Source organism: Suncus etruscus, chromosome 18 (genome assembly GCF_024139225.1).
Source record: "Suncus etruscus isolate mSunEtr1 chromosome 18, mSunEtr1.pri.cur, whole genome shotgun sequence".
In the NCBI taxonomy this organism is placed as follows: domain Eukaryota; kingdom Metazoa; phylum Chordata; class Mammalia; order Eulipotyphla; family Soricidae; genus Suncus; species Suncus etruscus.
The window spans coordinates 63,595,191-63,735,045 of NC_064865.1; the positions used below are offsets into that span (position 1 = coordinate 63,595,191).

General features: G+C 54.2%; 6 protein-coding genes across 9 annotated transcripts; 4 read left to right on the forward strand and 2 right to left on the reverse strand.

Moving 5' to 3' along the window:
* Positions 1–21,066: 21,066 nt before the first annotated feature.
* On the forward strand, positions 21,067–29,393 carry NRN1 (neuritin 1). 2 transcript variants are annotated; one of them, XM_049765044.1, is made up of 4 exons: positions 21,067–21,085; positions 22,810–22,932; positions 26,288–26,432; positions 28,196–29,393. In XM_049765044.1, the coding sequence occupies exons 2-4, from the start codon at positions 22,878–22,880 to the stop codon at positions 28,716–28,718; spliced, it is 723 nt and encodes a 240-aa protein (XP_049621001.1). In that variant the 5' UTR covers positions 21,067–21,085; positions 22,810–22,877; the 3' UTR covers positions 28,719–29,393. The 2 variants fall into 2 exon arrangements, with proteins under 2 accessions (XP_049621001.1, XP_049621000.1); XM_049765043.1 differs by lacking the exon at positions 21,067–21,085 and adding an exon at positions 22,000–22,140.
* An 18,857-nt stretch (positions 29,394–48,250) lies between these two features.
* FARS2 (phenylalanyl-tRNA synthetase 2, mitochondrial) lies at positions 48,251–77,282 on the reverse strand. 3 transcript variants are annotated; one of them, XM_049764981.1, is made up of 7 exons: positions 77,234–77,282; positions 73,117–73,722; positions 68,625–68,784; positions 67,792–67,923; positions 58,089–58,249; positions 55,580–55,731; positions 48,251–48,479 (listed from the first exon to the last, which is right to left on the reverse strand). In XM_049764981.1, the coding sequence occupies exons 2-7, from the start codon at positions 73,696–73,698 to the stop codon at positions 48,341–48,343; spliced, it is 1,326 nt and encodes a 441-aa protein (XP_049620938.1). In that variant the 5' UTR covers positions 73,699–73,722; positions 77,234–77,282; the 3' UTR covers positions 48,251–48,340. The 3 variants fall into 3 exon arrangements, with proteins under 3 accessions (XP_049620938.1, XP_049620939.1, XP_049620940.1); XM_049764982.1 differs by having other exon boundaries at positions 77,166–77,282; XM_049764983.1 differs by lacking the exon at positions 48,251–48,479 and adding an exon at positions 51,692–51,721 and having other exon boundaries at positions 73,117–73,720; positions 77,166–77,276.
* A 536-nt stretch (positions 77,283–77,818) lies between these two features.
* LYRM4 (LYR motif containing 4) lies at positions 77,819–82,213 on the forward strand. The gene is made up of 3 exons (XM_049765100.1): positions 77,819–77,951; positions 78,116–78,236; positions 81,951–82,213. The coding sequence occupies exons 1-3, from the start codon at positions 77,866–77,868 to the stop codon at positions 82,017–82,019; spliced, it is 276 nt and encodes a 91-aa protein (XP_049621057.1). The 5' UTR covers positions 77,819–77,865; the 3' UTR covers positions 82,020–82,213.
* Positions 82,214–83,049: 836 nt separating this feature from the next.
* RPP40 (ribonuclease P/MRP subunit p40) lies at positions 83,050–87,332 on the forward strand. Its single transcript, XM_049765010.1, has 8 exons — positions 83,050–83,172; positions 83,569–83,713; positions 84,250–84,318; positions 84,910–85,005; positions 85,232–85,357; positions 85,872–86,070; positions 86,155–86,289; positions 87,019–87,332. Exons 1-8 carry the CDS (start codon positions 83,050–83,052, stop codon positions 87,215–87,217), a joined length of 1,092 nt encoding a protein of 363 aa, XP_049620967.1. The 3' UTR covers positions 87,218–87,332.
* Positions 87,333–88,864: 1,532 nt separating this feature from the next.
* On the reverse strand, positions 88,865–108,682 carry CDYL (chromodomain Y like). The gene is made up of 7 exons (XM_049764963.1): positions 108,625–108,682; positions 97,295–97,967; positions 94,120–94,379; positions 93,619–93,791; positions 91,463–91,673; positions 90,362–90,505; positions 88,865–90,052 (listed from the first exon to the last, which is right to left on the reverse strand). The coding sequence occupies exons 1-7, from the start codon at positions 108,646–108,648 to the stop codon at positions 89,894–89,896; spliced, it is 1,644 nt and encodes a 547-aa protein (XP_049620920.1). The 5' UTR covers positions 108,649–108,682; the 3' UTR covers positions 88,865–89,893.
* Positions 108,647–111,236, forward strand: LOC125995957 (collagen alpha-1(III) chain-like). Its single transcript, XM_049764900.1, has 2 exons — positions 108,647–108,838; positions 109,698–111,236. Exons 1-2 carry the CDS (start codon positions 108,647–108,649, stop codon positions 111,234–111,236), a joined length of 1,731 nt encoding a protein of 576 aa, XP_049620857.1.
* The last annotated feature ends 28,619 nt before the right edge of the window (positions 111,237–139,855 follow it).

Consider the following 139,855-nt stretch of genomic DNA (forward strand, 5'->3'; position numbering starts at 1 on the left):
AACTGACCTTTCTTTTCCGGACAGATAATACTTGCAGCCTGTAACATGCATTTTTTTTTAAACAAACTCTCCTTCTGTGAATGATTTCCCTGCCTTAGCAATCATCTCACTAACCATGTAACTAGCTGCAACTGATGCAACATTCTCTTTGGTTGCTTTCTTGAAGAAATCTTGTTGCCTCATTAGACATGCTTTAAGACTGGCAATCCACTTGGCTCTCTCATTTCCTTGATATTTTGCACATCCCTCAGTATGTTTAGTTGAATAATGGCGTTTCAAGTTCTATTCCTTGTGCACTGCAACTTTCTCTGAGCAAATAAGACATGTGGGGATGCCCCTGTGCTCAACAAAGAAATACTGTGTCTCCCACTTTTCCTGAAATTGTCTGTGCTCGTCATCAATCTTTCTCTTCACTGCAGGCTTTGATGAAGTCATGATGAAGGTATAACAAAATCTAATTCTGTAATAAACTTCTCCTTCTCTCCCTTCTCTCCCTCAGGCCTCCGATAATGCAAGGGACAGCAGACAGGAGCAGTGGAAATGACATCTGTGCTAGGCGCAAAGTATTCGCGATTATTCGCATTAGTAAGAAAAAAATCGCATTAAACATTTGCATACCCCGAATGGAACTGCTCGGGGTATGCGAATGTTTAATGCGATTTTTTAATAATGCGATATATTTTTTTTTTTTGGTTTTTGGGCCACACCCTGTGACGCTCAGGGGTTACTCCTGGCTATGCGCTCAGAAGTTGCTCCTGGCTTCTTGGGGGACCATATGGGACGCCGGGGGATCGAACCGCGGTTCGTCCTAGGCTAGCGCAGGCAAGGCAGGCACCTTACCTCCAGCGCCACCGCCCAGCCCCAATAATGCGATTTTTATTGTGATTATTCGGTAAGCAAATAATCGCAAATACTGCGATATTTAAAGACCGGCTGCGGGCCACGAAATGTTGTATGGAGGGCCAGAGTTTGAGACCCCTGTTCTACATGTTAGCATTCCTGGGTGGGCTCTTGACCCCACTTGGCGCTGGGCCCCACAGGCCCCTTTGAGCTTTGTAGCACCGAGACTGGGCAGCCTTGGGCTCTGCAGCCTGCAGCTCTGTATCCCTGGCAGCCTTGGGTCTCTGCAATCTTTGTTTTGGGTCAGTGGTCGGCAGCTCCAGTCAGGTCATGTGGTATTGGGGGGCCTGACTTTCTGTGTGTACCATCCTATGTATTTTCGGTTTTAAAAATGTGGCTCTCAGGGCCGGAGAGATAGCATGGAGGTAGAGCGTTTGCCTCTCATGCAGAAGGTCGGTGGTTCCTATCCCGGCGTCCCATAGGGTCCCCCGAGCCTGCCGTGGGCGATTTCTGAGCGTAGAGCCAGGAATAACCCCTGAGCATTGCCAGTTTGTGACCCAAACACCAAAAAAATAAAAAAAATAAAAATGTGGCTCTCAAAATAAATTTCGATCATGGTTTTGGCAAGATTTGGCTCAGTTGAAAAAAAGGTTGCCAACCACTGTTCTCGTTGAAACCAAGTTGTAAATTGTGAACTAACACTAGACATGTACGTGGTCCCATCCACAGAGCATGCACAAACGTAGTATGGGTTCCATTTGGTACTTTGTTCCTTTTTCTTTGCATTGTGATCTCTCCCACTGGCCTATTATAATAAGAAATAAGAAAGAACTTCAATAGGAGTTCTTTAATACAATATAGTTTAGCTTTATAAATCCATGACCAATCCCCCCAAATAGTGTCGGTGAAACATCAAAATAAAAGTTGAATTTGTATGGGGCCGGAGAGATAGCATGGAGGTAAGGTGTTTGCCTCTCATGCAGGAGGTCATCGGTTCGAATCCCGGCGTCCCATATATGGTCCTCCCGTGCCTGCCAGGAGCAATTTCTGAGCCTGGAGCCAGGAATAACCCCTGAGCACTGCCGGGTGTGACCCAAAAACCACAAAAAAAAAAAAAAAAAAAAAAAAAAAGTTGAATTTGTAAAATATTTCCTAAAGTAATTTTAGTAAGGAATTAAGTTTACAAATATTATGATAGCCACAAAAATAATTACAGAGCTAAAGATTTTGCTATTGTTTCTAATGTCCTGTTCGCTTTGTTAGTGAACTATTTCAGAAAGGCTTAAATCAGGTGTGTTTTTAAAGTAGAATATATTAAAATTTTCAAAAGTCATAAACACTCCATAAATTGCAAGGATCTATTCAACTGGGTTTCACTTAAATAAAATTAAATTCTGTAGATGAACCAATATTCAAAAGGGCAAAAGAAAGAAAATTATTCAGGATGGCCAAGAATTACTTTTATTTTCAAGGATGAGGTTTGCTCTCATGTAGATTATGTTTGAAGTACATTATCCAAGTAATGGAAATATAGGAATGATCACACTAATTGCAAAACATTACCATCGCTTTTATGTCAATGTAGAAAAAGATGAATGAGGAAAAACAAAGCGAACAATTTTTCCAGAATATTTTACACAGAATTCATAGAAGTGGTGGGGAGATGTGTTTAAAATGCAGTCCCAAATTAAAACTACTCCAGCATCAAAGAGTCTGTAATGTAAATGGCAAGACTGATTATCTGGTGATTATAGTATATACATATTCTAATGTAATAAGCGATGAATGAACTTTTATTTTTGCCAGCTTCCAACCATCTGTGTGTTCACATATTAAATAAACTCAAACAAGATCGGCAAGATTATAAACTGCCACGGAACAACACTTGTGATCCTTGGGCTGAAGCTATTGTGTGCAACAAGGATAAAGCACTCCAAGTCCCTCTGGAAAGCCCGGGGGCTGGGAGAGAGCACAGGGGCCCTTAGGGGGCTGGGACTCAACACAGGCTGGTCAGAGCTCTGGAGAGGGGCCATGTCCACCTGGTCCACATATGGAACCATGTGGCTAGGACCAGCATGGCTCTAGCTCTGGGCAGTGGCCCTGGACTGAGCCAGGCTTAGCAGGGTGGGATGGTGCCAGACTTGGGCTGGGGTCAGAGCTGAGACCACCAAGAGGAGGACCAAGGAGACATAAGAGGGGGCAGAGGGCAGGGTGGGAACACAGGGGCAGGACAGGGGACAGAGAGGTAGGGGTGGGGGATGGGTGGTGGCCTGAAGATGGGAACATTAGGACGGGTGGGGTTCAGGACACTTGTGGGACGAGCAGCAACTCTGCATCAATGCAAGCATCAATGTTGTGACCTAATCTACAATCCAATTGATGTTTTCTTAAAGTTCTCACTAGCAGCGTCAAGGGCCAGCCCCATCTCCACCCCTGCCTCCATGCCTCTGTCCCTCCCTGATATGGCCTCTGCCCTCACAGCAGCTGCAAGAAGCCACGTCCATACTGGTGACCAGGACATGCACCTCATGTGAACCAACCTGAGCTGCAGCATGAGCTGGGCTTGGCTGCATCAGAGCCACACACACACAGCTGCTGTCTGTCCATGAGCCTAGGGCCTGCACATGCTTCCACCCCCAGGGCTTGTGCAGAAGAGGACATAGGGAACAGAAGCTGGGCCCCCTGCTCATCGTGTCTTTCAGAAACAAGCCTGTGCTCATGTGTTTCATGCAGGTTCATGCATGTCCAGCATGCATTCTCATGCGTTGAATTGTGCTCATACATGTGCGTTGTGCCATGTGTTACTGTATGATTTATGTGTATGTGTGTTCACTTCTGAGCATGTGTGTTTATATGCATCTCTGTATATTTGTGTGATTGTGTGTGCATGTGTTGTATTGTGGGCATGTGGGACCCTTTTGCATGTGTTCACATGTGTGTGCATGTATTTGTGTGAATTTGTGTTTGTGTATATCCATTTGTATACAAGTAGAATTGTGTCCACTCAGGTGTGGGCATCCCAGTAGTGATATTAAGTCATCAATAAGAAAGGTGAAATCCATATCATCAATACATAACAGCTGACAGAATCCTTCTAATTCTATATGGCAACTATTTACTATTCTTTGTGATAACCCAGACTGATTGGCAGAAAGACTTAAATGTAGGATGAAGAAACCAACCCTACGCCAATTCCTAAACCTAATAGTAACCCCACTCCTACCCCTATCCCTACCCCTAATCTTAACCCTAACTCTAATCCTAACCCAAAGGTCATGGGCTTGGCCTAAGGGTGGGGTACACCCCTTGGCTGGGGTGGGGTACACAGGGCTTCCAGCTCTGCTCTTGCCCCTCAGGACCCCTCTGCCTAGGGCTGCAGAACTTCTCTCCTCTGGGTTGGGGGTCTCTGCTCTCATTGGAGAATGAGGAGCCTTGTTTTCCCGTCTCACATTTAAAGGTTATTGGACTCCCCAGACTTGCCTGTTTTGAGCAGAGGCAGAGAATGAGCAGCTTATGAATGTTTTATGGAGACTGACATTTGACTAAGGGAGAGAATGGGAACCAATAGTTGCCTGGAAAACAGAAGGCCAGAAGGTTCCGGGATCACCCTGCTAGGGCCAGGGCCACTTTTCCACAGTCAACAGAGAAAAGGGTGGAGGGACAGGAGCAGACAGAGCTGGACTGTCCCTGGACCAGGTCTGCTGCCCTGGAGACACACACATAGCAGCACTCTAAGGTAGGGGAGTCAGTTCTTGGACAGGAGGGGATAGCCTGGCCCAGCTGAGGCCCCTTAGTCAAATGCCCTGTCCAGTCCCCCTTAGCCCATCTGTTGGGTCCGCTGCTCTAACTCCCCTTTTATTTCACAGGAAGAAATAGGACAGGAATTGGCATGGCCAAGAACCCTTACACCGATGTGTGTTAGCACCTGCCTCAGGACTGAGCCCAAAAGGGTCCTGTGGGGGACCCCAGCTGGGCCTGCAGAGGTCTGTCAGACTGCACTCAGGGGCTTCATCTGCTCAGCAGGAATGGGGGACCTGCGGGCCACAAGGGTCTTGTTCTTTGCAGGGTGAGGAAGGGAAGGGGCTGGAGTGACCACACCAAGGTCAAGGCTTTTACCACTAAAGGATGGATGGATGGATGGATGGATGGAAGGAAGGAAATAAGTGAGGGAGGGAGGGAGGGAGGAAGGGAGGAAGGAAAGAAGGAAGGAAGGAAGGAAGGAAGGAAGGAAGGAAGGAAGGAAGGAAGGAAGGAAGGAAGGAGAGGAAGGAAGGAAGGAAGGAAAGGAAGGAAGGAAGGAAGGAAGGAAGGAAGGAAGGAAGGAAGGAAGGAAGGAAGGAAGGAAGGAAGGAAGGAAGGAAGGAAGGAAGGAAGGAAGGAAGGAAGGAAGGAAGGAAGGAAGGACAGACGGACCAGGGTTTCTGGGATCCAGGAACTGAGAAGCTCAGCATGGACGTGAGGATACAGTTCACAGACCAGCACCACTGGGCCAGTCACTGAGGAAAGGCCAGGCTAGGCTGTAGAGGCTCCCAGAATTCTTCTGGGCAGGCAAGAACGATCCAGGGGCAGCCATCCCATCCCAGCCTCCGGTCAACACAAGAGTCACTGGGTCCTGGAGGAGTCCCACAGGCTCGAAGGGATACAAGGCTTTTGGAGGCAGGGCCAGAGGAGGTGGCAGGAAGGCAGCGGGACTATCCCCAGCATCTCTGGAGGGGCCAATTCACCGTCTTGTCCCCCAGAGAGCCAACTGGCACTAGGCAGCTGGGTGGGTGCAGTCTCAGACTTACTCAACCCACCAACATTCCAAATCTCGGGGCGGCCAAGGTCACGTGAGAGGAGAGGAGTGGAGAGGAGAAATGACAGATCTGCAGGCTCCAGGTTGTCCCGTCTGGGCTCACCCACTCACCCACTCCCTGCTGTCTCCCTCAGCAGCACCTGTTCAGAGTGAGCTGGAGCGAGGAAAGGACACGCCAGGAATAAATCACTTAAACAGCCCCCGGCCCCCTCGTCAGCACCGGGCTGGCCTCGTTTTTTTAAACGTCGCACACACAGAAACAAACAAAACAAAACAGAACAACATTTATCCTCGCGGTGCCCTTCTCTGGGGAGCTGGAGGCGGCTGGAGACGCGTCCCGGGGGTGGGTTAGCACCGGGAGCAAACAGACGAGTGACATTTCCAAGGAATTATCCGGGCGGGGCAGAGGGAAACTCCTGCTTAACTTTGTACAGCGGAAAAGCAGATTCTTATTTCATTTCTACAACTTGGGTCCCCCTTCGGAGATGGGGCTGGAGTCATAGCACAGCAGGAAGATACATGCCTCACACGTGGCCATCCCAGGTTTGATCCCCAGCACCTCCTAGGGTCCCTGAGCCCACCAGGAGTCTGCCCTAAGCATAAAAGTAAATGGACACATGTTGGGCTACACCTTATTTTACCTAAAACAAAGTTTATCCCTGGTTTCTGTGTGTCAGTTTGTTTACAACTTGGTTTCACCCAAAACAAAAATTATCTTACTTGTAAACCTGGGTGGGTTTACTGCCCCACCCAGGGGTGATCTCTGTACTCAATAAAAACTGTAGTTCTTGGGACTGGAGTGGTGGCACACGTGGTAAGGCATCTGCCTTGCCCTCACTAGTCTAGGAAGGACCTAGGTTCAATCCCCTGGCGTCCCACATGGTCCCCCAAGCCAGGAGCAATTTCTGAGCACATAGCCAGGAGTAACCCCTGAGCATCACTAGGTGTGACCCCCCCCCCAAAAAAAAAAAAAAAAATATATATATATATATATATATATATATATATATATATATATATATTCTACTGGGGCTGGAGCAATAGCACAGTGATTGGGTGTTTGCCTTGAATGTGGCCAACCCAAGACAGATCTGGGTTCAATTTCTGGCATCCCATATAGTCCCCTGAGCCTGCCAGGAGCAATTTCTGAGCACATAGCCAGGAGTAACCCCTGAGCATCACCAGGTGTGACCCAAAAACATAAACAAAATAAATAAAGAAAAACTGTAGTTCTGGCAGGCACCATTGTAGGGAGAAGACTGCCTGGTCTGAATTATTCCTTGTGTGACCCTGATTCAGACTCATTCACCTGGGGCTGGAGATACAGAGAGTGAGGTAATTTTACAGACACATAAGTAAAATTTGGGTCCCATGAGTTGCAGTTCTGTTAGTGTTGGTGTCACACACACAATGTTCCTGTCCACACCTCTGACCAGAGCCCCCAACAAGCCTCTCCCCAGCCAGCTCAGGATGCTCAGCCCTGTCCTGCAGACCAAGTTTCTGCTGCCCTTGGCTTTCATTTGACCTTCCCACAGTGATCCACTGTGCCCCACACAAGCGGCCTTCACCAAACCATCCCTCTCCCTCTGACTCTCACCCCGTCCATGCTGCAGAGAACTGGCTGGCCACAGTGTTTCCTGCATGGTGTCCACAGCATCCACACATCTCTATCCACTTACCTGGAGAGGCAGGCTCAAAGGACCCTGCCAGAATGAGAAGGAGACATAAATGGGGGCTCAATCCCCTCTGGAGTCTTAGAGTCACGTGGTTTGGCATTGATGAAATTTTTCTCTTTCTGTGCTCAGGACACTGTCTAACCCCCTCCCAAGGGGAGCACCTGAGCAACCCCAGGAGTCGAAGCCCTTCTCCAACAGGCATAGAGAGACCTGGATGCTCTCAAATTCTCCTGGACTCCTGCTGAGCTGCAGCAAGTCTCACAGGGCACCCAACTGAAGGGGACCATGGCAGCCTGTTGGGTGGTAAGGACTCAGGGACCCTCTGCAGGGCCTGGCAAGTAGCTGGGGTGTGGCTGGCAACAGATCAGACCTACATGCCTCCTGTGGGCTGGGTTTGCTTGTCCCTCCGGTTAGGGGGTAAGGGGTGGGGAGAAGAGGTGGGGAGAAGACCCCTGAGTCTGGAGGCTGCAGGTCATTCTCTGTGATTGTTCTGGGGCCGAGATAGTCATCCCTCAGCATCCCCACCAAGTGAGACCAAAGGGCTTTAGGGGCAAATGTTGGGTACCACACACAGACGCATGTGAACATATATATATATATACATGTACTGAAAAACACCTACTTGCAGGGACACATACATGCATACTCACATACACCACACATACATACATACTCACACCACCATGGTTACATTGTGTGAAATTCGGGAGAGGAAAACTACATGAGACAGTTTTCCTTGAAGCAACCCTTGTTAAAGGGTTCAGCATGTTCCAGAGGAATGCACAGCCATACACAGCAGGAAGGCCCTCTGAATCAGGAGCTCACACAGTCTGGGGGTGCTGTAGGCTGAGCCCAGATCGTGCCTTTCAGATGAACTCACACACATCCCCTCAGTCAGTTCTCAGCTTGTTTTTGGCTGCTTCACGTGTCTCATCACACACATGCTTTGGAATATATGTGTGTATACACATGCCTGTGTGGGTGTGCATGTCATCAAATGTATGTCTTGGAGTGAGTGTCATCACATATGTGTGTTTTGGGAGTGCAATCACATGTGTGCTTTGTGCGTGTCATCCCATGTGCATGTATATTGTGGAATGTATGGCATCGTGTGCACGATTTTGAATGTCTGTCATCAGACATACGCATAGTTTGGGTGTGTATGTTATAACACAAGCATTCATGTTTTTGTATGTGTTCCATGATATTTTGTATATGCCATTATATGTGTGTATTTTGGGGTGTGTGATGTTGCAAGTGTATGTGTTTGCCATCACATGACTAGTTCGTGTATATGCTATCACACACATGTTGTTTTGTGTGTGTCATCACCTGCATGCATGCATGTTTTTGTGTACATGTCATCACACTGTATGTTTTGATGTGTATGTCATCACTTGCATGCATGCATGTTTTGTCTGTATGAATACTTCATTTTGCTCTAAAGAAAATTTCAACCATATAACACAGAGCTCCATTCTAGAATCCTCTTGTTCACATTAGACCCTTGGAGTTCACTCATGCCACACCTCAGAGTTTGCAGTTTTACTGACCTGTCCCTGTTCCCCCCAACATGTCAACGCTCTGTGGACAGAACCAGTAGCCAGAGATTGCAGGCAGCCTGAGGTCAGTCCTGCTGGGGTTCCTGTGGTGGCTTCCCCCGGGGATCTAGAGCTGGGATAGAGCACTGGAGGACCAGGCCTGTCCCCCGCAGAGCTGCTGTTCACCAGGGCAGGGGGAAAGCCCACAACCCACACTCTGAGTTGCAGGAGGCACAAGTCGACCTGCTCCTGCCACATACATGGGTTTGCTCGTATCCCTGGGCCTTGAGAGCCGGGTCAGGGGTCCCGGCAGGGCTGAGCCTTGCTGCGGGCCCCACCCCCATTCCCTGCTCTCAGAGCTGCTGCGTGGCCGGAGACCTGCTGCATTTTTAATAGACGCTTCTGTGCTTGCTCGGTACAATATATTGATTCTGATAATTGGGCCTTTTTGCTTCTCCCAAATTGCATTACCCGCATTAACAGCTTCCAACACCATTAGGAAACCATGCAGAGCAGGGCAGGGAGAGGCGGAAATAGCCCAGCTCAGAGTCCGTTGCTTCCAGTAAGTTCCACACTCCCGGGAAAGTGGGTCGGGCAGGCATTTCCTTCCTTGCTCAGGGCTAAAATCCTCCAGAACCCTCCAGCTGGCACCAGCTGACCAGCCCTGCACCAAGGCGGAAGAACTGAAGATCCACCACAGTGTGGCCGGGGCCCTGCTCTGCCCTCATGGGGCCTGGAGGATGTGAGGGCGCCAATGTCCCAGGGACACTCAGAGCGCCCAAGTTGTGTGAGTGTGTAAACTTCTGACAGGCCCCTCACAGGCCCACAGTCGAGTGGAGGAGAGTTTCCACCTGAAATCTTTTTTTTTTTTTTTTTGGTTTTTGGGCCACACCCAGCGGTGCTCAGGGGTTTACTCCTGGCTGTCTGCTCAGAAATAGCTCCTGGCAGGCACGGGGGACCATATGGGACACCGGGATTCGAACCAACCACCTTTGGTCCTGGATCGGCTGCTTGCAAGGCAAACGCCGCTGTGCTATCTCTCCGGGCCCTGCAATCTTAATGCTTCTTTGAACAGATGGAGGTTCTGGGACACAGGAGCCTTTCTTGCAAACCCCTGGTCAACACAGCAGCAGCGGACATGACTGGCTGGGCTCTTCACAGATGATGCCAATTCAATCTTACATTTGTAGGTGTCAAAATCACACACACGTGCACACATGCACACGAAGTCATACAAACATGTGCATATACACATGCAAACACATACACTCACACATGCACACACATACACAGCTCCCATGCAAGATGCTGAGTGCCACAGGAGTTAACCCTATGCCTACTCAGGTCTCCCTCCTTGCTGGACTGCACCCATCTGGAGCTCTCAGAAGTATGGCTAGGGACCAGAGAGATAGCACAGTGATAGGACATGTGCCTTGCATGCCACAGACATGGGAGAAAACCGGTTCAATTCCCAGAATCCCATGTATTCCCCTAAGCTAGCCAGGAGCAATATCTGAACACAAAGCCAGGAGTAGCCCCTGAGTGCTGCCAAGTGTGGCCCAAAAACCAATTAATCAATCATTAAATAAAGTTTAAAAAGAAAAAGAAGCATGGACAGATGCAGAGTCATTCACAAGAGGGTGGGCTGTAGCCAGGCCCTGAGAGGACCCTAAGAGAACCCTGAGAGGCCCTAGGACACTCACAGGCAGCCCGGCCATGAGGGCCCAGGAGAAGCAGGAGAAAGGGTGGCCCATACCAGACTCCATGCAATACTGGGTGACCTCAGAGATAAACATTAAGGTCCTTTGGGCTCGGGGTTGTGGCCTGAGCATATAGAGATTATCAAGGGAATTTGGGGAGTTCCTGGCAGAAGCTGATGTGGGCGATTTGCAGGAGACTGTGGTGACCTTCCCATCCCTAGGGTTCTCTGGGGTTCCTAGAGAGGCAAGGCCCCTGAGACAAACCAGGTCCCCTCACTGGGGTATCTGCTTCAAACCCCACATTCCCAGCAGAGAGAGGGGAAGGATTTTCTCCTCTTACCCATCTCACAAACCCCAAACTGGGATCTCCTGGTCAGAGAAAACAGGTGATTTCTGAGACAGGAGGCAGGGAGCCAGCGTGGGCTGTTGGGGCCTCAGCATTGTCTGGCTGGTTCTCAGCAGCCTCCTTATAGGCAGCTTGGGATCTGCTCTGCTCTGTTTCAGAAGGAGGAACAGAAGACTAGTGGCAACTGCACCGTCATTCCCTCTGCACCCTCCTTCAGAGCAGGGCAGCAGCATCACTCCAGGTCATCAGTGTCTGTATGTGCAGAAACTTCGTCATTGACGGAGCCACACAAACACACAGATGATGGCTGTACACAGTACTTGCCAACAGCGAGCCAACAGGCCCATCCTACAGCATCCAGACAAGCAGAAAACTGCACGAGTCCTGGCCGGAAAGTGTCAGAGGAGTGAAGTGACTCAGCCTCAAGTGCTCAGAAACAGAATCCCTCCTCCTCCTCCTCCGTGTACATTTGCCTTGTCAGCTCTCACCTCCTTTCTGCCTTCGGGAGGCCCATATGGCGTTGAAGAAAGAGCAGTGGCTTGGGAAACGGAGTTGAGGCACTCCAGCTCAGAACTGGTGTGCTTTCAAAAGGCTGTTTCCTCTGACAGTGCTCTCATGCTGAGCCAGTGCAGCCTCATGGCTCACATGTTGGAGAAACAGAGGCTGGAGAGATAGCATGAAGGTAAGGCATTTGCCTTTCATGCAGAAGGTTGGTAGTTCGAATCCTGGCATCCTGTATGATCCCCTGAGCCTGCCAGGAGCGATTTCTGAGTGTAGAGCCAGGAGGAACCCCTGAGCACTGCCAGGTGTGACCCAAAAACCAAAAAAAAAAAAAAAAGTATTGGAGAGACAGAAGTGATTCCCTGGTTGGTGATGCTGTGTCACTGATTATTCTTGGGAGCTGTCTACACTGAGAACATAGAATAGAAAGGCCACACATGACAGTAGAAGTGTGTTACCAGCTGAGGAGGTGTGGAGGGGAAGTGTGGCCACTAGTCTCCTTCGACATGCCTAGGCAGTGAGGGAAAGTCGTTGTCACACTCGAAATGCTTCCGCAGTATTCCTGATTATGGAAGCAATGATAAAAGTCTAAATAAAAATGCTGCATGAGGCCGGAGCGGTAGTGCAGTGGTAGGGCGTTGGCCTTGCAAGCGACTGACCTAGGATGGACCACGGTTCGATCCCCTAGCATCCCATATGGTCCCCTGAGCCAAGAGCGATTTCTTTTTTTTTCTTTTTTTTTTGGTTTTTGGGTCACACCCGGCAGCACTCAGGGGTTACTCCTGGATCTATGCTCAGAAATTGCTCCTGGCAGTCTCAGGGGATCATATGGGATGCCGGGATTCGAACTACTGTCCTTCTTTTTTTTTGGGGGGGGGGGGCCCACACCCGGCGGCGCTCAGGGTTTACTCCTGGCTATCTGCTCAGAAATAGCTCCTGGCAGGCATGGGGGACCATATGGGACACAGAGATTCGAACCAACCACCTTAGGTCCTGGATCTTCTGCTTGCAAGGCAAACACCATTGTGCTATCTCTCCAGCCCTGAACCACTGTCCTTCTACATACAAGGCAAATGCCTTACCTTGCTGCTATTTCTCTGGCCCCACAAGAGCAATTTCTGAATACACAGCCAGGTGTAACCCCTGAAGGCTGGGTATGGGCACCCCAAAAAAACGCTGCAAAGAGTTGGATATATATCTAGCAATAACAAAAATTAAAAAAAATAACTAGGGACTGGAGAGAAAGCACAGTGGCAGGACGTTTGCTTCGCACACAGTTGATCCAATTCGGAACTGGGTTCTATTCCCGGCATCCCATATGGTCCTCTGTGCCTGCCAGGAGCAATTTCTGAGCACAGAGCTAGGAGTAACCCCTGAGCACTGCCAGGTGTGACCCAAAAATCATAAAAAAAAAAAACAAAAAACTAAATAGGGGCCAGAGAGATAGCACAGCGGTAAGGCGTTTGCCTTAGACGCAGAAGGACGGTGGTTCAAATCCCTGCATCCCATATGGTCCTCCGAGCCTGCCAGGAGCGATTTCTGAGCATAGAGCCAGGAGGAACCCCTGAAGGCTGCTAGATGTGACCCAAAAAAATAAAATAATTACTAAATAACCGATGAATTATGGCTGCTGATGAATATGCAGTCTGTCCACTAGAATAAGCCAAAGGTGTAGAGAAACAATAAAAATCAGAAAGGAATCACAATTTCACCCTCCATTTAGGAAGTTAGAAGTGCTCCCTAGTACTGAAATACATATGAACTCAGTCTCCATGAGAGCTCTGATTGACCCTGAGAAGAGTGACTCACTCAAAGGCCCTGCTCGCCTCGGAGAGGGCGGGAGTCACGGAATCCACTGGTGGGGAGGGAGGACAGTGGGTACCCTGGGTTCAACACCCACCACACTCACAAAACACTCACACCAACCCTCCCCAAATCACACACATGCTCACACACCAGGTACACACATGCATTCACAAAACACACCAGACATGCATTCATGCACTCACAAAAACTCATACATACATACTAGCTGTACATACTTGCACACATTTACTTTACATATCCCACGCTTGTACACACACATACATAACACATGAAGTACACTCACACCATTTACACACACGCCTCCCAGAGAAGGCTCTGGAACCCCACCTCCAGGCCTCTCTCCCAGAAAGCTCTCCCAGCACCAGCTACCCCTCTTCCTCCAGCCTCCTGGACCACAGCCACAATGGTTCAAACGAGCTGAGCTCGCTCCCAAAGAGAGCTGGTCCCTTTCACCTCGGCTTCTTCACGGTTTAACTGACTTCAAAGCCGCTTTGAAGAAACACGAAGACTCTTGAAAGTGTGTGAGCAGAGCACGGAGGGCAGGTCTGCAGCGTTTCTGAGTCCACCTGAGGAAAGTTCAACCTGGAGAACAGGAGATGCATTAGTGGGGCCAGACCCGCGCCCGCCCCTCCAGACGCCCACACTGCTCAGGGCCGGAGACCCCCTGGGCAGCAGGCGATGCTTCACCCCTACATTGTCCCAGCCCATTTTCACAAAATGGTTCCAGACATTCCCAGGAGTCCCCCCAAATTATGCAAGGTCAGACCCTTCTGGGATAGATCATGAGTGAGCATGTGGGGGAGCCACTTCTCTCTATTACCTAGTATATCTGTTCAGCCCTAGAGGCCCCAGAAAACCATGAGGTCTCCCAGGTCTTCCAGGTCCCCCTGCACTGCAGGGCCTGAGCACTACCACAACCTCGGACCCTTACATGGAACAGAAAGTGCCGAGAATGGCTTCCATCCCCAAGCACCTCAGAGATCCCCAAGACAGGGAGAGGGAAATAATAAGGATGTAGATGGATAGGGAAGTAATAGATAAATGGTGATAGATAGATGGATGAAGAGACAAATTGATTGATTGATACATAGATGATAGATGGGTGAATAGATGAATAGGTGATTGATAAATGATAAATAAATAGATGGGTAGATGACTGATTCATAGATGAATGATAGATAATAGATGGATGAATAAATGGACAGATGCTTTAATAGAGAAATGATTGATAGATGATCAACATATAGATAGATGATTGATAGATGGTTAATAGATGATCGGCGGGCCCGGAGAGATAGCATGGAGGTAAGGCATTTGCCTTTCATGCAGGAGGTCATCAGTTTGAATCCCGGCATCCCATATGGTCCCCCGTGCCTGCCAGGAGCAATTTCTGAGCCTGGAGCCAGGAATAACCCCTGAGCACTGCCGGGTGTGACCCAAAAACCACAAAAAAAAAAAAAAAAAAAGATGATCAGCTCAGGCGGCTCCTTCTTTGAGACCTCTGTAGGACTTAACAAGGAGTCTTGGTGTGTCTGAAGAACTGCCCTGGTGGCAAAGATGCCTAAGGGAAAGACCCATCTGTCCCGCCATGACCAAGTTGAAAGACCACATCCTCCTTTTAGTTCTGTGTTCTAGTGAACCATCTGAGAAAGTAGGATTACTGAGATGACATGTGCCAAGATTTTTGCTTTATGTGCAAATATTTTCTGTGTCTTGTTATGAGTAAATAGTAGAGCTTGCATTCATAAACTTGCTATATTTTCCATACATGTTCTCTAACCTGTTGTCAAGCTCTCATTTTCTCTCTCGGGTTTTACCTGGATTTTCCCCATGCAGATCAAGGCAGATGATGGATGAATAAATCAGTAGATGAGTGATTGATAGATGAAGGTATGATAGAAAGATGAATAGATGGATAGATGATTGATAGGAGATAGATGAATAAATAAATGCATTGATAGTTGATTGATATTTGGATAAATGATTGATAAATAGGTGATTAATAGATAGATGATAGATGGATGATGATGGATGGGTAGATGATTGAGAGATGAAGAGATGACAGATAGGTGGACAGATGATTGATAGGTAATAGATGGTTGAATAGGTAGTTGGACAGATGATTGACAGATCAATGAATAGGTAGATGAATAGATGATTTATAGAAAATAGACAGATGAATAAATAGATGGATAGGTGATTGATATATGAATGACTGGTTGATTGATAAATGGGTGATTAATAGATGATATATGGTTATGATAGATGGGTAGATGATTGAGTGATGAAGAGATGATAGTTGAATAGCTGATTAATAGATAACAGATAGATAAATTGGTAGATGGATAGATGATTGACATATTGATGAATATATAGATGACTTACAGAATATTGATGATGAATAGATAGATGAATAATTGATATATGGATAGATGATTGAGTGAGAAACAAATAATAGACAATTGATTAATAGGTAGATGATAGGTAGATGGGTTTTAGAAGGACAAATGATTAATAAGTCAACAGATGAGAAATGACTGATAGCTGACAGGTGGGTGAATGGATGGAAAGACAGATGATATGTGATAGATGATTGACAGACATTCTTGGATGGCGCCCCAGCATCTCTAACTCACGCCTTGGGGTCTCCCCTCACACTGTCCCTTAAGGACCTGACATTCTCTGCAGAGACTCCTAGGCCTCTCGTTCCTCTGCCCTATTCTCACTGGGGTCTGGAATCAGTTCCGCTGCTGGAAGGGACTGCAGACTCAGAACCTGCAGGACAGTGACTGCCACGTACCTTCCTGGGGCCTGGGGTGTGCCCTGGAGGCCTGGAGTGCTGGGCTCTGAGGACGCAGAAAATGCAAGACACCTACATATGCCTCTACGCTTGCTCTGCTGACCCACCCTTCTAGGTTACTGATGAGGCCGGATAGTGTGAGGCCCCTGGGAGGGGTCCTCTTGCATCTGTGGCACCCACCACACCATGGACTCCACATTGTCCAGCTCAGGACCAGCAAGAGAAGCTGACTGAGTCCAGTGAGCCTTCCTTTACCTCAAGAATTCTAACACTGCACAGACCATCCATGTTCATCTGCATTTGTCCAAACAATATGGTTCTGTCCAGTGAAGCGAGTGACACTCCAGGCAGAAAGTTGTGACAGGCACCCGGAGGGAGAAGACTGAGACAGAGGCATAAACTCGGCTGAGTTTGGTGGACTCCAGGTCAGTTAGCACAAACCTCACCTGGGTTGACTGGGGAGACCGATTTTGGGAACAAGGCTGCTTCCCAGAGGCAAGATTAGTACCTCTGAACCTCCGTCCCAGTGTACCCAGGGGTAGCTGGGGACCACCCTGTACTGGGACCGGACAGCATAGGAAATTTGTAAAAAGCAGGAAGGATGACCCACTTGGCTCATTCTTGGGTGAGCAGACATGGAGCCAGAGGACTGAGCACAACAAGAATGACCCACATGGTGATGGAGCAGACATAGAGCCAGTGGCCTGGTCGCATGCTTGCCTGATGGAGGCACAGGCAGAGGCATGGAGAAGCATGCATAGAGAGGAGCATGCTCAGACCTTTTTTCTTCATCAAAGGGCTGAGAGGCCTGAAAGCAATAATGTCTCAGCTGCGGCAAACACACCCAGAGCTCAGAGCCTGACCTCTGATTCTTTTGGCATTAAAAGGGGCCAGTTTCTGGGCAAAAGGGCTGATTCTAGGAACAAAGGAAATGGGGTTTGCCAAAGCGACGTGGGCGCCAACGGAGAGAGGTTCCAATGGCCCCGCCTGGCTCTGTGCAGGCATCTCGTACAGTGAGACCATAAATATTGATGAGCCACACTGCTGTGACGAGATGCTAAATAATAAATAAATGAAGGAGAGGAGAGGAGGCATGTATCCACGCATCAGAATTCCAGCAAAGTCGCTTATGGCTCCCATGAGGATGCGGGGAGATGGGCCCTGAGACAGAGTGAATCCCGGGCAGGACCCTGGGGACAGGGACTCACTGGCCAGCGTCCGAGCACAGCGGAGACCAAGAAGACCACACGATCATTCGAATAGGCTCCCAAATCACTGCCATTTACCGGAAACGGAAACAAGCGAAGTGTTCCAGCTCCACATCTGTGGCTCTAGACTCACTTTACAACAAGGCTTGATTGGGGGAGGAGAAGGGAGTTGGGTTACACTCAGTGCTCAGCCACTCCTCTCAGCTCTCAGGGGACACAGGCCAGGGATCGAAGTCGGGGCACCTGCATATGCATTAAGTGAGCATTTGGGGCATCACCTCACCACTACGGTCAAACACCTCGAAATGGCTGTGGAACACCAATGCGATAATGTAAGGACTGAGGCAGGGCCAAAGGGCAGGACAAACGAAAGGTTTTGTTTTGTTTGGGAGAAGATATCAATATCAATTCCAAATATTGAAGGAATGATTAGGATCGACAACTTGAAAATGAGCTAGACTGAAATATGAAGATAGCAGAAGCAAGCCCAGACGCACCAGTTAAAAGAGAAGTAAATACATCACCCCGGGGTTTCAAGCTTTTATTTGCATTCTACCTTCAAAAGATCCACTTAAAGCACACGGTCAGGTCAAATTTCTAAGAGAAAGAGGAAGAAAACGAGATAAGCTAAACTTCAAAGTATTTTAAGTGATCGAAAGCACTGAGATCCTATAAATTAAATTTTAAGCGAAGCAATTGTTTAGGTAACCAAATTGCTGGTTACTGATGACAAACATTCAATTACCAGAAAGAAAGGATCATTCAAACATGTAGTGGACAGCCACTACATGTCCACGAAAAGTGGGATTCTTCACGAAAGGGCAGTACTGGGGACTGTCCAGTGCTCCATCCTCTTAGCACCGACGTGAAGGTCTTAGAAGGGATGGACAGTGCAGCCTTGGAAGAGTCTAGAATGAGAGCCTTCAGCAGAGCTCAGAACCTGTGGGACCTGTGCAGAACCATGGGACCCCTTGCTCAGGTATGTAGGACTGTAGGATCCCCCATCTCAGGTGTGCAGGACCATAGGGCCTCCCAGCTCAGGTGTGTAGATTGTGGGAGCCCAGCTCTGGTGTACAGGAATGTGGGACCTCCTGAGCTCAGTGTCCGAACCATTTCCCCTTGAGCTTAGGTGTATCCGATGTGGGAAACCCAGCTCAGTTGTGTAGGATGTGGGACTTAGGCTCAGGTGTATAGGATTGGGACCCCAGTTCCGGTGTGTAGGATGCAGGACCCCAGCTCAGGTGTGTAGGATGCAGGACTCCAGCTCAGGTGTGTCCGTAGAACCTAGACAGGCTCACGGGAATCTGCAAAGAGGTCCAAGTGTGTAGCCTTGGACACATGCTCTCCAGAAGTGGAGTCGAACACTCCACACAGGGGTGACTTCACTGCCCGATCCCTGGGCCACCCTCAGGTGCAGAGGGTGGTCCTGAAGTCCTGTTGTGACCCCCGTCACTGCTCAGAGAACTCCAGGAGTTACTTCTCTCCGGATATTCTGCAGCTGTTAGTGCAGGTACTGTTCGAGGGCACATGCAGAGCCTGCTACCATGTGGCCCAGCAGGGAGCACGGCTGAGCATACAGGAGAACAACCTGACACCTGGCCCAGCGAGCACGTGTCACCACCATTCATAGTAGTGTCAGCCACACAGGGAAGGAAGTGAAGAAAACGTAATTTGTGACAACGCAGTCTAAAACGTGTTTATGTTTAGGAAGGAAAAGGCTAGGAAGACCCAGAATGGTTGCTTTGATACCGGGCTTGTGACTTGTGATCTGTCTCCACACCAGAGCAATAACACTGCTTGGCAAGTGTAGACTGGGGCATGCAGACTCTCCATGCATGAGTTCTATCCTCCAGAGCACACCAGCACCCACCCTGGTCTCAGTGAAAGAGAGTTGAGGTTTGGAGAAACAACCCAAGCGGGGTAGTTTGCCCATAACCTCTCCACATTATCATTGGCAAATCCTCAGCCAATGATGAGAAGACAGTAAGAGGACAGGAGACCAGCTCAAGGAGACATGAAACCGGAGTATTAACACAAGCAACTCAAGCCATGTCAACCCAAATCAGGAACCCCATCAATGAGGAGTGGGTCAATGGAGCACCCGCCTTGCACACAGCCATCCCAGGTCTGATCCCTGGTGTAGCAGAGCGTCCTGGCCCCCACCAGGTGTGACTCCTGAGCATAGCTGAGTGTGGCCCAAACCCCTCACCCAAATGACAGACAAAGGAGTAGAGATGCTCTTCACCACAGCTGAATGGAAGGGAAGAAAGGGAAACTCCAGACAAAATGTTCAGGCTGGTCAGCCAGGCTGGGGAGAAACAAGAGCTGGGTGTCCTGTGAGCCCCTCAGAAGCAGGGACTCTCACAGATCAACCTAAAATTGCACCTCTCTTTCCCGAAACCTGAGAGGAGCACAGCTACCTCCACACAGACTCCAGGATGTCTCCACAGACCTAGATGTACCTCAGCATCCCTGCACAGGTAGGGAGATATACCCCACCTATCAGTCTGGTGGGATGCATCTCCACAGGAGCCCGTGAGCATCCTTGTCCCCGGGCACATACTTCCAAATAAAGTGCTCTTCCCCTTAGGAACCAGAGTCCAGAGGGACCCTGACCCACACTAGGTCCAACCAGCCAGTGCCTACAGGCCCCAGTAAAGGCAGGTCTCCCCCATCTCATGCACCAACATAGACGCAGGCTTGGGATCTGCCACTTGGTCACTGCAAGGGCCCAAGGAAGTGAAAGGCAAGTGTCCAGCTGGTGGACAGGACTGGAATCTTGCTTTTCCTAGCAGTTGTGGGGAGTATATTCGGAACAATCTAAAGACCGACTTGCAGAGAAGCTCAGGCCCCATTTCATAGGTAGACCAGGGCGCATGCCTGCTGTGAACCTTGGAGTTCCCGCCAGACCCTTGCCCACCAGTCTCGGTCTTCAGATGGGCATCACTGAGAACTGAGTGCCTGGCCAGTCAAGGTCATCGCAACCCCAGCCGGGATCAGCAGGCTGAACAAAAGCAGGAGCCAGTGAGCTAGCTGCCCCTTCACGAGGGGCTCCGCCTCTCCAGTCGCTGCCCTCGCTCCCTCCCTCCTCGCGCCCAAGGTTTCACATACCTCGGAGACCCCCATGGCTAAGCCTTTAATTAAGGCACCAGCTAGCGAGAACAGCCTGGCAGGGCGCCCCCGCTGCAGAACAACCTGTAATTGGGAAAATAATTTTCTGAGGGGAAACCCTCCTGTTTCCCGCCTGCCCGCCGCCACCACCACCCCCCCAAGCGCCTGGACGCGCGATGCGATGCGGCAAGAAAGCAGCCAGACCCACTTTCAGACCAACACCAAGACTTGGGGAACCAACAGCCTTCCAGCCTCCACGGAGGACAGCTCCCTTCCCACGTTCCAGAGGACTCGTCCCAAGACACAGTCCAGTGGATGGCAGAGACAGTGGCTATGGAAGGGTGGGACGGGGTGGGCACAGCCTGTGCCAGAGGCAGGGTTCTGGACCGCCCCAGAAGCGCGTTGCGGTGCGCCCTGAGCGCAGCGGGAACTGCGGCGGAACCAGCACCTGGCAGGGGACTTGGGTTCTCCCCTCTGCTTGCAGCACAGAGGTGAGGTGACCAGACTACAGAAGCGCCCCTGAATTCGTTTGCGTTACCCCATAAGAGACCGCCCCGCGCTTTACGCTGAGGTCACTGCTGCACGGAGCGCGCGGGGCGAGGCGCGGCGAGGGGGGACCCTCGTGGGCGGCGCCGCGCACGCGTGCTCGGGGCTCTGCACCCCTCTCCCTCCGTCCTGGGCCCCCCAGCTCTTTCCCTCCCCCAACCCCGCCTCCCCTATCCCCGAGCTTGGACCACCAGGTAGGTGGACCATCACTCGAAGGGCACACGCGCTTTGCCGGATTCACAGGACCGGGGCCTGCAGGATGGTCGTGGGGGCCAGGCTCAGCCGAGCCTGGAGCAAGAGGGGGACCCCCTAATCCCGCCCACGAGCCAGCCCCCGCAAGTCTATTGGGCACGTTCGGAGGCGGGTCCGCGCCACGCCCCCCTCTCGCCACCAGCCCGGTCCGCCCCTCTCCCCTGCGCTGGCAGGAGCATCTGCGCCCAGGCTCAGCACGCGGGGGGTGGGATGGGGTGAGTGGGGGGCAGCCATGTCACCCAGGCCACCGGTGCCACAGCCTGACCCGCCGTGCGCCTCGGCCCCTCACTCCGCGAGGCTCGTTTTACCCTCTGATCTCGCCCTGGCTCCCTCCTTAAAGCCCCCCAAAGGCTGAGCGAGTGCCGGGGGCGCGACCTGGAGCGGGGGGTGGACTTTGGTTCGTTCACACCTCAGCTGCCTCGCGGGAACGTGGCCCCTTCGTGGGGGTCCGCGGGCGGGGGTGCGTCCTTTTCGTTTCTCTCCCCGTCCCTGTGTCCCTCCGGGCTTGGCACGGCCGGGGTCTCCTTTGGGCGACTCCAGATCCAAAAAGCGCCTCTCTCGGGGCGCAGGAGGGAAGGTCCCCCTCGGGGGGCGCCCGGGTGGGGTGATACAGCCAAAGGGGGGCTCGGCTGGCCGTGCCGTCGCGGCTCGCACCTGGCCTGGCGCGCGCGGGTGCTGCGGAGTCCGCTGCGGTGCAGGTGTGTGCGCGGGGGCCCGGGCGCGTGTGCGTTCCGTGATGCGCGCGTGTGCGCGCGGCCCCGCACACTCCCCCTCTCCCCGGAGGCTGGCTCGTGGGGGCGGATCGATCGCCTCGGAAATTTCCGAAAGCTCCGGGACTTTAGTCCCTCTCCAGGAGCCGAAAATCGAAGGAGTAGCGGCCGCTGGAACGGTCCCCTCCATTCCCGCCCACCGCGCGCGCTCTCCGCATCCTCCCTCCACCTCCCAAACGAAGGGGGTGGCCCTAGCCCGCTCCGGCGTGGCCAGGGGAGGTGTCCGGGTGTGTGTCCCCGAGTGTGCGCCCCAGCTCGGCTGCGACGTGGAGGCAAATGGAACGGGGGGGGGGGGCAGGCGGCCCTCGGGGGGGATGGACGGATGGATGGATGGATGGATGGATGGATGGATGGATGGATGGATGGATGGATGGATGGATGGTGCGCACTGCTCCCTCCCCGGCGTTGCGCCTCGCATCCCCACCAAACCCTCCAAGGGGAGGGTCGGGGTTGGCGCTGGAGCGGGACGGGGGCACCGAGTGGAAGCCGATCGAGTGGGCGCGCCAGGACTCCCCAGCTCCGGGCGGGCGGGTGGGGGAGCCCCTGGCTCCGCTCTGCGCCAGGAGAGGGAGGCGCGATTCGGGGGGCGCGCGCGCATTCCCGGGGAGGTCTGTCTGCCCCCCCGCGCCGCTGCTGATGACTCTCCCCGGCGCTCCTCGCCCGCGCGCCCGGGCACCTCCATCCCGGGCCCCCTCCCGAGCCGGCCCCCGCGCCAGGCCTGCCCGTGGGCGTGAGCCACGCTCCCCGCCCCGCGTCCGAGCGCTCCATTGGCGGCGCCCCCGCCCCACGCGCGCCGCGGCCGCGCTCTTGCGCGCGTCGCTCTCTCCTCCCTCCGCGTCCCCGCCGCGCATAAAGTCCCCGCGCCCCGGAACTTGTCGGCAATGCCTGTTTTCCAGCTTTCCCCGCGTTCTCCGAACTAGCTGCGGGAAGGTCTGCGGCCGCAAATGGTGTGAGCATTCGTAGGATGGGACTTTACCTGACCGGCAGATGCGCCTCGCTCATTCTCGCGGTGCAAATAGGTGAGTAGCCGTTTGGGGCCGGCCGGCAGGCAGCGAATGGTCGGTCCCCTGGCACCTACCCGGGGAGCTGCAGGAGGACCGCGCGAGCTGGCGCGTCCCGGGCTGGTTTTCCTGCAAAGAACAGACCCCGAGGAGTCGCCTGGAAAGGTGTGCCCTCTCTTTTCTTTCCAGGAGGCTCCCCCTTTCTTGCCTCCAAAGCGCCCGTCCACATTTTCCTTTTTCTCCCTTCTCTTTCGGGTCCTTAGCACACCCTCCCCCTCACCCCCGGTGCTGCAGGCAGGTAGGTCCAGGGGTGCAGAGGGGAATACGGGCGCCAGGTCCCCGGCGGACAAAGGGAAAGTTTAGGAGCAGAAAAACGAGGCTATTCCAGGGCGCAGGCTGCTGCTGCATCTAGAACTTTGTTATTCGCCCTCTTTCTGTCTCCCCCACCCCATCCCCGGTTCGGTTCGGAGCTGCAGGCTTTGCAGGGAGGGCATCTCCAGTGTCCACCGGGTGCACGCGCAGAGAACCCCTGTGGGCCGCTGCGGACGAGGGTGCAGATCCTCTCCCCGGGTCTTCTCCCTGCAGGAAAGGCTCAGAGTGCTGGCGGGCCCCAAAGCCCACCTTGGCTGTCTGTTAAATGTTTGTTTGTGTTTTTGCTTGCTTCGAGGTTGACTTGCAAGGACTTATTTCGTCTCCATCTTATGTTTCGGAATGTGGACTCGAAGTGGTGAAGGGGGCTTTTTCAAAGTTTACCTTTTTTTTTTTACCCCATCACTGAAAGGCGCGGGAGAACCCCGCCTCTCCATGCGGCCGGTCAGTGATCGCCCACCACCAGCTACCAGGGCCAGCTCTGCAGATTCATAATCCAAGGGCCACTCCGAAGGGCTTTCCTGGAGGGGGGCTTGGTTGCATGCCTGTGCCTTTGCAAACAACCCTTGCCGTATTGGGGGTGGGGTGTTCCGGGAGTTGGTTTGGGGCAAGAGAAGATATGTGTAATATTTTTCTTTTCAAAAAAAAAGTGCAATAAACAGGGGCTGTGGGCTCTGCATCTTCCAGCAGAGCCTTTGCAGTGGAGCATTTTGCACTGACCTGATTTTGAGTTGCTGGTTGGGTCCGCAGGAACATTAGCAGGGTTTTGGAGTGAGCCACTGGTCTATTCTGCAGAAACATTAACAGGATTTAATAGAGCGTGGATGTGGGAGGGTGGCGTTTTCCTTGGGCTTTCAGAAACGAGTTGTTATTTGGATCTGGTTGTTCTGAGTCTTTAATATTTGCGTGAAGGGCTAGAGAGAATTTAAAATTCTTTCTAGTTCTTTTTAACCGTTTTCATGATGGAACTGTGGGAATGAGATTTTCACCGCCAGCCTGCAAATGTGTCCAGGACAGGAGACAACGGTTTCTTTAAATATAAATACTTAATTGGAGAAAAATTAAGGATCTGGTTTCTGTGAGGGGGACCCTGACTTCGGAGGGGTCAAGCCTGTGGGGGGAAGCGTGGGCAACCCTTCCTGGTGGCCCTGTGTGTCCTGTGGCGTTGAAAGGAGTGGCTTTGCCCCTGAACGTTCCTGCACCCGAATGGGTCTTTATTAATTCATAGCTGGCCTCGGTCCCAAATCATTGACATTTGGCAAGGAAAGGGGGGGAGGGAACAGAAGGTGGAGAGGGTGGTGGATGGACGCAGAGGAGTTGGGAGTGAATGAGAGGTTGGACAGATGAATGGAGGGAGGGCAGGACAGCACCAGCCTGAAGGTGCACCCTGGGTGGAGAATCTGGGGGCACTGAGGCTCTGACTTGCCATCCTTATGAGCCAGTGTCTGGAGGGGCTGTGGAACTGCAGCTGCCAGGACCAAACGTGCAGGGCTTACACACGCACGCGCGCGCACACACACACAGTTACACACACACACACACACACACACACACACATGCGCTGTGTATGGGCTTCTGGGCTCTGCCTAAGAAGGTAACGTGACCTGCCTCCTGCCCCATCTTCTCTGCAGCCCTAATTTCCCTTTTAAAAACACTGTCAGTGCCTTTGAAGGGTTGCTTGCTTCCTTCCTTCTTTCCTTCCTAATGCAAGTTTTGGGGTAAAGAGTGGGGCGGGGGCGAATGCATTTTCCTCCCTCTCTGCCGGGGCTGCCTCTGCCTCTGTGGCAATGGCCATAGATAAAGTCCAGTGAGGGCTCAGGGCTTCACCGCCATGGACCCTGTGTGTGGTCTCACCTTCATGCCAGGCTGGCGGGGACTGGTGCAGGTTCAGGGAACCTTTGTCCCTTCCCCGCACTTCCCGTTCTGGATTAGATGGCGCAGGGCCGCAGGAGCCTTCGCCGCAGTCTGCAGGAGGGGCCAGGCTGCAGCAGGGCCAGTCACCTTCCCCTGTGCGAGTGGGGACCTGTAGGCTGGAGGCTGGTCCCTGGAGGGATGCACACCTGGAGACACTGGACCGCCACAGAGCCGTGCTCTGGGTCCCTGATATGGAGCCTACAGTTTGAAAGCAAAACAAAACAAAAACAAAAAGCTGCTTCTTCCTCTGGCATTTTTGGGTCAGGCCCCTGGAGCTCTGGGCACTACCGCAGGGCTTTGGGTAGCTCCTGGTCCTTGGAGTGCAGAGAGAAGGTCAGACAGTCAGGGTCCAGCTTCTCTCCCTTGAGCCCTGCTGGTTCTGGCCAGCCTGCTGCCACTGCAGTCTGCCCCCCCCCCCCCCCATCTCTCCCATCCTCCCCACCTCCCATCGCTCCTCCTCCCTTCCCCTCCTGGGATCCCCCACGTCCCTCCGAAGGGATCCCAGGCCTGTGACTCCAGAGAGCAGAACCGGACCCTCGGTCCAGAGCTGAGACCTAGAAAGGTCTCTTCACTGCTGTAGCTGGTTGGCTGGTTTTCGGGCCAGCCACCGGGACCTCAGCCTCTGCTGGTCTGCAGGGAGCGGGGAGAAGGGGCTAGAGGGCGGAGGGTTTCAGCTCCAGCCCTGCCTTTCACAGGGGGCAGCTGAGTCGGTTAAAATTGCTGAATGAATCTGTCCATTAGCAAGTCCTGGTTTCCTCCCCACCCGGCAGGTTGCTGGCCCGCTTTTCCCTCGGCACCAGACCTAAGGTGTTAGTGCACCACCCCCAGCCCCAAGACCCCCTCCCTTCCCTCGGAATGGGAGCTGCTGCCTTGAGGAGCGTGACTTGCAGGGGAAGTGTTGGGAATGAGGAGGGAGCTAGGAGAAGGGGAAAGAAAGGACGGGGGAGGTGAGAAGAAGGGGGCGTCTGGACGGAAAAAGATCCCGAGAGAGATAGAGAGGGGGGTCCAGGGCTGCCAGGCTGGAGCCCGCCCCCTCGCTCGAACCCCACTCTGCCGCCGACTGAGCCATCCCCTCCTCCTCGGCCCGCAGCATCCCTGGTGCAGGCCGTGAGGGCCGCGGGCAAGTGCGATGCGGTGTTCAAGGGCTTCTCCGACTGTCTGCTCAAGCTGGGGGACAGCATGGCCAACTACCCGCAGGGCCTGGACGACTCGACCAACATCAAGACCGCGTGCATGTGAGTATCGCCCCGCTCCAGCCAGGAACACAGGCCTCATGGGGTGGTCGGGGGGGGGGGGGCGTCCCCCAGCCCAGGGCTCTACCCTCCACCCCAAGAGCCTTTGACTCGGGGGCTCTGAAAGGCAAGGTTTGCTGCTTTTGTCTGGAAGAGGCAGCTGTTTGGGCCCAGGCTGAGGAGTCCCGAGGCTCAAGCTTCCCAGACAGAGAGCGACCACCTCAGTCTCTGTGAGAACCCGCGAGTTCCTGTGAGTCTCCTGATGCCAGCTTAGGGCCCAGGAGCAGTGGGGTGGGGTGGGGTGGGGGCAATGGAGGCAGCCAGTCCTGCAGCGTGCACATGCGTGTGAGGGGCTTTGATGTCATTCAGCACATGACCATGAATGTACACGCGTGTACACACACACACACACACACACACACACACACACCCGTGACCCTGCAGTGCACAGGAGGGGGGAGTCGGCCGTCTATAGGTTTAAATGATCAAACGGGATGTTTGGCCTCACAATCCTGCCTTCCCCACGGTACCCAGCCTTGCACAGAGCCAAAACCTGAGTAGCCCCCCCACACACACACCTTTTCCCACCCAGACACCTGGGACAGGCGAGGGAGGGAAGATAAGATACTCCAGCCACCTCCCAGCCGGCCTCAGTGTCCCAGTGGGGCGGGTTCTTTATTCCAAGGCGCTACGGTTTTAGCGAATTGTTTCGGCCGCCAAAGGCCCGGCAGGGTCTGGGCTCACCAACCCTCTGCCCACCAGCCGCCTGAGTGAACAGCCCTGAGGCCCCTCCGCCCGCCCTGGTCCTCTCACTCCCAGCATTTTGCTATTTATTCCAAACGGAGGAGGCGGGAAGGCGGCGGCAACCCGGCTCAGGAGACGAAGAAGAGACAGACCGGGCGGATTCACAGGCCTGGACCTCCTCGCTGGGCTGGGCAGGAAGGGAAGCCGTGGGGAAGGAGCTGCAGGCCGCCGGACAGAGCGAGGAGGAGCCGGACAGAACGGGGCGCGCGGGGTGGTACCCAGGAACGCGCCCTAGGCGACGGCCAGCAGGCCTGGCCTGCGCTTGGGTGGAGCCGGAATGGATCACGGGTTGGGGCTATTTTTAGTCTGTGGGTCTATTTTGGGTTTTCAAAAGAAAGGGGAACAATTAAGAAAGGGGGGCAGGCGGGATCAGGTTCTCGGGGAGGCGTGCCCGGGCCTGGGCGGGTGGAGGCGCACCGGGCGCAGAGCGGGGGCTGGAGAACGCGTCAGCAGGGATTTGGGGGAGCTAGCTGGGAGCTTCGTGGTGGGTCGAGAGGGGACTGCACCCCGGAGGACTAGGATTAGAGAGAAGGCCTCGAGGCCCTGAGAGAAAGGAGCGGCGAGGAGAGAGTGCAACCGCCCCAACCCACCGCCCCGCACACCTGAGACGTCTCTCTGAGCAGCCTCGGGAGCCGAAGAGGGAGAGAGGGAGGCTGAGAGGCTGCTGCGGGGAGGAGGAAGGGAGGGAGGCCCTTGGGCAGAAGAGGGAGAGGGGGAAGCCGGGCTGCTGCTGCTGCTGCTGCTGGGAGACGGAGGGAAGAGGGACCCGGTGCCTGGAACTTGGGGAACAGAGGCAGCGCCTGCAGCTCTCAGCTTGAAGCACAGCACGCCGGGTCCCCAACGAGCGCGCAGATCCCGGGGCCAGGGTGGGCTCTGGGCTGGATGGGTGTCCCCGGGGCGCTCCGGAGAGATGCCCTCCCCATCCTGAACCCGCCTCTCTTCTTTCTCTGTCCCCTCGCCAGGTACTGGGAGGATTTCCACAGCTGCACGGTCACTGCCCTGACGGATTGCCAGGATGGGGCCAAAGATTTGTGGGATAAACTGAGAAAAGAATCCAAAAATCTCAACTTCCAAGGCAGCATGTTCCAGCTGTGCAGTGGCAGCAGCGCGGCCGCCGCCGTCCTGCGCCCCGCACCCGCGGTGCTCCTGGCCGCGCGCTCTCGGCAGCACTGGCCGCCCGGCTCCTCTGAGCGCGCCCCCCCGCGCCCACCCATCACTCACCCTCCCGGAACGCCCAGGACAGGCCCCGCGCTCCCGGGGACGCGGCGGTCCCTTGCGACGATGCTCGGGGCGCAGCGCGTAGGGGCTGCGGGAAGCCGGGTCCCCTGTGCCATTTCCTCCGACCACCGCCCGCGCGCCGGGGTACCCACCCCGCCGGCCGGCCCAGCCTCACTCAGCTTTAGTTCGTTCCACACCAAAACGCGCCCTGCCCTGCCGCAGAGCAGAGACCCGCCCCATTGGTTTCCGACTTTCCGTTCTGTCTGATTTATTTTTGGTTATTATTTGATGATTTTGGCAAAAGAATCTCAGGAACGGCCCTGGGCCACCTCTAGTCGCCATGTGGATGGGACCTGCTGCCAGGATGGGCGGTGGCGACGGGCAGGCCCGGGGCAGGGACCCCGCAGCCCAGCCATGGCCCCGGGCGCTCTGTGCCCAAGGCGAGCGGCTTTCTGCCATGCCACCTTGTTTCCATCATCGCCACTAGCCACGTCCGCGTCTCCTCGAGAACACCCTTCGTGTGGCCGAGTGGGATGGAAAGAGGAAAAGGGTGGAGGGAACCTGGTTTAGTATAGGTGAAGGCCCACCCCCCCAGCAGGCTGCGGGCTCCCTCCTGCGGACCGCCTGCCCTGGGACGCATCTCCCTCGCCAGTCCACCCACTGTCTTTGCGGGCCTCTTCTGTTATCCGTCACCCATCCAGTAATACCTGATCTCCATCGGGATAGATCGCAGGGGGGGATGTCAAACGTTCATCTAAAATATAGTTAAAAAAAGAAAAGATTTTGACATAAAAGAGCCTTGATTTTAAATAAAATAAAAACAAAGAGAGATGTAATTTAAACAGTTTATTATAAATTAAATTCAGCAAAAAATAATAATAATAAAAGATTTGCTACAAAGTATAGAGACGTATAAAATAAAAGTTATTGTTTGAAACGGAATGTCGTGTCTATTTATGAGCCCTCCACGCCCACCCTCACGCCTGGCCTGCTGTCCTGGCTGGGCCTGGGACCTGGGGTCCTTGGGAAGGGGCCGCTGACAGGTGCCAACTCACCTGTGCCGCGTCCTCCGCCAGTTTCCCCCAGTCTGTTGGGCTAGAAGAAGACAAAGAGGAAATTCTCTCCGAAGCAGACACCATCTGGGGAGGCTCGCAGGAAGGACGCGCCTGGGATCTGGTCCCGCGCGCCTTGGCCGCTTGTCATCCCGCGGCCACGGCTGGAGAAGGAACCGCCATTAAGGCGCACGGGGGACTGCGGTCCCCTGAAGGGACTGAGGAGTCGTTCATAATTGATAAGGCGGCGCAGCTGAAAGGGCGAGGAGACGAGGCTCCATCGACCGCCCGAGCTGCTGCCCGACTATTTATAGGCCCCGCGTGGCCTTACGCACTGGCTCTGGAAGAGAGTAAACACGGGCGGTGGGATGGGGTGGTGCAGGGGGGGCGCGGGACAGGGGGTGCTCGGAGACCTGCCCATGGGGTGGACCCCAGCTCGGATTTTCTGCTGAATTAGCCTGGGATGGAGATGAAGCGCAGGGTGGCCCAGGGTCTCCACACCCCGGAGCGCGCCGGATGCTCTGTGTGGACACCCGGTGGGGACGTGGGGGTCCTGCGTCAGGACTGGCACAGCCTCCTTCCTTTCGTGTCCGAATGTGGGAGCGATCCCCGCATCACAAGCGTCCTGGTCCCCAGATGCTTCGAGCCTGCCTGGGTGGGGGGAGGACGGATGATCCCCGGGCCCGGGTCTTGCGCGCACCTGGCCCTTTGCCTGACGGTTCTTCGGAGCCTCCTAGGCGCGCCTGGGACGCCCTGAGCTGAATCCGCGTCTGTTTAAGGCGGGGAGACTCGGCTGGAAGGAGGGTCCTAGGACGCCCTGCACGCGGAGACCCTGGTCCGCGCTGGGGCGAAGAGGGACGCGCGCCGGCCACGCACCCAGGAGTCGGGTCCAGTTGCGGGCACGTCCCCTCCCTGGAGCAGCGTCATCCACCTCCCCTCCCCGCGGGGCGCCTTGGAGAGACCCTCACGCGGTCGCAGCTCAGGCCTGGCCCCACCGCGCAGGCCCCGTAACTGCGCCAGCTTATGGGTGGGAGCCCCGAGACGCAGCGCCGCGCTCGCGGGGAACCCGGACTTGCGTGCGGCACAAAGCAGGCTAAGCTGGAAGCCCCTTCCCAGGCGCGGTGGCGCGGGGTCTCTGAGGAGCTCTCCCCCTTCCCTGCTCCTGCCTGTAATTTGCTGTTTGATCTGATCTCGGTGGCAGCCCATGTTAGCTAGTGCTAACAGCCAGTATTTTAGTTGATTCTGAGCTGCAGCCCAGTACCCCTCTCGGGCTCAGAGGGCCTTTAGCCTGGGGCTGATGCGTAGTCGTGGTGGTGGTGGGGCTCCCACCTCCCTGCCGAGCCCTCATTCAGGTTGTCTGCAGGGTCACTGCAGGGTCTTTGGGCCTCGGGGTTTGTCTGCCCTGAAGCTGCCCAGCCCTGGCTCTGCTCAGCCTTCCGCATCCCCAGCTCAAAGGACAACTGGGGCTGAAAGGAGACAAGTGGGAGGGCATGGGGTAGACCAAGGGGGGGACAGACTTGGGAGATACAGAGGGAGAGAGAGAGAGAGAGAGAGAGAGAGAGGAGAGAGAGAAGAGGAGAGAGAGAGAGAGAGAGAGAGAGACAGACAGACAGACAGACAGACAGACAGGACAGACAGAGACAGAGACAGAGAGACAGAGAGAGACAGAGACAGAGAGACAGAGACAGAGACAAAGACAGAGAGAGACAGAGACAGAAAGACAAAGACCAGAGACAGAGAGAGACAGTTGGAGAAAGACAGAGACAATATGGAGAGAGAGAGAGAGAGAGAGAGAGAGAGAGAGAGAGAGAGAGAGAGAGAGAGAGAGAGAGAGAGAGAGAGAGAGAGAGCTAGAATCTGGCCCTGGACAGACTGACCCCTGACAATGAACCCATGGTCCCTTCCCCATCCCCATGGCCTACCGTGTCTGCAGGGACAGCTGGTGGCTACACTGCCTGTGACTGGGAAGATGGTCCTTTAGGACCCTGACAGTGGGCGAGCAAGAGAGAACCAGGTTCAGGGTGCAGGAGGAATGCAGGAGCTCTAGGCCCTGGAGTGCAGGGAAGGGTCCTGAGGTCCAGCACTGGCAGCTCCAGGCAGCCACTGGTCCAGGCCTGGGACTGGCAGCTGCTCTGTTCTGGGCACTTCAGTGCCTGCCAGGACTCCAGGGTCAGGCACAGCTGCCCAAGGGTTGTCAGTAGTGACCGTCAGACCTTGCCTCATCACACCTGCTCCCATCCCGTGGGCTGTCCTGTGAAAAATGGAGCGGAGACCATCTAACCGCTCAGGCAGGCCCGTGCAGTGCCCCTCGGGCAGGCAGGGACTCAGAGGCCAAGCGGTTCGTTACACTCTGGGCAAACACAATCCTTCACACCTGGAGCTGCCACAGCCCCCTCTTCGAGGGCCTGCCCAGAGCTGCAGATCAGTGAGGTGGTGCCCAACAGGTCCAGGGTAGGTCCCTGGCCAGCTCCGGTCTGCAGTGTCATGGGAACAGGCAGTGTCCCCAGGAAGGGAAAGGGCTGCTGTCTGCTTCCTCTGCCTGAGTGTCCCCCGGGCTCTGCAGGGCACAGGAATAGGTCCACCTCTGGGGTCACCATGGCATGGCCACATCCAGGCCCACATCCATGTCTAGGCCACATCCAAGCCCACATCCACATGTACACCTTGGCCAATGTCCACTTCATGTCTAGGCCCACGTCCACATTCATGTTCATGTCTATGTCCACGAGTACACGCGCAGGCTCATGTCCTCTCCATTCCTGACCCACTTGGACATCATGCTCACATTCTGGTTTATTGGTATTTGGGGCGGGGATACACGTGACTCTGTGCTCAGGGATCACTAGTAACAGGTTTGGGGGCCCTAGGGGATGCCTGGGATTGAACCCACAAGGCAAGGCAAGGCAAACTTCCTTCCCTCTGTAGTGTTGTGCCAGCCCCCAGCGTCCACTTTCTGAGCCATAAGCAGCCCAGCCAAACCCAGGTGCCCACTTTCCAGATAGTCCCAGCACCACGTTCTCAGGCTCTTTCACCTCCACTGACACTTTTGTGTGCTCACACTCACAAACCCACACACACACACACACACACACACACACACACAAACTCACACTCAAAAACAGTGGCACACAGGGGCTACTGGACCACACAGGAAGAGAGACACAACCAACCATACAGGGTGGGGCTGCTGAACTTGGGGACAGTCCCCCATAGCAATGCTGCCTCTGTCATCAATGTTGAGGTCAAGGACCTTCTTTGGGTGAGCTGGTTGGGTCACATAATGACTTGACCCACGGACACAGGTGTGATGGCCTGTGGTCTTTCATCTCTTGCTTAAAACCTCCCCAGGGGAAAGCATTTGGTCTGAGCACTGGTGGGGGGGGCTCACTGGTTTCCTGCCACCTTTCCAAGGGTCCTGAGGGAGAAGGACTCCCTCCTCCCAATCCCTGATCACCCTCCAGAGTGCTGGAGTTGCAGTGGCCACTGAGCAGTCCTTGCCTCTTCCTCCTCCTCCTCTTTCTCTTCTACTTCCTCCTCCTCCTCTCCTCCCCTCTCTCCTCTACTACATGATCCCAGGAAGCCTGCACAACTTGGGGAGATGTGGATGCCACCATATTCTGTGTTCCCACAGTATAGCCTAACTGGGGCTCACAGGGCAGAAAGAGGAGCAGGCTACCAGCAGTCAGCAGGGGCAAAGCCCAACTGTGCTGTGCCCTGCCAAGCACTGGGGCTGTCCTGGTTCTCATGCATGAACAGCACTGGGACCCTGCAAGAGACCCTGCAAGAGACCCTGTGAGGGACCCTTCGAGAGATCCTGTGTAAGATCCTGTATTTGACCCTGTGAGAGACCCTATAAGAGACTCTGAGAGATCCTGCAAGACCCTATGAGAGACCCTGTGAGACTCTGTGAGAGATTTTGTGAGAGATATTGTAAGAGACCCTACAAGAGACCCTGCCAGAGATTCTATGAGAGATCCTGCACGAAACTCTGACAGATATCCTGTGAGATATTACGAGAGACCCTGTGAGAGATCCTGTGAGAGACTCTGAGAGCTTTTGTGAGAGATGTTGTGAGAGACCCTGCCAGAGATCCTGAGAGACCCTATGAGAGATTTTGTAATATTGTGAGATTCCTTGAGAGGTGCCCACAAAAAAACCCACAAGTGACCCCCATGAGAATTCCCATGAGATACCCTGGGAGAGACCCTGGGAGAAATCCCTGGGAGGCCCCGGCCCCTGCCCAGGAGGTCCTGGGATCTTCTCTGAGCTGACACTTGCATGGCAGCTCTCAGCCAGGGCAAAAGCTGCTCTGAGTCACTCTCCCTTCTCTCCCGTGCCAGGTTGGACTGGCCACTGCCCAGTGACATTCAGGAGGGGTGTTTGTGGCTCAGGGATTGGGCTGACCCCCGCTGCCAAGTCGTGACAGATGAACTCGCTATGGCCCAAGGAAGCCGGCAGAGGGAGGGCAGGAGACCTGTTTGTTCGTGAACATTCCACGGCCTCCCTTCTGTTGCTCTTGCTGTCTCTGGGGTCACTCCCAGTGACTCTCAGCACTTCTGTGGGTGGAGGAGCCGCACGTGCCCAGCTCCATGCAGCCCCCACCGCGTGACCCCAAGCTCTGATGGCTCTGGTCAGTGTCCAGGGCTCTTCCGGTCATCATGGGTCAAGACACAAGATCACCACACCCAAATGTATCTCAGAGGTACTTCTTGCAGGACCCACTGGCCTGCAAATCATTCATTCTGAGATCTCAGGCTAAAATGCAGTCCTTCACCCCACACAAAACCCATGACCCTATCGGCCCCTAATGATCCCCCCACACCCTTCCTGGAGTGATCCTTGAGCACTAAGCCAGGAGTAATCCCTGAGCACAGAACCAGAAGTGATCCCTGAGTGCCACTAGGTATGACCTCCAAACAAAAAAACATAAACTCCCAGAATACCAAGGAGTTGGGGGAGGAACTTACATACTTGAGTAATGAGCTCACACTACAGTCAGAGCCCCTGAAGTTCCAGCAGGGGACCCCCAAAGTCCAACCAGAGTCCTCAAGTCCAGCCAAGGTCCCTGAAGTCCAGCAGGGCTCCCAAAAGTTGGGGATTAGTTGGTTTTACTGATTAGGGTTACTGATCCTACCGTAACCAATAATTATACTCCACCCTAGGGTGTGATCTGGTGACAGTATATTGGATTATCCCTTACTTGGTAGTTTTCTCCCACCCTAAAATCAGGTGGGACCTGATTTTTGTCATTAAAAGCAGGGATCTGGGGCCAGAGGTAGCGCTAGAGGTAAGATGTCTGCCCTGCAAGCGCTAGCCAAGGAAGGACCGTGGTTTGATCCCCAGCGTCCCATATGGTCCCTCCAAGCCAGGGGCAATTTCTGAGCACTTAGCCAGGAGTAACCCCTGAGCGTCAAACGGGTGTGGCCAAAAAAAAAAAAAAAAAAAGCAGGGATCTGAGGAAGGCAGGAGCTGATTCTTCTGTCTTCTTCCACTGGGCTGCTGCTCTCTATCTAAGGAACTGAAAGCTTGGGTGCTTTGAATTCCTTGCTTGAGACTGGATTTCTGAATCCATTCTTTTTTTTTTTTTTTTTTTTTTTGTGGTTTTTGGGTCACACCCGGCAGCGCTCAGGGGTTATTCCTGGCTCCATGCTCAGAAATTGCTCCTGGCAGGCACGGGGGACCATATGGGACACCGGGATTCGAACTGATGACCTCCTGCATGAAAGGCAAACACCTTACCTCCATGCTATCTCTCCGGGCCCCTGAATCCATTCTTGTACTTCTTCACTGTGTGAATTATTTCCTGTGGATCTCTGCAACTGGAACTGTTCCCCCTGTCCCAATCGAACAGGGGAATGGGAGCTGCCTTTCTGTCTGGGAATTCAGTGGGAATCAAACCTCAACCAATCTCTAGAGAACATGACCCTTCAGATCACCTGGACCATGCTCTTCCCTGTCCCTGGGTCAGTAGCTGATGGTATTTGAGGAACCATCTGAATTTTCCTTCTAGGCTTGATCAACCCTCCAATCTGCTCCTGAGGTGACACTGTCTCCTCAGTGACGGCTTCCCAGGTTCCCTGGGAGACACAGTTGCAGCTCACTTCTGTGTCACTCGTGACACGAGCCAGGTCTGGGCTCTGAAACCCTCAGTGCAGGCCTTGGAGTGTCCCTCTGGCCCAGCAGTCAGTGGGAGTCAGGCCTGCAGGTGAAGCTCCAACAGCCCACTTGGGTCCCCACTGTGCCCCGGAGCAGCTGGAAGAATGAACAAACTTAAAGCAAAAAAAGGCAGAGGAGCGAGAATGATGCATGATCGTTCACTTGGCACCATCTTCAAACGTTTCACACTTCGGGGATAAGCAAAATTAGTATAATTTGCTTCTTAAATGCTTACTAAGGCCCTTCCTGAGCCAGGGCTGGAAGAATTGGCTGCTCTGGGTGGGGGGAGCCTCCAATCTTGGTGCACAGAGGGGCTAACTGACGCCAGATATGCCCCTCCCCCACTCGAATGCAGGCTCCAGGCCTCGGTGGAACCCAAGTCTCCAAGTTCTCCCAGTGGCCACAAGCTTGTCCTATGGGGGGATAGAGCAGGGGTGAAGCTGACCCAGGGAGATGCAGAGTCCCCAACTTCTCTACCCCTGAGGTTCCAAGGGCAGGTCCCTCTTGGGGTCCACGTGACACATAGCCACCAACTCCAGCTCCTCAGAGAGAGCCCCACAGGGTGGCTGGTCTGCAGAGTTGGGGTCTGGGGGGTGGGCTGGGCTGCAAGGGCCTAGGGCTGAACCACACTCCTTCCACAGATCCTCCTGCTCAGACCCCCAACATCAGGGCCGCTTTGAGATCTTTGTCTTTTATTTCTTCTGTTTGTTTTTCACTTTGGGGCCACACCCGGCTGCACTCAGGGGTTACTTCTGTCTCTGAGCTCAGAAATTGCTCCTAGCAGGCTCAAGGGACCACATGGGATGCTTGGAATCAAAGCTGGGTCCTTCCCGGATTGGCAGCATGCAAGGCAAATCCCTACCTACCACTGTTCACTGTTATCACTGTGGCCCTGTCTTTTCTATTTCTTTTTTTCTTTCTTTCTTTCCTCCCTCCTCCTCCTCCCCTCCTCCTCCTCCTCCTCCTTCTTCTTCTTTTCTTTTTTTTTTTTTTGGCTTTTGGGTCACACCCTACAGTGCTCAGGGGCCACTCCTGGCTCTATGCTCAGAAATCGCTCCTGGCAGGCTCGGGGGACCACGTGGGATGCCGGGATTCAAACTACAGTCCTTCTGCATGCAAGGCAAATGCCCTACCTCCATGCAATCTCTCCAGCCCCTGTCTTTTATTTCTTTTTTAATTTTTTGTCTTTTATTTCTTTTCTTTTCTTTTCTTCTTCCTTCGGCTGTCTGCTCAGAAATAGCTCCTGGCAGGCATGGGGGACCATATGGGACACTGGGATTCGAACCAACCACCTTTGGTCCAGGATCAGCTGCTTGCAAGGCAAACGCCGCTGTGCTATCTCTCCGGGCCCGTCTTTTATTTCTTAATAAATCCATCAGGGCAAAGAATTGGAACAAAATAATTATTCCTGGAAATCTATTTTTAGAAAGTCCAAACCAATGCATGCCTCAGTCATGGATCATTTAGACGAGACATTCCAGGTGCTCCAGAGGGGGCTAGATTCTGGCCCTGCCGCAGGGTGTGGCCCAAACACAAAGGATGAACATGTCATTCAAGCAAAGCTGTAGATATTTGTCCCCACCGGCATGCAGGACTGTGGGGACCCGAGAGTGGGGCAGCCCTGAGACAAGTGTGGAAGGAGTAGAAGACACAGGGAAGGGAAGTGGGAGTGCTCTAGGTTCAAACCCCTTAGCATATTGCGTGCTGTGGGGGCTCAGGAGAAACTGAAAGGAGAGGCTATCAGTGGCATTTGAGGTGCCCTCGGTTTTCCATTTGCAATTTTGAGGTGTTACCCACTCTCTGCCTATCTTCTCCGGGTGTCCCCGTGCCCTTCCCAACAAATGTCATGGGTGCCCTTTGACCCTCGGCTTTTCCCAACACAGCCCCTCAGACTGGGGTTTTGTTCTGGACCTCTGTGCTTGTCCCCACTCAGAGCCAGGGGATGTGGCCCTGGCAGTGCTGCACATGGCCCACTCATAAAAGCAGTAGGGCAACATCCAATGGTGCCCCTTACCAGGGTTCATGAGCTGCTGGCCACACATCAACCCCCCCCCCCCCATGTTCCCTGCACCATGGCAGCCATGCACGCATAAAGTATGGGGACAGGACTGGCTTGTCTCTGGCTTGAGGCATTTGGGAAGCGGGTTCTGGGGCAGGTAGGGCCTCACTGTCTCAGTCCCAGAGCCTGAGGGGACTCTCCCTGCAGCAGGACACTTCACATCTGTCCCCTGGCATGCCAGAAGGGAGCTGGTCAGGCTGCCCTGGGAGCAACAAGGGGTACTTAGGAGGAGGAGGAGGACCCTGCAGTGGGAAGGAGGGCCTTATTCTGTGTCAACCCCTCAGACACTGCCGGAACATAACAGCACAGTCGGGCCAGAGTCTGAGCAAGGTGCCCCCCCCACAGCCTGGTGGGAGGTGTCATGTATAAAGTGAGGCTGCATGTATGATGAAAGCTATCATGTATGAAGGAAAGGCACTATGTGTCATGGGAATGCTCCATGTACGATGGGAGGGGTCATGCGTGATGGAAGGCGCTGTGCCTGCAGGAAAAGTCTGAACCCCCTTCAGGTAATCTGGGGGAACCTGGGCAGACAGATATTCTAGCAAGCGCTCTAGCTGTGGATCAGGAACAGGCCGCCCTTTTATGAACACGGCTTATCCTCAACGCGCTTTCTGAGAACCCAGATTTCCTCTGTGATGAGTTTTGGAGAGGAAGCTCAGCCTGACGGGGCTCCTCCTCGCCCCAGCACCCTCCCTGCTCTTAGCCATCCTCATTCCTCTTCTGGGAAGTCACCACTTGGAGTGACAGAGTCATATCAGCAGGCGACCATCAGTTCATCACCCCAAGTTGGACTTTTAGAGGGTGGAGAGAGCTGGGCTGTAACCCTCCCCGAGGCCCATCCAGCTGGCTCAGCCCAGTCTAGGCAGACCAGAACTTCCCTGCAGGCCCTAGAACCAACCTTTCCTGGGCAGTTTCATTCTTCCCGCTGCACCAACAGCCTCATCTTCCCAGTGACCGGACCTGGTGCCATTAGTGGAACAGTGACGTCACCTTCAGCTGCTGCCTGACATTTAACCCACAGGGCACCCTGACTTTGGAATGTGGGAACAAGGATGCTGGTGAGGACGGTGTTGCAAGAGGGGGACAGGATTAGGTCACAGACCTTCAGGAGTGTCACTGCACAAAGCAGGAGATGAACCAGTGCAACAAAGACCAAGTGCACTACACATATGTGAATGACTGTCGCGTGCTGGTTTGGAGACTAGGGTTTTCTCTTTCTTGATCTCTGGAGAACTGTTAAACATGTTAGTTAGCTCAAGATTTACTTGAACCAGGGCCCGGAGAGATAGCACAGCGGCGTTTGCCTTGCAAGCAGTCGATCCAGGACCAAAGGTGGCTGGTTCAAATCCCGGTGTCCCATATGGCCCTCCGTGCCTGTCAGGAGCGATTTCTTTTTTTTTTTTTTTTTTTAACCTCTTGATTTTCTTTCTTTCTTTTTTTTTTTTTAATTTTTATTTTTAATTATGAGAACAAGGGTGCAAAGTAAGAGGACAAGGTAAAGTTACAGTGGAAGGACAATCACCCATAACATAATTCTCAGAAGTCCCCTTGCTGATATCTTAACTTTGAAATTTCAGCCAAAGAACATTAAGATAAATAAGACAGAATCCATGTACAATTACTTTGTCCCTCAAGTCCCCAGATTGTAACACATTATAATATTTCTTAACAGTACACAAGGCAATCTAAAGCCATAAAACTTATGTAACTCCTTAAACATTACAGGCATAGTATTTTCTTACATTTCCATATACATGCATATTAGCTTAAGTTAACCTCAAATTTTAAGTGAGTTCTTTTTAAGGATTAGAGTCAAAGGAGCACAGTAAAAATGGTGTTAGAGTGGCAATTGTTGTTTGCATAGGCCCACCAAAATATGAGGGACATGGAAAGAAATAACTTTGGCCTAAGTACAAAGAGACCAGACCCCTGAAGTTTCCTGGCACAAGACCAAGTCTAGGCTCCAAGCAAGCTAGATCGTCCAATCCAATACATTGTCTGTAGTGCCAACACACTTTTATTTTTCACACAGTCTCTGTTGTTGGTATCATGTTTCTGTATTAAAGATCCTGGAATCTGCATATCTTACATTGAAGTCAGGACGTGGAGCATCCTCTCCTTTCACCTCACAATCAAAGGGCAATGCAGGGAGCCCTGTCCTGTAAGCAGGTTGTTGTTGTTGTTAAGTCTTCTCAGTGTTAAGGGAAGTCTCTTTTGAGCAGGTCGAAGTCTGAGCAGTGTAGGTCTTCCGTGGTAGAGGATTGCTTCCAGGTGATGTTATAGACCAGCCTGGATGTTTCGTGGCAGGAGCGATTTCTAAGCAGACAGCCAGGAGTGACCCCTGAGCACCACCGGGTGTGGCCCCCCCAAAAAACAACAACAACAACAACAACAACAACAACAAAGATTTACTTGAACCAAGGCCGGTGAGGTGGCGCTAGAGGTAAGGTGTCTGCCTTGCAAGCGCTAGCCAAGGAAGGACCGCAGGACCGCGGTTCGATCCCCAGGTGTCCCATATGGTCCTCCCAAGCCAGGGGCAATTTCTGAGCACTTAGCCAGGAGTAACCCCTGAGCATCAAACGGGTGTGATCGAAAAAATCAAAAAGAAAAAAAAAAGATTTACTTGAACCTTCCCTGCTTTCTTACAAAGAAGAAACTGTGCACAAAGTTAAGACAGAGAGAAAATGTTCCTTTATCTAATGATCTTAGAAGTCTCAAGCCTGAGATACCTGGTCATCTTCGCTTAGCACTACGGAACTAAAAGTGCAGTTTCTAGTTCCACACATTTCTGTTTTAGACAGAAAACTATCCCAGTTTCAGCCAACTCAAACAGAAATCCAGAACAAAAGAAACGAATAAAACATTTTAGTTTTCTCCTGGTTCTCCAGAAAACATCTGATTGAATGACATACGGTACAAAGAAACAAACATTTTATTTTTTTGGCAGGGGTGGAGAACACATCTAGCAGTGCTCAGGGCTGACTCCTCAGCATTCAGGGGACCCCGTGGGGTGTCAGAGATGGAACTCAGGCAGGCCACACACCCTACCTGCTGTATGTACTATTTCTCTAGCCTGGAATATGCTTTTAGATGCATCTTTAAATATGCATTTTAATAAAGGAGGCAGCCCCTCTAGTAGCTTAGGATGCCCAGAGAAGGGCCATGGTCTGGTTTAGAATGTGCCACAGACAGAGGGTGTTCAGAGCAACACCTCCTGCTTGGAAGAATCACAGAAATTGGGGCTAATTCACAGGCCTCATTCTAGCAAACAAGAAAGGAAGCTCAGGACGCTGAAGTGCTGCCTTCCTGAACAATCTTCCGGCACCAGTTGGAACAGCTGGGGAAGGAGCTATATTGGGGGAGAAAAGCAATAAGAAGCGAAGCGTCCCCTCACGAGCAGGATATAACCGCGGTTATGAGCAGCGGCTGGCGCTCACCCACTGTAATGACACAGAACAACGGCACAGAGGTAGACAGAGGGGGGCAGGCCCCCGGGACTGCGTGAGGAAGCAAATGTCATCTTGAAGGAATCACTGGTGCTTTGCAATGGGTCCTGGGGCATGGGGAGGCTGGAAGGGAAACTGCCCTGCTCTCCCCTGCTGGCAGCTCTGAGCACCGGAATGAAGGGTTGAAGCCTTTTCTCCTGCCAAACTGACATCAAAGCAGCTTCCTGGGTCTGCAGAGGGAGCACAGAGGAAGGTGCTGGCCTTGCATGCAGCCTCCCCAATTCCAGCCCCGGCACCTCACCACAGAGTCAGTCCTTCGAGCTCTGTAGGGGTGGCGCCTGAGCACTGCCAGGTGTGTTCCCAAATCTAAATGATCTGATGAAATAAATAAGATGGCTGCCTGGCAGTCGTGTGGGGAAACCCCTATGGCAGGATTCTTGTTGGGCCCCTATTGCACCCTAAAAAGGGCTGGAGCACAGTGACGGGACCTCAGTGCCACGTCCGGAGACCTGCCAGCTTGCCTCATCCTCACGAATCTCTGAGCAAATGTCAGTTTCTCAGTGTGTGTAGAAGAAATGGGGCTCTTCTAGACAGTGAGGCCCAGACAGTTGCTGTACACAAATGAGGAGTGCAGAGCCTTGGGGTCCCTCTGACAGGTTAGTACACATGCACCTAGACACCAGGTGGCAGGTGTTACTGGTGCTTCATGACCTTGGAACTCTCAACCTTGTTCTTTCCCTTGCATCCCGCCCCCTCCCCCCCCATGCCTGGAATCCATGCCTGGTGTTGGGAGATGGGGTTGGTCAGGGTTGGATTGCCTCTGTCAACACTCGGTCCCCTAAGCTCGGAGTTCCACCAATGAGTTTCCATAGGTTCAATCACCAATTGTGTTTCTGTAGGTCCAACCCTGATAGTTTCCGTAGGTCCAACCCAGATGAAGTTTCCATACATCTAAACCTGATTCAGTTTCCATTGATCCAACCCTGATAGTTTCCATAGGTTCAACCCTGAGTTTCTGTAGGCCCAACCTTGATGGAGTGTCTGTAGGTTCAACCACTAGTGGGATTTTCATAGGTCCAACCCTCATGGAGTTGCTGTAGCTCCATCCACTGTTGGAACTTCCGTAGGTCCATCCACTGATGGAATTTCCATAGGTCCATCCCCTGCTATAGCTTCTCTAGTTTCTGTGGGTTGTCACTGGCCTCATTTCTCCAGGCACATGGTCGAGACACTCAGACATGGGACCAGGTCCTGCCAGGATTCTTGCCTGTTTCCCTTCTTTCAGTGTTCATAGGCATAGCTGTGCTTGTCATGTGGAGCCTCACTGATTTTTACCCATAGAGGGCAGTCCATGGGATACACATGGCATGGCTTCAGGGGTTCTGGAGTGGAACTGGGGCCTCTCACTGGAGCAAGCTCTGTGCCCTGAACTTACCGCATTGTTGTCCATCAGCAGCTCTTGGGCCTATCGGTAACTTGTACATTTGGGGAACTTGTGTACAATATGGCACACATCTAGCATATGACATGGCACATGTCCAGTGCATGACACAGCATGGTACATCTACTACATGGCACAGCAAAAACTTACTACATGGTACATTCTAGTGTATGACATGACACAATTCTAGTATATGAATTTATGTATTTCTAGTGTGACATAGTACAATCTAGTGTATGACATGGTACGTTTAGTGTATGATATGATATGTGTCTAGTATTTGATATGGTTCATGTGTAGTATATGGCTTGGTACATTTCTTGTGTGACACAGCACGCATCTAGTATATGACATGGCACAATCTAGTGTATGATGTGGCATATGTCTAGTGTATAACATGTTTAGTACACAATACCCTACATTTCTAGTGTGACACAGCACATGTGTGGTATATGATAAGGCACATCTAGTATATGACATGGTACATTTTTAGTGCACGACACTGTACATTTATAATGTGACACCATACCTTGTGTATGACATGGCACATGTTTATAGCATGGTACATGTTTAATGCCCTACCGCTGTACTATCTCTCAGCTCTATGCTGAACTTTTTGATGGTATTACTGGAAGCACAAGAGTTTTCTTTTCCTTATTTTTCTTGTAACCATAAAAAGGTGGATGACACCAAGTTTACCGCTTGGACCATTTTTAGAGGCCAGGTTCAGTGGCACCAGTTCGTCTTCATGCCTGCAGACACCCAGGATTCTCATTTTACCAGACTGTGTTTTGGTCCTGTTTAATTCTCACCCTGCCCCACCCCACCAGCCTCCTTCCTGTCTCTCAGTTGTGCCACCAGGTTCCTCAAGAAAGGGGATAGGTCCTGACCTATGTTTTTTCCAAAATAATAGTTTATCACAATAAATACTCTCAGTCATCCTCCTGGCAGTCCTCTCTCTCGGCTGACAGTGGCCCACTGCGAGAGTCACAGGGTTCTTATGGGTTCCAGATCACCCTCTTTTTTTTTTGACCTGGAGTTTAGTGCTATTCCTAAGAAATTATGCTTAACCTCAAATCATGGCGATGTACCTCTGCATTTTCCTCCCAGCCTTTATTTAGGTCTATGATTCATTTCAAGTTAAATCTGTGATATTTACGTCCCCACACCATTTGTTGAGTACTCACACACGCCTGCCCACCATCCCCCTCCAGAGCACACCCCCTTTGCATTGTCTTGGCACCTTTGTTGAAACTTTGTGAGTCACCATGAATCTATGATTCTGAACCCTCCCTCTGGTCTCTCATCTTTAATCAAGCCATTGGCTGGATGCAGAACTAAATTCCAAATGTGCTTCCTCCGTGGGGCACCTGTGGGCAGATGAGGCCTGACTCCCCTCTCCAGCATGCAGAGGTGACATGCCTGGGACCAGGCTGAGGCCCAGGTGCTGGGGATGGGTCTGGAGTGAGGCTGAGGTCTGGTTCCTTAGCTAGGAGCTCAGAGTCCCAGGGGCCTGCCCTTAGTTGTGCTAATAGAGTTTGTTGCCACAAATGATCTCCCTCCAGATGGCTGGGGTTGGTTGTGGCATAGTTCCTCATAGGACTCTGTGTGGAGACAGTGGCATGAGAAGCACTGGGAGGATATAACCAGTGTGGCCACGGGTCCCACCACTGCAGACAGAATAAATCAGCCAGGACTGGATCTCACTAGGGTAGATGAGGTGGGGACCCCATCTACTTGGGAACCCTGAGCCTGTGTTGGCAACTTGTCTCCTGCTAGGCTGGAGTCGCCTCTAATGAGTCCCCTTCCCCAGGGGGCCTGGGCAGTGGATCCGTGTCCAAGTTAGGGGGCCATGTGGGTCCAGCCACGGAGCATCTATGTGCCTGTGGATGCAGGGAAAAGCTACATCCTCGTTCACATCAAGAAAATGTCTGAGATTCGCTCTCCGGCATTGTTCTCTTTAAAAGAAGAAACCTCAAACCCACCTCTGACATGCAGGTCCAGTGTTCTAGCGGCTCATGCTTGGCTTGCTGTGGCTTAACACAAGTCGCAACACCTGAATCAAAGATGCAAACACAAGCTGGAGAGATAGCACAGCGGTAGGGCGTTTGCCTTGCTGACCCAGGACCAATGGTGGTTCGAATCCCAGCACCCCATATGGTCCCCCATGCCTACTAGGAGCAATTTCTGAGCAGAGAGTAACCCCTGAGTGCTGCCGGGTGTGGCCCCAAAACAAAAATAAAACAACAACAAAAAAAGGCAAACACACAGTGGCCAACTTCACCAGGGCTTTGTCACCCTCTGTGTCCCACCTGCACCCCTCCTGAGGGTGCTCCCCCCTTGGGAAGCACCAGCCTCGAGGTCATTGTGAGCTGGGTTTTAGAGGAGATGATTATTCTCCAATGTGAGGGGACTTTGTCCAGTTACATGACAGCTTTGAGAGGAAATACTGGGGTTCCCTGAAGAAGGGGTTCCTCCTGGCGACGAGGGGAACCTACCTTCAGACTGAGGGTCACCCCTGCAAGCCTGCAGACGTCAAAGGCCAGAGTCACAGCAGCCTGACTGCTCACCCATAGCTCTGCTCACACATACCTCACGTCTCAGACACCTCCCACAGCCTCAGATGCATTCAACACAGGCCTTATTGTACACCTCACATGCCTCATATAAATGTCTCACACACAGCTCTCTGCTCACACACCCCTCATGCATGCCTCACTGGTATTTTCTGCAGAACCCCTAACAAGAGTGAATAAAGACCCTCTTGGAGCACAGGAACGTGAGTCCAGGAGGCAGTTGAGAGCTGACGCTGTGTGCAAGTCATCGGCCACCAGGACTCCTTCCCTCTGTCCTGCCACTCCCACACACTCCTCGGCGTGCTGCCTCATGATGTAAGGGGCTGCCGGAGCTTCAGACATCATGCCTCCATCCCAGCGGCAGGAAAGAGGACACGGAGGTGTGCACCTGCCCCCTTTGACGGTGGACTTGGAGCAGGAATGTCCTGCTGGCCAAGGACAGTCACATCCGGCCAGTGAGGGTGCCATCGGGGGGGGGGGTCTCTAGATTAAGAAGAGGTTGGGGGGGTGGAGGTTTCTGGGGGTAGAAAGGGACCATCCAGGGCAGCTCAGTGAGGGAGGCGGCAGGGCAGGGGAGGGGCACCACAGGGCTCCCCAGGAGTGCGGGTGTAGAGGCGAGGAAGGGGGCCCCCAGATCAGTGGGGGTGGAATCCCAGGATCAGCAGGCTTGGGTGAGGTGGGGCCTAGAGGAGTGGGAGCTTGGGGCTCCGGGCAGGCACCGAGGGGGCAGGGCCCCTCCTAGCTGGCAGAGGCAGTGAGGGGGCAGGGGCGGGCGTCGCCATCTCCTCAGGGCCACCAGCCAATGGGCGGCCTCCCCGATGCTGTAATGCTCCCGCGCGGGCCCTGATTGGATAGCGCTCTCTGGTCCAGTGCGGAGCATCCTGCATCCCGCATCCCTCACTCCCTGCGGGCCTGCAGCCTGTCTCTCCCGCATCTTCCCAATGCCCAAGTCTCTCCGGCCCACACTCCCAGGTCTTTCCCGCGTCCTTTCAATCGGTTCCCTGGAAGCTCCCCAGAACCCAGGAAGGATGCCGGGCCTGTGCTCTGAGCAGGAACTCCCCACCGGGCTGTGCTCCGGACTGAACCGGGTCCCCGTGGAAACTGCTGGAAAAGGCTGGTGCGGCATAGCCCTGACCCCGGGACACCCCTGACTCCAGCTGTCCTGGTTGCTCCATCCTCCCATCCCAGTCAGGCGGCATGGCTGAGTCCTCAGGGTCGGGCCTGGACCCTCACACCTGGGTGGGTAGGAGCCGGAACCCCTAATCCTGCCTCTCACACACACTTGCTAGGGTGGTGGCTCAGGTTTCTCTGCTGCAGGCTGCCTTTCCTGAATCGTGTGAGCACTGTGGCTCTGGAGCCAGCCAGGGAGTGCTGCCTTTGCACTCCCAAACCGATAGACCTGCTGGCCTGGCTCAGGTGGGGTCCTTCCTAACTTGCCTGAAATCAGGGGTGCACGTCCAAAGGGACACAGGCCTGTGGCAGCCTCCTGTTCCTGCACTCCCCACCCAGTGGAGCACCCACCTCCAGCCTTGCTCAGGGCGACCTTCCCTCCCTCGCCTCCCTGGGCCTGCACCGTTCACAGGATGAAGCAGGAGCTGGTGCCAGCCACCCCACCAGGTGCGGTCCCCAGGTCCCCAAGCACAGCTGGAGCTTAAGTTCCAGGCTCCCTCCTCCCTTCCAGTGCCACGGGCCAGGACTGGCTCTCAGGTCCGTCCTGTCCATCCACAGCACCTGCCTGGACCATGGCCATTCCAGAGGAAGCAGAGATCTGGGGAGCTGGAGGCTGTCAGGTCCGTGGGGCCTGGGTTGGCTCCTTCACCCAGGGGAGCGGCCCTGCAGCCTTGATCCACAGGGGCCACAGGGTATCATCTGATGGTGGAGGGAATGACAAGCTTGTCACCTGTCTAATGGTGGAGAGGGGCAGAGGCTGGGTGGGGCTGTCCTCCCACTGTACCCTCCTGCACAGGCGCTACCTGTCCACTGGGGAGGCCAGGCTCAGGCAGAGGCAAGGACAGGGCAGCCCCAGGCTCAGTCCCCCACCCGCTCCCCCTCCATCTGCCCTGTGCTGCCTCTCCAGCAGCTCCACCCTCCTCCTCTTCCTCCCACCCGGAAGCAGACGGACTCCCCGATGAACATGCACACCCACCAGAGAAGGCTGTGGAGATGGGGCCTGGGCCTAGCTGGTGGGGGCAGGAGTCCACCTGTGTGCAAACACTCTTGGGTGCATGCATGCTGAGATCAGCCCACATGCATACAAGTCCTGGGGACCCTTGAGACTAAGCCCCCCGGTACGGCACAAGAGCCAGCCAGGGGCCTCATGTGAGAGCCAGTGGGTTCCTGGGGTCCTAGCCACCAGAATGAGTCGGGACCCTGTGGGCACAGAAACCCCCCACCCCGCCCCACCCGTCCAAGGCCACACAGTGTCTGTCGCCAGCCCCTGGAGTCAGGGATGAGCCGTGAGGGCAGTCTCGGCTCTGCTTTATTAAGGTGACCAAAACTAACATGTTTGAGGGCCTGGGTGCTCTGCCCAAGCCCCGCTGCATCCCGGGAGCCCTTAAAGAGCAGCCTTTGAAACCTTTGGCTTTTGTCTCCTTTTTGGGCTGATTCCAGTGGCTGCTGCCAGAGTCCAGACCTGGATCAGATCAGGAAGGGACAGCCCGCGTGAAGCTGAGGCTGGACCCTTCCTGGGCTGGTAGAGGGAGGGGACGGAGGGTCCGTTTCTGAGTCAGCACCGAGCTCCCCTTTACTAGGGGAAGGTGGGTCAGTCCAGGACACACACCACCCAGACACACCATTGACACGCATGCGCGAGCGCACACACATACACATGTCTGAGCTCGAGCTGTCCCCACAGGCCTGGTTGAAGCACTTCCTCACCCAGGACCGGTAGACACCAAAGGTTGGTGGTTCAGGTCCTGCCACAGCCAAGGAAGGAGTCTTCTGAGTGGATGTGCCTCGGTGTGTCTCCGTGTAGCCTCCCATCTGCTGGGAGCATCTTCGTGTGGCCTCTTCCACTCAAGAGTGTCTGTGTGGCCTCCCCTTCTCTTGGTGTGGCCGGGGTCAGCACACACAGGTAAGTGCTGTAAGCCCCGTGGCAACGAGCATGGCAGGAAGGCCCAGGCAGACACGCATGTGGGTGCCTGCATGAGTTCGAAGTCAGAAGCGGCCCTGCACGCCCAGCACCCGCTCGGCCGCCTCCTGCAGGGCGCGGTGCACACGGCCGGCCTCCTGCTGCGTCAGCGTCCGCTCCATGTGGCGGTAGGTGATCCGGTAGCAGTGGCTGGTCCTGTGCGTCCTGCAGGGAGATGGGGTGACGGGGCCCACGTCAGACCAGTAGGGTGCTCGGGATCCCCGAGCATGTCCCAGTGTGTCCACGGAGCCCTGGCCTGAGCGTGGGTGGGGTGGTCCCAATCCACACCCTTGGATTGCCCATAACTATTGGGTGGTTCTGCAGGCAGGAGCCTTGCAGGGTTGGAACCAGGGCCCGCCTGGAGTCCACCACAGGGAGCACTGAGCATGGGGTGCAGCAAGCCCCATGCAGTTTTGGTGGACTCTTCCATGTTGCTCAAGGCATTGAGCCCCAAGGGGCAGGCACAAGCTTTCGGGGTTGCCAGGGGCTGGAGGATACCCTGGAGTAGGTGGGACCGGAGGTGACCCACTGCCCAGGGACAGCCACGAACCGGACACTTGGGCCTGATGCTGCAGAATCTATCCATACTCCCAGGTTCCTATCACAGGTAAACATGTGTCTGTGCATGTTTGTGTGTATACACGTGCCTATGCACATGTGAGCTCTGGGGAAATGGACAGCTGCACCCCACACCTAGACTGGACCATCCCATCTCATGCCCGTGTTGACAGAGGGACACTCCGACAGTCACTGTATGCTATGCTTCCTTCTTGTCCTTCCTTTTTTTTTTGGTTTTTGGGCCACACCCAGCGGTGCTCAGGGGTCACTCCTGGCTGTCTGCTCAGAAATAGCTCCTGGCAGGCACGGGGGACCATATGGGACACCGGGATTCAAACCAACCACCTTTGGTCCTGGATCGGCTGCTTGCAAGGCAAACGCCACTGTGCTATCTCTCCGGGCCCTCTTCCTTCCTTCTCTCCCTTCCCTCCTTCCTCCCTCCTTTCCTTCCTGGGTGGCAGTGACATCAGCTTTCCCTAAATTTAAAACATGTGCCGGAGTTTTCAAAACCAACTAGCAATGCTGTCACAGATGCCCGACAGAGGCTGGACTGGACTGGCACAATCCCGGACAGATGTTGAACCCCACAACTCACACCTCCAGCCCTGGGTCTCCCAAGAGTCTATGTCCCGAAGTCATCTACCGAGGCCATTGTGGCTATCTGGGCTAGGGAGGGGACTGGAAGGAACCTGCCCCCCCCAGTCTCCCACAGAAGCAAACACCAGGACAAGCTGTGATTCCGATGGGCTCCCGCACACCCCCTGAAGCAGGGCCTATCTAAGTGCTTCGCTCTGAACACTGGAGGATCCGGGGATAAGATTCGTGACTCTGCTTGCTTCGACCATCTGGTGTTGCCTTTAATAAAGATGTTTTTCAGAAATAATGATACAAAAGTGACTCCCAGCTTTCACAGAAGTCAAGTCCTCTGGCACCAGACACGGCTGCCATGATTCTGTGGGTCCCTTTGTTTCTGGGGCAGGCATGGGGATCCTGGGGTCCTACCCCCTGGATGGGGTTGGCCCTGGGCTCCTGGGCCCCACTAGAGGCTGCCCTGGTACCTCTCCTGTGCTAGGGTAAGTTCCCTCTTCTCGGCAACGCCACACCGGTGCCCAGACAAACCCAGCCGTGTCTTGCAGGGAGCCAGAGGCAAAAGGTCTGCCCATGAGAGCCCAGGGCACATCCAGGGTGCCACATCTTCTCACTGGCCATGACAGGCTCTGACTAGCCAGGGCTGCAGTGTCTTGGGAGCCACAGAGCAGCGTAGCGTATAGGATCATGGCCAAAGTGAGTCTGAATCTACATCGTCACCCCAGAAACCGGGGCTGAAATGAGGGAAAGGCTGGCCAGGACAGAGAGGATGAGGGGGAAAGGGCCAGCTGGGATGGAAGGGCTGGTCTGTTGAAAGGATGGGGGGGGGAAGTACCAGTTGGGACAGAGGGGGCTGAGGGGAGAAGAGCCGGCTGGATGAAGGGATGAATGGAAAAGGGCCTGTGAATGGAGGGGTGGGGCAGAAGAACTGGCTGGATGGAGGGGTGAGGGAGGAAGGACCAGCTGGGACAGAGGGGATGAGGGGGAAGAGCTGCCTGACAGGGGTGCTGGGAGAAGGGCCAGCTGGATTGGAGGAGTGAGGGTGGCAGAGCCAACTAGGATGGAAGGGAGAGGAGTAGGGCCAACCAGGTGGATGGGATGAAGAGCCGGGGGCTCCTTGAGGAGGAGATAGCATATAATGGCCCCGAGCTTCACCCGGCCTCTGCTCTGGGGGAGCCTGTGCAAGGGCCACAGACATTATAACCAAAGGTCCAGGGCACCTGGAACTCGTGGACCTTAGAGGCAGAGCAAATGTCCCTCACTCTTTCCAGAGCCAATCCTTGCTGCTGTTTCCTTTCAGTTTTTTGGTCTGGGGCCACACCAGGCAGTGCTTGGGATCAGTGGTGTGCAGCAGGAGAGTGCCTTCAACCATGAACCATCACTCGGAACCTCATTCTGCATTTTTTTTGTTTTGTTTTGTTTTTGGGCCACACCCGGCGGTGCTCAGGGGTTACTTCTGGCTGTCTGCTCAGAAATAGGTCCTGGCATGTACCCGCCTTCGCTTCTGCCCTTTACTGGGAGAGATGTCCGGCCAGCAGCTTTCTCTCAACCAGGACAGAAGGTAGAAGGCGAATACAAATAATTCGCAAGTGTTAAGCTCTTTTGTGAACACCTAGAAAATTAATCCGCAGAAGTTAATAAAGTGCTCAAGCAGAGTTCCTGTCAAGAGGATTTAATGATGGAGAGCTGGGTTTTTATGCCCTGCTCCTGTGGAAGGGGTGGTAACATAGGATTGAAACTTAAACCAATCAGATTTGTACAGGTACAACGATTTTAACCAATGGGAGCAGACACATTTTGATGGCGGGAAGGATAAGGAGAAACCTGGCAGGATGGGGGGAGGGGAAGCAAATCCTTAATAGATCTTACAGTTTAAACCTTACAAAAACCTATCTATAATTGCGTGTATGAGAGCAGTTACAAAAAACAGGTTCCATGGAAAGATTTAAGGAATCTGGTTAAGCCAGATTCTCTGTGGTGAGCTAAATTTATTTGCAGGGTTCTTTTGGCTCAGGGCTATGCAAACTTATGGCTTGAATCAGGCAGCGGTGAAAAAATCCATTGAATATGTGGGTGTACGGTCGCCCACACTGGCAGGCACGGCGGACCATGTGGGACACCGGGATATGAACCAACCACCTTTGGTCCTGGATCGGCTGCTTGCAAGGCAAACACCGCTGTGCTATCTCTCCGGGCCCCTCATTCTGCATTTTTACATTGATGTGGGTGAGCGCGTCTCTCTGGGCCAACCTCAGAGGTGCCTGTGAGTAGAGGAGTGACTTTCAGATGAGTGAGTTTTCTCAGAATTAACTGCCTGGTGTGTATGATGAGACAAGTATCTTGTCCATTCATCACTATCCCCACCCACCTACAGTCATTGTATTTACTTACTAGGGGCTCGGGGCCATCAGTAGTGCTCAGGTCTTACTCCTGGCTCTGTACTCAGGGGTCACTCCTGGCAGGGCTGGTGGGGGGCACCCATGGGATGGTGCATGTTCTGGTCTTGATCAATTGGTTTACTTACTGTATTTTCTGGTGTATAAGTTGACCCCCTAATTTTGCAGTTAAAACATAGGTTTAGGCCTGTATTCGCTGTATCAGCCAGAACATTCCTGTGCTGCATGTGCTGCATGTATTCCTGTGCTCATGTCCCACAGTGAGCCAATCACAACAAGCAAAGGTCCAAAGGTTATACTGTAATAGACTTCCTCTCTGACTCTGGCCCATATGAGCAGGCTTTTGACAGTGTAGATTTGGGTCCAGAACACTGTCTAATTTGCATGCATAAAAAGCCTGCTTAGATAGGCTGAGTCAGAGAGGCGGTCCGAGCAGCCTTGCAGTGATTGGTGCAGGATCGAGTTGGAAAATTCGTTTTGTGGCAATATTCAGACAATTTTCGTTTAGCGGCATATTGAAACATTTTCTGGGATATATTCAGCGTATAAGATGACCCCCCCAATTTTCAGTTGACTTTTTTTTTTTGTTTCAAAAGTCGTTTTATACGCCAGAAAATACGGTACAAAAGAACTTTCTAACATCATTAGGGTCGATTTCCCAACACATAAAGCAAGTATGAAGACCTATCTTGACAGCTGAGTATGAACCTTGAAATCACTCAACATTTAAAAGATAACTGGCCATATGGAAGTTCTATTTAAGTGTTCACTGTTGCATCACCTTCAACTGTCAGACTGAGCATCAACCCTTCCCGTCCGCACCAAGAACATCACCTTCGTTATCAATCATCAATGACTATCGCAACCATCCTTGCCATCATTATCATTGTCACCACCATTATTTTCACTATCACCATCCTCACCGACAATATCATCACCATTGCCGTCATTATCACTTTCAAAACCCTCACCATCGATATCATAATATCAAGATATCATAACCATCCTCACAACCACCATCATTATCGCCATCACCTTCCTCCCCATCATTATCATGGTTGCCATCACCATCCTCATCGTCACTGCCACTATTACCAGCATCATCTCAATCATCACTGTCACTGTCACTGCCTTTCCCTCCCTCCTCTCAGGAGAGGCTTGTGGGTGGGCCCAGAGGAGGTGGCCGCTGTCCCCACAGGGTGAGGGAGGGGAAGGGCAGGCACGCCTCCTGCCTCTCCTTGGCTGGAGTGAACTGAGGGATTCCGTTAGCTAGCCCAGATGTTCTGTCACTTCGCAGAGTGGCCCTGCTTCAGAGGTTCTGATGCTCTAGGAAGTGGCTCTGCCCCAGAGGCACTGTTACACCACAGGAGCTCTACCCGTAAGTCGTTACTCTAGGAAGCCCTCCTAGAGATTGTGACTCCAGCATGGCCCCCACCCCAAAGTCACTATTACTTTAAGGAAAGGCCCTGCCCAGAGGTACTGCTACTCTGCAGGGTGGCCTGCCCAGGGGTACTGGCACTCTAGTAAGCAGCCCTGCCCAAATACTGCTACTCCGCAGGGTGGCCCTGATCTGGAGGTACGGTCCCCGCCATGTGCTCTTGGCTGGCTTTCGGGCAGGCAGATGGTGGATCAGTGGATAAACAGTGTGGGGAAGCCATGAGCAAACAATCAGAGGTTCCTAATGAAACCAGCCAGTGTACAGTGTGGGCAGCATATGTTTCAAGGGTGGCTGCCTGGCCTGGTCCCCACAGGGACATTCGGCACATTTTGCCTAGGGCATCTGGCTGCCCCGGCAGTAAAGTGGGGGGCCTTGAGGGGGCCCGGACAGAACAATTGCTCCAGAAACCCTATCCTGCAGGGACTCCCCCCACACTGGGCGGGAAGTGGCCGCCCCCCCCTGGTCTGTCTTTTGCTGCTGCACGTTCAAAAGCTGATCATGTAAGATCAAAATAACCTTCCAGGCAACAGGAACTTAATTCAAACGCTACGAGACTCAACCACCTTTCCTCACACACAAGCCCGCTTCATGGGGACATGAGCACAGACAGAATCCAGGACGGGACCCATTAGGTGTGGGGACGCGGCTGCTTTGATGAGGGGACAGCATGGGCCAGACCCCCTATGCTGATGGGCTGGGTCCCCTCCCATGTCCATGTTTGCAGAAGGATAGCACTCAGGTCACACCATGAGGCTGTAAAAGCCCTGAATGGACCAACAGGGGCCTGAGACCCCTGGGTCTCCCAGACCCCGCGTGGCTTCCCGGGAATGGCCCAGTCACCTTCTAGTGGGGCCTGGCCCCATGAAGGAGTGGGCTGCAGGTGGCACCACCTGTGTCACAGTGAAGGTTTGATGGCTCTGCCCGCCCCCAGGTCCAAACAAAACTGGAGAGGCTCTCCAGGGCCAGCTCCATCCAAGTGGCTCATGGGGGTCCCAGTCGGCCCATGAACTGGACTCACTGTGGGATGGACCCACCTGCTGACCCTCTCGTGCTCTGATTCTTGTTTCTGTTTCCCTGAAAAACTCACCCGAGCTGAAAGCTCATTCCCAAGAGGGGCCCATCAGCTTGGCTCAAACCTTTATTGCTTTTACATTCATTGAATTATCAGTGCCTGGTCCCGACAGCTGAGCAAGTTGTTATCTGTCCACAGAGGCAGGTTCATTTCCAGGAATCCCGAATAAGTGTGTGTGTCTGCCCAAGTTTGGAAACTCCCACTTTAGTTTAGAAACAGCACCAACCCATGGAAGAGGGACAGACTTCAGGGAGGGCAGACTCGAGAGCAGATACCATCTAGCTGTCTGTAGAGGTCGTGGAGCATCGACCATTTCCTGCATCCTCGGGGCAGAGAGGCCATCACAGGCCCGACTCACCATCACAGGCCCGACTCACCATCACAGCCACACCCAGGCTGCTGGACAGAGCTGAGGCCATGATCTGGCCGACTAGGTTTCTGTTCTGAACACTGTATACCTCAGACTTGCCAAGGCCCATCCCCTGGCTTCTAGAAACTTTTGTCCCTCTTACCCAGCTGCAGGCACTCCATGAGTCCTGTCCTCTATACCTCAACCCTGCCTCTCCCCTGTCCCCACACAGCTCACGGTACCCTCAGGCCGCCACACCTGAACACTCATAGGTGAGATGATGGTGGAAGCTGAAAACGAGTCCTCAGTATAGTCCCTCACACCCGGATATCAGAGCCACCATTCCCAGTCTGTGGGTGTCCTGGCCCCATCTAAGCTGTCCTAGGACATCTACATGGCCCATCCGTGGTTGTGTATAAAGGTTGTCCTGTACATGTATGTGGACCTTCCTGTGGCTGTAGGTGATCATCAGACCATATACCTGGGTAGTCCCATGGCCTTGTATGCGGGCTGCCTCCAGGCCGTGTCAAGGGTCACCCTGCAAGACCCAGACAGTCTCGAACCCTCAACTTTCACCTCTGTGCCCATCCCCAGAGACTTCCCTGATTCTCTCCCACAGGAATGCTAGGGACCCCATCTCTGCCCCTGCCTCCCCCAGGACCACTCTGGGAGGTAAAGTCTGGGATGGGGCCTCACCCACTCTGGGGAGACGCCCAAGTCTCCTCCTCCCAAGCTCTGCTGGTATCCAGAGCCTGACAGGGCAGGAAAGACTGAAACTGGGTGATCTGCAAGGGGGGCTTTATCCTGAGACCACCCCACCCGGCCCATCCTGAGACCCCAGACCCACCCTGGCTGGGCACTCACTTTGGGTGCTGGAAGGTGTCAATCAAGTCGACTTTCTCTACCAGGTCACCCCCGATGCCTCGTACCAGGTCGTAGAAGTCATTCTCGGAGTAACCGTCCACAGGCAGCCAGAAAGAGATGTCATTGACCAGGGCCGGGTACTTGCTAAGGGGCTGTGACAGGAAGAGCAGTGAGCATCTCCGCCAATGACCCCTAAGAACCAGCACCCTAGGGTCTGCAGTGGCCACTGAGGCTGCGCCCAGAAAACCTGCACATTCAGACCCCCAGCTTGGACCCTGCACACCACGGAACTCCACCAGATGGGTTCTGCCCACTGATGTATGCAGACTCTCAGATTCACTCAGTCATGTCCCATCTCAGTGCTGGAGGAGGGAAGTTCAGATCAAATTAACAGGGACACATTTGTGTCCTGTGGTACTTCCGAGAAGCCGTTTTTAATGGAAGAGGCAGGGCTTGTTGGAACTGAGATTTCAATTAGCGTCATTATTTGCTCACGCTCCTCACTATTAAAATAAAGAACCAGTTCTTAAGTGATGCTGACAGAAACTCATTTCCAAACACTCCTCTGGCGTGGTGGGTGGGAAGTCTCCGCTCTCCTCCTGTTGCAGGAACTTGGGTGTGCCCAGCACGGGGACACACAGGCATGGCATCCACTGCTGCTGAGGCCACCATGCACCAGCTGTCCCCATGGCACGTTGAATTCACCCATCCACAAACCAGCCAAACCAAGAGGCCAAACACTACGCAGAGCAGCTGGGGACACACGCGAGAGAGGGGGCAGTGGGTGGGCCACAGTCCTGTGCCACATGCACTCTCTGGGGATAAGCCTCCTCCTGCAGCACCACAGGCAAAGTCAGGACACACAGGACACACAGAGCACATGCAAGCAAGAGCCTAGAAAGAGCCCTCCACCTCTGGGTCCCAAGAACCAGGGCCCTCCCTCCAACTCAGTCCCTACCTCAGTCCCTTAAGTCCTCTAACTCAGTTCTCTACACATCTGGGGGCCTACCAGGGCACAGCTCTTCCTTTAGAATTGGTAGGTGGATGAAGGGACAGACAGAGCCAGTTGAGACTGGACATAGCTCGTTCATGGGTCCATCCCTCCTACCCACAGTTCCCCTGGGATTCCTGCACTTTCTGCCCATCTCCTTCTGGTTTCTCAAATCACTCCTGTGAGTTGGCTCCATGGGCCACAGAAGATGCGATCTGTCCACTGAGATGATGAGACACATCACTGCAGTCACTGGTCTCTGTCTCTCTCTCCTTCCCTCCCCACCTCCAACTCAGCTCTTGGGCACTGAATTCTTCTCTCTTCTTCTCTCTTCTTCTTCTTCTTCTTCTCTCTTCTTTTCTTCTTCTTCTTCTTCTTCTTCTTCTTCTTCTTCTTCTTCTTCTTCTTCTTCTTCTTCTTCTTCTTCTTCTTCTTCTTCTTCTTCTTCTTCTTCTTCTTCTTCTTCTTCTTCTTCTTTCTTCTTCTTCTTCTTCTTCTTCTTCTTCTTCTTCTTCTTCTTCTCCTTCTTCTCCTCCTCCTCCTCCTCCTCCTCCTCCTCCACCTCCACCTACGCTTCTTCTTCTTATTTTATTATCTAATCCTTCTCCTTCTTCTCCTTCTCCCTCTTCTCTCTCTCTCTCTCTCTCTCTCTCTCTCTCTCTCTCTCTCTCTCTCTCTCTCTCTCTCTCTCTCTCCCTCCACCCGCCAAGTCTCCCCCACCACCCACCCCAGCAGCAGGAAACAACAAAGGCTCAGCCAAGTGAGAGGCAACCCACAAGGCTATGAGGACACACATGGGGCACCAGACTAGGCAGTAGAGTGTCTACACTGCAGGGGGATCACCGTGTCAACACTGCATGGATTGCATGGTCTACACTGCAGGAGGGATCACAGCACGTGCACTAAAGGGCAATCAGAGTCTACACTGCAGGGGGATTGCAGAGGAATCATAGTCTACACTGGGGCCTGGGTGAGGGGGACAGTGGGTACGGTGGCTGCAAGAGAAGAAAGACACCCACAGAGCGGAGAAAAGCCACTTAGCCATGATTACACGGTGATGTCTCGGCTCACCCTGAACCAGGGAACCTGCACAACTCCTGTTGAGTGTGCACACTAGGCCAGGCTGGGGTTGGGGTCAGGGTGGGCTGAGGGTCAGGGGTCAGAGTAGGGCAGAGGTCAGGCTTTAGGATGGTTAAAGATCAGGGGCAGGCCCAGAGTTCCCACTGAAATACTGGTTTGTTGATTTAACTTTACTTGTTCTTCATTTTAAATATTGTTAACTTTATTCCCATTCTACTTTTTACTTCAAAATAAGATATATGCAGTGTGCATAAGAATTTGTCCATAGTTTTTTTTTTTTTTTTTAAACTATAGTTCGGCCCTCTGTCTGAGGGACAAAAGTTTGAGGACCTCTGGTCAGGGGTCAGGGTGGGCTGAAGACTGAGACTCAGACTCAGGGGTTGGGGCAGGTGGAGGTCAGGGATCAAGGTTGTGCTGCGGCGGGGGCAGGGGCATCACCTGGAACTTCACCACCTGGTCCATGTGGGACACCCGGAACTGTTTCAGAAAACGCTCGTCCTGGCTCCAGAAGAGGCGGATGTCAGGGATGTCATAGAGGATCATGGCCAGCCGCTCCAACCCCAGGCCAAAGGCCCAGCCAATCCGGTCCTGTGCGCCGGCTGTGGGGATAACAGAGTTGCTGAGGGGATACCCCACTGCCCCCGATATCCACGTCCAGCCCTGTCCCCACCTGTCCCCTATGTAAGTATGTGGCAGCCTCCTGAAGTCCCAATGCAGTGTAGCTAGGAGCTGGTCAGGACTGGGTGAAGGCTGCTGGAGAGTGCCACTTCCTCTGGAGAGCGGGGACGGCCCAGAGAAGGGGCCAGGTGCAAGATGGGCAGCTTCCTCCTGAGTGAGCATCCAGGCCTCCACACATCCACACTACAGGCTGCCCACCTCGCCCCAAAGGGGACCAGGGTCATTCCCATGGGTAAAGGAGCCCAGGGGTGGTGTGGTGGGCACTTTGTCCACCTGGGAGAATGGACCTTGCCTTAGACCTCGGTGTTGCTCCAGAACCAACACATATGCTTCCTGTTGGGGCACTATGGTGCTCCTGACACAGGAAAGATCTGGAGGAAAGATGCCACTGAAGGAAACGTGGTTGAGGATGCCATCATGTCATCCCTGGGAACGCGTGAAGGAAGGAGTTGCAGCCTCTTAAAGTTTCCTTTCATCACCGACTCACATCTTTCTCCCTCTTTACCCAAAGCACCAGTAAGAGACAACAGAACACAGGGACAAGAATGTTAGGCCATGGGCCAGAGCAATAGCACAGTGGTAGGGTGTTTGCCTAGCACGTGGCTGACCTGGGACAGACCCAGGTTCAATTCCCAGCATCCCATATGGTCCCCTGAGCCTGCCAGGAGCGATTTCTTTTTTTTTCTTGGTTTTGGGGTCACACCCAGCGGTGCTCAGGTGTGTGCTCAGGTGCTCATGCTCAGAAATTGGCCCTGGCAGGCACGGGGGACCATATGGGATGCCAAGATTTAAACCACCATCAGTCCTAGGTTGGCTGCATGTAAGGCAAATGCCTCACCACTGTGCTATCCCTCTGCACCCCCCCCCAGGAGAAATTTCTGAGGGCAGAGCCAGGAGGAACCCCTGAGCGCCACTGGGTGGGGCCCAAACACAAAAAAATGGGGGGATGTTAGACACACACCAGCCCCACACTGGCCCCATGGCCTGTCCAACAACCCTCCTACACCCTGCCCCATGGTATGTGTATTGAGACTGTGTGCAAGTATGTGAGTTGTGAGTGTGCAGGCATATGTGAGTACGTACAAATGTACAGACGTGGGTGTGACACACATGGCTGGAGTCGAGGTTGCAGGCTGGGACAGAGCAGGGTGAAGGCAACTCAGTCCCAGGCATCAGGAGCTGTTGGCTATCAGCACCCCAGCCCCCACCTCCCTTGCAGGCTGCACACACCCTGGTTTTTGGAATCAAGTCCAAACCTCTGGACTCTGAAAAAGGGGCAAGTGCAGGCCCAGGACCCCAGGAGAAGAGAGATGTGGACACAGACGCAGAGAGACACATGGGGCACTCGGGACCAGCTTGCTAGACCTGCCAGCATGAAGTTGGCCTCAGCATTGCGGGCACACTCAGGACAGACAGACGCAGGTTTCTGAACCTGTGAACGAGGGGAAATGGCGGGTGGTCCCAACGGGGGCGGCCCTTCTGGCTCTCTTCGCATTCCTTGTTTCTATTATGCGAAGCCCAGGCCCGAGGCCGAGTGCTGGCCCTGCTCACCTTTCAATTCACTTTTAATTATCACAGCCGGCTGGCAGCCCATCAAAGCCCTTGTACAATTTCTCCTAGTTCCACTGGGAGTTCAGGGGCTCACCAAGGGGAGAGAAGGCACGAGAAGCTTTGCAGATGGAAGGACAATGAGGGTTGGGAGGTCTGTTGAGCGAACGCACCATTTCTGTCTCACGGCGGTGCCCTCGGCTGCTTCCGAGTGGTCACTCACCTCAGTCTCTGACCCTCCTCTCCTGCTGTCATGGCAGGAAAAAGGCCTTTTTGTCACAGGGGCATGAAATGAAGGAGGTAGCAGCCTGCCTCATCCCTGTACCAGGTATTGGCATGCACACCCACATTAGCCCTCATAGCAAGACACTAGCCCCAGTTCCAAGGAGCCCTGGAGGAACTGCCCAGCTCCCTGCAAAGAGGACAGTTCTGGTCCGCAGATAGGCCCCTTACAGCATCCGCCTCCCCACAGGCTAGTCCAGACCTTGGATAAGGGGAGCACAGGATGGGGAACAGGGACACCTCCTGCACATCCAACTCTAGGAGTGCCGTGAGCTGCCTTGTCCTGCTTGTCAGACTGTGGTTTCAGGACACCAAGGGTGAGGGAAAGCAAAACAGTCCAGCACAGGCATTACCCCGCACTGTAATCTTGTAACCCTGCAATGTAACCCCATAACCCTGCAAGGTAGCCCTGCAACTCTGTACTGCAATCCTGCAATGCAACCATCTAGTGCTGCTTCGGAGGGCAGGAGAGACATGTAGTCCATGGGCCTTCTCTGCCGCTTCCACGGAACAGGGAGCATTACTCAGCATCTTCACCAGGCAATTTTCAGAGGGGGGAAATGAGGACAGGGTATCACCAAGGCTGGAAGGCACAGCAGCACAGAGAAGGGAGGGATGCCTGACATGGGAAGGGTCATGGGGGGTACTGGAACAGCATGGCCGGTACAGTCTAGACACAGGCAGGGCCACCGGGGATGCAGTAGACTTGCTCAGCTCAGGAAGAGGCCTCAGAAAGGCAGCCAGGGAGCTAGCGGGCACCAGGTCAGCACCGCACAGGACAGCAGGGACAGGAGTCCTGAGCCAGCAGGGACTGAGGTGACCATTCCATGCTTAGACTATCCATGCAAGCATTCCATGGAGCTCCAGGGACCTGCAAATGTGGCCACCAGCCAGGCAACAGTGGGTGCCCAGGCTTGCCCCAGGGGCTATGTGTCACCAACCAAGACACAAGGCCCAGGTTTGGGTGTCCACCTGGCCCGAGCCTGCGGAGGTGATGTGGGAGGCTGCCCAGAGGGGCACATCCTGTGAGTGCTCTGGAGGGGGAAAGAGTGGGACATGGTGAGGCTTTCGAGCATGCTGGAGGTGACGCTGTGAGCTAACAGTACCTGGTTGGGGGCCCGGACACAAGAAAATCATGGGAGGAGGGTGAGGCACGCCAGAGCTACTGGCCGGGGTTCAGGGCAAATTGGGGTGGGGAACCTCAGCCCAGTAGCTGTGGCGGGGCAGGCCAGTTAGGACATCAGGTCAGTTGGTCACAGTGTCTGACCTGCCCACTGTGGGGAATGAGACTGGGTAACCACACATGGTGTGGGGGTGACAGCTGGCAAAGATAAAACAGGACCCTTGGTGAAGACCCATGCTGAGGAGAGGCTCCTGGCATGAACACTGGCTGGTGACCAGGCCACCATGTGGTGGGCAAGACAGGGAACAAGGCTCCCCAGGCCATGAGGCAGGTGGTCCATCCGTCCTGCAGATGGTGCCAGAAGCCCCTGCCAGGGCCAGCGCCTCAGTGAAGGGAGGTGTGAGATGGCACAGTGGCAGCCAGACCCACCCCCGCGGGCTGGGGGCCACCGAGGCCTGGCAGCAAGCTCTCTGGAGTGTGGATGGTAGAGCGGACTCACCCAGCACAGACACGCACACACACAACACATGTGCACAAGACACACGTGCACCCATTCTGCACAAAGCACACACTCATGTTCATACAAGCATAGGTCTGCTCACACATGTGTAGTCTACAAAGTATTCATGCACATAGAAGCACACAGACCTGTTCGTGCACATGCACAATGTATAAAGTACACACACACACCAAACACAAAAACATGTTTACACACATGCAGTGTACAGATTACTCACGTACATACAAGTACACAGACCTGTTCACACACAGGCACAGCACACACAGGTATTCCTCCATGATGCATGTGTACACTGCACACACACATGCTCGCCCATGTGCGTGTCCTTGGAGCACCCACAAAGCCTGTACAACGGAAATATGGAACAGGAACTCCCTGGGCTCAGCCTTCCCCTACAGGAGTGCTGTTGGCCTAGTTCCTGGGAGGTGTGTGGGCAGGGCAGGGCAGGGCAGAGCCAGGCACTGACATACACTCCTGCTTGGCTACGGCAGTCCCTTTATCATGCCCAGAGGCTTTGCTCTCGCCCCACCTGCGGGCGCTGCAGGGACAAGAAGGAGGGGCTGGGCCCCCTATGGCTCCCAGGGAGCCCCAAGCTCCCCAAAGAGCCCTGAGGAGCCGCTGATCCAAAGGCCCTGGAGGTGCCCATGGGGGTGAGGGTGACGGAGCAAGTGGTGTAGGAAACACCACAGTACTGCACCCCACACCTCATACCTCCGCACCCCACACCTCTGCATCTCCCACCTTTGCACCCCACACCTCATGCCTCTGTACCCTGCACTCCACACTTTACACCTCTGCAGCCCACACAGATGTGGCCCATCCTTCACCGTCACCTAGAGAGCAGGTGTGTTACAGGAACATGCACTGTAGGCACAGCATAAAGTGGAGGCACAGTCTGGTGGATGCCTGGAACCCAGAGGTCTGGCAGGGCCACCCAGCTAGGTCCTGGGACTCACAGGCGGAGGCAGAAGTGGGGGAGGGCCAGGGCTGAGCTCGTAGCTGGACAGTCCCCGGGCTGCTCCAGGGAGCGCTTGGCCCCAGCGTTGCCCAGCCTGGCCTCCACACCATGGCCTGAGGAACAGGGGAAGGTCCCCAAGCACCTCACAAAGCAGTGACCACTCAGCCCTCTCTGCCAAGGGCAAACACAGATGGGGATCACAGTGGAGAAGCATGGGGGGATGGGGGAGCAGGTGTCTCCCCACCCCAGATTGGGGTCTTAGAGACCCAGAATCCCAGGGGCAGTGAGAGCTGTGACCATGGTCCTCTATCTGGGGTTTAGCAGTGGGAGCCTTGCCCCACCCACCTCTTCATCACTCCCCATCTCCTCCCACACCCCTTTCCCCCTCCTGGCCCCACCCATCCTCTAAGGCCCCTTTCTCCCATCCCACCCATTACCCCACCTCTTCCCCCTCCTTCCAGTCTCCCAGCCTGGGGGGCAGGTCCCTTGTGGAGCCCTGAGTAGGATTGGCAGGCAGATAGAGACAGAGACAGAGGCTCTGAGGCTGCTGGTGTCCCGCCCTCCTGGCATTCTTTAAACTCTGTGTTTTACCCACAAATGCAAACACCGCCAAAGCTGACACATGAAGCAAGAGGGGTGGGAAGTGCCTGTTAAAAATAGGCTGCGACGAGCACAGCCAGAGCCAGCACAGGGACTGCCCGACAACGGGTTTGGGGAGAGAGAGAGAGAGGGAGAGGGGGTGGGAGGAGATGGTGTGTGTGCTGTATATGTTGTGTCTTCATGTCTGTCTCTGTGTATGTGTCTATATGTGTTCGTGTGTGTATCTATGCCTGTGTTTGAGTCTTTGTGTGTCTTTCTGTGTGTTCGTGTCTGTCTCTGCAGTTTGTCCAAATGCCGACACAGCTTCTGTTCGCCCAATCTCTCCCCCCAACACACATGGTGTGCCTCTGCTCTGGGTTGTGTATGCGTGTTTGTGTAGGCGTGCACATGACTCCTTCCCCCACAGACAACAGGCCGTGTTTGGGCGGCACCGCAGATCAACATTTATTCTGGGGCACTCAGCTGTGTCCAATGGGACATGTTCTGTCTGGTGCCTGCTCAGATAATTGTGCCCGACCACCTAAACGCCACATTAAATGCGGAAACCTGACTCTAAATTTAAAAACATGAAAGGGGCAGAATTTAATCAGTCACGCCTCCACAGAATTAAGGAAGATGTAAATAAGAGGGTGCCTGAAAGGTGCAATAAAGCAGGATTAATCAGGCTGCGGGGACCCAGGGTCAGAAGAATGAGGGACACCAGCTGGATGGGCTGCTCAGCCCTCTCCTGTCACCGGCCCCCCTTGCTCCAGCCTCTTGGGACACCCGACTGCCACAGACCTCAGGACGCCCCTCCCGGCAGGTTTAATCACCTTGTCCATCACAGGCGTCTAACCGTGACTAATTGTTGTGGTAATTTTTCAATCATTAACAGCTACGCATATGCTGGACAAATCCCCCAGGGCCTGAGAGCCCCTGAGGCTTCCAGAAGGGTCAGCACCGCCCAGCCTTGCCTCTGCCCCAATCCTATTAGTCACGGCCTTCATTAGTGTCCCTCTTCCAGGGGACCCACAGACTGCCCACCATGAGGGGTCTGTGCCAGCCGCACTGTCATAGCAACCAGCTGCCGAGTCTCCCAGCCCTGTAGCCCCGCCTGGCTCTGGCTCGGGGATCCCCAGGACTGCAGCCAGCTCAGCCTCACCTCAGGCATAGGGCTGTGGGAGCCGCTGCCTGCAGGTGCTGTTAAAAGTCCTGTAAGTTGGGGCGGGAGAGATAGCAAGGAGGTAAGGCGTTTGCTTTTCATGCAGGTCATTGGTTCGAATCCCAGCGTCCCATATGGTCCCCCGTGCCTGCCAGGAGCAATTTCTGAGCATGAAGCCAGGAGTAACCCCTGAGCACTGCCGGGTGTGACCCCCCCCCCCCCAAAAAAAAAAGTCCTGTAGGTTAAGACCTGTCATTGCAGAGGGGGGAAGATGCCCTGGGACTCCTGTCCCCTCTTCAGAGACCAGGGAGATCCAAGGATTCTGGGCTTCCACCAGCCCCAGCATGGCTGAGCCAGATGTCCTTGGGGTGCCAGGAGGCATGGCTGGATCCTGAATGCCCTCTGCTGCTGCGAAAGTGGCAGGCCCTGGGTGGGACAGGAGGGTCAGGCCACAGTTCCTGGGGGGCGGGGGCAAGGGAGCCGGGGCTGCGCACAGCCAGCACTGAAGGGGTCAATGAAGAGGCAGCACTCAGGGAAGGAAAGGGGCGGACACCGACTCCTGTCCTGTGCCAGCAGCCTCCAGTTTGTCTGCCAGGGCACAGGGACCTGTGCTCACATCCAACACCTGGTCCAGCTCTGCGTACGGCCCAGCACACGGTAGTTCTGCACACAGTCCATCTCTGCACATGACCCAGCTCAGCAGAGACCCTACACCTGTCCCTGGGGTACCCAGGGGCCTCTGCATCACCAGGTTCCCGTCTGTGCCGAGGAAGACCTAGGACCTGCGAGGCGACACAAGTGACAAAGCCCAGGGACCAAGCGGTTCTGCATGCTCTTAGGGGACAGGAATGCAAGGACCTGAAGGGAAGAACTTGCTCTCTGACCTGGCCACCTGCTGTCCCATCCACTTCATCTCAGGACAATGCTCAGCGCCCAGAGAGGTGACAACAGCGAGGACAGGACCTGTGAACTGGTCAGAGCCAAGAGGACCACAGAGTAACAGAGATCTCCCCAGTACAGGACAGAAAGAAGGCTTGGGACCCTGTGGCATATATGACCATTTCCTGGTATCCGTGAATCCAGTGACCCACGCCCAGAGCCCCCAGTACTGAGCAACAGCAGCAGAAAGAATCCTGAGAGGGCAGGACCAAGCAGGACGTTCTGATGCATGGGAAAGACCCAGGTCATCCACCAATCCTTGTGGAGCACCTCCACGCCATGTTGAAGGGTCATCGGAGCCTTGGGCTAGAGGGCGAGGATGCTGGCAACCAGGAGGCACGGGTGGCTGTGGCTGTGCCTGCACGACTGTCTATGCCGCTGTGTCCGTGAGGCCATGCCTGTGCAACTGTCTATGTGGCTGTGTGATTGTATTCATGTGAATATGCAGCTGTCTCAGTGTCTGTCCATGCAGCTGTGTCTGTCTGTGTCTGACCATTCAGCTGGCAGAGGAGCCTTCCCTGGGCCTAGGAGCCCAACAGGACAGCTCATCCATCCTAGTGTCTAAACACATAGTTCACGAGCCCATGAGCATGTGGGTGAGGCAGTTGGACACACAGCAGCACGTGGCCCTGTCTACTTAAGACTCTCATAGGCCCATCCACTGACGACCCCCCTACCCCCCACCCCCCCACCTCCTGGTCAGCAGGGCCAGTGTGGGTCTAGCTGGGAGGGGAACCCGGCATTCTGGCCTCTGAGCTGGAGAACGCTCAGATGGCCCCACAGGCTCGAGAGCAGAGGGAGAGGGAGCCGTGGAGCGGCCATGCGGCCAGAGACACAATGACAACTCCGGCCCTCACGCAGCCCCCAGTGGGCCCCAGAGACAGACTCATGAGTAATTTATTGGTCTGACTCAGTTTCCCCTAGAGGCGCAGGAATGAAAGCCATACGCTCACTCCTACCGCTCCAGCTCCCGTCGCAGAATCCGATCTCTTTATTTCAGCCTATTAAATATTCATTATGTCCAGGACTCAGGTGCTGCTGGGGATTAGAAATTAAATAAATAAACCTCAGGCCCTGCTGTCATGGAGCTGGGATCTAGGAAGATTAAAAAGAAAAAAAAAGCAAATAACCACCCCGACAAGAAGGAGAGGTCAGCAGTCGACAAGTGAATAATTTCCTATAGATCCGGAACGATCTGGAAAGCTCCGGCTGCTGCAGAAAAGGCACCAGCAGAAGTGAGGACCCTCCCCTGCCAGCATGGACAGCGTGGTGGTAGGAGAGGGTCTGGTCCAGTGTCCAGCCCTGCCTGTGAAGAGCCCAGTGGCACTCCTGGACAAAAGGGAACCCTGGTTCCACCGTGCAGAGTAACTGTCCAGCTGGCACTATGAGCCCAGCTGTCTGTTCTTCCTGAGACGCAGTCCTACCTGAGCATCAGGATATCCCCCAAAGACACCGAGCCCCCGCACACCCTATTCCTGTAGCTCGTGCTCCCCCCTCACACTGCGTTGCTCAATCATCCACTACAAGCACCTATCCAGGCCTCCCACACAGCCCCACGGGTCCCAGGGCTCCAGCCCATTCTCTGCTGCCATCCCTCCTGCTTGCTGACAGGCTGATCTCGAGCATTCCACACTGACCATCCATGGCCAGACCCTGGGAAACCTTCACAGTGGCCTGGCCCATCCCAAACATGTGAACGAACCACTAACACAGACTATGGAAACACACCCACAGACCACAAGAAAACACCACACAGGTCATGAGAACATGTCCGCATAGAGCACAGGAATACACCGCACAGACCATGAGAGCAAACCTGCACAGACTACAAGAACACACCCACACATAGCATGAGAATACATCGCACAGACCATAAGAATACATCTTCACAGACCTGGGAACATTCCTGGATGGACCATGAAAACACACCTGCACAGACCACAAAGACCATGAGAACACACCCACACAGACCACAATACACCACAAAGGTCATGAGAACACATCTGCAAATACCACAGAAACACACCCACACAGACCACAATATACCGGACAGACCATGAGAACACACCACACATACCACATCCATGTACAGACCACAGGAGCCATGAGAACGCACCCACACAGACCACAATATATCACACAGATCATGAGAATATACCCGCAAACCACAGCACAGACTATGAGAATATACCTGCAGACCACAGAAACACACCGCACAGACCGGAAGAACACATTCACATCCTGCAGATGGGGTCACTGGAGTGAGGACTTTAAGGAATCGGGGGCCCTCCAGTGAGGAGCTAAAGGGACGAGGGCTCTGGAGGGTCAATCTAGGAACAGGCATCTCCCTACCTGAGTCGACCAGCCGCTGCTCCATCACGCCGCAGCCCAGGACTTCCAGCCACTGCCCGTGAAAGTTGATCTCCATCTCGAAGGAGGGGTGCGTGAAGGGGAAGTAGCAGTCCACCCACCTGACGTCCAGTGCTAGAGCGGCAGGAACACAGCGTGAGTGGCAGCCTGGCCCGGCCTCTGAGGGCCACATTCACAGGAGACTAACTGCACCCACATGCAAGAAGCTTGGGGAGGGCCTGGAGAGATAGCACAGAGGCGTTTGCCTTGCAAGCAGCCGATCCAGGACCACAGGTGGTTGGTTCGAATCCCGGTGTCCCATATGGTCCCCCGTGCCTGCCAGGCACTATTTCTGAGCAAACAGCCAGGAGTAACCCCTGAGCACTGCCGGGTGTGGCCCAAAAACCAAAAACCAAAAAAAAAAGAAGCTTGGGGAAGGCCTGGGACCCTCACTGAGACAGGCCAGGGAGTGTCTCTAGCCAGAGCCCCACTCAGAATTTCTGGGGTCTCCTGGTCCAGGGAACTGCAGTGGAAAAGAGGCAGGTGGGCTCCGGCTCTTCTCCCCAGAAATGCTGGGACCAGTTGTGGATTCCCTCACCAATTCTCACTATCAGGCTCTCCAAACCCTGAGAGCCACAAGAGCACCCCGTAAGATGGAGGCAACTGCTCATCCTAACCAGGTCAGGAGAAGAGTCACAGGTCCCTGTCACCTCCAAGTGCAGCCCAGGGTATTGCCATGGTGCCTCCCAGAGCTCAGACCGGGACCTCACAGCCAGGTCCAACCCTGCCCTGGCCCCAGGGCTGCCAAAGGAACCTCGGAGCAGGGCTGCACCCACCGTCTCCAAAGAGGTAGGCTACCAACTGGGTGAGCGTCTGCTTCAGGTCGAACTCCACGAGCTTGGCGGCCTCCATGGTGTGTGTCTCCTGCTTCTGGGCTGACCGGACACTTTGCTCAAAGAGCTGCAGGCTCTCCCCGTCCTGGACTCCCGCAAACAGCTGCAAGCCAGGAGCAAAGGGAAACCATAAGGATGGTCCTGGTGCATACACACATACAGGGCTCGGTGCTTTCTTGTTTCTTGTGTACGGTGAGGCAGCCGCAGTTCCACCCCCAACACCCAAATGGGCCAGAAGCGAGCACTGCTAGGTGTGACCACAAGACAGGTCCCTCAAGACTCACACTTTGACAAACAGAAGAACCTGAGAATCCACAGTTTGAGCACTGTGGAGAAGGGCCCAAGGGGTCCAGGAAAAGTATGGGAGAGCAGGAAGGGTCCATGACAAAGTGCTGGAAATGGGAAACAAAGCAGGGACGAGCTAGGCCCAGTCTCAGAACGGGGAAAGCGCAGCCTAAGAAACACAGAATCAAGTGTGGGAAGGAGGGGGCCAGAGTGACAGCACAGCAGGGGGCTCCTGCCTTTGTATCTGGCCAACCTGAATTTGATCTCCAGCAGCCCATATGGCCCCCAAACCTGCCAGAAGTGATACCTGAGTGCAGAGCCAGGAGTGAGCCCCGAGCACAGAGCCAAGCAGAGCCAAGTAAACTGAGTGCTGTGACACTGCCTGTCTCCACTGGAAAACGTTCATGGTGCTATTACTCACTGACAGAGTGGGCTGTGAACCGTCAAGGAAAATGTTTTAAGCCAGTACTCTGCTCAGGGCATCTCAAAATGACAACCAGGAGCCAAAACAAACAGGCCTTACTCAGCGCTGCTAGAAAAGACACTGGTGTTGCCTGCGTAGCCGTGAAGCTTCAGAGACCAGGTGAGGCACGTGATGGAGTCTGGAGATGCTGGCATGTCCCCAAATGGCGTCACCTGCTGGATAATCCCCCGCCGCTGCCCACCTGCTGATGAGCTGGGGCATGTGCGCCCAGACCCCACAGGCAACACTGCAGGCGGTCACACAGAGAAAGGCTTGGAGCCCAAGAATAGTCTGAACAGCAGGAAGATCAAGTCTTGAGAAAGTTGGAGGCAAGGGGAACAGGGGCACATACCATACACACATGTGCAAGCAGACACGAACATGCACTTATAGGCACACGCGTGCACACAATGCAGTGCCACGTACATATAGCCATATGTGTGGACACCACAAGCATTCCTACATATATGCACAGTGACACACCATCACACGTGCATGCTGCCATGCACATGCAAGACATGTGTGAGTCTCACATGTATGTGCACGTGGCATGTGAATGTGCACTGTCATGTGTGCACAGGGCACATAAACACAAACCACACACCATCACACATGATACGCCACCACACATGTGCACATGCTCACACACGGCCTCACATGATGCACATAATACCCATTCACACATCTGAAGCATCAAATCTGTGTGCATGCCATCTCACGTGCATGCAACCTCTCGTACATGTGTGCACATGCTGTCACACGTGTGCACACAAGCTTGACTGCCCTGAAACGCCTGGTTTCGCATGCCGAAGAGCCAGAAGGGCAGCGGCTCTCCCTCCAGAGAAACTAAGCAGGAGATGGAGGCCCCGAGCTGCTCAGCTGGCATGGCCTTGCTGGGACCCAGACGACCCTGAGTTTAGCTCTGCCTGGTGGTCAGCTGGAGATCAGCCTGCCCTTTTGAGGCCCCAGGGTCAGACCAGAGAAGCGGGAGCCAGCTCTGGGCCACTGAGGCCTCTGAAGGCTCCAGCCCAGTACGAATGAATCCCCTGGAGTCCAGGAGGAAGCTCGGCCCTCCATGTACTGACATATGCTTGCACTAGTTGTCACACACAAGCTCGTGCAAGGATGTCTTTGGGCACTCATGCGGACACGGGTGCACGCGTGCACGCCAATCTGGACCATGCCAAGCAGCTCCCGGCACTTGGGAGGGTTGCCAGACAAAGCAGCTTTGTGAAGGAGCTACAGGCAGTGTGTGCAGAGAACACGCAGATGCACAGGCAGAGTGTGACAGAACACAGACACAGACAGACAGACACACACACACACAGAGCGCACAGGCACTAAGACAGACAGAGACATGGCCATCCTCCCCCAGAGACAACGGGAAAACCGCTCCACGGAGTGCTGGGCCAGGGCTGAGCTTTTCAATTAATTTCCAAATCCTATTAAATAGACAGAGGATTTTCAGGGCTCCCTCTGGTGGGCCAGCCCGGCACCGAAAACTGCTCTTCTCTGCCAAGGAAAAGTCTCAATCAAGTGCAATCAGATGCAGCCGGGCTCTTGGGGGTTCACCTCCAGAAAGCCGCTGCACCTCAAAAGATCGGCTGTCTGACTTGCAAACCATGACAGAGCCAGATCTACCTCTTCCCCCCTCACATGTGATGTTGGTCGCACCTGAGGGTTCCTACTCCCAGGAATGTTCTTCACGCAAACCCACCTCCCCAAAGAGCAGTGAGGCTGTATGTGCACTTGTGCGTATGTGTCACGTGTGACTATATGTATGGCATACCACATGTGTCAGCATAGGCATAGCTGTTGCATCTGTGTATACGGTGCATGTCTGGTCAACATGTGCAAAACTTGTGAGTGAACACACGTGTGCATGTCAGTGGCACACATGTGTGTTCATGTGTGTACAGAGAGTACAGGCATGTCGAGCTGGGGAACTCTATGTCCAGAGCTCTCAACGGAGGCAGAGCTGGGGGTCTCCTGTCTGGATGGCCTACCTGAGGAATGCTGTGCACACGCACACACTCTCTCACAGACACACATACATACACACAAACTGCTCCCACCCCCTCCACTGTGGGGTTCTGCCCACTAACCTGTCCATAGACTTCACCCTGGAAATTTGGCGTTTGTCCCAGGAGTACTGTGCAGACAATTCAAGGTTCAGCGGTTCCCACCCGGCTAAGGCGACAGACACTGCTCACTGGCCCTCCCCTCACCCTGGCCCTGCAGCCTGGCTGGGAAATGCTGGTACCAATGAGGCAGGCGCTGGGCCCCCACTTCCCTGATCAACCTGTGCAGGGAATGAGCACCAGGTCCCATGGGGAACTGTAGGTGTAACAGCAGACTGGCTCTCGAGGACTCCCAGAGCACAGACCCACGTCACTCCATCCAAGGTTTTTCGTGAGAACATGAGTAGCATTTGAGGTACGAGGGATGATTTTCCTGCCCCCACAGTGGCCAGTCAGGAACGTCACTAAATGCCCTTTCGATGCTGGGAAACAGGAAACGTCAGTGCTACCTGTCCCCCTTTTATGAGGGGGGTCTGTGCCGCCATATTCTAAGTCAGACAAGTCCTTAAAACAATGGATTTCTACAGAGCTTTCCACTTTCCCAGCTGAAAGGGGCCAGAACCCAGTACTTCGGCCGGACACAAGCACCACAGGTGGCGAATGCCCTTTTGCTTCCCTGATGAGACTCTGCAGCTGGCACAGTTACACACCCTGACCCCCACTCCTACTGATCCTAGTTTCTTCGACTCTGAAACAGTTCAGCAGCCCCTCCTTTGTGCACCACAGTGGCTGAGAACAACAAAGACAGTGACAGGAGTGAGCTTAGAGGTGACCAGGTGGACAGGCACTTCTATTCCATGCCAGCTGAGAGGCTACTGGCAGGTGAGTGCGGGGCTGTGGAGTGGAAGTGGGAGTGTGTGATGCAGGTGCGTGTGCATATGTGTGTGTGAGTGTGACTGTGTGTTTCAGCGTGCATGTGTGAATGTTTGTGAGTGCAACCATTAATATGTGAGCATATGTGTGAATATGTATACAACTGTGCATATGAATGTGTGTATGAGTAAGAGAATCTATGTGAATGGATGTGCACATACCATATTTGTCACTCTAAAAGACCACCTGACCAAAAGATGCATATCGTTTTTATTTTTAATGTTTCTGGTTTTGGGGCCACACCTAGTGGTGCTCAGGGGTTACTCCTGGCTCTGCGATCAGAAGTCGCTCTTGGCAGGCTCAGGGGAACCATACAGGATGCTGGAGATTGAACCCGGGTCTGTCTCAGGTCAGCTGTGTGCAAGGCAAGCACCTTACCACTGTGCCATCTCTACGGTCCCACGCACAAAGTTTTTAGCTGTTCTCCTCCCCTGCACTTGGGCTTTAGCTCCAGGTGGCGTTCACTCCACAAGAAGCACTTTTGAGAGAAAAACGTGTGTCTTACAGTTTGAGAAATATGGCGACTGTGTGTAAACTTAAATGAGAGAGTAAGAGTATATGTGTGTGTAAGTGGATGCACACGAGTGCGTGTGGATACAAATGTGTGTAAATGTGTGAGCGTGAATGAATGTGTGTCTAAGTGTGCATATAGGAATGAGTGTGTGTGAGTGCATAGGAGAGAGCACGTGGGTGCAAGTCCCAGGGTGAGCCCACCCGCTGGTTGCCCACTCACCTGGTGCCGGGAGAAGAGCCGCACGCCCTCGAGCTGGTGGAATACGGGGTAGTGGTGAGAGTCGATCTGGTCACGTCGGTACACGTCCCCGGCCACCAGGAAGGCGTCCAGGCCTGCCCGCAGCAGGTCCCACTGGTGCGCGGACGTGTGGGCCCGCAGCATGTGGGCCGAGTTCAGGTAGTAGCTGTGGCCCGGCTGGCGGCTGGGGTGGTCGCAGGGCACCAGGAGGCTGTCGAAGTTCTGCCAGGGCGTGACCACGGGGCTGAGGTCGTCGTGCAGGGAGAAACGTGGGGCGCCAGCACGGACCAGGTGGTGCCGGTCGAAGTGAGCCTTAACGCGCTCCTTCAGCAGGCACAAGGGGTGGTGCGGCTGCTGGTGCAGTCTCCGGCCCACACACGCCAGCACCCGACGCGTCACGTTGCTGAGCCCATCCCGAGGGTACGAGCGACCCAGCAGCTCCAGCTCGGGCTCAGGAGCTGTGGGTGGGGGGCTCGGGCCAGAGTGCCGGTAGCCATGGGACACGCCACTAGCCCATCTCACCAGGGGTATCCGCACAAGAGCTGCTCTGCCCAGGGAGCCCATGGCAGCTGCCAGCTGCTCTCAGCTCTGCAGAGGGAAGGGCACATGGTCAGAGGATCTTCAGCCAGCAGCGCCCTCGATCCCACTGTCCCCTGACCCTCCTGTCCCCAAATCTCATTGTTCCCCACTCCACAGTTTCCTGACCCCACTGTCTCCCCATTCCCATTGTCTCCCACTCCAGTTCCCTGGCCCCACCCATCTCCCCAACCCTCCAGCCCTCTCCTGGCTCCAATACCCCCGCCCCCGTCCCCTACTGTAAGCCATGAGCACGGCTCTGCCCCGTCCCTAACTCCAGAGGCAGGTCTAAGCTCAGCTGTGGCCAGCCCTCAGGGGCCACTCGCACTGCCCTGTGTTCTGCTATAGAGAAGCACCCACACACAGGCATGAAAACCAAAGGCTCTGGCAGAGGAGGTCACTGCTGGCCCACACAACCAGCCTGTAGATACCAAATCCCACTCTAGTGGGGGCTGCTCCCATGAGGCTGCTTGCTCGAGGCCCACATCCCCCATATGCAGAGGGTACTGGAGCATCCTAGTGTCACTGGCCCAGGACAGTGATGGCCTCTACATGTGACAGGAAGAGAGGTCAGTGGGCAGTAGGGTCTCTCTGGGAGCTCCAAGAGCTGCTGTCTATCAAGGAAACGACAGGTTGCACAGGGAGATGCACAGACAGGAAACTGGAAACAGGAAGTGCCTGCACCCAGGAGGGACAGTGGCTCCCATGACCAGACACAGGGCGATGCACAGACAGGACGCAAGACTATGGCTACAGAGCTGCCATGTGATGAGACACAGGTGAGCTCTAAGTAGGAAACAGAATCACATCACCCCCATGCACAGATGTGCCCATCCACACCCATACAAGGCACTGCGTACAAGAATGCACACATGGGGCCGGAGAGATAGCATGGAGGTAAGGCGTTTGACTTTCATGCAGGAGGTCATCGGTTCGAATCCCGGCGTCCCATATGGTACCCCATGCCTGCCAGGAGCAATTTCTGAGCCTGGAGCCAGGAATAACCCCTGAGCACTGCCCAGTGTGGCCCAAAAACCAAAAAAAAAAAAAAAAAAGAATGCACACATGCTGCTACGCCCACATAACAGTACACAAAGGTGCACACATGTGCCACATACAGGCAAACATACTTTGGGGAAATCACCAATGTGACCTCATCAACCAATCACAGGAATATGCAGCCATGAGGTTCGGCAACTGGAACTACTCAGGAATCCTGGGCTTCCAGATCTGAAGCACGAAGAGTCTGAAGGCAGCAGTAACAGAACTGGACACTCAGCTGATCCCCATCCCTTCAACTATCTCCAATCCTTGCCCGGGGAAACAGCGGCTCACAGAGATGTTTTGAAATAGCAGCATCATGCTTGGAATGAAATAACTCGGCCTCCATGGAGCTCAGTCATCATAAAGTGGGAAGCAAGATTATATGTGCACTGAGAGCCAAAAATATGAGCACGCAGCCTTACCATACTAGAGCTTTGGCCTTTCTTGCCAGTAGCTGCAGGACACTGGGGAGTTCTGGAGTTCCAGAGCTCCAGGGTCCTAGCACCTCACTTCTCAACCTCATCACCTCCGTGATGAGAACAGACACAGGCCCAGGTTTGCAGGAAGGCTCACAGGTCATGGCTGAGCGATGTTTCAGCACCTGAAACGGTGTCTGGCCCAACCCACACTAAAATGAACTCAAATCTTAGCTAGTTCCCCAAGGATCAAAGGGCAAGAAGGACTGTGCCCCGAAATACAGCAAAGGTGCAGGGGTCAGTGTACAGGAGGGGCCTGGTCAACACACATACAGGGGTCTGAGTAATGTGTGAGGGCTAAATGATGAGTTCAGTGAGGAGCCTGACAATCATGGCACTTCAGCACGTTCTTAGATGAGTTACCAGAGGTCTAAAGTATCTTTCAGCTGCTAGTGAAGGTGAGCAAGCAGAATTGATGATAGTGTATAACAAAGACTCAGGGCCATGCTTAGAGTGAAATCTTCCCGGCACCTTAAACATCACATTGCTCATTTAGACTAGGTTTCCTTTACACTGGAGACAGTAAACCATGAAATGCCTGTTCAGCTGAAGAACGCTCTCGCCAGAGAGGAGGAATGAGGTTTGACTGAGGAGGGGTACCACAGGTCACTACTTAATTGTCAACCCAAATTAGATACTTGCAAAATGAGGAAGGGCCACTGCAGCTTCTAACCATTTCCACACCCAGCAGTCCTCAGGGTCACTCCTGGTTCTGTGCTTATGAAACATTCTTGGCAGAGCTCCAGGGAATATATGTGGTAACAGGGTTCAAACTGGGCTCCATCACATGCAAGGCAAATACCTTCCCCATGTACTGTCTCTCTGGCTCTTTACTATATCTAAGTAAGCCAAATCAATTTTTTATGCATTTCTTTTAGCTTTGATGGCTTCTTCCATGTACCACTTACATTCATGATGTCATCCCCCCCCCCCGGTACAGAAATTAACGTGTAAAACTTTAAGGATTCAGTAACTTTTTTTTTTTGGGGGGGGGGCACACCGGGTGGCACTCAGGGGTTACTCCTGGCTCTGTGCTCAGAAATAGCTCCTGGCAGGCAGGGGGACCATATGGGATGCCGAGATTCAAACCACAGTGTGTCCTGGATCGTCAGTGTGCAAGACAAACGCCTTACTGCTGTGCTATCTCTCCGGCATATTGATTCAGTGACTTCTATAATAACGTACAGTATCACTGGATCTTGCAAATGCCCAAGGCCCAGTAAAGAATCACAAACCTCTGACAGCCAGCAAAACCCACTCACTTAAGATTAAGAGATCTTGCGACTTAGAGATGTGTGCGAACTTTGCAGGACCCAACCGGAGCAGGGGCCGCAAGAGGCCAAGTCGGGGTGATCCTTGAGTGCAAAGTCAGTAGTAAGCCTTGAACATTGGGGGGTGTGACCCAAACAACTAAATAAAAACAAAACAAAGCAAAACAAGATTCCTCTAGAGCAGGGCCACAAAATGTTGTACGGAGGACCGTTTGCGGGCCGCGGGCCGCGAGTTTGAGACCCCTGCGTGACTGGGGGCTTGGCAGGGCCGCGCTGCCGCCGCCAGGTAAACTAATGAGGCCGGGTCAGCTCTAGGGAAGCCGAGTGTCCTCTGCAGGGCCGGCGACCGTCAGAGGAGCCGTCGCAGCCTCGCAGGTGCACAGGGGACTTTTCTCCTGCAACTGCTGGCCTACCCCGGAAAGCCTCAGCGGCTGCTCCCTGCAACAAGTGCTGCACCCCCAAACCCCGCTCGGTGTCCAGAGCTGCAAGCGGGTCGCGCTTCCCGCTCCGCCCGGGAAAGTGACCCCAAAGCGTCCCCAAGAGCGAAGCGGACCAGCTGCAAGTTTCAGGAGCAGCGGGAAGGTGCAAAGCCTCCGAGAAGGCCCGCAGGCCAAAAGGCCCCGTCCGCCCACTCGGGGCACCGGCAGCAGCACACCGCACTCACCCTCCGCCCTCTCGGGACTCCCGGGAGCTGAGATCCCCCGGCGCGCACGGACACGGTGGCCTGCTGACCCGGGGCCGAGGGCTTCAGCCGGAGCAGCCGCTCTCGCCTCGCCGCCCCGTTTAGTTCCCGGGCGCCCTGGGCGCGGCCATCTTGGCACGAGGGGGTCCTCGCAACGGAGGACCCTTCACCGCCTGCCCTGAGCGAAGCCCAAGCGCCGGGAAGGTGCGGCTCCTCGCTGCCAGCCCTGCGCCCGCGCGCCTCCGATTCTGCGCACCCAGAAAGCAGTTTCGTAGAGTAACAGAGCCTGTCTAGAAGTCCAGGCGCCCTAGAAAACAAAAAACCCACTGCGGCTTTCAGGCAGCGCCGCGGACAGCCGCGCGCGAATAAGTGGAGCTAGAGGGGAGGGCGGGGCTTGGGCGGGGCTACTATCAGTGGGAAAGATGTAATAGGGCGGGGCTACATGAAGGAGGCGGGGCGGCGAGGGGTAACCAAGGCAACGCGTCCCTAAGCTGCGCGCGCCGAGAACCCCGTGCGAATTCCCAGAGCTTCCGTGTCCCCGCGACCACGCGCGCTACGACGGGAACCAATCAGCGGTCCCCTCGGTCCTCTCGCCCCGCCTTTTCCGGCCGGCCCTTAGCTGCCCGCCGCCCGCCTGCGCCACCACCCGGGGACCCCACCCGGAAGTCCCGGCGCCGCCAAGATGGCCGCGTCCTGCCGCGCGCAGGTCCTGGCGTTGTACCGGGCGCTGCTGCGGGAGAGCCGCCGCTTCGGCGCCTACAACTACAGGTGTCCGTCGGTCCTGCAGCGCAGGGCGGTCCTGGGGTCAGGGGAGGCGCGGGACGGGCCCCTTGATCCTGCGTAGTGCAAGCCTGTCCCCTGAGCACCTGGGGCCACCTTAGGTCCTGCATGCGTCCAGGCGTGCGCGAATCACCCTCCTTTCGCCCTTGCAGGACCTATGCCCTTAGAAGGGTCCGAGACGCCTTTCGAGAAAACAGGAGCATCAAGGACCCGCGAGAGATCCAGAACCTGGTGAACAGAGCCCGGCAGGACCTGAGTGTCATCCGGCGCCAGGTAGGACTTGGCCCACCCGGCCTGACCCCCAGGCTCGGCATTGCTCCAAGGAGATTTGGGGCTTCGGGGAGCGCACCCACCAGGAGACGCTCAGGACTGGATCCTGGGAGGGGACCCAGAAGGTGGGATTCGGGTTTCTGTGGGTGCTTGTCATTGACTCGGGGCCCCTGTGTCCTTACGTTTCTGTGGGACACACACACCCCCTCCAGGGTACTCAGGGCCCCGGGCTGCCATCTATCACCTCAGTCAGCCCCTTCCCTGCCTTTGGCAGTAGCCCAAATCAGAACCAAAATCCTCTGATTTTGGAGAACACAGGCTATGACCTAGAAGCAGAGGAGGACTGACGTGTGCAGGGACGCCCAGTTCCTCTCATGCACCCTTGGGTCAGGATATCTGCTCCTTTCTCACGGCCTCTTTGCCTAGCTCACTCCACCCACAGCACATTCCCTGGTTCCTGTCACCTTCTCTCTCTCCCCCTTTGCCATATCACAAGGCGTCCTCACTTGTAACATGAATAAATGAATGACTTCCGGCCTGTCCCTGCCATCGCTGTCCAGCTCTGGCCAGTCTCCCTGCTTGGCCCTGGACAGAATTCAAAAACCAGAGGCCATGTTGAGAACTGTCTCTGGGATTTAACGTCCACACTGAACTCTCAGATCTGCTGGGAAAAAGTTCTCCCAGATTTGAGATAGACATTTCTTAAATATCTGAGAGAGATCTCAGATATTTCGGGAGGGAGTCAGGAAGGAGCTGGTAGGGACAAATATGGGGTTGTCCACTTCTAACCCCAGGGCTGCCTGTGGTCAGTGGTGCAGCAGGGTGGGGGAGCTGCACTGGAGCTGCATGGACTCAGGACATGTGGACCTTGGCTTTTCCTGTCCACGTTACCTGCACCCCAGCAGTTTGTGCTTCCCGAATCTGGAGCTGCTTTGAGGGGCCAGACTTTGGTCTTTTGGGGTATGTAGTGTCCTCAGAGATACAGGACTAGAGGGGGAGATGAGACACACCCTCAGACTCTAGTCCTGGACTGGACGAATAAGGTTCGTTCTCTGCTGAGCCAGCGGCTTGGGACATTTCCTGTGGGAGTAGTAGGATGGAGCAGGCCGCCCTTAGTGGCTCCTACCATGGCTGCTGAGAACAGATAGGGCCCAGCCACAGGCCTCGGCCTTCCAAAATGGGCAGTTCTGTTCTGTGTTCCCCAGTCTCTGCTGCTCTGTCCATATGAGCTTTAAGGTTGTGGCAGATTCTGAATCAAGGCTTTGACGTGCCTTTGTGCCTGCCATTGTGTGTGAGAAGTGGAAGAGAAATGAGGGTGGAGATTGAGTTACAGGACCCTCACCAGGCCTGAGCTCTGCTCCCCCACACCATCTAGGAGCAGCTGTACCTCGAGGTCAACTGTGCCATTCGAGGGCAGCTTCTCTTACAGCAGTTTTGGGGACAGGCTAGGGAGAGGCCACACCCCACACTGCCGTGTGTGTGTGTGTGTGTGTGTGTGTGTGTGCGCATGTGTGTGTGTGTGTCTGTGTGTGTGCATATGTGCACCCTACACGCACACTGGTCTCTTTCCTCAGCATGTAGCCAGCCAGGGAAACACATTTCCTGCTGACCTCTGATCTAGTGTGCAAGTGGCACCGAGTTCCCCACCACTCTCATGTTGGGGGAGAGGGCTGTGGAGTCTCAGCCCAGGGCCACAGAGTAGAGGAGGTTAGCTCCATGCTGGAGGGCTCCAGCTCGCCCCTCCCTGGCTCTGAGCCATGCTGACTGCTTCTCTAGTTGTCCTCTTAGCCCAGGACCTGGAACAGCACCATCTCTCTGCTCTGTCCGCGAGCTGGGACTGTGACCTCTATTCTTGGGTCTTGGGGAAGGCCAGGAAGTGTGTGTGTTTTGGGGATCGAGTGCTGAGACGAGTTTGGAGACTGGAATAAATAGGAAATCCTCCAAGGACTCAGCTAAGATACCAACTCCCATGTGGATCACTGACAGAACACCGAGTCTCTTTTCTCTCACTACGAGGTATCTTCTGGTCTTTGTTTCCCAGTGGTCAGATGAAGGAGGACATCACATTCTGGCCGGGAGGAAACTTCAGGGAAAGTGCAGAAATTAAGACTGAAGGATGTGAGCAGGGTTGTTTTGGCGGAGTAGAAAGCTTTAGAAAGTCTGTTTGGAGAAGAGATGAGGGTGGAGGGACAGTTCAAGGGCCCACGCTGGCTCTCAGATCTGTGACTCGGGCCCTCCCCTTCTTCCTCCCTGCACCACTGCCCGTTCCCTGCACTGCGTTTCTGCTTCTCAAGTCCTGCTCCTGAGCAGTCCCCTCTGGCCTCAGCACCCACTTTGCTCAGTCTCTTTACCTCTATCCTCAAAACAGAGTTCTGACTAGTGTGCCTTCTATCTTACTGTGCCTGTGGGCCATCACCTATCCTGCCTGTCTCCTGCACCTGTCCCTACACCTACACTGCCCCCATCCCTGCAGCTTCTCCCCCCCACACCCAACCCCTGGTCTGTGCTTCTACTGAATCATCAGCTCTGAGATGTGTCTGTTGTGCGGACAGACCTGAATTTGCCTCACACCAAGCTGTGGCTCCTGTACGACCCAGTAGGGAGCACCCAAGAGTCTGGGGCAAGGAGTACCAGGCAGACAGAGAGGGAGCAGCCTTTACTTTACAAGGAAGCAGCCACTTCAAGACCTCCCCCTAAAAACAACACCCCAGGCCTGCGCTGTCTACGCCAGGACCCCAGGGGCGGTGACCACGGGGTAAGGTGGTGCCCCCATCCATGAGTCTGCTCATCTTCCACATCTGTCCATGCAGTCGCTGGCCTGAAGGCTGCCAGCTGCTGCCTTGCCCATGCAGACGCCTTTTTGGCAGCAATTTCAGCTCCACACAGGCCCTTGGACCCTGAACCCCTGGGCCCTGCAGCTGCTGTGGCAGAAAAGCCTTTGCATCTCTGCCTTGCTAGGACTAGGTCTGTGGAGGATTAGTCAGGAAAAAGCAGGAACAGGAGTTAGAGATGGGACAGCTGAGAGAGCCGCAGCCTCTGCTGCCACCTGCTGGAGTGACGGACAGGGTGGTTCCAGCAGACCTTCAGCCCCCATCTCCAAGTTTCCAGATGCGTTAGTAAGGGAAGTGTGGTTGTGAGTGTGAGGACATAAGGTGTGGATTTGTGTGAGTGGAAAATGAGAGTGCATGAGTGTGTGAGTCTGTGAGAGCGAGTCTGAGAGTATGAGTGAGTCGGTATGTGTGTGTGTGTTGCAGTCCACACTGTCACCACTTGTTTGTGGCTGGGCACAGTCTGAGGAGGGGGTTACTGCTCCCCCTTTCCGTATGCTGGGAACCAGGTAGCTGCCCAGGGGGCCCCGCCACTTTGAGGCTCTGCTGACAGGGACACCCAAGTGCCACTTGTAAAATAGATGAAGTGGGCTGAGAAGACGGGAGAGGGAGGGGCAGGTGTTGTAGTCCCCACAGGGGCCAGAGGATGCCTCAGTGGGCCTAGCAAATGGGGGTTGATCCCCAACTTCCCATGACTGACCCCCAGACTTTGCCAGGTTGGGCCCCTAAACCCAATCTGTGGTTGATGAGAGCCAAGGTGTCTTGGGGACAGGGAATGTGGGGATTCTCTCAAAGGGTTTGGACAATAACCAGCAACCCCCTTCTCGGCACTGAGACCTGCAGTAAGTCCCGGGTGCTGGGCAGGGGCTGAAGTATGTGTGTGCCCCAGGTACAGGTTGGGCAGCTGTACATGACGGACAAACTCATCATCGAGGACCATGACAAGCCCCAGGCCTAGGGGCCAGGATCCCCAGGACAGGCCGCTGCCCCGCCAACCTGTGCCACGGGCTACCAAGTCTTCACCTGCCTGGAGCCACAGATATAACCAGGGCTGACCCTGCAGGCTGGGGACAGGAGCTCCCCGCTTCCTGTGAAGACCACGGAACCCAGTGTTTCCCAACATGTTTCTTCCAATAAACGAAATTGTCTGCAGAGTGTGTCCTGGCCCGTTTCTTAGGCGAAATAAACATGACAGGGTCTTCCGGAGGCCACAGCGTTGGGGTCAGCAGGGAGGAGAGAGGCTGGAAGGGCCAGGGGACCCCAGACTGCATGGGCTAACTGCCTCCGCATCCTCACAAAGCGGGTCCAGGGAACAGTCAATGGGAGGGTGGAGAGCCTGAGGGACAGCGTGGGAGTGGTCCAGGATTTGGGGTGCCGCGTGCTGGCCTGTGAGCAGGGGACGGCGCTTCTCTGGTCTTAGTCCCCCCGCGCCCCAAAACAGGCCTTGCTGTCCATAGCGTCTGCACCCAGTCCACGCCCGGAGAACTCGGGGCTCTGTGCCGTGCCGCGCCGCGCCGCCGGGGACGCCGCGCTTCGCACGGGGACTTTAACAAAGCGTCAGGAAGGTGCCTGCAGCGCCGGGCTCGGGGAAACGGTCCAGGTTGTGCCGCCCCTCCTCTCCGTCTGCCCTCGCAGGCCAAGGCAGGCTTCCCGACGCTTCTCCAGGTCTCCGGCTCGCTTGGCCTTGGCGAAAAGCGGACAGCAGAGGCCTCGGAAGCGGCAGGTGGGACTCGGCCAGGGCCCAACCGAGGCTGGAGGAAGCCGGGGCGAGCTTGGCGGAGGGGCCGGGCAGGTGGCGAGCAGCGGGGCCCGGCCGTCTGTCTCCAGGCCGCGTCCGTCCGGCTTCTGGAGCCGCCGCGCCGCCGCCGCCGCCGCCGCCGCCGCCGCCGCCGCCGCACTGCGCATGCCCGGGAGCGAGGGCGGGCCGGCGCGCGCGCGTACCGGCGACGGGCGTGGCCGGGGCGGGCGCGGGCGCCTTCCGGGACAGCATGGCCGCCGTGCGCCGGCTGCGCGAGGTCCCGCGGCACTTGCTGGTGTGCGAGAAGTCCAACTTCGGCCACAGCAGGTCGCGCCACCGGCGCCTCGTGGAGACCCACTACTACAACTGCCGGGTGAGTGGCGCCGGAGGCCCGGCCGGCCGCGAGGCCGCGGGGCATGCTGGGAGTCGTAGTCTCGGCGCCCCTCCGGCCGCGGCCGCGCCTGCAGCTGCGCACTACGACTCCCAGGGGGCGCGGCGCGGCCGCCTCTGCCAGGGCCGGTGGGACGGCAGACCCGGTCGCTTGGGCCCTGAGCTAAGCCGGGTGAGTGCCCCCACGGAAGCAGCGTCGGGGGCCAGGGCCTCTCGCACGCGGTGCCTCTGCAGCGGCTTTGCGCTTGGGCTCTTTCGCTCTTCCATGCTTCGGACAGGACGGAGTGGCCCGTGCCTTGTCTGCAGATGGACACCGGAACTGGGGAGGGGCTGCGAGCAGTGTCCTCCCCAACATCCGATCTCCCTGCCCGGCCCGCAGGTGTCTGTGCTGGTCCCTGAGTGCGGGGTCCTGCCCCCGGAGCTGAGGAAGCTGCTGTCTGAGGCGGGCCCCTACTTCTCGGTCAGGGATCTGCCCCTGAGGGAATTCCTCTCCCTGGAATTCATCAGCAGGTTCGTGAAGGAAGGTGAGTGTCGCACATCGGACCTGCCCTCGCAGCTCCGACGTGCCTGGGCACGATGGACAAAGCTGCAGGAACTGAGCGTCCAGTGTCCCCGGCCCTGAGTGCGAGGGGATGCCCTGGAGCATGACACCCGACCCTGTTGCTGGCTGGGGAGTGGCACGCGTGTGCCCTCAGTGCTGCTTCCCCGGTGAGCATGAAGATGTCGGCACGTGCCACCGGTGGCTCACACCCGACCATGATCTAATCAGTTCAAATCGCAGGGACTTGGACCCTGCCTGGTGCAAACCTGTGGGGAGCCTGAGCCGGGAATGGCAGCCTAGAGAGATTTCCCCCTCTCTGACAGGCCTCAGTCCTGCCTGCCCCGTGGGACCTCAGCCGAGAGTCCACCACTACCCACAACTTCCCTCCCGTCTGTCCACACACAGTGGCACACAGGCGAGGTCCGCCCTTCCTCTGCCCTGACAGGATGGGGTGGACTGGAGGAGGGACTGGAGCAGGTGGGCGGGCGGGGTGACTTCTGCCCCCTTTGATCTCCCCAGGCTCCTTCTATGCGCTGACGTTCAACACGCACATTGATGAGGACAACTCGGCTGCCTTGCTGCCCAGTGGTGAGTGCCCTCTTCCTCGTCCTCTGCCCTCCTCATCCATCCTCCGCCCTCTCACCTCAAATCTGAAGCCTCGTGGTTCCAGGCCCCAGAAGTCAGGCTCCATCTCCGCTCCCCCTCTTTCTTTCACAAAGTGAAATCCTACAGTTGTTATTTGCTGTTCCCCAAAGCCAGCTATCAGTGATGTCTCTTCTGGGGGCAGCCACAGTACAGGGATGGACTGTGGCTCCTTGGTATGGATCCTGTAACCACATTCTCCAGCCTCTGGAACCTCTGACTGCAGTACAGTAGGGGGACAGAGTGGCTTTTCCTCAGATGTCAGAGGATTCTGGTGTCACTGGTCTTACATCTGTTGGGATCTGTGGGGTGGGGCCAGGGGTCACCATCTGTTACCAAGAAGGTACACACTGCACGCTGCTCTCTGACCACTCAATCGTCCTGTCCGAGAACCTGGGTCATCCTCACTCCCCTGATTTGGCTTTGGGCCTGGCTGGGTGCTGGGGTTTGAACCCAGGGACTGTCCCAAGCAGAGCTGCACCCCTGGCCCCATACGTTCTGTTTCCGACATGTCTTTTCTGGGAATTATTATTGTAGGGAAGTTGATCTTATCCTTGGATAAGGACACGTACGAGGAGACTGGGCTGCAGGGCCGGCCGGCCCAACACTCTGGCAAGAAAACCGTGAAATTCAGTGAGTATGAGCTCAGCAGTGCTTCTAACTGCACCTCACCTCGGCTCTCCCCCGTCTCTCACCCCTCCCTAGAAGTTCCTGTCCTTCACTTCTCCCTGGAAACCCGCCTCTGCCTGTCTCTATTGTCCTTTGCAGTCCTGCTCTGCCCTTGTGGCTCTCAGGAGCCGGTAGGCTTCGAGTCCCCTTAGAGTGCTGCCCAAGAAAATCCTTCTCCTTGTTCTTTTAGTCGTTACCATTGATTTGCTGGATTTAGCCTTGAACCCGGATTCAAAGAGGTCCACAAGGGTTCGCTGGGCCTTGGGGGAGAAGCAGCCACTGAAGTTTGACTTTCTCTTGGCCTGGCACCATGCAGGTGAGCCAGGGAGGGCTCCGGTGGCTCCAGCCGATCTCTGCATGCTGGGGAAACTGAGGGGGTTCCGAGGTCGTGATGTGCTCAGACACGAAGGAGTAGCAGCACATATGTGTGTGAGCATATTCACATGATCACGTGTGCATGTAAACATGAGTGAGCCAGCATGCATGTGAATACATATGTGCTTGTGAGTGCACCCGGCTACAGCTTTGCATTCACAGGTGTGTGGATGGGAAGTGTTAGGCTATCTCCCATGAAAAGAGGTGGGGTGGGGCCGGCATGGTGGCTGTAGAGGTAAGGTACCTGCCTTGCCAGTGCTAGCCTAGGACGTACCGCAGTTCGATCCCCCGGTGTCCCATATGGTCCCCCAAGCCAGGATCGACTTCTGAGCGCATAGCCAGGAATAACCCCTGAGCGTCACTGGGTGTGGCCGAAAAACCCAAAAAAAAAAAAGAAAGAAAAGAGGCTGGGGGCTTTCTGGATCCCCCCTTATATGGCCCCCTGCATGTTTCAGGAAAAGAGGATGCGGCGGTGATGTCACACTTCTCCAGTTACTCGATCCGGGAGCACCGCCCGCAAGTGGTCCTGAGCTCGGTTCCTGAGCTACAGTGCCCCGTACTGCAGAGCAGAGAGCCTCGGGGACAGCCCGGCGAAGCCTGCAGTGCCCCTGACTTCCTGGAGTGGCTGGGGGCCGTGTTCATCGGAGCAGACCTGTGTGTGGGGCACAGCGTGGGTTGCGGATGGGGCCCTCACGGAAGGGGCGGGTCTGAAGGGCTGCTTCCTTGTGTCCACAACAGGATTAACGAGCCAGACAGCTTTGTGTCCACGTATTGCTGTCCCCAGCCCAGCACGGTAACTGCTAGGACCTGCATGTGCACCATCACGGGCTTCCTGCTTCCCGAGCTCGTCTCTGCCCTGCTGGAGCATTTGTGGTGAGAGGCGGAGCCTGGCACAGGGTGGGAGTACGGGGGAGGGGTCTGCAGGTGTGTTGGGGGATGCAGGTGTCGGGCGCAGGTGTGTGGTGGCTACAGGTGTAGAGACTCCAAGTTTGTGTGTGGGGTTGGGGGAACATGTATCCACTGGAAATGGAAACTCGGGCCGGAGCAATAGCACAGCAGGTAAGGCTCTTATCTTGTACGCAGCCAGCCCAGGTTCGATCCCTGGCACCCCATATGGTCTCCTAGGCACCAGCCACCATGAGATTACTGAATATAGAGCCAGGAGTGAGCCTTGAACAAAGCTGAGTGTGATCTAAAAGAGAGAGAGAGAGAGAGAGGGAGAGAGGAGAGAGGGAGAGAGAACATTAAATAAATAAATGGAATGAGGGGCTGGAGCAATTATATAGAAGGGAGGGTGTTTGCTTTGCACATGGCTGATTTGGGTTCGATCCCCAGCATCCCATATGGTCTCCCAATCCTGCCAGGAGTGACTCCTGAGTGCAAAGCTAGGAGTAACCCTTGAGCGCCACCAAGTGTGGCCTAAAAGGGGAGAAAAATAAACTAAGGCATTTTTGCTGCAGCTGTGAGTGGCAGCTCTGAGCCCCACCTACTGACCAGCCTCCACACCTTGAAACAGCCCACCCTGTACCCTGATCCTTCCAGCCCATCCTGTACCCCACTTATGTCCCCTGCTTCCAGCTGAGCAGCCTTGTTCTTTTGCAGCCGATTCTTCGAGGAGCCCAAGCTGGCCCCATGGGCTGTGCTGTCTGTGCAGGGCTTTGCTGATAGCCCCGTGTCCTGGGCTGAGAATGAGCACGGCTTCGGGGGCAGTGGTGAGCACCTGTACAGCTTTGTTGTCTTCAGGAGCCAGGACTACTGGCTGCAGATGGCTGTGGGTGCCCGGGATGAGTGTCCCCCCTGACACATAGCCCGAGTCTCCTCACGGTGGCTGTTGGACTTGTCGATGGAAACGATGGCTCACAGGATGGGACGTTTCTTACACGGATTCAGCACACGTGTGACCATGGCCGGACCCACTTGCAGCCCTAGGATACAGAATGGCCCCAGCACAGCAGAGCAGCAGCTGGCAGAGGAGGTCCCCGCGGAGAGGGGACGGTTGGGGGCTGGGTACACCTTCAGCCCCCAGCTTCTTTCAAAGCTCCCATCTTGTTCACCAACAGTAGTGGAGTGGGCAATCACCAGCTTTGGAAGAAGGGTCTCAGGGGACTGACCAGCATGTAGCTCTGATGCTGGTTTCCAGCAAGAGCAGGCGGGGCCCACAAACCCAGTAAAAAAGGTTGTTTCCTTTGGTTCCCTGGCGATACTGGCCCATATCTGACTCTGAGTCTGCCCTTGGTCGTGAGAATTCAGAACACAGAAAAGCCCCCAGATGGACTTGCTCTGGGCAGGGTTCTCTGAGCCCGGTCCCCTGCACTGGTCCTCCGCCTGCCCCCAGCACACTCATCGTCAAGGCTGGATTACACTTGAAGCCACCACACTGGTGGACTAGATTCTCCAATCCTGCCCCTCACTTGTGGACTAGATCCCACAATCCTGCCCCCTCATTGGTAGACTAGGTTCTCTGATCTTGTCCCCTCACTGGTGGACTAGATCCCGATCCTGCCCCCCTTACTGGTGGACTATATTTCTCCATATTGCCCCCTTCATTGGTGGACTAGATCCCCCCCACCCCCCAATCCTGCACCTTTGCTCATGGACTCACTTCCCCTGACATGCCCCCTTGCTGATGCACTAGATCCCCCAATCCTGCATCCTCAGCCGTGGGCTAGATCCCCACTCCTGCCACCTTGTGGAACTAGAACCCTCTTCCTACACTAGGCTCAGCACACTGCGGCACAGCTTGGGGTCAGCTTAGGGCCTTGGATATGCAGCACACTCCAGCTGAGGGGCCAATTTCCCTTCAAGTGGACAGGCCACAGGGGGGACTGTTGGCTCAGCCACCGGCTCCCTAATGCAGGACTCACTGGCCACTGTGGGGTGCTACTGAGTGCTGCACCCACCTGCTGGGGGTGGGTTCCCAGCTCTGAACATGGCCAAGGCCAATGCAAACATTTTGGCTCTGCCAGGTCATCTGACGAGGAGTCATGACCCAACATGCATCGGGGCTGGCTCCAGCCCTCGACAGCCACACCTATCCATCCCATCTGCACCTGGGGACCAGCAGCTCAAAGTCCCATCCTATTTTCACCATTTAACAGGTTCTGAGCCACTGCTGGTGGTGTGCCAAGAGACTGGTGTAGGGGCAGGACTCTGGCTGCAGCCTCTGGGCCCCCACAGCCCTGTGCCCATTCTGCTGTGCCCTCTGGCCCGAGCTTCGTACAGGGCTGAGTTCCCCCATGCTTGTGGTACAGCACAAAGCTCACTTGTCCTGTCTGGGCCCAGTGCCTGTTTGAGACATGGATGACCCATGCACCTAGCTCTGTGGGGAGATGGGGGACAAGGGCACTCCCTCCCCCTCTGCTTGCCCTGGGAGGTCCATCAGCAGGTGGTACCAGACTCTTCTCCATCCAGCCCACCGAGAGCCACAAGAAACCTGATACGTTTCAAATGTGTTAAGAAATATTAGTTTTATTTAACCAGTTTCACAGCTGAATATTTATTCTATAAAAACTTTACAGATTGTACAGTTTATATATAGCTCAAACTACTCAACGAAAACAGGGCCCACTGATGCAAAAATACTGGGAGAGGGGGTCAGTTCTACGTATAAACTTCAAAACTACAAAAATAAGGTTTGGATTTTGTTTCGTTCTTCATACATTCAATGATTGCCAGCTCAAAGCCAGCCCCGGGCTCCTGGAAGGTCAAGCTGTGCCCAAGCCACTGACTACCAGGACCACGGGAAGGCAAGGACATGAATATCAGGAAGGAAGGTAGCTCTTTTATTTCTTCTTTAAAAAGGAGTTTCTGTGTTTCATAGTGTGCCCAAAAATTTTAACTTATTAAATAAAATATATTTCTAAGTGAACCTAAAAATTACACTTTATAAACATAAAAATACTTTTTTTGGTGTAATACATCAATCATCTGCAAATACAAAACCCAAACTGCATATAAAGTTGCATTTCTCACCCAGTAATATCCCTGTGTTGCATCTTCTCAGGGGTCCGACACAGCCCCGAGGCGGGCAGAGCCCACATGCCCCTGCAAAGTGTCTATGACTCACTAATACTGCAAACGAGAGCCCGGAGCTCCCTCCGTCTGGGGAAAGCGGGCAGCCCCCCCAGGAAGCACGTGGTGTCTGGGCCTCAGGGCTTCAGCACAAGCCAAGCTCCCAAGGCCTCTGTGGCTGCGGCGCAGGCCATGGTGGGGGTCCAGAAGTTTTCTGGGGCGAGGCCTGCCCCGCACTTAGCTTAAATTCTGGGTCTCGGAGGAAACATGATAGACGTCGTCAGAGCTTTCAGCCTCCCAGCAGCAGTGGAGCAGGGCTGGGCTGGGCCAGCTGTTGTGCTCCCCACATCACAGAGCCGTGGAAGTGCTGGTCAGGTCCCGAAGCAGAACCCCGGACACGGAGCTTTGTATGCTTTTATTCAAAGTCACAGCACGGAAAAGCTCCTGGAGAACACGAGGCCGTGCCTCAGAACTCATCAATCTTCCTCTGCAGGTACTTGAGCATAGAGTCCATGCCCTGCGCCGAGCCCCAGATCTTCTTCAGCACCTCACACTCCCGCTCATTCGCCTGCTCCAGCTCCGAGCGCAGGTTGCAACGGACCAGTGTCTTGGACTCCTCCAGCACCTGTGCCACGGGTAGAAGGGTCAGAGCTTCCGCATGGAGCAGCGTGTAGGGAGGTGGGAGCCAGTTAACCAACAGCACGGCACGAGGACCCGGCCATGCTCCTGCAAGGACATATGTGCTGCCCATGCCCTTAGCACCAGCTCTACAGCCCTGGGAGGGGCAGCAGACGCATGGGCTCATACCATCACCTGTGGCTGGTACGGACCATGCACAGCCCCCCCCCCCCCCAATACCAGGCCAGACTCCACCCACCATGTGGCCACTTTAGCTGGACTGTTGGAGGGAGGTGGGCACAGACATGGCACATACCGCTGGGTTGCAGGAGGCCAGCTCCTTAATGCGGACCATGACCTCCTGGGTGAAGGTTCCGGGCCAGAACACCTGCGATACCAGGCCTTTGCCACAGGCCTCCTGTGCCGTCAGCTTCCGGCCACCCAGCAGCATCTCATTGGCCTGCAGGGAGCAGAGGGGGCCATGAGAGGCTGCACAAGCAGCCCCGACACATACACACAGTGCCTCATGGTTGAGGGACCAACTGGCTGGCTGTACACAATGTGCACTTGTTCATATGTGTGCATGCATACATGTATGTGTGGAACAAACCATGTACTCCATAGCTCTGACTGCAAGAAGCAGGATCATGGTGGGATCCCTACTGGACCATGGCTACTCCGTCCAGGAAGGCCACGTGAGAAACAAAGCTGTCCCAAAATACACGATAGGCCATGTGATGAGGATGGCACAGTGGGGATATGTGTGCATAAAAAAGAAGTGCATGTCCTGAGTGAAATAAGTCAGAGGGAGGGAGGGAGAGAGGGAGAGAGGGAGAGAGGGAGAGAGGGAGAGAGGGAGAGAGGGAGAGAGGGAGAGAGGGAGAGAGGGAGAGAGAGAGAGAGAGAGAGAGAGAGAGAGAGAGAGAGAGAGAGAGAGAGAGAGAGAGAGACGCAGAATAGTCTCACTCATCTATGGGTTTTAAGAAAAATAAAAGTCATTTTTGTAACAATCCTCAGAGACAATGAGAGGAGGGCTGGAACACCAGCTCACTCCATGAAGCTCACCACAAAGAGTGGTGAGTACAGCTATAAAAATAACTACACAGAGAACTACCATAATCAAGTGAATGAATGAGGGAACTGGAAAGCCTGTCTGGAGTACAGGTGGGGGTGGGGTGAGATGGAGGGAGATTGGGGACACTGGTGGTGGGAATGTTGCACAGGTGAAGGGGGTGTTCTTTACATGACTGAAACCTAATCACAATCATTTATGTAATCAAGATGTTCAAAAAGAAAAGAAGTGCATGTCAGAAAACTTGATTGGGAAGACAGGGGGTGTGACAGAGAATATGGGACGGGGCTGGAAGGCCATGGGATGTGACAAGAGGCCAGGGGATGTGGCAGGGATGAGACTCACCGAAGCACCACCCATTATCCGGGGAAACATGACAGTGGAGCAGCCGTCAGGGCTCTGCCCAAAGGTGGTGTAGGGCGTCTGGAACCAGGCCTTCTCATTGGCCCACACGACATCACACAGTGGCAGGATGGACGCACCAAGCCCGATGGCTGGGCCATTGACAGCCACGACAATTGGCTTCTTAAACTGGATAAAGGTGTTGACGAAGTTTCTTGAACAGAAACAAATGGGAACTCACTGAGCAGCAGTTTTTCTTCCGGCAACACAGAACCTGTGGCCCAGATTCCCCCAAAGCCCAGTCTCAGATGCTGCCAGGACCCAGGGGACATTCCGAGACCAGGAGGCCAAAGGACCTGGCCTGCCAGAAGGCTCTGGGGCTTAGTGACCATTTCTTCCCTCTCCCCACTTCCCCGCTACATAGGCGTTGACTGAGCAGTTGCAGCTCTGATGGACACTGCAGAGGGGCCAGAAGGTCCTTGTCCACTCAGGGCTGCCCAGAGCCAAATGCTTCCTGTGTGTACAAAAACCAGGGAAGGGAGAAGAGGAGTGACAGCTGGAAACATCTGCAGGAGTGGCACAGTGACTTCGACACTAGCCTGGTCTTAGAGGTCTTTGCAGGGGGCACAGCTGGATGGCAGAACCCACTTGGTTCCGAGCCTTGGTACTGGGAAAGTGGCAGCGCAGGCCTCCTACTCACAGGCAGGCCCTGCCCAGGGAGTCTGCTGCTAGGGCTCTTGCATGGGAGCAAGGACAGACACACCCAGATAACACAAACATGCCTTCACCCAGCAGTGCTCCATGGTTCTGGTCAGGGTCTCAGGGACTCTGTGGAGCACCGTCACCTATAAGCCTGGCCCAGGGGTCCTCTCATATGGTCTGAGGAGTCTGGAGGACAGGTCCTGACGCCACAGGGTTGATCCTCAGTACTGCTCTTGGGCCCAAGTCAGTGCGAGTATATATTTGAGTGCCTGAGTGCATGTACACATGTAAGGGGACATGGTCACAGGCACATATATGCCTAAGTATGCCTATGGGAGTGTATGAATGAGCACCTGTGACCAGTGTGCCTGTAAGTGCGTGAACAAGCATATGGGACTGTGCATGTGAGTGTATGCACGAGCACGTGACCAGTGTCCATGAGTACATGCATGAACATGTGACTTGTGTGTCCGTGTCAGTGCATACACGAGTATGTGCGTGGTATCACTGAAGCATCCAGAAAGGTGGCTGAGGGGCCGGTGAGATGGCGCTAGAGGTAAGGTGTCTGCCTTGCAAGCGCTAGCCAAGGAAGGACCTCGGTTCGATCCCCCAGCATCCATCCATATGGTCCCCTCAAGCCAGGGGCAATTTCTGAGCGCTTAGCCAGGAGTAACCAACCCCTGAGCATCAAACAGGTGTGGCCGAAAAAACAAACAAACAAACAAAAAAAAAATCAGAAAGGTGGCTGCACTGTCTCAGGATCTGAAGTGATTTTTTCCATAGGCTCCGGTGCCCTGCTGCTCCCTGGGTAGACCAGGCAGGTAGGAGCCTTCCTCCTCGCAAAACTGCCCCTGATCCAGAGATCAGGGACAAAAGGAGTGTCAGCCATTGGGGCAGCAGTGGGGAGAGAGGCCACAGCCAACCCAGGCAGGAGAATGGAGTCCCTGAGAGAAGACTGCCTTCCTATCTGGTTGGAGCCACTGAGCCCATGACAGGAAGCTGGGGAGTGCGTGGGCTGAATGGTCCAGAAGGGTCTGTTTTCTCCAGCAAGGAGAGCTGGTCTGCAGCTGGTGGGGAGTGGGGATAGGGTGGGGCTCAGGTGGTCAGGCAGGTCCTGGCTTTATTGGTCCTGAGAGATACAGCCTGTTTGGTGGGTGGGTCCTTAGGGGGCTCAAGGATGGACAGGCCCGATGGGCGTGGCCTTGTGGGTGCATCCTGAGGGGCAATGCCCCAAAAGGTGGGTGAGCAGCATGGAGTACTGGGTAGGGAGACCCTGGCCCTCTTGCTAACCGCAGGAACCTGTGCAGGCTGTGCACTGGGCTTCGTTTAAGCAAACTCGATCCTTTCACGGTTTTTGGAAAGTCAGGGTGGGAGCAGCAGGACCACGAGTGCCCACAATGGTGCTCCATGTGGCACAGGGCTCCTGGGCCTCTCCTAGGATGCCCTGCATCACCTACCGGATTGCCTCTGCCATCTTGGTGCTCTCTCTCTTCCTGTCGTCCGTGAGGCGCCGGATGAAATAGATGAAGTCAAGGCCACAGCAGAAGACGCTGCCCACTGCGCTCAGCAGCACCAGTTTGCTGTCATCAGCGGCCGCTGTGCTCAGGGCGCTCTGCACCTCCTTCATAACCTAGAGGACAGGCATGGGGCTGGTGTTCGGATGTCTGAGACCCGCGGGACAGCAGGCGACATCACACAGCAGATGGCTGAACTCAGCTTAGCGGTATGCACTGGGTAGGCCGTTTGGAGCTCCAGGGCACAAGCAAGCAAGTGGGCCATAACCCAGGCAGACCTGGACACTGGCACTGCCTGACCCAGGGCTAAAGCCTCACCCAGAAACACCGCCCGTGACCTCCTGCTTTGGGTGGTCAGTGTGTCTCTGTTGACCTGCCCTGCCGCTGTCTGGAGCATTCTGGAAGGCTGCGCCACTGGGCAGGCCAGCCAGCTCAGTGACTCACCTCCGGGTTGAGGGAGTTGTTCTCGGAGGACTTGGTGGATAGCAGAATATGTGTGAAGCCGTCCTGCTTGCGCACCACGATGTCACGGTACCGGTAGGCGCTCTCTGTCTGCCGCACGCTGAACCTCAGCCGCTTGTCAAAGGGCTGCTCCCGCCGCTCCTCCAGAAACTTCCTCTTCCCAGCAGCCACACCAGCCACTGATGTCTGCAGGCTGCTGGTGGTGCCGTTGGCTGTGAGCGCGTCCAGGAAGGGGGATGTGCCTGTGGGCAGAGCCCCACCGTGAGCTCCCTGTCTAGGACCTGCTTCCCAAGGGAACTCACCCGACGGTGTTGCCAGGAGAGGCGGAAAGAAGCAATGAGAGCAAGAGGCACAACAGGCGGGGGCAGAGCTGCCATCCACTACAGACACGCACCTGCCGCCTATGACTGTGACACCAATGGTCAACGGGCTTAAGGCCAGCACTGGCAACTTGGTGCTTCTGGGGCAGTGCTGAGGGGCCACCTGGCACTTGTCAGGAGGCCACAGCACAGTGAATGCAGGGAGGTCACCCAGTGGTGACTGTGCCTGTCCCAGGCTGTGGCTCTAGGGGAGGGGTCACCTTGAGGCCGGGAGAAGTCTGTGGCTGTGGGGAGCACAGTAGCAACGCAGGGGTGCACAACATGGCTATAGGAGTGTAGTGTCATGTTTTCTAGAAGATTGGTTAAGGTTTGATTCCCAGAGTTTCCAGGGAGGGAAGGCAATTCCCATTCCCCGAAGCAGTTCCAGATCTATAGATACCCATAAATAACCCACAGACAGGAGTGTAAAAAGAGACAAGAAGGTCAGACACAAAATCCTTTGCCGACCCGCCAATTGCTCCAAGACACTAGAGCTCCCTAGCTAGCTGCCAAAGGACCCCATCCTCCTCCCAGCTCAACTCCCATTTATTCAGGTCTAAACAGCGCCCCCTACCTGGAAGGTTGTAGGTGGGAAAGCAGGCAGGGAAACTTACCAAAGAGAAATACTATAAAAGCTTCGAAATACTTAACATTGGAGGAGCACTACACGGCTGTCGCGGAGTACGGTGTGCCTGTAGGAAAGCACTACACAGCTACAGGACAGCACTGTGTGGCTGTGGGGGAGCACAGGGTGGCTGTGCAGGGGAGCACTGCATGGCTATAGGAGAAGCACTGTGTGCTATGCAGGGAGCACTAACATGGCTGTGGGGGACCACAGTGTGACTATGCAGGAGGAGCACTGTGTGGTAGCCAGGCATGAGGAACAAGTGTGACAGGGACAAAGGGGATCAGATGGGGGGGGGGGGGTGAGGAATGTGCCTTCAGACAGAACACCACAGGGCCTGGTAACCTGAATGGGCTAGGCCGCCTGCCCGATGCCCTTCAGAGCCCAGGAGGCCAGTATACCCAAGTCAGGCCTGAACTCACAGCCCCTGCAGTGCTGAGCTGAGCTGCCCTCCTCCCCTCCCCTTTCCACAGCGGCCCAGAGCCCCTGCAGGACTAAGTCCTGTGGCCCCCAAACCCTAACACTTGTTGACTGAAACCACTTCTAGATTTAGTGCTTCTCGATTCCCCCCCCCCCCCCCCCCCCCCCCCCCCCCCCCCCCCCCCCCCCCCCCCCCCCGCTGCCTTGCTGTGACTACTAAGGACAAGGGCCTGAGAGCCGGTGCAGAGAAAAAACACACAAGGCCACCCAGAAGATCTGAGGATGGGAGATGCCAGCACGATTCTGCGTCAAACACTGCAGCACTGAGCTGTAGGAAAAATGCCATTCTTATCCTTGGGCTGTCACAGGCTGACAGGGAGTGCTCGAGGGCAGCCATGTAGACTTCAGGGGTTCCTAGACACAGGCAGAGGCAAACACGGAACTGCGGGTAAGCCACGATGTGGGTCTGCTTGTGTGTGAGGACCCAGCAAAGGAACACCGAGAACCAGTCTCTGGGGAAGGCGGGCAGGCCTGAAGGTGCTGGGCCACAAAGAAAACTGAGGGACCAAAGTTGGCATCCAAGACTGGGACATGACCAGAAACCAGTGCAAAGACCTGAGTGACTCGGAGGCCACAGAGAGGAGGTGGCCTGTCCCACACACTGGTCATCATGGGGCTGAGCTGGCTGTCCAGGGCTGCACTGGACACTGGACACTGCAGCAGAACCTGCTCCCTTCACCCACCAGCATGTACCGTCTGATGCTAACAGCATCTCGGCCTAACTGGAAAGGGCCTAACTGCTCATCTCCTGCAGTGGAACGTGGAAGAGGTGACCCCCACTGAGGTGTTCAGCACTGAGGGTGTTCGGCCCTGCAGTGCTCATGAAGACACTGGAGCTCCCCCGAGGTGCCCTGGCCGGCTCACCCATGTGCTGCGGCAGGGCCAGGCCATCTACTCCTGCTCCTTGGCGGCCGCCCCACGCAGCATCCAGGACGCTGTCTGCACCTGTACACATTTCTTATTTCTTTTCTTCTTTTTTTGTTTTTGGGCCACACCAGGTGACACTCAGGGGTTACTCCTGGCTTGGGGGACTATATGGGACACCAAGGAATCGAACTGTGATCTGTCCTAGGCTAGTGCAGGCAAGGCAGATGCCTTACTGCTTGCTCCACTGCTCCGGCCCCTGCACCTGCACAAATTTCTGGGTGACAACGGCCAGAGCAAGGCCCTTAGAGGGAGATGCTACTTGTGAGGAGAGGCACGTCAGCTCCATCGCTCAGCCGACCACACAGGTCATACTGAAGCTCAGGACCTGAGAGAAGTGGGGGCTGAAGGGGACAAAACAGGCTGGGCAATAGGAGCACGGAGTGCTGGAAAAATGTGGACCTGGGATCTAATACCCTGCAGGTGGCCAGAGCTACCTGAAGCAGCTGGGGCCTCGGTCTCAGAGGCATGAATTCATCCACTTGGAACCAGAGACCCGAGCAAGGCATCAGAGTCCACAAGACATAGGAGACACTACAGGTGCAGAAAAGGGGCCTCCTGGACTGGTGAGCACACACAGCGTGATTTCAGGTGTGTGAGCAAAGCCACTGGGCCAGCACAAATGAGAACCATGATCCCCCATAGCCAGGCAGTGAGGGCTAGTGTGGACAGATCACAGGTGGACTCAAAGGTACCCCAAAACCCAGGAGGATCCTGGGGAACCTGTAGCTGCCCTGGCAGTGGACACCACACCGGCATCCCCACTCACCTTTCCCATTCACGGCCAGCCCTGTGGCCATGGCGGCAGTGGCAGTGGCGGGGCCTGGCCCCTGAGGCACTAATGGGTGGGCCCTGGGCCGGCTGCCCATCCTTGCGCGCTCAGCACCCGGGCTGAGGAGCGCCCCCACGGGCTTCTCGGCTACCACCTCAGGTGCCGCTGTGTCCTCCTGGCCCTGCTCCGCGGGCTCCAGCTTCTCGGGGCTCTCACTGGGGAAGCCATCCACCGCAGTCCTGCTCTTAATGGGGCTCTTGGGCACCAGGATCTTGATGCCTGACTTGGCCAGGTCCATATTCTTCCGGCCCGACAAGGATGGGGCCACACTCTTGCGGAACTTCTGGCCAGCAGCCAGCAGCTGGGCAGTCTTGGGCTCGGGGTCTTTGCCAATCACAAGCCCCTTGGAGGGCACTTTAGCCAGGCTGCTGTGTGTGGACCGGCAGATCTGCTTCCGGGCGTTGCTGGGTGAGGTGCGGCTGGCACGGGCCGGCACACCCTCACGGGGTCTCTCTGCGTGTCGCCGGTTGAAGTCGTGGATAAACTCCTCGCAGTTGACCAGGTGCTGCTCCGGCTCCCAGGTGTCGTCCTCACTGTCGTAGCCCTTCCAGCGCACCAGGTACTCCGTGCGGCCCTTCTTGTTCTTCCGCTTGTCCACGATCTTCTCCACCTGCCCAGAACACGAGAGTGTGAGGTGTCTGCAAGACCTGACCAAAGGGGCGCGAGACCCATGCAGGCTCACGATGGGCAGGGGGACAAGCGCCCCATGCGGGCCCATAGTAAACTTGGGGGCACGGGTCCCTCCCAGGACTCACTCTGCAACTAGCAGCCTGCAACCTGTAGTGAGACTGGGCATCTAACTCTGAGCCCGGCCAACACAGGCTCTGCTGCCCACCTACAGTTGTACTAGTGACCACCATGGCGATCATGGGGTAATGACCAAACTAGTGACTGCTACTCAGAAACCCAAAAAGAAACAATGGACAACTTTGCGGAAATCAAACTGTGACTCAAAGCGGGGAAGGGACGGGGAATCCTTAAGATGGTGATCAGAGATCGTCTGGACATGGCCAACTCCCCACAGAGGACACGAGTACCGACCCAAGAAGGAAAAGGTAGTGATGAGGGGACCCCATCCGTCCATCCAAGCAACGACCACTTGGCGACACAGAGCACAGGCCACACTGGAGACCCCAGGACTGAAGGAGGTCCTTGAGCGAGGAGGTGTGAACAGAGCCCACAATACACATGGCCAGGTCGAGGAGAGGCATGGATAGAGCCCAGTGCCTACACTAGCAGGCACTGGGTCACAAAGAGATTGTCACCAGGGTGCAGGGACCCTCTGCTTAAGCTCAGGAGCAGACGAGGAAGCACGGTGCAGGGGACAGAGGGGACAGCACAAGGCTTCCTAGACCCCACACATCTTCCCTCCCCAGCTCATCCCAAGCCTGGGAAGCTCCGAAGCATCCCTGCCCTGGCCCTGCCTCCCTGGTGTCGGGTCAGCAAAGAGGCAGTGAAGAGCAAGCAAAGGTGGGTGAGGCGGCTGGTCTCAGGCTGGTCCCACACAGCTTCTACTAATGCTGCTGCCTGAGATCGCTACCCACCCCAACAAGGCCCACTGGAGCCCCCAAACAAGAGTGTGCTCAGAACGGCTGGAGGGGACACATATGAGCTGATGGCTACACGTGGGCTAGCCCAGGACCCCCAGAGCCGAGACCAAGGCTGCAGCACACACAGGGGCATTGGTCCCTTGCTGAGGGTGTGGGTGCCCAAAGCCAGATAGTCACTGGGGGTGCAGCCAAGCAAAGGTCTTGCCTGCCTCAGTATGGGGCAGCTCAGGCTAGTCTAGAAACCACATGGCCACCACCTGCCGAGCACCAGCAACTGAAGATGTGGGTGACCTTGGACAGCCACGAGGCCCAGCACAGAGCCTGGCCTCTTCTTCTGAGCTCAGGGACAGGCAGGTATGGACATGTGGAATTTCTCACCGAGTGGACATCTGTGTGTGCAGACCACATAGACACTCAGGAAAGCTGCTGCTCTTGACAGCTGTGGCTGCCCACAGGAAGGGAAGGGAAGCTCAGACACACCACATGTGGACAGTCACACACAGGGGAACCCAAGGACAACACCAGACAGGCTGTGGTGCCTGCGGGTATGGGCTTGAATCTGAGACGGCAACACCCCGTGGCAAGTCAGCAGCCTGGGGATATTATGGGTCTCCAGGGTGACTGTCCATGTGAAAAAGTCCACGCAGATCATCCGCGTATCTCAGCCCCAGGGCTGGCATCGCCTGTGCTCCATGTGCCCAAGAGCTCAGCCCAACACGGGGCAAACGTGAGGAGCAGCGGGCTGGAGGGTCAGCCGGCAGGACAAAAGTAATGAGCAGACCAGGAAGGGAATCGCAGGCCCTGAGCACAGCCGGGCCCCATGAGAGGATGGCCTTGAAGAGCCCTCCAGGTTCTCATCTTTCACAGTTCCAGAAACAGGCAAAGTCCAACGGCCACTTCACATGACGGGGCTGTGGTGCTCAGAGTGGGTGGGGGCCAAGACCTGGGGACCATGCCTAGCACTCGAGCCAACAGAGCCACAGAAATACACGTCAGAGCATCTGAGGTCTCTGCTCGCAAGCAAAGCCTTGCCCACGTTCCTCCGATTCATCCTGCCAGCACAGGCATATCACATACTCTGCAGGGCCAACGGTGATGGTCAACAGTCAGGGAGGCGGGGCATGGCCACATGCTGAAGAGGCTGGACAGAGCCACTATTGGAGATGGCCACTGGGCTACACACACATGCACGCACATACGAACACCAGCAGTACACACACGCATATACACTAACACACATGCTGGCCTACTCACACTTGCTCATGCTTACTCGGGTGGTGCCTCCCAGGACGTGCTGTTTCTTTTATTCCCACTGGACAGGGAAAGTCTGTGGTGGCGATGGCTCAGGCACTCCTGACCTATCAGTGCCAGGGAAGGCCCAGGAGACGTGAGCGATGATGAAACCGGGGAGAAACTGAGACACTAAAGCTATGCAGAGCTCCACAGATGAACACAGAGATCCTGAGAACACAAGTGTGGAGAAGGGGGAGGAGAGGCTGTGCAGGGCAGAGCCACAAGCAGCAGCTGTGTGCACACATGGAGAGGCTGGGCCCATACTCAGGAGTACCCTGAGGGCAAGCGTGGGCACTGGCACTCAGGAATATCCCAAGATAGAGACGGAGCACCGATACTCAGGAGTACCCCAGGGGCAAAGGCTGAGCAGACACTCAGAAGTATTCTGAGGGCAGAGGCTGGGCCCATACTCAGGAGTATCCCAGGGGCCGAGGTTGCAGCAGACACTCAGGAGTCTCCCGAGGGCAGAGACTGAGCACACACACTCAGGAGTCTCCTGGGCAAGAGGCTAAGTACTAATATACAGGAGGGTCCTGAGAGCAGAGGCTGGCACAGATACTCTGGAGTACCCGATGGCAGAGGCTGGGCACTAATAATAATAATCCTTAGGGCAGAGGCTGGGCCCATCTGCAGGAGTACCCCAGGGTCAGAGGCTGGGTACAAATTAATACTCAGGAGCACCCCGAGGGCAGAGGCTGGGCCCATACTCAGGAGTAACCCAGGGGCAGAGGCTAGGTACTAACACTCAGGAGTATCAGAAAGACAGAGGCTGGGCCCATACTCAGGAATATCCTTTAAGCCAGAGGCTGGGCATGGAATCAGAGTGTCCCAGGGTCAGAGGCTGAGTTCATACCCAAAAGTATCCCCAGGGGAAATGTGGGCATTGGTGTTCAGGAGTGCCCTGAGAGGAGAGGCTGGGCACAGATGCTCTAGTATCCCAAGGGCAGGCTGGGCACAGATACTCAGGAGTATCCTGAGGGCAGAGGCTGAGCACACACTCAGACGTATTCTGACGGCAGAGGCTGGTTCCATACTCAGGAGTATCTCGAGGCTGGCTGACCACTGAACCTGATGGGCTACCCTGAGGGTAGAAACTACGGTCATGAGTAGAGGTGGAGCAAGGGAGTCACAGAGCCACTGAAAGAGCTGAGAAGCCCTGGACCTCCTGTTATACTCTGGACCATCGGGGGAGGACATGCCAGCCATGTAGCGTGTGAGCTCAGGGATGCAGACCAGGGGGCTCATGTCTCACTGGAGAATGATGCTGCCCAAGGTTGGGGAACCAGGTGTTTGCAGCCTGAAGAGGACAGAGGGTTCAGGCAGGGCTGAGAATTGGGCCCAGGAAGACAGAAGTTCACAAGGTGCCCAGACGACTGGTTGGCAAGTGGGCCCTGTGGACAGGGTGGTGCAGGGTTGAGCACCCTCAAATTCTCAAGAGCTCTGGAAATACAAAGCTCTGGAATGACTGTTGGGCCTGGTAGAAAAAGGAGCCACACCCAAGAGCTGAGAGCCCCATTCCAGCCATGAGAGCAGACGGCAGAGCACACGAGCATGATCTGAGAAGAGAATCATCCACCATTAAGACGCTGGATACATGGGGCCAGAGAGATAGCACAGTGGTAGGGCATTTGCCTTGCATGCACCTGATCCAGGAAGGACCGTGGTTCAAATCCCTTCATCCCATATGGTCCCCCAAGCCAGCCAGGAGCGATTTCTGAGCACGGAGCCAGGAGTAACCCCTGAGGGCTGCAGGGTGTGACCCCAAGACAAAACCAGAAACAAACCAACAAAAAGACAGCTGGATACAGACACCAGAGTGGGGTGTCAGCACCAAGGTGTAGAGAAAGTCCAATGCTGCAAAACCAAGTGAGGGAAATAGCTCCATTGGTTAGTAGCATATCGGGACAGATCCTTGAGCTGATGGGTGCCCAGAGGGCTAGAGGTAGAGCCTGGTGTTCAGGGTTCCCAGAGGCCACTGCAGTTCCCAGAGGGCCCGGAGGCACATCCTCAGCATTATCAAGTCCAGAGTATTAGGCAGATCTACAGCATTGGCAGTTGCCGAGTACGGTACATCCACAGCGTTAACTGTTTGTTACCAGAGTTAACAGGGGTAGTTCCAGAGTATCAAGAGGATTACCCAGTGCATTAGGAGTTCCAAAGTATCACCACAGTGCCAGAAATTCCTGGAGTATCAGGAGGTACAGCAATGGGAATTCCAGAGCACCAAGACTGCCATCCAAAGAATTAGGAGTCCAGAATATTAGAAGTATACCCACAGCGCTAGCAGTTCCCAAAGTACCAGGATGTATATCCAGAGCATTTGGCATTCCGAGTATCAGAAGTCCATTTAGTGTTAGGCATTCCCAGATTACCAGGACACATATGCAGAGTATTAGGAGTCCAAGAATGTCATGATTATAAATAGGTCTTCCCAGAGTACTGAGTACTATCCAGCACACAAGCATTCCAGGTATCTGAGCAGTAAATATCAGAGAATTAGGAATTCCAAGACTCTCCTGAGTGTAATCAAGAGTGTTAGGAATTCCCACAGTATCAAGAGTACTTTCCACCACAGAGTTGTTCCAGAGTAAATCTGGGGGTATATCCACTCCATTCGAAATTCCCAGAGTAGCAAGAGTATGATCAAGAGCCGAAGAGTCCGGAGCATCTGGCGATATCATCACGATGTTAGCAATTCCGAGAATCAGGGGTATAGCCACAGCCTTTTCATGAGTGAAATCCAGGGTCTCAGTAATTCCTAAAGGATCAAGGGTATCACTGAGAAAGTGAGCAGTTCCTAGAGTGTCAGGAAGCACGTACCCAGAGTTAAAAACTTCCATGTATCAGAAGGTATAGCAACAGTGTTAGTCCTTTCTAGAGAGCACCAGAAAGTGTTACACAGTGTGAGGAGTTCCCAGGATATATCAGCGGTATATCCAGAACGATGTTCCTATTGTTTCAGGAGAAGCCGGCATGAACTCGCTCACCCTCATCATTCCAGACAGAAAGTGCCAGCCACTACAGAGGCGCTGGAGGGACAGAGACTGGACAGACAGCGGCACAGAGGGGCGGAGACCAGGTGTGGAGACACCACATGTTCCAGGGCACCAGCAGGGCAGGTAGGGCAGAGTGCACAGATGTGCACACACACAAACATATATGCACACACGTCACACGGGCAATGTCTGTGTCTAAAGCTAAAGTCGTGTTTCCAGGACTGAAAAATAAGTCAGAGCGTGACCGAACACCAGGCCAAGAGTTATCCCTAAAGGATGTTTCCTTGGAGTGAGTTTTCTCTTTAGCATTTAAGTACTGGAGCCACCAGAGGTACAGGATGGGGCCTCCCTCTCATGGTTTACAGGGAGGGGAGGCCCTGTCAGGGCACAGTCTGGCGAGTTCCAATCCTGCCCCCAAAGACACCTCAGCACCCCAGGACCCCCAGTGCAGCCATCACACAACCAGGCTGCTCTGGGCACTGTCCAGGCTACCTCACCCCGAGATGCTGGGACACAGTTCCGCAAGGATCGGTCACACTCCCACCCACCCAGAGACTGCCCCCAGGAGCAGTGCCTCATTTCAAGATTTTCAGGAGTCCACTATCCGAGAACAGATATCCAACCAACACGCTCTATACCCAGCTGAAGAGCTGCATAGAGAGATGAGGAACAGCACGTCTACACCAGCACACGGGGCTAGGATGCCCAGAAAGGCCTGAGTGAGTTCTGTCTGCAGCTGCTCAGAGACACCCAAGGAAATGACATCGAGTGGGCATTATCCACCCAGAGGGGCCACACGCGGCAGCACCACTAGGTGGCCTGGCACTTCCTGGGAGAAGCAGACACCATGGATCACCCTGCAGCAGCCCACGGAAGAGGTGGTTTGAGAGGAAGGAGAGGTTCTGGGGTGCATGGCAAGACTGGGGATAATCCTGGTGCACACGGTTTCATTCTAAAAAGAAAGAAGACTAGGAGGGGTGGGAAGATTCAGGAGCCAAGCCCAGCTCAGAGACAGCAGCAGAACGAGGGATGGGAAAGAGTAAAGACCCTGGGATGGCAGGGCAGGAAGGGATGTAGAGCAGGACTGCACCTGCCGTCCTCTGCAGAAGTTGGGGCCAGGAACCAGGGTCCGAAGTTGGGAGCAGGGAGTCGGGCTCAGAGAGCAGGGAGCCGTAGCTCAGGGCAGAAACAGCTTCTCCGGGGCAGGACCTTCCTGGCCTCCACAGTGCCTGCACCCATAATTCTCAAGGTGCTGGTCCAGGGAGCATATGAAGCACGGGAGACTGACCACGACCACGGGATGGACCCCACAGCCCTCAGCTCCACTGTGGCACAGCGGTAGGGCGTTTGCCTTGCACCCAGCTGATCTAGGACGGATGGTGGTTCGAATCCTGGCACCCCAAATGGTCCCCAGAGTCAGCCAGGTGCAATTTCTGAGCGCAGAGCCGGGAGTAACCTGAGAGCCATCAGGTGTGACCCAAAACCAAAAAAAAAAAAAAAAAAATTCTTGGGGCTGAAAAAGGAGCAACCATGCTTGGCCCAAAGAAGAGAAAGAGCCATGTCTCATTTTTCTTTTTCTTTTTTTTTTTTTTTTTGGTTTTTGGGCCACACCCAGTAACGCTCAGGGGTTACTCCTGGCTATGTGCTCAGAAGTTGCTCCTAGCTTGGGGGACCATATGGGACACCGGGGGATCGAACCGCGGTCCGTCCAAGGTTAGCGCAGGCAAGGCAGGCACCTTACCTTTAGCGCCACCGCCCGGCCCCCATGTCTCATTTTTCCCCAAAGACACACACAGGGACACAAGGAAACAGAAGGGAATGGACCATCTGGCATGGAAACCATGGCGAGGGGCGAGCCCTGGCAGAATCCACTCACACTTTTCAAGGTCATAAAACTATCCCTCAATGAAATCTCAGCCAACCAAAATCAACACTACTAAATTCTCATACAGCATGGCCAAGTGGGATTTCTCTCAGGGATACAAGGAAGGTCCAATAAATGTGAACCAATTAATGTGATACAGCACATGAGTAAAAGGGCAAAACCCATAGGACCATCTCCAGAGATGCAGAGGAAGCAGTTGACAAGATGCAAATATTCTTGCTGACTGTTTTTCATCGGCTGAAGGAGCCTGGTGGCCAGACCACGAGCCTGCAGTAACATCATCCTTCACAGGAAGGTCCAAGGTCTGCTTCCACCCTTACGGTTCAACAATACTACAAGTTCTTGCCACAGAAAGTAGGCAAGAGAGAGAAATCAAACTCTCTGTTTGCAGAAGATATGATACTGAGATGACACCAAAAGTTCCTAGGGGAAAAAAAAACTATCTAGTAATGCACAAAAATCACATGGACCAACAACACTACAGAAGAGAAATAAGGATTTAGAAAAGATCCCATGTAGGCCCGGAGAGATAGCACAGCGGCGCACAGCGGCGTTTGCCTTGCAAGCAGCCGATCCAGGACCAAAGGTGGTTGGTTCGAATCTTGGTGTCCCATATGGTCCCCCGTGCCTGCCAGGAGCTATTTCTGAGCAGACAGCCAGGAGTAACCCCTGAGCAATGCCGGGTGTGGCCCAAAATCCAAAAAAAAAAAAAAAAAAAAAAAAAGAAAAGAAAAGAAAAGAAAAGATCCCATGTACAACTCTATGCAAAACAAACAAAAATCACCCGAAATCAAACTCTAGGGGCCAATCCAACAAAGAAGGTGAATGATGCATTTAGTAAAAATCATGAATCATTTCTGATAGCAATGAAAGACAAGGAAATGTCAATACGTCTAGTCCTTGTTTGGGACTAGAAACGACCAATTTACCCAAAACGATCTGCAGACACAACACATCCCTATCAAAGTTCCCAGGGCACACTGTTCAAGAACAGAACAAATAATTCTGAACTACATAGCAACCAGACTCAGAATAACCAACTATCCTGAGAAAGGGGGAAGTGGGAGGAATCCACTCCTGGACTTTAAACTTTAGTACAAAGCTACAGTAACTCAAACAGCATGGAAGGAGCTGAGAGCTGGGGGACCAACCCTCAGGGGCAAGGCCAGCTCGTTAGCACACGGTTTTGTATGTGAAGTGAGCAAGAAAAACCTCTTCCAAACTGCCTGTTCAACGACGACAGAAAAAAACAACTGCAGCATGTGAGCAGCGTGTGGAAATATGAAATTCGGCTGTTCTCTTACGCTGTACAAGTTTGATTCAAGATGGGATCAAAGACTTCGATATCAGGGCCGGAGTGATAGCACAGCAGGAAGGGCTCTTGCCCGGATACTGGCCTGGATCTGCCCCGAGCACCAACAGGTGTGGGCACTATGGAAATAAAAATTTTGATACTGGGCCTGCTCTTTTTTAAGATGCACTGAAGCAAATAAAATCAGAGCTCGTAACAATTCTGACCTCAGAGAAATCACCTGTGAGATGACGAGATGGCCAATATCTAGGGAGTCTTATATGTCCAAGGTATACGAAGCACATTCAAAGCTCAACTGCAGAACAGCCCACTGATCAAAAATAAATAGGGAGAGGAACAGCTGATTGAGTTAAATTCATTAGTAAATGTTCACCTTCACTAACCATCAGGGAAATACAGACAATGAAGCATCACTTCACACCAGCAAGAATGGTCTATTGAAAAGAAGTCAAGGAACGCGAAGTGCTGGTGAGGAAGTGTGAGAAAAGAACTCTCATCACAGCTGTAGCTGTGTAGTCTTTATAGAATATAGAAAACGGTTTGGCGACATCTCCAACAACTGAGAACAGAACTTCCATCCAGCAATTCCGCTCCCCGGCAACTGCCCAGGACCCAAAAAACATGAATCCAAAGAAACAAACTATGTTCACGCAACACTGTTAGAAAGGCCAAGATGTGGAAACAACCCAAATGTCCAAGAGCAGTCATTACTACTCATCTATGTGAAGAGATAGATAGGGCCATGCGCCATTCTGCTTTCTGTTTTGTTTTGAGGCCACAGCCAGTGATGCTCAGAGGTCACTCCTGGCAGGGCTCAGGGGATCCTGTGTAGTGTCGGGGACTGCGGCTGGATTGGCCAAGTGCAAGGCAAGAAGCACCCTCCCTAGTGAACCAGGTCTTCGGAGCCACTTTGGCTGTTGCTTTGGCTGGAACTTGGCCAAAGTAAGAGGGAAGTCATGGTAAGTGGAGTTGGGAAGTAAGAGACAAAGGTGATCCCCATCTTGTGTGGAGATTAAACAAAATAGCAAACACCCCAAAAGAAACAGCCCCAGAGTGCTGGGTGGATGCTGAGGAAGACAGGACCTTGGGGCTCACTCAGTGTGAGACGGAGGTATTGAGGAAGACACAGTAATGTACACAAATCCACAAACATAGGACACACCATAACCAAGCTCCCTTCCTACAACTGAAAACAAAATTTTTTATCGCCCAATTTGAATGGACCCTAAAAGAGCCGAAGCCATTGAATAAAAGTGGGGCGTGGGGTTCTCGCACGCCCAACCTCAAACTACCCCACGATGCTCCGGAATATCCAACGGGCACAGGCCCCGCCGGGACCCTGGAGTGAGTCAGAGGGTCCCCCACGTGCAGGGCAGGGGGACAGCCGCGTGGAGAGACCCGGACCGAGGGACCTGAAGCGCCACACACACACGCGCACACACACACACACACACACACACACACACACACACACACACACACACGCACACGCACACGCACGCTGGCGGGACACCCTCTCGGAGGCATCTGTGGGGGCCGAGCCTTCCTTACGCGGGGAAGACGGGCGGTAAGCAAGCAAGCCGGAGCCGGCGACACCCGACCCGGGAGGGAAGTCACCTACCTCCCTGCCTCGCAGTCCCGGCCCCAAACCCAGCGTCCTCGAGCCACCCAGACGAAGGGCACCCACGGCTCGGCTCGGCGGCCCTCTGGGGCGCGTCGGGGTCCCGAGGGGCCAGTCAGGTGCGAGGGGCGAGGGGCTCCGGGCGGGGGCCCCAGCTCGCAGAGGCCCCGAGCACGCGCGCACCGAGCCCTGAGCACCTCCACGCACCCCAGCGCCCCGCGCCCGCGGGACGGCCCGAGCAAGCAGCAGAAGGGAGCGGCCACGCGCGGGACCCCAACTCCCGAGAGGAGACGCGGACGCAGCCACGGGCGGCCGGCTCGGGGGCTGGCCACCCGACTCCCGGGGGGGGACGCGGCGGTTCCGGGGTGCCGCCGGCGGGCGGCCAGGTGGACGTGGAGGTGGAGGTCCCGGGGCGGGGGCCGGCCGGGCCGGGCCCCACTCGGGCGGGAGGGAGGCGGCCCGCCGGGATGGGCCGCGAAGTTGCGCGCGGGCGGCCGGAGCGCGGCCCGAGCGTCCCTAAGCGGCGTCCCTAAGCGGGCGGGAGTCGGGCGAAGTTGGCGGCCGGCGGCCGATGAATGACGGGCCGGACGCGCGGACCGCGGACCCGCACCTCGTACAGCTCCTCGGAGGCCATGGCGCGGGCAGGCGCCCGCACTTTGTTCGCCCGCTCGCTCCGCGCCCTCGGCGTGCGTGGCCTGCTGCGCTTCCTGCCGCTGCGGCCGCCGCGGGCCGGGCCGGGCCGGGCCGGGCGGCGCTCCTCAGGGGCCGGCGGGCCGGCGTGGGCTCGGGCTCATGGCCCCGCGCGGGGCGGGCTGCGTGCGTGCGTGCGTGCGGCGGGCGGTCGGGCGGGCGGGCGGCGCGGACTCGGCGGCGGCGGCGGCGGCGGAGGCGGAGGAGGCGGCGGCGCTGCCCTCCCGGGCCGAGCGCGGGCGGCTTCCGACTCGCGACCCGGACCCGGCCCGTTCTGAGCATGCCCAGTGCGGGGCCGGGCCGGGCCGGGCGCGCCGCTCCGCTCCGCGCCGGGTTTTCCAGCCTCCCGCGGGAAGCGCGCAGGAAGGGGCGGGGCCGGCCGCGGGGCGGGGCGGCAGGGGCGGGGCCTGGGAGCGGCGCGGGCCGACGGCGAAGCAAGCGGGGCCTAGCAAAGGGGCGGGGCTTAGGCCAGGACAGCCGCTCACAGGCGCGCTGGCGGGCGGGAAGGGGAGGCTAAGGGCGGGGCCAAGCCGACCTGGGCTCCACGGGCCGAGGGAAAGAGCAAGGGCGGGGCCTGAAGAAGGGGCGGGACTCAGCAACGGCGGCCGCTCACAGGAGCGCTGGTGGGCAGGAAGGGGAGGGGCCTCTACGGGGCGGTGGCCTTGATAGCCGGGCTCCGCGGCCGGCTAAAGAGCGGGGGCGGGACCTGACGGAGGGGGCGGGGCTTGAGGCTGAACACCACTCAGGCACTCTGGAAGGGCAGGAAGGGGGGGAGCCTCTTCGGGGCGGAGCCTGTTGAAGACGCGGGGCTTGGGACAAGGGCAGCCGCTCACAGGCGCGCTGGCGGGCAGGAAGGGGAGGAGCCTCTCTGCCGGGGCGGGGCGAGAGGCGGGGCTTAGCCGACCGGGCCCCTTGCGCCGGCAGGAAGGGGCGGGCCCGAGGGGCGTGGCCTGGGCGTGGCCCCGCCTGCGGCACTCGCCGGCCCGGGGCTAGGTGGGGCCGCTGGCGGGCTCCCGGGTGCGCTGCACCGATCGACACGGGACCCGAGGTTCGGGGCGCGCTGGGGCGTCTGTGTCCACGGGGCACCCCCGGGGAGCCGACCGACCGCGCACGGCCCGCGGGTGGCTCCCCGCCCGCCCACGTGCAGGCCGCCTCTCTCCCTTCCTCCCTCCCTCCGGCCGCCGCCAAGACCCGGAGCCGGAGCGCGCGCCCTGGCCGACCGGACGGTCCTGCCGGCCCTCGGGGCGCGCAGGCGGCTGGGCGGTGCAAAAGGCGCGGCCGACCCCACGCCGGCCTCCCCGGGCCTCTGGGAGGAGCCGCGCGGGCCCGGGCTCCCGGGGCTGCGCTGTCCCCGGGGCTGTCCCTCGGGGGCCGCGGGCACGGAGGGGGGGTCCCCTGCGCAATCGCGGGCAGGGCCGCCGGGGAAGGACTTACTTGCCAGCGGAGCCGCGGCGCGTCTGCCTGAAGGAAGGGCCCTCGCGCCTCCCGGCTCCCCCGGGCCACCCAGGCCGCGCGCCTTCTGCCTCCTGCGCCCCGCGCCCAACCGAACCACCCCGGGCCCGGATCCCCGCATCTCCGGTCGACCCGCACGCCGTCCACCCACCGAGCTCGCGCGCACCTGCCCGCGAAGCCCCTGCCCCGGCTCTCCCCTGGCGGGACCCCGCGGCCGCCCCGCCCTGGCGCCTGGACCCAGCGGTTCCGAGCTCTGGGGTTGGGGGCTTCTGGACCGGACCTGGCGGGGTCACTGCCCCCCCGGGCCGGACGGGCACGCTCGTGTGCCAGCACGCAAATGGAGACCCCGAGCCGGCACCTCCCGAGCGCGCGCTGCACTTGGGCACGCGGTGGATCCCCTCCCTGCCCGGTGTCCGGGAAGCTGGGCACCCCCGGGTTCCCTCTTGTTCCCGCCGTGCGCCCCACGGACCTGGCCGGGCACCGGCTCCTGCTCGCCCACGCGCGTCCTCCTCCCAGGGAAGGGCGGGCTGCGCCACCGCCGTGCGCAGTGGCCCGGCGCGCCAAGGGGACACACACGGGACGCGCTGTCCACCCGGGAAGGGACTTGGGGTGGGGACGGGGGGCGGCGAGCAGGACCTGAGGTCGCCCCGTGGGTCCTGGCGCCTCCCACCGCTCCCGCCGGTCCGAGCCGGGCCGGACTCGGGCACCCCAGGCAGGTTAGGGACGGAGCGGCTGGCTTCCCGAGGCGGCCGCGAAAGCTCCCTTTGCTTCGGCCTCCGTCCGGCGTCGTTCGGTCCGTCCGCTCCCTCCCGCACAGTCCTGGGAGCCACCAGGGTCCGGGACGTCGGGGGCGTCGCGCGCACGCGTGGCACGAGAGCGCAGCCGAGGCGCCGCCAGCTCCAGCCCCCTCAGACGGCCGAGCGAGGCCGGACTCCGCGTCGGGGTCGTGGATCGGGGCCGGGAGGAGCGGGTCTCGTGGACCGAACCTTCCCCCCCCCCCCGCACACCCAGTCAGCGACGGGAACTGGATCACACACGACCCGCATTTCTCCCGAGCATCTCCATGACACCCACGTTTAAGTCTGTCCTGTTTTATTGGGGATCGACGCCGGAGATCCGCAGGTTCAGCGCTCCGGAATCCCCCCTGGAGCCTAGGGGTCGAACACGCCCGGCGGCGGGGGAGCAAGGCTAGCTCCCTATCCGAGGTCCTATCTTTCCAGCCCTGAGGCGTCTGCAGGCGAATCCCGCTCCAGGGAGGAGCCGCCGGGTCCACAAAGCCCCCAGGCCCGCGGGCACTTGAAAGTCAGCCGCCGAGCCTTTCCCCCTTCCAACGGCGCGCCCCACCCCCAGTGCCACCCGGCTGGCGCCTCCTCCCCAGCCCACCTGGGGCGAACTGAAGGCGCGGTGCCCCTGAAAAACAAATGCGCTTGGTCGGAGGGCCCGGCGTGTGCTGCAACCGAAGGAAACTCACCCCACGCCACCTCCTCCAGACAGACCCAGAGCTGGGGGGACAGACCGAGGTCCAAGCTTGTTCGATCCTCTCCCTTCTGGCGAGCGAGTTCGTCCCCCGCTTTCTGGATCCCCGGGAACCTCGTTCCCAGCCCCTGGGTCCAACCCTGTTGCTGACTGCTCCAGGGACCTCGCTAGGCCCCGCAAAGCCCCTCTCCCTCTTGGCCCATCTCCTCGGACTCAAACTGCTATTCTCTCTCTTCTTTTTTCTCTTTTTTTTTTTCTTTCCGGTTTTTCGGGCCACACCCGTTTGATGCTCAGGGGTTACTCCTGGCTAAGCGCTCAGAAATTGCCCCTAGCTTGGGGGGGACCATATGGGACGCCGGGGGATCGAACCGCGGTCCTGATCCTTGGCTAGCGCTTGCAAGGCAGACACCTTACCTCTAGCGCCACCTCGCCGGCCCCTATTCTCTCTCTTCTAACTGGGAGTTCCCACCCAGAGGCTGCCAGTGAGGCTTGTGGTGCCTGTGGGTGACCCCTTTCCGTCCTCACTGCTCTCTCTTCTGGGGTGAGGAAGCGCCCAGCCAACAGTGGCGCTCTGGCCACCCAGCCGGTCAGAACCCAGGGACAGCTCTGTAGGGTCCCTGCATGTGCTGCCCCCACCCATTGGAGGGCCTTCTCCTGCACCCGCACTGCAGCCCTGCCACTTAACGGGAAAGGGAGATGGACGTGGACGTGGAATTGGGCCATGGGAACTGTGGACACGCTGAGGCACAAGGTCCTGCGCCCAAACCTGGATCCGGATCTCAGGACCAGGCTCACTCCGACATTGCTGGACCAGACTTGCAATTCACAGCACTGCGGGGGACAGGTGGCTGTTCGTTTGTAGTCTGGCCACGAGATCAAGTCATCAGTGGATATTTCTTATCATTTTAACTGATACTCATCAGTACTTGGGGGCCACACCAGGCAATGCGCAAAACTTAAGTCTTGGAGGTCGTTGGGGGAGGGACCTGGCAAGAGCCTTTCCCATCGTCCTCTCCCACACACACATCCACTAGTCGGGAATGCACAGAGCAGAGAAGAAACAGTGCATTGACTGTCCAACAACAGGGGCTGCTGCCTCCATTACTCACGTGTGCCCACAACGCCCGTGTGCATTCATTGGATGTTGAATGCCAAGTGATAGCAACTCCCAGTTTATATGTTTTCACAGAGATCAAAGATCTCAGAAAACGCTTTGGGGGATGTGTGCTGGATTGATAGCACAGCAGGTAGTGTTTGTTTGCTTTGCACACTGTAGACCCGGGTTTAATCCTTAGCATCCATATGGTCCCCGGAGCCTGCCAGGAGTGATTTCTGAGTGCAGAGCCAGAAGTAATCTCCGAGAGTCTCTGGGTGTGGCCCCCTAAAAAAGGCAAAAAAAAAAAAAAAAAAAAGCTTTGGGAGGGGCTTCCCCAGGACCTCACAAAGCCATGGCCAGTTCTCTCTCTCCCACTGAGCACCTCCTGGCTTCATAAACCCTTTTTATAATCTGGATTATTTCTCCTGATTTCTACAGCGATGTCCATCCAGACTGGTACATTATCGCATGCTTTAGGGTAATTTTTCGTTTGGGGACCACACTGGCTGATGCTCAGATCACTCCTGTTGAGGCTTGGAGCACCATGCAATGCTGGGTGCTGTGATACAGCCTAACCCACTGCACTATCGTTTCAACTCCAAATAAAGACTTTGTTCTGTAGGTCTTTTCTTTCCAAAGAATCTGGGGACATTTCCCTGGAAATCTCCCTGACAGATTGCAATGTCCGTCATTTAATTTGGTCAACAGCCATGACCTTTAAAAAAAAAAGTAAGCACCAACTAGAAGCACTTCCCTTGTGCTGGAAGCTGTTCTAAGCACTTTACAAATATTAGCCTCCTCAGTTCCACAAGCACCACAGCTAACAGGCTAACTCCCAAACAAAAGTTCCATTGCGCACCTCCGAATAGACTAGTTTCTCTAGCTTCTCTTTTCAAGAAGGGGAAGCCGAGGTTCCTATGAGGCGAAGGGAGCCAGTCAGCAAGTGGTTGCTGACACCAGCCCACTGCTCACTGGTGTTCCTACACATCATTCCTGCCCTCAGGCAGGTCCTGATCGTTGAGGACAGACAATAGCAGACAGCTGGATACAAGGGTAGATAGATGGGAAGCCATTTACAATGAAGGGGCACAACAGAGGCCTGTGAGCACCCAGGGACCCGGGACAGTGCTGGTCTGCTGCTTCCTCCAGAACACTAGACAAGGAGCAAAATGCAGCAGTCTAATCACCGACAAATCATCCTCTAGTAATCTCACACCTGAAAGACAGTTGGTGGGCATCTGGGAAAAAGCCGCCATTCTGACTGCCTGTCAAGTTTTACAGACCTGCAGACCCAGGAACCTACCCCCCCCCCACCACCACCGCACCTGTCCTTGGCTTGGGATCACACGCTCACTTCAAGCCTGACGGGAACAACTTGTGCACAGTCACGCAGGCAGCAGGCACTTCTCTTTTGTTGCTAAGGCTAATTTAGTTGCCGCCATAAATGGTTGGTAGCAGATGGACATTTGCAGACAGATTGTAAAGACAGTGCCCAGAGTTTCCACAGTCGCATTGGTCTGATTGTTGATATCTCACCCACCAGTCAGAGAATCAACGTGGACAATTACCAGGAGCCTGCACTGCCCACTGTGTGGCCTTGCCCCTGCCCCCAACCCTCATTCAGGACCCCTTGATTACCTGAGCCCCTGTGCCATGATACCCACTGAATTCCTGGCTGTTAGATGACCCAAAAGAAAAGCATTCCCCCAATGTCCTCTTTCCTTTTTACCTATTCTTTTGATATGTAAAAGTCCATCTGAATTCCACTTGACCTTCCCCCTCCTGGTGAATTTGTATTGGTTTACTAAAGAAAGGTCAGTCTGGTGTAGTCCACAGAGAAAGGCAAGAAGCAGAGTGATTCCATGATTCTCTTCTAACTAGCTTGGTTTATTAACTATTTGTGGCTACCCTTCTTCAGACCTGTTCACCTGGGGCGGGAAATGCAGTGTGGGGGGTGATTTTACAGCAGGTGTAGGCAGTCCACACGCTGAGGCGTTTGGGAGGCACATTTCAAAATGCTTTTCCAAAGCACCCAGTTCTGTTCGTTCCATCCTTGTTGGGGAGGGAGGCCCAAGCTGGAAGGAGTACAGTTCCCCAAGTCTGAAAAACACAGTAGGGCTGGGGTTCAGAGGACCAACAGGCATGGAGAGATGAGGCCAAGAGGTGGGCGTAGTTGTTACTGCTGGTTTCAAGGTCTGCCATGGCTTCTCTGAAGAACAGGGAATCAGCAGCGTGGACAGGGGGTGACTGCACCACTACACTGGCTGATTTCAACAAACAGGAAGATACTTTAATTGGAGGATGGCTTGAAAAGAACCCCAACACTGCACAGAATCCCAGCACTGTGCCCAGAGTGGTCCCTGAGCACTCCCAGCTGCGACCCCCAAATGAAGTGCATCATGTTTCTCGAATCATTTCCCAACAGACACTTGGTGAATGAATGTGCTGATGACTGTGCAGGTTTAGCATGGCCATGAGGTGGTGCACAGCACTTCAGACTTCAAGTCACATGGGGTAGAGGGGCAGCAGCACCAAGAGGACACCCTCACATAAGAGGGCTAGCTGTTGATGTCCTTGCTTCTGGAAGCTCCTTGAATCATTCAAGGTTAAGGAAGGCCCTTCCTCATTTCCAAATATTCAAGTTGCAGACCAGATGATTACAGAGACTGGGCCTTTAGTTTGACTCCCAGAGCCAGCGTGTGTGTGATCCCAGCAACCCTGCTGTCTGCAATCCCAGAGCGGACCATGGCCAGGTGTGTGATTACAGCACTGACATGTCTACCAAAGCCACCTAATCCAACATCACACAGGTAACAACAGAGAGGAGCAAATACTGGGGTACTGGAGTTTATCCTCTATTAAAGTTATTGTAGGATTTCAATACTCCCACTTTATATTACCTATTCTTTGATTATAAATCAAATTATTTTCTGAAATAAAGTAAAGTGGATCTTTCTTGGTGGGGCTTGAGGGATTCTAAGCAGTGTCTGAAATTCTGGGTCAGCTGCATGCAAGGCAAGTGCCTTACCCACTGTGCTAACCTTTCATATTCCAAACTGGGTTTTGATACATTAACTTTCCTATAAATTGCTAATGTGTTTAGAATGTTGAATCTACATTCTAGAGAAAGGCTGGCTTGAAACTCTCCTCTTAAGCCCTTATCAATTTTGTTATCCACATTCTGTCTTTTACCATTTGGGGGAAGAGAGTGAGGGGAGAGCTAGAGAGAGAGAAAGAGAGAAAGAGAGAGAAAAAGAGAGAAAGAGAGAGTGGTATACCATAGTTTCTTCCTTAAATATCTGTCTGTATTTCATGGTGAAACCCCCCACTCCCTAAGCAGGTTTATCAGAAGGGTTTCTGAGAGATTACATTTTTAATTAATTTAAAAATTAAGCTCTAAATTAATTTATTAAGATATTAAGCTCTAATTTTTCCTATGTTGATTTTTCTAAGGTAATCTAAAACTAATTGAGTACCATCGAATTGTTCGCAGGGTTTACTTTTTCTGGGAGGGTCACACTTGGAAGTGCTTAGGGGTTATTTCTGGCTCTGTGCTCAGGGGTTATTCTTGGTGATACTTGAGGAACCTTACAGAATGCCAGGGATCAAAACTGGGACAGCTGCATGCAAGGCAAACACCCTACTTGCTCTGCTATTGCTGCTCTGGCCATGTTTAACATCTTTATTTTGTTTAGGGGCCACACACTTGGCTCTGCAATCAGAAATCACTCCTGCAGGCTCGGGGAACCATATGGGATGCTTGGATCGAATTCGGGTCAATGTTGTACAAATCAAACATCCTTCCTGCTGTGATATTACTCCAGTCCATTTGCAGGCTTTTAACTTGGCCAGGTCTGTAGTATTGTCCTGTTTTTCGATGTTCACTGTATGAGTGATTTTCTTTCCTTTCTCTTCTGTCTGGTCTTTCTTACCAGGGTGGCACCAGAAGAGATCACGTGCATCTCTCAGATACAGCATTGCTGCTTCTCTGGGTAATACAGTAGCAAAGAAGACTCTTTTTGTCCAGGCCCCAGATTGTCACTGATCTTATAGTAAACTCTCCCTGCACTGTCCCCCAGAGTCCCTTCCTGCTATTGTCTGCACTTAAACTCTCTCCAAAGGCATGAGTATTTTTTGTAGTCAGTGCTATCTCTATTTACCCCCATTTTCATGCTACTTTATTGCCCTTTATTTGTTATTGTTTTCCAATCTATTTGAATAACTTCTGATTGAGGAATGCATACTGGTTTCTACATGTCATTAATGCAGTCTTTTTTTTTTTTTTTCCCAACACAGTTATTTTATCTGGATGCAATGTTAAATAACCACATATAGGAATCTAGCTTGATAATGTTATATTTCTCAGTAGTTTAACTATACCTGATTGTCTATGATTTTCACCTCTGCATAATAAAATCTTTTCAACCTTTGTTCCTTCGAATTCTCTAGAATTTTTGCTATGATGGGTCTGAGTATCGTGTTTATCCTATGTGTGGGTGCATATAATTGTTTGAACCTAGAAGATAATATCTCTCACCAGCTTGGGAAATTCTGTTTTTCTCTGGGAAAGACTAACTCTTTTCTCCTTCTTGAGACCCAAATCTTTGCGCCTTTCATGTCCCCACATAGCTTACATAAATACAGGCAGGAAGTTTTCCTCTCTATAGTAGGGACTATTCCTCATGCAAACAGGACATCTTTAAAGTCAGCTAGAGAACCCCAAAGCCCTCTTTTAGGGAAACAGAATTGAAAGGGGTTGAGGTTAAATGACAGGAGCAGGTCCAGTAATGCCTTTATTGGTAAATCATCTGCTCTGTCCCTTAACTAATCTCCAGAAATTCTCTGTAAATAATGGGGTGCCCCAAATGAAGATTTCTCCTGCCTTACTGAATTTATGCAAAGGAACAAGCCAAGATTATTTAGATATAGGGCAAGGTTCAAGATGAAGGTGGAGAGAAAAATTATTTTTTTGTAGCTGATTGAATTAAATGCATTCTAGTGGGCTTAACTTGAAGCGCACTCCTCTTGGGTAACCTATATGAAAGTGTACTTACTGGTTGTAATAGACTAGTCATAATGAACTGAACACTGTACTAGTCACTAGTCTGACTAGGATAGTGGATAGTGGAAGCCAGAACTTTACCACAGAGAACTTAAGCTAAACAAGACAGTAAGAAGTTTTAAGGAACAAAGACTAGGCCAGAACATCCAGTTTCAATAACAAATCAACTTAAAGGTTAACTGTACTGATTTGAAGCCTTTGTAACTCAGTAAAAGGAGCCTGTGAGCTCAGAAAGGGGTCACTGCCTTAGAGGGGTGACCTCATGACTTATTGCAGTGCTGTTCATTTCCTTGGTGGTCTTGGTGGGATGGATCTCAAATTCAGAGCTTACAATTTATCTACTCTTGTTTCATTTCACTGTAGGTACTTTCTTTTAAGTCATCATCTATCTTTCAGTTGAGCGACTCTCTCTTTAGTTGCATCTGACAAGCTCAGACATTTTTTGGTATATCTATTAATTCATACTCTCCATTTTATGGGTTAGTTTCTTGATTGAAATAATCAAAACTGATGCTTGTAAAGAGTATTCTCACCATAATTAGTGTAACTCCACCCTGGATTTAGGTGTACCTACCGGAGACCCTCCCATTCCGGGGAGTGGTCTTGAAAGGTTATATAAGGCCTTTGACCCAGGAGATTAGGCCCTTTGGTCTTTTGGTTTTTGGCCAGCATGGAGGTCAAATGGAAGATGGCTGAAAGGAGTTAAGATGCAGGGCTAGCTAAGAATAGCAAATGCTTAAAAGGTTATGACATAGGCCACACCTGTGGTGGACAGGGCATGAATAAAGTTGATGCTTCCTGATGCCTGTCTCTGGATGAGTCTGATTCCGCCGTTCACCTAAACCTGGGACCCGCCAGCTGAATGGAGATTGCGGAGCCACGTGGCCATGGCCTAAGAATAAAGGCCTCCATCTATCCTTCTCCATCCACCTCCATCCAGAACCATCGCTAATTATTTAACACAACAATTAGCATGAGCCATCATGGAACCCTGAGCATTGTCAGGTGTGGGCCAACAAAATTCTTCCATACAGTTCTTCCAATTCTTCCATCCATCCATCCATATAATTATCATCCATTCATCCAGTAACCCATCCACTCACCCACCCATTCATCTTTTCATCCACTCACCCATTGATCATTTGACAATCAACCCTAAAAAGCCAAATTGTCTTAGCTTTCTAACTGGCTTGGCTTCCCAACTAGCTTTGGCAATTTGTTCATTTATTTTTTACATAGAAATGTTTGTTCACAGGGACCGGAGAGATAGCATGGAGGTAAGGTGTTTGCCTTGCATGCAGAAGGACGGTGCTTTGAATCCCGGCATCCCATTTGGTTCCCCGAGCCTGCCAGGAGCGATTTCTGAGCATAGAGCCAGGAGTAACCCCTGAGCACTGCCGGGTGTGACCCAAAAACCAAAAAAAAAAAAAAAAAAAGATGTTTATTCACGAGGCCGGAGAGATAGCATGGAGGCAGGGCATTTGCCTTGCATGCAAAAGGATGGTGGTTCAAATCCTGCCAACCCATATGGTCCTCTGAGCCTTCCAGGAGCGATTTCTGAGCATAGAGCCAGGAGTAACCCCTGAGCACTGCTGGGTGTGACCCAAAAACCAAAATAAATAAATAAATAAATAAATAAATAAATAAATAAATGTTTATTCACTCTTTGGGGGAGTGGCCATACCTGGTGATGCTCAGGGGTTACTCCTGGCTCTGCACTAAGAAATTGTTCCTGGAAGGCTTGGGGGACCAGAGGGGATGTCAGGAATTGAACCCAGGTCGATTCCCGGTAGTTCTTATTCAAAGCACATGCCCTACCCACTGTGCAATCACTCCAGCCCTTTATTCACCCATTTAAAAAAGTTAGACTTTTTTGGTTTGGTTTTTTCAGATGACAGAGACATCATATGTTGGAGAAATAAAGCAGGAAATGAGTATCTATTAAAATAGTTTATAAAACTGAAATTACAGAGACCAAGTTAGAATGGCCAATCTAGAATTAGAGACACTGATTTTGGAATGACAGAGACAGAGCTGGAATTAGTTTCCAGAGTCCTCTATCACTAGGGCCTCCAGGCCCCTCCACGCTCAAGACCTTCCTACTATCCGAACTGGGAGAAGAAGCATTCAGCTCCAGGATGACCAACTTCCTTCCAACTCTAGTGCAGGAGCTAAATGGTCTTCTCCTCTTCTGTCAATGTCCTCCAGGGAGGGAAGACTCAGGGAAGCTCTGAGGATCAAAGGGATGAGCCCACAGAATCTTCAGGGGTGTTCATGACAACCCGGAGGTGCTGGGCTTCTGCCTTTTCTTTCTCTTTTCCACCACTTTTCTCTTCCTTCACCAAGATTCATTTCTTTTTGCACTCCTTGAATATTCCTCCCTCCCTCTCTCTCCCTCTCTTTCTCCCTTCCTCCCTCCCTTCTTTCTTCTTTCCTTTCCTCAGTACTGAGGTTCATTAATACAACTCACACCATCCAGTTACCAAAGTCTATAAGTATTAGTGACACTGTGTCGTAACCCTGTTCTCATGGCAGTACGATTCTGGGTCAACAAGAACCTGGACTGCAGAGATGATAATCAGTGAGTCAGGCACTTTCCCCTGGAATAGGCCCTACCCCACATGGTATTGTGGGGCTGCATGTCCCTGACTCCAGCCAGGTGACTTCGTGGAAGACAAAGGTCCCAACACTACAAGAAAATTCTAGAAGGGCGTGTGAGGGGTGGGATGGGGCAGCTCCCGTGGGTCCCCAATGCCTATCCTGCTCCCTTCTGGGGCCCTGACTGGGGCTAACAATGTGATACCATGTGCCCCTGTGTCTGGAGGGACCCCAGGGCAAAGGTCCATGCTGTGGGTTGGGAATCCACCCTCCTAATCACTTGTTCCCAAAAGCAGTGGGGACTGGGATGCAGGCTTGCTCCAGAGAGTGCACGTGCAGGACCGGAAACACATCCTGACCGGGCGCAGCCCACCAAGGGCATACGAAGAGTGGCCTCTTTCCCCCAGACACATGATCCACTGTGGGCATCCCCGGTGAGCTCAGACCCATGCAGTCTCAGGCAAACACAACCCACTTCGGAGCCTGTTCAATTGGGGGTCTCAGGTGGCAGAAGCCCCTTGCCAGGTCCCAAGGTCAGGACATCCTGTGATCTCTGCACCGAAACCCTGTGTCCCAACCCTGAGTCCCCACCTTAACCCACCCTGTGCCCCACCCTGCACCTTCCCAGCCCCTCCCACCTGTCTGGACTCATTGTCCAATGGGGTGTCCAGCGGGGTACTCTTCTCATACAACTCCTGTTGGCAGGGGGGCTGGCTGTTTCTGCTGCTGCGCAGGCCCTGGGGCAGGAGGACAGGAACAGCCTGAGTCATCCGACGCTCCCCAAGAGAAATTCTGAGGGTCTGAGGAGCTGAGGTCAGCACCACTGACCCTACTCACCAACATCTTCCGCTCTGGGGTCAACACCCTCTCCCTCAGGTGCCTCCTTCCTTGAACTCAGGGCTTGCTCCCAGCTCTGTGCTCAGAGCTCACTCCTGGCTCTGTGCTCAGGACTCATGCCTGGCTCTCTTGAGGCTCAGGGTTTGCTCCTGGTGGCATCAGGGATTGTATATGATGCTAGGAAGAATCCAGGTTGACTGTACAGCACCTTAGTTCCTCCTTTTGTTTTTATTTTTTATTTATCTTTGTTTTTGGGGGGGCCATACCCAGAGGCACTCGGCTCTGCACTCAAATCGCTCCTGGCTTGGGGGGGCATATGGGATGCCGGGGGGATCGAACCCTTGTTCATCCTGGGTCAGCTGTGTGCAAGGCAAATGCCCTACCATTGTACTACCACTTCGGCCCCTCCTCCTTTTGTTTTTAAACTCAAAACTCAGCTTTCTTTCCACATTAAGACAACCCCCTCCCCACACACACTATTTTAAATCGCTGTATTTTAGAGATTTCTCGGGTGGCACCTCGTCCTAAGGAAGGAATAAAGTAAAACAGTCTCTGGATGACACACTTCACTCTTGACCTCCCCACCAGCTAATCTTGCACACACAGGCCTCTTCCTGGCCAGAGATAAGGGAGTGGCTAGGCTGGACTGCCCAGGACAGGAGCCAGCTCAGGAGGGTTCAGCTCAGCTCCACAAACCAAACTCACACCCAGGCCTGGCAGATCAGGGCATGAGGTGAATAGTGGGGCCTCACCAGTACCTCAGCAGCACTGCTGTGGGTCCTGCCCTGAGGAGGCAGGGACCAGTCACACAGGGTAGAGTGGCCTCAGGACCGGCTCACCTGGACGCAAGGACCTAGAGAGATGGGTCTACACTACCCACCTCCACCCTGAAGGTGCAGCCAGCAAACATTGTGTGAGTGGGAACCCCCTTGAGCACCCCAGGGTTGCAGGCTCAGCTCACAGCCAGACTGTGCCTTCCTCGAGCTGGGGTCTCAGGGATTGGGGGGAGACTGCCTGAGGGTGCCTACCTCCCACACCTGCCTCTGGTTGGGGTAGGTCAGGGGTCTGAGAGGCATCTGCTGCCTACTCTATGATGGCCAGTAACCCCACCCTGGGCAGGGCGCCCACCTGAGTCCCCTGGGTATTTGATCCATGTCTGCACAGAGCTGGGTCTCTTGCAACTGCCCTGCATAGCAGCTGTCCAGTAGCTGAACCAGAAGATCTGCTCTGACTCTCCCGTAGGACCCAACCCAGCTGCAGCGGCCAGAGATTCTTCATCGTATTGCATCTTATTCTCTGAACATCCCATCCTGGCCTCTCACCGGAGAGCCCATCAGATGAGAGGATATCAAGAGTGAATGTAGGAGGGAGGGAAAATAAAGAGTGAAGGGGAACAGGCCTATTTCCTTCAAGTGGGACCAGCTGTGCTCAACCAGGATTTGGGTACTTGTGAGCTGTCTCAGGGAAATGGTGTGTTTAAAAACTTAAAAAAAAAAATGCCTTGAATACTCCTGGCTGGACCAGCACTAGAGAAGGCTTACAGTGCTGGCCTTGCACACAGCTGACCTGCTTCCATTCCTGGCACCGCATGTGGTTCCCCAGCACTGCCAGGATTGGCTCGAGCGCAGTGGGGTTTAGTCCAAAGAGCTCCCCAAGCAGAAATAAAACCAGAAATGCAGGGAGGTGGCAGCAGAGGAAAGGCGAGGCTGGGACCTGCCAGCAGCTTCTAGTTTCTCAGCCAAGGGACTTCTTCCTTCAGAGAGCTGAGTGTTAAGGTGGGACACCTCAAATATGTGAACAGCTGGGGACAGTGCAGTGGACAAAGTCCTTGCCTTGCACACAGCTCACTAGGTTCTTCCTGAGGCCCGTTGAGTCCCCTGAGCCCCTTCTGTTGCGTGACCCCTGAGCACAGGGCCAGGAGTAAGGCCACCGTCTGAGGAGTCCCTGTGGCCTGACCTGGGCCCTCCCCCACCCCAGACCTGCTGGGGATTGGATTTCCCATGGCGTGAGCCCCACACAGCCCAGGGGCAAGAGCCTGACTTAGATCTCTGCTCCCCAACGCCCCCACAGCCTGTGGAAGGTCCCTGGCTAACTCTCTCCTATCCCCAAACCAAGACGCCACCCAGTCTTTCCTGGAGTGCTGCACCCCCTTGTTCATGTTTCCTGGTTCTTAGTGTCCTCTCCGCCTCCGAGTGTGGATCTGAGCTCTGGAGGCAGCTTTGAGACCCAGCCAACCCCCACCCCCCTTTGCCTTGGGCCTGTCCAGGGAGCCCCTGGGTCTGCTTAAGCCAAAGACCGAGGCTTGGGCTATCTGTGCCAGCAGGTGGTTCCTGCAGGGGTGGCCTAGGTGGAGATAAAGAGGAGCTGGGACTCCCTCTGATAAGGTGTGGGAGCAGGGAGGGTACAGCCTTTGTACCAGCCCCAGAAGCCTTTCAAGAGCAGAAGCAGACAACGTAACGGGAGGGAAGCTGGGCAGCACCAGCAGAGATCGTGGGAGGATGGAGGAGGACAAGGGTGTGGGGGGTGGACAGGAACTCAGGGGCCTGCCCAGAGGGGCCTGGGGGTGGACTGGGTCACAGGATCTCTACCACGCATGTCACTGTTTCTCTAGAAGAGTCCCCTCTGGGAGTGGGGCTCCTCACCCCAACATGCTGGGCTGAGGTCCTCACCATGGTCTCTGGTCACGAGGAAGGTCTGGCGAGATTCGCGTCCTGTGGCCTCTTCTGCTATGCTTCCCAAGGCCAGGCAGGGCCCACCAAGAGCATGCAGTCCTCTGCGCCCTTGGCTCACGCCTGCAGCTGGTCAGCCCACCAGGTCCCCGCAATCCTCTGTGGGCTTAGCTCACAGCCTGCAGCTGAACTGACAGGAATGGGGGAGGAGAGGGGTCACAACCAGGCGCAAGTAGGGGGAACCCAGCGTCCCGGTCTGTGTGCTCAGGACTCCCCGAAGATCACAAGGCTCTTGCTTGGGTTCTCTCGGGACTTTAGGCTTGCCAGTGCCAAGGTGTCCCCCCCTCTGCACTAAGGACCCAGGGAAAGGGAGCTACACACACGTCACTTGCAATCACACCTGTACTCCCATGTACACACACTCATTCACACTACACATGCAGGCACAAAGATATACACAAACACATGCACATGTGTATACAGACATGGGTGCACACATGTACCTGCAGACACGTGTGTGCACATGTACACATTCAGACACATGCACACACATATAAACACATACTCTCATACTCGCACGCATGCTCAGGCATACAGGCATGTGCATTCACATATAGAAACACGTTTGCACATACACGTTCACATATGCACGCATGCAGGCACATTCACACACATGAATTCATGTAGTTACAGTATCCACATACATGTAAGACACGTGTGCACACAGGCACATATAAGAAATGTGTACATGCACACACTTTCAAATAGAGCCACATGTGCATATGTAGCACACATGTATAGACTCATGTGTATAGGTGTCACATGTTAGACCCATGTGTATATGTATAGAACCACACAAGTATGTGTATCACATAGGTCACACATACCCAAATGTATATACAACGTTATATGTATAGAACTGTAACCTGGCACTTAACCCAAACAAAGGCGTACCCCCATCCTTCTTATAATCTCTTTCATCCTTTGATATGTAAAAGCCCACCTGGATGGGTTCTCTCTCTCTCTCTCTCTCTCTCTCTCTCTCTCTCTCTCTCTCTCTCTCTCTCCTCTCCTCTCCTCTCCTCTCCTCTCCTCTCCTCTCCCTCTTGGTATTGGGGATTGGCCTAATAAAGAAAGAATAGTTCTGCTTTTGGCTCTGGCAGACACCATGAAGGAGAGCCACAAGAAGCCACTGACACCATTACTTTCTCTTGACTGGCTTGGCTTATTATTTCTTCACTGCTACCCTGCTTCTTCAGACCCATCTGTGTGGGGTTTAGAAACATGGTGCCTGCATGATCTCACAACTTGTGGATTTTTATTTTACATAAAATAAGGTGTGTTTTATAGGGGCCGGAGCAGTGGCACAAGCATTAAGGTGTCTCCTTGCCAGCACTAGCCTAGGACGGACTGCGGTTCGATCCCCCAGCGTCCCATATGGTCCCCCAAGCCAGGAGCGATTTCTGAGTACATAACCAGGAGTAACCCCTGAGCGTCACCGGGTGTGGCCCCCCAAAAGAAAAATGTGTGTATTTATCACATGTATAGCCCCACAAATGTATATGTATCACACGTGTCCCTGTACAGACCTATATGTATATGTGTCATGCATTATAGAACCACACTATGTGTATATGCCTCATATGTATAGAACCACATGTGCATGTATATCACACATATATAGACCCATACATGTAGATGTGTCAGAAGCACAGGCCCACATGTGTATATGTATCACACATGTTATAGAACCATGTACATAGGCATCACATATCTAGAACCATGTGTGCATCAGGTGTACACATGCATATGTATCACACATGCATAGACCCACGTGGGTCATAGAGCCACAAGTGTATGCATGTCACATGTGTATAAACCAACGCATGTATTGTACAGACTCACTGCGTGTGTGGGCACACTTTCCTGTACACACATGAACACAAATGTGCACACACGCACACAGTACAGACATGTGTGTGCACACAGGAATGGGACATCTGAGGGATCACTCTAAGGAGGCCCAGAGGGAAGAGCAGCCTCAGGACCCAGGAGCTCTGAGGTTCAGTTGTAAGGGCCGAAGCCTCAGCTCCTAGTCCAACATGGCGAGGGTCATGGGCCCTGGGCAGGGGCTGCAGGTCATGTGGGCCTGAACCCCGGTGTGGCTGGGCCATTCACCCCAACAAGACAAGGGCCTTGGGTTCTTGGGACCAATTCCTGTCTCTTTGTCCATGACCCTCGAAATGCCTCCTGTCCTGTCCTTTTGCCCCCCTTACTCAGTTGCACCCTCTCCTCCCTTTGGGACTCCTCCCTGTCCCACCCATGTCTTTGGCCTCCTCAGAGGCCAGAGCAGGGTGGGTGCCCAGATAGGCCAGTCCCATGCTCTCAGCAATGCCCCTTCACCTGCACAAGGGCTGAGTCGCCTCTCCTCACTGGCTCTGAGAATGCTGTCACTTCTGTGAGTCATTGCAGGGAGAGGTCCGTGTGCCAGTCGTCACTGGGCCCTACTGGCCCTCTCTTGGCCTTGCCCTGTTGTCCCACCTGGGCACCACCTTACAAAGACCACCTGTGATGTCACAGCCCTGATGCTGACACACAGGAGGTAGACTGCAGGAAGAGGATTTGGTGGGTCTGTGCAGACCCAGTCCAAGTTTTGTCCTTGTGCCTGGCTCTGAACCAGGGAGGGTCTCTCGGGGCTTGTTAGTACTCCAGCCCTGATCCACAGAGGGACCCAGGGAGAACAGAGGAGACAGCGGGAGGGGTGGCTTGGGGCGGAGTGACAGGCAGGGTCTTCCCAGATCCTCACCTCACAGCTCCATTTCCTGGACTCTGGAGTTTCCAAAGAAAGCAGGAGGATGGGACACACCAGACAGGGCTGGGGGCGGGGTGGGCATTGAAGGGCTGGGAGTGGAGGCAGATCAGTGAGGGGAGCCCACAGGCTTTTAGGGGACAGTGCTGCAGAAGCCCCAAGTTCTTTCCTGAGAGCACCACCCATGCAGATGAGACCCAGGACCCTGGAATCCCCAGCACCCAAAGAAAGGCATGGACCCCCAACAAACCCCACATCCAAGTACTGGGCATGACCCAACACTTCTCAGTAAAGAAGCAAAAAAAAATTCAAGCTTTCAGCTCCTCCTCACATGACAAAGAAAAGGGCATTTTCCAAGAAGGCCCATTGCCCAGTGAAGTGAGCTGATCCGGGGGATCCCGAGACCTGAGTGGATTTTACCTTGAAGAGATTTTTTTCGGTCTTTGAAACTCTTCCAGGAAAGTGAAATTCAGAACTTTTATTGCTCGGCTCTCAGAAGAAATGCCTGTGCCTTTGGTGGGCGCCTTGCAGAGACCTTGGCTGCGTGCAGTCTGCCCCACCTTGGAGCACCTTGGAGGTGCTGGAAGCTTCTTCAAACTCATGGAGAGAAACAGGAAACTGCCTTCTAGCTGCTGCTGACTCGGTCTTTCCTTTTCTACTTAGTACATCCAACCAAAGAATTCTCTCTCCATGAAAATGTCTACTTTTTGTTTTGTTGATGCTTGAAGGTTACTCCTGGCTCTGTTTTCAAGAATTACTCCTGGTAGTGCTGGGAGGATCCTATGGGATGCTGGAGGTCAACTCCAGGTCATCACCCTACCCAATATACTATCGTTCTGGCCAGAAATGTCTAAAATTCCCTGCCTGGAGCCTGGAGGAAAAGCTCAGGGCCTTAGAAAATCCTCTTGACATGCATACACATGAGTTCAAATCCCCGGTGTCTCTGGGTGTCCCTTTATGATCTGTGTTCCCAGGACCAGCAATGATTCCAGCTGCATAGACAGATGTGTGTGATCTCAGACAACATGGCAGTATCCAGCATAGAGGAAGGGAGACAAAGTCCTGGAAAGTGTAGGTGTGTACCTGCATGTGTGTGTTACATGCATGTATGGATTGGGCATTGGGACACTCACTTTCAGAATGTTTCTATTTTTACTCTTCATTTTGTATGCTCGTTCTATGTATCACAAACAGTCAAGTCATACAGGAAAATTGCAATAAAATGGACACATGCGGGGCCGGAGAGATAGCATGGAGGTAAGGCGTTTGCCTTTCATGCAGAAGGTCATCGGTTTGAATCCCAGCATCCCATATGGTCCCCCGTGCCTGCCAGGAGCAATTTCTGAGCACGGAGCCAGGAGTAACCCCTGAGCACTGCCGGGTGTGACCCAAAAACCACACACACACACACACACACACACACACACACACAAAGGACACATGCCATTTAAACTCAAATTTAACATTTGGGGGGAACCTCTCAAGTAGTGCTCAAGGGTTCAGGGGCCACTCCTGGTGATTCTCAGCCAACTCAGCGAGTGGCTCAATGTGAGGGTCCAAGGGATCCCATGGCCATTCCAACAATGGTCTGGGGCCATGTGAAACTAGGTCAGTGCATGCATGGCACACGCCCTAACCCCTATACCATTTCTCTGGTCACAGAATTTCTCATGATTATGCTTTGATAAGTTTTCAGAGGAAGATTCTAGACATACACATATATGATAGAGGAAAGCATTATGGACACAAAATTATATGATAGAAGAAAGTGTTATGGGCACACATATATGACAGAGGGAAGTGTTGAGGAAATGTTTTCAAGGGGTAGAGGGAGAGGTATGTTATTTGACACACATGTATGATAGTCGAAGGAGGTGTTATGGACAAACATATGATAGAGGAAAGCATTAAGGCTATGGCATCCCCCAGCACACCAACCCTGACCCCCCCAAGTGTGGGCCAGTTTCCCACAGTGTCTCCCAGTACAGCCAAACTTGTCCCCTGAGGACCCTCTGAAGAGCACAGGAGTTGGAATAGGGTGAGGAGAGACCAGGCACCACTGATGTGCTAGGGCTTCCTGACACCCACTGCCAGGGGACAGGACCCGTCACTCCTCTCCTGCAGGCCTTGGTTTTCTCAGTTAGTGGTTGCCTCCTGTTGATCTTCTCATCATTGCTCACTTTGTCTTGGTCCCAGCCCTTCATCTGGATCTCATCTTGTTTCTCTGGATTCTCTGACCCTTGGCAAACTGGATGGACCAGTTGTTGCTCCAGGAGCCAGGACACAGCTCAGGCAGGCTCCACCTTTGTCCTGGGGCTCCAGGGCACGCCACAACTCCTAGGGCCCTTTTACTCACTGACGGCTGCTGGGTGTAAAACTCCCAGTTTCAGAACATGGGACTCCTGAAACGTGCTCCACTTTCTTTTGGTTTGTTAAGAGAAAGAAAAAAAGAATAGAAAGAAAGAAAGAAGAGAGAGAGAGAAAGAAAGAAAGAAAGAAAGAAAGAAAGAAAGAAAGAAAGAAAGAAAGAAAGAAAGAAAGAAAGAAAGAAAGAAAGAAAGAAAGAAGAAAGAAAGAAAGAAAGAGAGAGAGAAAGAAAGAAAGAAAGAGAGAAAGAAAGAAAGAAGAGAAAGAAAGAAGAAAGAAAAAGAAAAGAAAGAAAGAGAAAAGAAAGAAAAAGAAAAAGGAAGGAAGGAAGAAAGGAAGAAGGAAGGAAGAAAGGTAGGAAGGAAGAAAGGAAGGTAGGAAGGAAGAAAGGAAGGTAGGAAGGAAGGAAGGAAGGAAGAGTATGGTCCCCGCCTCCCCCCAAAAAAGGAAAGAAAGAAAAACAAAAATAGAGAAAAAGAGAGAGAGAGAAAAAAGAGGCTTTTCTTTAACCCTATGACTTCAGTGTGTTGTATATGAGTCCTATAAGATTCTACATGACTTGTCAGTTATAATTCTTCAACACAATTTTCTGGGTGAGATGGACTGTGGAACCCATTGTATTGTGAAGGTGACGCTTTCACCTGTGCTTGTTTGTGATGGAACCAGTTTCACTGAAGCAAAGGGATCACTGCACAGTGCTCAGGCCAGGGCCTGCCCTCTCTACCCTTCGCTCGGACTCTGCTCTCTCCAACCTGTGGTCTGTGGGCCATGATATGCCCACATGTCTACGTCAGCTCTCCTGTGTCCCTGGCATGAAGCAGGGGTCTTGCTCTGGGCCTCCCTCTACACTCTCGGTGACAGTGGCCACACGGACATTTCCTCCTCGAACCTCTGGTTGGTCGACAGTCCAGAGTGTCAGGCATGGCGTCTATGTGGAGAAGAGCTACCACATCTGTCACACCAAGATTTATCCTCTCCGGCACCCACACATCCCCCAACATGAGTCCAGCTGCAGTTCTGAACCAGCTAACCAGATTTGTTCTGCAGGGCTCATCTTCCAGCGACGCTTGAGACCTGGGACTGTCCTTTCCTCTGGACTTGCCCCCTTGGGCCCCTCTTGCCCCTGCCACTCTGTCCCCATGCTGCCCCCTGTGGCCCACAACAGGCCTCCCTAGTCCTGTCCCATTTAGGTCTATTTTTCCCATCTGCAAATAGTGCTATGAACATGGGTGACCATTCTTACATTTTAGCCATTGCCTGAACAGCTTCTCTGGGCCTTGTGAGAATGTCCAGAACTGTCTCTGCCCCACACCTGCCCTCAATCACACTGCAGCTGCCTGCCAGCTGCTCTGATTCTCCCGGTGCAGGGATTCTTGCGAAGTCCAGAGGTAGCTTCTGTACTCTTTCCTGGTGGCTGTGGGTCCATCTGTGTCCTCTGGATTGTCCACTCCTGCCTCTCCCCAGCTTCCTTCCTAGGAGCCCCCGCCTGTCCCAGGCCTTAGGGGAGCAGGAGGCCAGATGGAGGCCCAGCACCACACGCTTCCCCCAGCACTGCTGGGCCAGCTCTGAGCACTGAGTGGGGAGTAGCCCAAGCACTGCTAGGTGCAGCCGCTCCCAAAGGGGCAAGCGGGGTCTCTGCTGAGCTGTGCTGAGGAGGGTTTCTTCCTGTGCGCTGACTAGTGGTGCTGAGAAGAGGGTTTCTCGCACAGTCACCACCACAGCCACAGCCATCCTCCCCTTCACAGGGACATGGGCTGGCCTGCAACCACCTGGGCTCAACCCACCGCTGACATGTGGGTGAGCTGTGTGAGCACGTGTGCACACATGTAAGAGCACTGTGCGTGCATATATGTGTGAGAGCCTTGAATAAGCACATGCATCTCTGTGTGCATGCATGTATGTGAGTCTGTGTGCACGCATGACCTGAGCACTGTGCTGACAAATGCGTATGAGGGCATTGAGTCTGTATCTATGTGTGTGGGTGTGAGCTCAATGTGTGCAGGCATGTGTGTGCACGTGAACTTGCACATGTATGAATGTGAGCGTGTGCGCATGCTTGTGTTTAGAGGAGTGAGGACAGAAAGGTCAACTAGGAAGAGAACCCAGGGACATGCCTCCTGCTTTCGTCGCCTTCTGTGACAGGTAAACTCTCCCCACAGGTACATGGACACTCACACATGCTCATACACAATGCACACACACTCATAAGCACACATTTGTACACACGTTCACACAAACACACATGCACACACCTGCATGTACTCACACTCACACTTGCACACACATTCATACACTCATAAACATACATGGGAGCTCATGCACTCACACGCATAAGCACACATGCACGCATGTATACTCTCACAAGAACACACTTGCACACATTTACACACATGTGCACACATTGCATGTACTCACATACTTTCACACACATAGACTCTCACACATACATGACCCCTTTCCAGGTAGTCTTTTTCCTGGAGAGCTGCCCCAGCCTGCGTGGTGGACAGTGGGGTCCCCCGTGGAAGCTTCAGGCAGGAGAGTGGGTTTTGCACTTCCACAGAGTGGACTGCTGGAAGTTTACGTGGACACAGAGATTGAGCTGAGGCCTGCCACGCGCCGGGTGAGGGGTGTGTGTGTGTGTGTGTGTGTGTGTGTGTGTGTGTGTGTGCGCGCGCGCGCGCGTGTATGTGCCTGTGCTGAGCAACCCTCAGGGCTGAGCAGGTGAGTCTCCAGAGCGCCTCCCGCAGGCAGGGCTGGCACCCACCCACGTCCCAGAGTGGGAGTCAAGATTGCTCTAATCATGGGGCTGGAGAGATAGCATGGAGGTAAGGCGTTTGCCTTTCATGCAAGAGGTCATCGGTTCGAATCCCAGCGTCCCATATGGTCCCCTGTGCCTGCCAGGAGCAATTTCTGAGCATGGAGCCAGGAGTAACCCCTGAGCACTGCCGGGTGTGACCCAAAAAAAACCACACAAAAAAAAAAGATTGCTCTAATCTAATCTGGAATTTGGGGTCCGGTGGTGTGAGGGGGCGGGGATTAGGGGTCAGGCTGACCGGGCTGTATGGACAAAGCACAAGTCCAGTATTTCTAGAGGCAAGAGCATCCAGAGCCTCAGGTGGGTGCGGGGCGACCCGTGGGGGTGAGGGAGAAAAGCTGAGAAGAAGCCCTTCCGCAAATCCAACCCCTTTAGGCAGGGCGAGGCCTGTTCTAGCATTCAACCAGAAAAGCAGCTGGACCCTAAGGTCTCAGGGCCTCCACGCCAACTGGAGGCCACAGGGAAAGGGGTCAGGAGAGGGAAAGAATCAGGAAGCAGCGAGTTCCCAGAGCAGGTGCCACTCCAGGCAGGCCCCGGCTCTGAGAACTGTGCACAGAGATTTGATTTCCAGGGATGGTGCCGAGGACGAGGAGGATCTAAGGATGCAGGTCTGCCACTAGGGTCCACGGGAGCACCAGGTACCCGGCAAACCTGTTCCCCGAGTCAGCTCAGAAAACCTGATGCAGAGGTCCTGACATCCCCTTTCTGGGAAGACAAAGAGGCTCAGACCTGCTAAGCCTTGCTACACCTCGTTGAGGAAGACTGCTGAGCTTTTTGTGAGCAGGACAGACACGGAGCCCAACAGTGCAGGGTGAAAGCCGTGCTCTGGGGCCGATGCTCCAGGTAGGGTGGGTCAGATGTCCACAGACCTCTCTCAACAGCAGCATGTGTTCAGGTCTAATTTTTTGTTTGTTTGTTTGTTTTGTTTTTTGTTTTTGGGCCACACCCGATGACACTCAGGGGTTACTCCTGGCTATGTGCTCAGAAATTGCTCCTGGCTTGGGGGACCATATGGGACACTGGGGATTAAAGCCAGGACGGACCTAGGTGTGTGTCGCATGCAAGGCAAATGCCCTACCACTGTGCTATTGCTCTGACCTTTTCGGGGGGGGGGGGGGTCTAATATTTTTTGGAGGTTATAGAATCGCTGGAACAGCCTTCATTATAGCTCCAAGCAGTCTGGGGCCTGTTGGTTGTTGGTGTCATGATCTGCATCCCTCCACAGCTTTGATGTGGAGGCAGTGAACTGAACAGACCTCCAGAACCTTCTGTCTTAGTGGGTGACTCATCACCAGAGTGTTGGTGCGAACAAGGGCACTCTACGTGGCTGACTAGCACAATCATCTTGTTAACTAAGTATGACGGTGCAACAGCTTGGTGACGCCTTCTGTGTCTTCTGTAGGGAACAGCTAAGTTGGTTCCTTTTCATGCAATGAGATTCGCTTTTCCTGCTGGCAAACACAATGGGTGTGTGTCTAAACACAGCAAAGCAAAAATTCACTGCAGAAGCAGTAATTCTCTCTGACCAGGACTCGCTGTGCCTCAGGTGCCGCCTCTCACTCCTGCTGTGTGAACAGACTAGGCAGAGAGAAGTGTGGGTGGGTGGAAGCTGTCCCTGCTGTCAGCTCAGAGACTCAAAGCCAGGCCCACTGCTGAGCTCTATTTCCTGATGCCTCTTAAAAAGAGAGTGGACACAGGTCCCTGGCTGGAAAGGCTGATGAAGCAGTAACTCAAGAAAAATGGCCCCTTTTTCTTATGGTCAGAGCCTTCCACAGAGCCTGCTGCAGGCCGGCTCTTGGGTGGCTGCTTAGTGCTCAGACTCACGTCCTCTCACTCGCTTAGTCTGTGTCTGCTATGCTCAGACTCAGCAGCCTGCAGGCCCAGGTGTGTCCCTTGCCAGCTCTGCCCCTGGGGCTGGTGGCTGTGCAGATCTGGGGCTGAGGACCATGCAGGGAGTCGGTGGGATCTGTCCAGGCCTGCCCTTGCTGCAAGGCTGCAGGGAGGGCCAAACAGCTCCTAAGCTCACACCCACGTAGCACTGGAGTCTCTGTTCTTCGGGAGTTTCTGAATGATTCTGAAAACAGCGCCAGCTGCTTCTGCCTTCCCACTCTGTGTGTCAGTCAGCCTTTCTCCTGCCTGTCCTGGGGAGTGGGTGGTATGTGATTGTATATGAAGTGGGCTGTACTTCCCGCAGCTGGTGGAAGGGAGGGGAAAAGTCAGCCTAGGACTCTCTGGAGCTCCTGCAGCCCTGTCCCAGGAGTCCTGCGCCCCATGGACCCATACTTCAGGGATCCCGGTTAACCCCTTCCGGGCCATGGAGCCCATGGTTCCACTCTTTCAGATGTTGAGCAGGAACCACACAGTCAAGTTCACGCAGGACTCCCCAGGGCTCCTACTGACTTGGCTACTGCACAGACTGGGGTGAGGGGAAGGAGACATTGGGAGGCACAGAGACTACAAGAGGCTGAGTTGAGTGTGCTGGTGCCCCAAACATCAGCTCCGGATATTCAGTGCTGTGTGTTTCTGCAGTGCTGAGGGTCACTATGCCGCAATGGTCTGCAGTGCTGTTTGGGTTTGCGGTGCTGTGAGTCTGCATTTTTATAAAAGTGTGTGGGTCCGCAGGGATATGTGGGGTCTGTCTGGGGTGGTTTCCGACTTGGGGTGTAGATCTGGTCTAGGTTCTGAGTTCTGGGTTTGAGTCTGGGTGGGGTCTCAGAATGTACCTCTCAGTGAGGCTGATGCCCCCTTCTCCACCATGGCAGCCCTGGCACTACCCTGGCTCTGTGATCTGACATACCTCCAGCTTTGGGATCCTTTCTCTGCCGGAACCTTCCGCCAAGCAACAACGGCACCAAAGACCACTCAAGGTTACAGGAGACCATGGATGGCCTCGGACCCGTGCCCTAGACTGACCCTACAACGGGCCCACATCTTGCTGCTTTATTTGTTTAGTTCTTGGTCAATCCTGGTGGTGCTCGGGGGCTGCTCTGGGTGCAGTGCTCTGGGGTTGCCTCTGGAGATCCTTGAGGCACCATATGATGCTGGGATCATACTTGGGGGTCCTTCATGTAAAGCCTATGCCCATCTGGGCTGGGCCACTGGCCCAGTGTGGTCCCAGTCCCAAGGATGTCCTGGCTGGTCCCAAGACTGCATTGAACCACGAACCCCAAGAACCTTACACTACCTGGACTGGTCCCTGGGCCCCCGAACACTGTGTGGGAGGCATCAAACAAAAATGGATGAGAGTACGAAATTTCAAGAAGCTGTGTCTTGTCCGGGGCTCCAGTCAGAGGCACTGCATAGACCCTTCCCTATGGGTGTCTCTGAGCAGCATCTTCCCCTCTCTGTGGATTCGAAGTGAGTGACAGACATGCCCTTGACCAGCTTCTGGCATTCCAGGGTTCAGACCCTCCCCATTTTCCAAAGATGGTTCTTTACATGAAAAAGCACTGCCTGGTCTCGGGGAATTCCACAGGGCTCTGGGTGACCACCAATTCAGGGTGGTGGTGGCTTCACATCCTGTTTACTGGGTAGGAGGCCTAGGAGGGACCCCTATAATTCCTGCACTAGCCTGCAGGAGCCTGTTTCAGGAGCCCCTGAAAAGAAACTTCTCCAGCCAAGATGGATTCATCCTTCTTCCTCCTTCACTGTATGAGAACTGGGCATCCAGACAGCCCAGCCAGGGCAGGAGAGCCATGTCCTCTGGCACCAGGAGCACCCTTTGCTCTTTAACTTCTCAATTTACCCACTGATAATGGCAGCATTAACAAACTGTGTTATATCTTGGATTTTACATTTTAAAATATCTCCTTTTGAGGGAAAATAAATCTTCTCCATAGACTGAATCTTTCATGTGTTTGTAACTTAGACAATACCAAACATTGCATTATAATTATTTGCCTTTAAAGAAACCAGTTTTGATCTCAGATCGCCTGCAAAATTATAAGAAAAGCAGTTCCTTTTGTTTAAGCCACCTTAGTGTGTAGTATTTGTCAAGATAGGTCTTGTAATCAAAGTCTAAAGATAGCATTCAATTAAAAGTTGTAAAACAATGGGCACCGGAGTAATAGCATTGTGGTAGGGTGTTTGCCTTGCATCGGCTGACCCAGGATGGACCTTGGTTTGATTCCTGGCATCCCATTTGGTCCCTAGAACCAGGGGTGATTTATGAGATTATAGTCAGAGTAATCCTGAGCACTGCTTGGTGTGGCCCATAAAACAAGCAAACAAAAAAGTTGTAAAACGAGTAAACAGCATTATAAATTAAAATAATAGTATGCTAAATAATATTAAAATAATAGTATACTAAATAATGTTGCATTTTGGTGCCAGGGACCTAATCCATGGCTTCACCTATGCATGGACATTGTAGTCTGACACACTAGACTATGTCCTCATGCCTAAACAATGTTTCTGTTTTGATTTTGGCCACACCAAGTTGTGCATAGGGCTTACTCTTAGGGGTCACCCCAGAGAGATTTGGGGAACTGTATGGATGTGTGGGACATTGTTAGCTGCATGCAAGGCAACATCTCTGGTCCCTTAAGTAATTTTTGAAACAAATCTTTATGCTATGACTATAAAAGGTTTTATTAGGTACTCTAATTAATATATACAAATATTTTAAAATATGGCTTAACATGCAAGTGAAAATGTAAGATGTGAATATTCCCTCCACCATTGTCCCCAGTTTCCCACCCACCTCCAAAATCTTCCCCCTTGGTAAGCACAAAATAATTTATTTTATATTGCTTGTTACAACAAAATGGCAAATAGAACTATTGAAAAACATTTTTTATTTTGTTTTTTTGGGCCACACCCAGTGACACTCAGGGGTTCTCCTGACTTTATGCTCAGAAATCACTCCTGGCTTGGGGGACCATATGAGACACTGGGGATCGAACCGAGCAAGATCCTTCCTGAGTCAGCTGCATGCAAGGCAAACACCCTACAGCTGTGCTATCACTCCAGCCCCTGAAGAAATATTTTAGTAAAAGTAAATTTGTGAATATTTTTATATAATGTTGGAATTATTAGTTATTAAGTGTTTACTGTGTTGTTTATTATTTATTGAGCCTTCTGTATTATTATTTGTTTGTTTATTGGGCTTCATTGGCTTCTATGCTACTTTCTCATCATCTACTGTACTCCTTCTGAGTTGTCAGAACTGTGAATTTGTAGGTATTATATGATAACTTATGCAGTCATATATGCCAGAAGCTTTAGGACCTATAGAACAGGAAACATTTTTAGCCTGTCCCACTCCTGAGGGGGTCCCATAGTTTTCAGCCTGAAGATTGGTGTGCCCATGAGTTTCATCAGTTTGGCCTTACTTCCAAGATTAGTCATAAACTGAAACTCAGTCATGAACAACTTTGTAAGTGTGGGGGTAAAAATCAACTGTATTATGAATAACCTTGTAACCACGATGTTTAAATAAAGTGATTTTGAAAAATTAAAAAAAAAGAAAATGTAAGATATGACCATGAATAGTTTTGTGGGGTTTTTTTTTGTTTGTTTGTTTGTTTTTTGGTTTTTGTGTCACACCTGACAGTGCTCAGGATCACTCCTGGCTCTACGCTCAGAAATTGCTCCTGGCAGTCTCAGGAGACCATATGGGATGCTGGGATTCAAACCACCGTCCTTCTGCATGCAAGGCAAGTGCCTTACCTTCATCTCTCTGGCCCCATGAATAGTTTTTATAAATAGATGTGCTCCAGATATAGACCATTGATATTTTAATTTTTTGTTTTATTTTGGGGCCACAGCTGGCGGTGCTCAGGTGTTATTCCTGGCTCTGCATTAGGGATCATTCTGGAGGTTCTCAGGGGACTATATGGTATGCTGGGGGTTGAGTCCAGGCTGGCCGCAGTTCAAGACAAAAACCCTCCTTGCTTTTGTTCTGGCCCCAGTCATTCATATTTTAGACAAACTTTGATGCTCATGTTATAAGAAATATAAAATGGACAAAATTAAATAATGATTGTGGTCTAATATGCTCCATCTCCCTTTGCAGAAGCAGAATCAGTCAGCAGCACCCTGGAAATAGACTTTCTTAAAGGAACAAGCAGAGGAGCCCCTAGTGGCACCTGGATAATTCAGTGCCCTCTAAGGACCATAGCAAGGTGGGACACAGAGATCACAGGGCTAGATAATGCAGTTCATGAAATGTCTTCATAAGGCCTCCAGATGCACTGGGGATGGTGGCCTGGAGGAAACACAACTGACTGATGGTCACAGATTTGGAGAAGGTACTGGAACAGTGTCTGGTGGACATGAAATGGAGGACACAGTGGCATGACAAACAGTGACATTTCACCCACAAAATGGATCCAAAGGGAGCCATGGTCATGGCCTGTGCCCTCACCAACATGGCTAGCCTCATCGCCCACTCTGGCACAGTTGCTGTGGCCAACTTGCCGTGGTCAACAAGATGGCTAATTTACATGGCTGACTCTGTGGTCAAAGGTGTGGTTGTGTTACACGGCTAACTATAGTTGACATTGCAGCTGAGTTATGTGTCTGACTCTATAGTTGACAGTATGGCTAATTTATGTGGCTGCCTCTGGTGGATGACTGCCTGAGTCACATGGCTGACTGTAGTTGACATTGTGGCTGAGTTACGTGGCTGACTCTTGGTAGATGACATGATTGAGTCATGTGGCTGTTTCTGTGGTCAATGACGAGGCTGATATTAAATGGCTCTGCTATTGCAGACAGATGGTGACAGCGTATTGCCTGTCTGTAGCGCCTTTACTCAAAGTGTCCTGGGTGCGGGGCTTGTGTTCATGTGTTCAGGATGATCCCCGTGTAGGACTTGCATTCGTGTCCTAATAAAACACGTGTTTGCACACTTCAGGCGAGTCACTGGCGAGCCTGGACTTACCCCAAGAACATAGTTGTAGAAAAACAGCCCTTAGGATGGGCTTGGATGGTGGATGGAGGCCTTTGTTCTTAGGCCCCCGCCACGTGGCTCCATCCCCCATTAACTGGCAGGTCTGGGTCCAGGAAAGCGATGATACTGAACTCACTCACAGGCAGGCTTCCAGAGAGATAACATCTTTATTGCCCTGGCCAACAGATGTGGCTGTTAACCATTTAGGATGCCATTCTTAGCTAGCCCTGCATCTTACTTCTTTCATCCATGTCTCCTCCAACATCCATCCTGGCAAAAGACCAAAAGACTTTTCCCTCGGCCCAAAGGCCTTATCTCACCTTCCCAAGACCACTCCCAGGAATGGGCGGGGTCTTTCAGGTAAAGATGACGTAATACCCACTTCCCAAGACCCCTCCCAGAAGTGGGCGGGTCTCAGGTAGATACACCTAAATCCAGAGTGGAGTCACACATAGTGACTTGATGGAACACTGGTGACTGCATGTTAACTGCCACAGGCTCACGTTGCCAGTCTACTGGGGCCTCCTTCCTAGCTCATGTGTCTACCCTCTAAAAATGGTGAAGATACATGGCTAAAGGAGTCTCGGCTCTCAGAGTGAGGCACTTCCTAAGAGGAATGATCTCTATTGCTCTGATATGAGTAATTGAAACTATGTTCTTTTTTTTGGGAGGGGGGTCACAGCAATCAGGGATTACTCCTAGCTCTACACTCATTCACTTCTGGCAGACTCAGGGGACCATATGGGATGCCGGGATTTAAACCGCCATCCATCCTGGGACAGCTGCATGCAAGGCAAATGCCCTATCACTGTGCTATCTCTCTGGCCCCCTTATATTCTTATTTGACTGAGAGTATGAGCTGTGCCTACCAGGAGTGACCTCCAAGTATAGAACCATGAGCACAGTCAGGTATTCCCCCAAAGAAAAGAAAATTTAAAAAATAAAATAAAAAATAAAATTTAAAAAATTTTAAAAATAAATAAGGACCCCCCCCCAAAAAAAGGGGCCCAAGTGGTAGCACAGCAGTAGGGCGTTTGCATTGCACGCAGCTGAACCAGGATGGACACGGGTTCAA

What these genes read in the sequence shown, in the direction of transcription:
- FARS2 (XM_049764981.1), bottom strand. Translation starts at nt 73,698, where the DNA reads ATGGGCTCCCTGGGCAGAGCAGCTCTTGTGCGGATACCCCTGGTGAGA. An exon ending in AGCCTACCTCTTTGGAGACG is followed by an intron (nt 67,924 to 68,624) that starts GTGGGTGCAGCC and finishes CTGCCGCTCTAG; the next exon opens with CACTGGACGTCAGGTGGGTG. An exon ending in GACACCTTCCAGCACCCAAA is followed by an intron (nt 48,480 to 55,579) that starts GTGAGTGCCCAG and finishes ATCTCCCTGCAG; the next exon opens with GACGCACAGGACCAGCCACT.
- RPP40 (XM_049765010.1), top strand. Translation starts at nt 83,050, where the DNA reads ATGGCCGCCGTGCGCCGGCTGCGCGAGGTCCCGCGGCACTTGCTGGTG. An exon ending in CAGCAGGTTCGTGAAGGAAG is followed by an intron (nt 83,714 to 84,249) that starts GTGAGTGTCGCA and finishes TGATCTCCCCAG; the next exon opens with GCTCCTTCTATGCGCTGACG. An exon ending in GCCCTGCTGGAGCATTTGTG is followed by an intron (nt 86,290 to 87,018) that starts GTGAGAGGCGGA and finishes GTTCTTTTGCAG; the next exon opens with CCGATTCTTCGAGGAGCCCA.
- LOC125995957 (XM_049764900.1), top strand. Translation starts at nt 108,647, where the DNA reads ATGGCGCGGGCAGGCGCCCGCACTTTGTTCGCCCGCTCGCTCCGCGCC. An exon ending in GGGGCGGGCTGCGTGCGTGC is followed by an intron (nt 108,839 to 109,697) that starts GTGCGTGCGGCG and finishes GCCCGGGGCTAG; the next exon opens with GTGGGGCCGCTGGCGGGCTC.
- LYRM4 (XM_049765100.1), top strand. Translation starts at nt 77,866, where the DNA reads ATGGCCGCGTCCTGCCGCGCGCAGGTCCTGGCGTTGTACCGGGCGCTG. An exon ending in TTCGGCGCCTACAACTACAG is followed by an intron (nt 77,952 to 78,115) that starts GTGTCCGTCGGT and finishes TCGCCCTTGCAG; the next exon opens with GACCTATGCCCTTAGAAGGG. An exon ending in TGAGTGTCATCCGGCGCCAG is followed by an intron (nt 78,237 to 81,950) that starts GTAGGACTTGGC and finishes TGTGTGCCCCAG; the next exon opens with GTACAGGTTGGGCAGCTGTA.
- NRN1 (XM_049765044.1), top strand. Translation starts at nt 22,878, where the DNA reads ATGGGACTTTACCTGACCGGCAGATGCGCCTCGCTCATTCTCGCGGTG. An exon ending in CATTCTCGCGGTGCAAATAG is followed by an intron (nt 22,933 to 26,287) that starts GTGAGTAGCCGT and finishes CTCGGCCCGCAG; the next exon opens with CATCCCTGGTGCAGGCCGTG. An exon ending in AACATCAAGACCGCGTGCAT is followed by an intron (nt 26,433 to 28,195) that starts GTGAGTATCGCC and finishes TCCCCTCGCCAG; the next exon opens with GTACTGGGAGGATTTCCACA.
- CDYL (XM_049764963.1), bottom strand. Translation starts at nt 108,648, where the DNA reads ATGGCCTCCGAGGAGCTGTACGAG. An exon ending in AAGATGGCAGAGGCAATCCG is followed by an intron (nt 91,674 to 93,618) that starts GTAGGTGATGCA and finishes TTTCTGTTCAAG; the next exon opens with AAACTTCGTCAACACCTTTA. An exon ending in TGGCCTCCTGCAACCCAGCG is followed by an intron (nt 90,053 to 90,361) that starts GTATGTGCCATG and finishes CCCGTGGCACAG; the next exon opens with GTGCTGGAGGAGTCCAAGAC.